Genomic DNA, 106353 nt, shown 5'->3' with positions numbered 1-106353 from the left:
GAGGAAGGGCAGTGTGGTTATACGCAAACGCCTTTCTCGGGAGTACCCATCCTGCGGCCGCTGTTATTCCTCTCTGCTGGGCTATTTGACACTCTGGCCTCCCCTCCTATCAGCCTCTCCTGATGTCCCCACTCCAGTCTGACTCAAGGCGCTGTATTTCCCCTGAGGTGCCCTGGGGAGCTCATGGAAACCCTAAGAGAGCACTCAGTGGTCTAGTCACTTGGTATTTAAAATTAGACTCTCTGGGGATGGAGAGATGGCTCAGTGGCTAAGAGCATTGGCTGCTCCTACAAGGGACCTGGGTTTGATTCCCAGCACTCACATGAGGGCCTGTAACTCCAGTCCCAGGGGATCTAGCAACATCCTCTTCTGCCTTCTGTAGGCACCAGGTATGCATGTGGTACACAGACATACATGCAGACAAAACACCAACACATATACACATACATGTACATATATGTAAATCAAGTCCCCTCCTCCATCCATGTGATGGGCAACAAGCAAGACTGTTTTCCTTATCGGTTATTCTTACAGAGGGCATCAGAACCATTCTGCCTTGATTAAAATCCTGTGTCCCCTTCTGTGAATGGTTGTGGGCTACCCAGACAGCAACAGTCACAGTGAAGCTCTGGCTTCCTGCCTCTGAGTCAGAGGTTGTCAGCTCCTGGAGCTCCTTGCCTATCCAGTCACCTGGGCTCTGTCTGAAATCACCTACTAGAGTCAAGGCAATTCTGAGTCCTGGTCTTATGCAGGAGCAGGAAATCCATGCCTAAAACTGGGCTGTGGCTTTTCCATGTCACTTAGCAATTCAGGGTCAGCAGGGGCTGGGACCCAGGCTGTTCTGGCCTTGGTCTAGGGTGTCCTCTGTATGCACATATCCCCAAGGTCTCTTAAACTCTTCCGGGTATTTTTGGGGGGCGAGGGAAGGGTATTTCAAAACAGGGTTTCTCACTGTAGCTCTGTCTGTCCTGGAACTCACTCTATAGACCAGACTGGCCTCAAACTCAGAGATCTCTGCCTGTCTCTGCCTCCTGAGTGTTGGGACTAAAGGTGAGGGCCACCACCAGCTCTCTTCTTCCCTCCTCCACAGTCTCTGTCTATACCTCTGTCTGCCTTCCTGGTTTTAATTCAGCCAACGAGCCAGACCTTTACATGCAGGGCTGCCCTTTTAGCCTTTGCAGGATCAAAGCGTAACCACCGTAGAAAACTGCGGTGTGAGCTCTGGCCATAAGCAGCTAAGTGCGCCTCCAGATCTCTTAGCAACCTTCAGGCACTGCTATTAGCCCATTTCACAGACAAGCACATTAAGACCCAGAAAAACAGATCCGGCTTTCAAAACAGCAGCCTCAGTCTCTCCCCACATCAGACTCTGCTGTCCAGAGCAATCAGTCCATTGCAATGGTCAATGCTCCAGCAGACTCAAGCTTAGAGCCATTACATTCCTGTGGACCAGGAGAGCCAGGCCTCTTGGAGTGGCCTCCAGGGGAGACAAGTCCAGGCACAAAAGCTAGGGAGGCCAAAGCAAAACTAGTTAGTTAGATGTCAGAAAGGGTGGCTGGGACCAGGCCAGCTGAGGCGTGGCTGGGTCAAGGAGGGGTCACCAAGGAAGCTAAGCTTGGAGAACAAGCCCCTTCCTCAGCAACACAGCCTGCGAGCGCCACTAGGGGCCTCAATGACAGAGCACCCCCCACACACACACCAGGGCCATCTAATCTCACCCCAAACTCCAGGCCTCCTCATTGAGAGAGATCACCCCCCTCCATCCCATTCTCTCACAGATCACAGTTAATTTGGCCCTTTACTGCTCCCAGATGTAGGAAACAGGAGAAAGGGCCTCAGAATGTCCACAAGGACTTCTGGGCTGTTCATTCACCAAGAAGGGAAACTGAGGCAGAAAAGCAGTTTACCCAAGTCTAGCCAGCTAGTACAGTGGTAGATGTAGAAACTGGACTCCAATCTGCCTGGCTCTGGAATCCAGCTCCGCATGGCCTTCCAGGCCTTCCAGAGAAGCGGGGAGGGGTCGAGGAGAGGGCAGAGGAGGCAATAAGTCTCAAGAGGGGATGTTCGGGGACATCCTGTCAGATAGTTCCATGACACCAGGAGCCACACGTCATTAGGTAATGAGAGGGTTGGCCCTGGGAACTTCGGGGTTGAAATCATTTTGCTGGAAAAGTGAGAAGAAGAAATAAGGAAGTGAAAATGTAAAAAGCCAGACAGATTCACAGTGGACAGTGGGCCTCCTCACCCACCAATGCTGAGCCCACAGGCTTGGATGGAAAAGCAGGATGTGGCTGGGCGTTGGCGTCATTCCTCCACTCAGAGGCTTTCCTTAGTCCTGAGCCACAATGCACTGTATTCACAGCCTGAGGCTCGGCCACTGGATCAGCAGGATCTGGTTGAACAGGAGACAGTCCCAGGGTTCCAGATAGGCATATCAAGAGGCTGAGGATACACCTAATGATTAGGGGACTTGCCTAGCATGCCAACAGCCTGGAAGTGACCTCAGGCACTTGGAGTTGAGGCTGTTTCCTGAACATGCACAAGGGACCAGGAGGTATGCTCAGAGAGTCCTTCCAGACAGCACAGGGGTCCTCTGCACCAGCTGGGCAGGTAAACAGGTTTGGCAGGTGCCAAGGCATGAATAAGCAGAGAATGGCTTCCTTAGGGCACTAAAGGTGGCTTGGCATCCAGAGGGAGGCCTGGGGCCTCTGGCCACGAGATGCTGGGCAGTGGCCTGAGGACACTTGGCAGAGGAGGAAGATGAAGGCCAAGAAGTGTCCATGGTACTTCCTGGGCCAGACACCTGACACCTGACATATCCACAGCAGCTTTCGTGGAGTGTTACACAGGAGTGTCTCAGGACGCCTCAGTGTGGAGGATCTCTAGAGTCGGAATATGATGATGACAGTGGTGAGACAGTGCGCCTACAGTGGACCTAGCAGAACCAAATACCGTTAATTCTTCTCATGCCCTATGCAGTGCCCAGGGAGGACGAGCAGCCATTTGGTTCCTGGACAGTCTTTGTGGTCACCTCACTGTTTGACAAATGCTTATTTTCCCCCTCCCCCATTCTTAGTACGCACATGCGCCCTGGGCTTGGGCACAGGACAGTGAACAGCACAGCTAGGCAGCGCATCACAGAAAGACGTCAGAGGGTCACTGAGAAAATGTGGCCGGTGAAGGGGGCAGAGCATGCTTTCCTGAGAACAGAGGATACTGGCCCAAGTGATTCCCAGAGGGTGACCTCCAGTCTGAGAGCTGCAGGAACAAAGGTTACATGTAGGCAGAGAGTTAGCACCCTGCACTTCCTCTGGCCGCTCAGCCCCGGTGCCTCCAGCTCCTGAGACTGGGTCAAGTCTCACTTCACCGAGCCTCGGTTTGCTGCGCGCACAGCGGCGCAGAGGGACCGTGGACCTTAAGGCTTACCTCAACGCACCTGGCCACTGAGCCACCAGAGCGGCCCTCTTCCCAGCTTTCCGTTTTCAGAATCTGCTGACCTCAAAGCCTTTCTCTTCGTGGCATCTGTGGTCGCCTCTCAACCTCCCACTAATCTTTTCCCAGTGTCCCGCTTATCTGTCTTGGTTGCAAAACAACTGCCCAGTTCCTGAAATGCCACCAGCTCGCTCTGGCTCCCTTGAGGCCAATGGCCATCCCCTCTGCTCGGGAAATGTCAGCCGTGGGACACCCTGACCTGGGGTCAAAGCCTTCAGAAAGAGTTCCATTTCCACAGAAAGGCTTGGCTTGAGTCACCTCCAGACCGGGCAGCTGTAGTTGTCACTGCACTGTCATGTCTTAATCTTATCAGGCTTGTAAGTGTTCCTTTATCTGACAAAGTCTTCGGAGCACACGCCGCAACCCCGGAGAGACAGCCTGATCGAAGGCCAGGCAGAAAGCTGACACCCACAGGGGTGCCCCACCCCCACCCCGTGCTTATCTTCTGCTGCAACAAGCAACGTGGGTAAATGAACAAGCAGGTGCTATCACACCGACTAGTCATCAGTAAGCTGCAGGGGGGCTGAACACAGATGTTAGATGAGGGCTGAAGAGATGGCCCAGCCAGCAAAGTGCTTGCTGGGTAAGTAGGAGGGCCCGGGTTCAGATCCCCAGCACTCCCGTGGATGCTGAGGATGGCAGTGTCTGACTGTGATCTCAGCTGAGAAGGTAGAAACACGTGGATGCCTGGAGTTCACTGGCCTAGCTGGCTCTGATACAGGAATGATGCAGTGTTTTTGAGAATGACGGGACCTTTCTCAGGAGCAAGGGTCTCAGAAACTCTAAAGCTGCCAAAGTTGACTTGAGCTTTGGGGTACTTACCTCAGTATTAAAAAAAAAAAAAAAAGAATTTTGTGGTCCATAGAGGAGGGATTTTAGAGAGAAGCTTATCATAGATTCATACATGGGAGAGTAAGAGCGAGGGAATGGAGCTCCTGGATGGCTGGAGGGAGTCTTAGGAAATAGGGAACCATCGTGTTTCTAGTCTGGGGGCCTTTTTAAAGGATTACATCAGAAGCTGGGGTTAGCTAGGAGAGGGGGATGAGCTGTCAGTCCAGCTGGTCCAGCAGGCATCCATTGCCTGTTGTGTTTCAGTCACATTGTGAAGTCACTTTTCAACCTCACACAGAACCATTCACCAAGAGCTGACTCAAGAACAGGAACCAGAATCCTTCTGGCATTCTTGCTTTCAGCAAGGATGTTCTGGCGATGGCTGCCTCAGAGTCCACGCCCTGCCTGACTGTTCTCTATCACCTCTTCATCAATCCCGTGAGCTCCAGGTTCAGTAAGAGACCCTGTTTCAAAAGTGAGGCTGGCGATGTCCACCTCTGCCCTCCCCATTTGTACTCTTATTTAGCCCTGCCCCCAACACACGGGTGCTAAACGTGAAAGTCTCAGACGGCCTTCCTCAAGATGCGATGTCAGGGCTGGAGAGATGGCTCAGCGGGTAACTGCAGCAGAGGATACAGGCTCACTCTCCAGCACCCACACAGTAGCACACATCTGTAAGTCCAGTTCTAGGTGATCCCATGACCCCTTCTGGCCTCCAGGGACATCAGGCACCCGTGAGGGGCACACGTGCACTTGTATGGCCAAACACTTAGACACATGAGATATATAAATCTTAAAAATGTGTGTGTGTGTATCTGTCTGTCTGTCTTGAGTTAGACATCCTCAGGGTTGCATACCACACACAGTTCATTCTTTGAGGCAAAGGCTTCCAGTGTAGCCCAGGCTAGCCTAGCCTCACAGTTGTGTTCCTTCTATCTCAGTCCTCAGTCTCTTAAAGTCCTGGGATTAAAGGCATGTGCCATTATGACCAAGGACATTTTTGCCATGCATTCTATACACGTGTGTATAGAGCCTGTGTGTGTGTGTGTGTGTGTGTGTGTGTGTGTGTGTGTAAGTGATAGCAACTCAGAGACTCTAGCCCCTTTGCCTCCCTCACCCTCCCCTTCCCTTCCTGGCACCATCAAGATAAAGAGACGGAAAATCGCAGATGATTAGGTGATTCTAATGTGCAAGTAAAATAACGCCTCAGTGAGTGCATTATGCAAATCTCTTCAATTAACATCACAAATGAGGTGAAGCCTAGGGCCAAGCGACTACCTTCTCAGGGGGCCTCAGCTCCACTCTTCTGGTGCCAGACAGTGCTCTGGGTGGAAGGGACAGAGTGGACAGGGCTGGGTGTGCCTCATAGCTGTACATTGTATTCTATGGGGAAGGCTTGGGCATTGCTGCATTTTCTGGGCAAGGGTGGAAGGGGTCAGAGTGCCTGGCCACTTTGTGCACAGCTCCGGGTGGGACTCCCTCCCATCAAACAGCTGCCTTTGTTACCTACTCATGAGCTATATAAAAGAGGTACGTGGTCAGTTCTAAAGTCAGGTGACTGACCTTAAGGACTCTGTGGGTCCTACCTCTGCTCCACGTGCTTATCCTGTGAAAGGCGGTTGTCATCACCTGTCTTTCACTTGTCCTGTCTCCCTGCTGTCACCTGGGGCCACTTGAAGGGTGACTGGGTCATTGCAGGCAGGGGCCTCATCTCTCTGGAGCCAGGCAATGGATGCTGGCTGCCAGCTGGGAGCTTGGCACTGGACCACAGGCCAACACTTCCCTGTGGTCAAGCTTCCTTACAGCTTGTTGGCCAGGCTCCAAGACAGCCAAACAAAAATGCATTTTCATGGCCCAGCTTTGAAGCCACACAGCGTCAAATGGCTGCCGCACTATTCTCAAAGCAGTCACAAAGGTAAGGGGACACAGCAGAGCCAGGGAGCCAAGGTCAATCTGGACGAAGGCTGCGTGGAATGAGAGATGCCATTTTTGTGGGCGGCTTCGGACAGTGTCACCCACAGTACCTAGAGCCTGAGGACCCTGAAGTGGGGTCTGGGTTACAGTCTTGCTTCTGAGACTCCAGCTCAGTCCAGCACAATCCTGGACTCTCTTGCACTGAGAACGCAGAGCTGTTCCGAAAGCAGCCTGGCCTTGGCCACTGGCCTCGCGTAATCTTTCCTTACAAACAGGAAGGTAAAAGCTCCCACCTACACATCTCCTCGTGTCCCAGCAGTGGGCGCAGCGTCGGTCAAGGAGGTGCGGAAACGGTGAGACGGACAGCTGAGAAAAGCCCGCCAGGCCAGAGGGTGTGACTGTGATGAGGGCTACAGGGTGGGGCAGGGACCCTTGGAGTCCAACTAGTGGAAACAAGGCTTCTGGGAGATGTTGGGGGCACACCGGGTCATTGCTGAATCCTGAGATCTCAGCTTTGAACCTCCAGGAAGGTGGGAACCTTTGCTTAGGCCTGTGGAGGTTCCTGGATGGAGCTCAAGGCAGAGCTCTGGCTGGAGTAGGTGTGGCTTGTTGTCCTGGGGGGCGGGGTTTTCCTCGGTTCTCACAGAGAGCAATTGGCTGAGCAGGACGTGGATGGGGGCACTAGTTCAGCAGAGGACTCTTAGCGTTCCAGATCCTTTGAAGTGGCTCTGTTGCGCTAAAAGCCTCTCCCGGCATCCTCCATGTTGCCTCATCCAAGCCCAAGGCCACGATTTACAGTCCCTGTTTTCAGAGGAAGTGTGACTTGCAAAGAGCACCAAGAGTTGAGCCAGACCGGAAGCCCAAAGTTTGTCTGTCAGACTCAGGAGCGTGTTTATGAGAGGTCTTCCCGCAGGATACTGGAATGCTGGGATGTTCCCAACCTTTGGAACACACTCATACTGGAGTTTCCAGGCCATTGAAAACTAGTGCTCCCAAGAGACCATCCGGAAGTGGTTCCAGAATCCTCCACAGGGTATTCTGGGACATTTGAACCCTCTGCAGGGGTTCTAGGACATTCGAATCAAAGGGTTGTGCCGGCATCCCACCCCAAGAAAAGACCCCTTTAACAGATGGGTAAACCAAGGCTGACAGGAAAGGAGTTCCCCCGTAGGGGTTGGGGAGAGCCGCAGCTAGGACGGGCTCACAGCTTCTCCTCCATTAGTGGCTGGGTGTGTGGGAACCACAGAAAGCAGGACAGCCTGCAGCTGCTCCCAGCAGCTTCAGCCTGTCAGAAGGCCCCGTGACTCATTTCACATCCAGCTGCCCTCGCCTCAGTTCCCTACCCAGCCTTGATCCTCAGGAACGAGAATGGTACCAGGCCTGTCCCCCTACTTCTCCCAAGAACCCAGGAAGATACTGTTCTCAGTATACACACCAGTCAGGATGGGCATCCATGCAATTTACTGGCCAAATTGGAGCACTTTAGGGAGTCACTGATAATTACACAGGGATTGGTGCTTGGCAAATAGTGGTGTCTGCCGTCCTGCCAGAGAGTCACAGCTTAACTCACGCATCTCGGGCCTCGGCCACAGAACAGAGCCAAAGAGCACAGGGGTGGACGTGGGCTCAAGAGCTGCACGCTGAGGCGAACCTGAGTGTGTAAGAAGAGACTGTGGAGGACTGTTGGACGAGCCTGCCTGGGTTCACATCCTGCTTGTACCACTCGTGGGCTGTGTGAGCTCAAGCATGTCACTTAACCCCTCTGACCCTCAGTTTTCCCATTCACAGAAATACCACAGGGCAGTGGGAACAGCTACAAGACGGGGTAATACAAATAGATTGACCACAGCAGCACGTACTTAGTAAGTAAGAGGCCGTTGCTATTGTGTGGGTTTAAGAGTATTTTTTTGGGGCTGGAGAGATGGCTCAGAGGCTAAGAGCACTGGTTGTTCTTCCAAATGGTCCTGAGTTCAATTCCCAGCAACCATATGGTGGCTCACAATCATCTATAATGAGACCTGGTGCTCTCTTCTGTTGTGCAGGTGTACATGCTGGCAGAATAATGTATACATAATAAATAAATCTTTTTTTTTTTAAAGAGTATTTTTTGTTTTGTTGTTTTTCAGTGTCCTTCCGCTCATGTTTCACCTGCATATTGTTTAGTCCATGTGAGTGAGGATGGAAGAAGAAGAGGGTGTTCAGAGCAGGGTGGGGGATGGTGGAGCCTGGCCTAGGGAGGGAGGGGCTGGCCTGCTTTCTCCATGCTTCTCAAATCTACCTCTGAGCCTGTTGGCTTTTTCCCCTCCTCAGTGAGGCCTGTTCTTCTGGTTTCCACGGCCCTCTGACCATACGCTTGATTCAGAAATCGCCTAGTCATTCTGGCTGCTCAAGCCATCTCTCTCTCTTTCTCTCTCAAGCACCAGTCTATGGTAAAGAAGTAGAGGCATGGTTTAAAGAAAGTACTGACTATGACTAGAGTTCAGTGAGAAAGTTCTGTGATGAATTAATGATGTCTGCCACAGGTCCTGGCTGGGTCTAGGCAACACGTGTGTTTCAAAGTTGAGAACACAGAACTAGATTAGGGCCAGGCCTCAGGGTCCCCTGCCACAGGCATGCTGAATGCCACCAAATGTGCCCGGCGGTAGATACCAAATGTGCCAGGAGAGAAAAGAGGCTTCTGGAGGCCACAGTCTGGGCAGAGGCCTTGATGTGGGAACACTGCCTCAGTGTGCAGAATGCTGGGTAGCTAAGCTGGTAGCAACCGTTTGGTGGCCACTTAAAGGGCAGCTCCCTTGGCCACATTCACAGCCCTGGGGTGAGGGGATGGGCAAGGGAGGCACAGGTGAGTCTGCAGTTGAGCCCAAGCTCACACCTTTTTCCTTTTTGCCAGCCGAGCCTCTGTATTGTGGCAGAGGAGGGAGTAGGGGCAGGGGAGCAGAAGAATGAAATCAAGAAATAACAGGCTTCACGGGAGCAGTAATGACATTTTAACTTGAAAATTGCAAGAAGACAGGGCTTCGGAGGCATATGCAAATTCCACATAAACGAGATGCAAATGAACCTGCCTCTGCCTGCCTCTTGCACCTGGATGTGGCTCAATGACAAATCCTAACGGGCACAGCGTAGCTGTGTGATTGATTATCAAGGCCAGCTGGGATGACAACTGTGCTCTTTTTCTGGGAGCCGGGGGAAAGATGTGACTGTTCTTAAGTGGCCCTGAGTTCTCTCTGGCAGGGGATCCTAAGGCCTGACCTTATCAAGCTCAAGGTTAGTGAATTTAGGGCACATCTACTGCCTATATTCCTGCCAGCACCCATGGCAGACATCATTAATCAATCATAGAGTTCTTAATGAGCTCTGGGCAGTCCTTATTAATAGAAAAGGGACGCTGTTCATTCATTTATTCATTCCTGCACCCAACCGCCATGAGTTCCAAAGGACACGGAATGGGCAGGCTCAGTTCTTGTTCTCACACAACAGTTTAAGACAGGAAGTGAGCATTAACGAAGTGTTGCAAGATGGCAATTTGGTTACACGATATTGGGGAAAAGTGTAGGTTTATGTCAGGTGTGTGTTGTATTAGGGATCAAATCCAGGCTCTCCCGCTACACCTCCGGTCCCTAAAAGGTGGCCAGGAAAGGCCGACCCTGTCAATCAGAAGGCTAAGGAACTCTTAATAGCTAAAAGGAGGCCAGAAGAATTCTCTAAGTCCTGGAAAAATAAAGAGCCTTCATACTTATCTAGATTCCCATGATCACTTTCTCTTTTTTCTGTGCTTCCCCTTTTCTTTGACTTCTGTCTGTCTGTGTATTTTGTATGTGTGTTTTAAATAGCTTTATAGAGATAAAGCTCTTGGACCACAAAGTCCACCCAGTTAAAGCATAAAACAAAGCCGTTTTTAATATTTTCACAGGCATATGCTGCCATCACCACAGTTGATTTAAGAACACTCTCAGCTCAAGAAGAAGAAGGGGAGGAGGAGGAGGAGGAGGAGGAGGAGGAGGAGGAGGAGGAGGAGGAAGGAAGGAATCTGGGGCTCACGCTGCAGTTAGGAGCACTTGCTCTGGCAGAGGACCCAGGTTTGATTTCCAGCACCTATGTGGTGATTCACCAACTACAGATCCAGGGGATCTGACGCCCCTTTCTGATCTCCACAGGTATCAAGCACACAAGCGGTACACATACACACATGCAGGCAAAATAGTCACCCACAAAACAAAATGAATAAACACGACAAAAGATCTACTTGGGGAAAAAAAGGAAAAAGCAAACGCCGTGCTCTGTTAGCCTCATGGCTGGACCTGATGCTTCCTCCCGAGGTCTCAGGCACCGGCACCCCTCCTTTGTGCTCTGTGGAAATGCAGTCCCCGTCACCTCAGCCTCCCATGGCTAGTTTCTTTCATGTAGCATGAAGACTGTAAGGTCATCTGTGTTGCCACACGAGTCACTATTTCTCTCCAGGGATTTTTACTGTGTGTGTGGAGGGGGTGAACTATGCACAGCCTTATGTGCTCATTTTAACTTCTTCCAGGTGCAGAGTTCCCTGGTGGTCATCTCCGAAATGTGTGGGCGCCGGCACTAGCTATTTCCAAACATTTTTCATATGTCCAAACAAAAACTCCCCACCCACTAACAATTCCCATCCCCTCCCTCCACCTCCCAGTCCCACCTGACTCTTCACCCTCTTAACATCTCTGTGGGCATCTGGCCACTTCACGTAATGGAACCACAAACAGCGCCCCGTCTGTGTCTGGCTCATTTCACTTAGCATAAGGTTTGCCCCGAGTTGCAGCATGCCTCAGAACTTTGCAAAGTCATCCTTGGCTACGTAGTAAGTTCAGAGCTAGCCTGGGATACTTGAGATCCAGTCCCAAATGAACAAGGACAGCACTCCTTTATATATGGATGTTAAATGTGTGTGTGTGGATGTGTGTGTGATGTATCCACTCATATTTTCTGTTTATGTTATCTATTCATATTTTCTGGACACTTGTGTTGTTTCTGCCTTTAGCTAGTGTCAACGGTGCTGCAGAGTTTTCGTACAGTATCTTTTTTGTTTCTGTTTGTTTTCAGTTCCTGGCTGTGTATCTAGAAGTGGGATTGCTGGTTTATCTCAGCCGCAGCGGCTGCACCGCTATGGCTCTAAGGGTTCTGCCTCATTGCCTCCCACACGTGGTGTCTTCTGCATTTGCTATTGCAGTCGTCACTGTAAGAGGTGAGAGGCAGCTGGTGCTGGTTTTCATCTGGATTACCTCATGGCAGAGGATGTGCCTTCCCGTGTGTCCTCTCTCCCCATGTCCATTCCCATTCTTTACCAACGGGCAAAATGGATTGTTTGTCTTCTGTTGAGCTGTACCAGCTGTTCATGTATCCTGGCTAAAGAAGTCTTCAAAGACTTTGGCGTGCATGAGTGCGTGTGTGTAAGATGTGTGTCATGCCTTGTGTGAGTAGAAGTCGGATTGAACTTAAGCTGCCAGGCTTGTGTGGTAGGTGCGCTGCTCTTTGAGCGGGCCCTAGACAAATGACTCATCATTTTAATGTATAGGAGTGTTTTGTCTGCATGTACATGTGTGTGTGTCTGCTGCCTGTGGAGGTCAGAGGAGGGGGTCATTAACTGGAGTCACTGACAGTAGTGAATCGTGTGTGGGTGCTGGAAAGTGAACCTGCGTCCTCAGGGGTGCTCTTAACCTCCCAGCTGCCTCACCACCCCCTCTTTTCACTTTCTTGTCAGGGTCCTTGGATGCACAAAAGTGTTAAATTGGGCAGAGAGTGTCTCATTTCCCACCCTAGGGTGACCTTGAATGCCCTGTCCTCCTGCCTTCACTTTCTGAATGCTGGGATTAGCCACACCAGCCTTCCAGTTTTCAATTTTAGTGAAGTCTAATTTATACATTTTTTTTTTTTTGGAGCCATGTCTGAGAGTCTACTGTCAAATTCAAGCTCATACTTTTTACTAAGGCTTCCTTCCTTCCTTCCTTCTTGGTCTGTGATCCACACACTTCCATATATGGAGTGAAATAGGGGTCCGACTTCATTCTTTAACATATAGTGGAAACCAATAGTCTCAAAGCTATTTGCTGAAGAGACAATTCTATTTTAAAAGTCTCACTCATTAGTGCTGTGTGTATATGAAGTGTGTGTTTGGGTGCACGCATGCCACAACGAGCGTGTGGAGGTCAGAGGACAACCTTACAGAATCAGTTATCGCCTGGGATTGAACCTAGGTCTCCAGGCTTGCGCAGCAAGCGCCTTTACCCACTGAGCCATGTGGATGGCCCATGAGGAGACGACTCTCTCTTCACTGGTAGACTTGGCATCTTGGTCAAATCAACTGGTCACAGACACATGATTTCCTTTCCGCCTTTCCTTTTCGCCTCTGTCCCGCTTATCCACATGTTTATATCCTTCTGGCAATGCGGCACTGTTTTGATCAGTGCAGATTTATAGTAAGCCTTTAAACTGGAAGGCCTATCTTTTTGGCTGTCTGGGCCTTTTTGAAGTTTGATGTAAATTTGAAGATTCGCTTTATTATTTGTGCAGTAGAGCCTGTGGGAATTGTGTAAGGCTCGCCCTGAATCTGCAGGTTGCTTCTGCAAGGCCTGTGCTCTTAGCAGTGTAGTGTGTTCCTGATTCCCGAGATTTCAGGCTCAGATTTGGGCCCTGGCAGCTCTTCCAAGCCAGACTCAGCCACCCATCCTTAAGTGGCCAATTGAAGAGACAAGAAACGGTGAAAAGCTGAAATGGGAGATTTATTCAATGTGGCCCCACTGAGAAGAACAAATGGGTCAGTTCTACCCAAATCCGTGACATGAGGTTTAGGTTTAAGCGGAGGGCAAAAGGTAGCCCTGGTCCAGTGGTGTGGCCCTTTCGGGGTCCATCATTGTCTCTTCTCCTGTCTGCCCTACAAGATGGCATGGAGGAGTTAGCTGAAGTGTGTGAAAGCTCAGGCTCCTTGTCTCTGCCTGTGCCAGGCTTCAGCCGTCCCCTCTCCGCAGCAGCCGGCCGGGGAGACTTTAATTCTTTGAGGCCCATAACTTCAGTATCTGACACTTGTGCAAGTGCCCTCTTTAGGATACCAACTCTCCTGCGAGGAGCAACATGACAGCCTTCTCTTTGTTTTTAGATTTCAGTCTTGAGGGACTCGAGTGATACCTGGAGTTGACGTGAACAATCTCTGAAATGCACCTGTGTCTGGAACAAACATCATAAACAGAATGACTAGCAACCAAGGCTAGAAGACATTCAGTTAGTGTCAGGCCACCACGGGGGGAAAAAAACCCTTCTTTTTTCTTAGCTCTAAGGACTAGGAAGGGCAGGCACAAGCAGTCTCTTTCTGCTGTTGATTTGAGACAGGGTCTTCTTATGTAGCTCAGACGGGCCTCCGGCTCACGATCCTCCTGCTGCCATGTTTCGGGGGGAGGGGCAGTGGTAAATGTCAAATGTCTAGGGGTTGGTGCAAATAGGGGTTGTGACAAGTTTTAAGCAACCAAGGGATGCAGAAGGAATGACTCTTGGATCAAGCCTAGCTGGAATCCATTCTTGAAGTTTTTTATTTTAATTTTTTGATACCTTCATGCATGCATACACTGTACTTACACACTTTTTATCTTTTCATCTTTTCACACCAACTCCACCCGTGTCCCTCCCTCCATCCCCTTCTCCCCCATCCATGTTGTCATGTCAACCGCTGTGGCCTTCTGCAGGCGGCCATGGTGTTCAGAGTCTATAAGTGCGGCCTCCCTGTCATACCCACAGACTTTTGCAGTGATCATCTCCACCCTCTGGCTCTAACATTTCTGCCTTCACTTTGGCAGTTCTCTGAGCCTTAGGTATACAGATGTTCCATTTGAGGATGGACACAGTTATTTGTTCTGTGCATTTGTGACCACTTGTGGATGTCTGCAATAGCTTCCATCTGTTGCAGAAAGCTGCATTTATCTATGGGCACAGAGATAAGTATTTAGAAGTATTTAGGGAACTATATGCATTTAGCAAGAAATGGTAGTTGTAGATTGCAGGGTCTAAGACCTCTTCAGCCACAGGTCCTTGGCTTGGTTTATAGTATCAGGCATGAGTTCCTTCCTATTGAGCAAGCCTTTAAGTCCAATCAGACAGCTGTTGGTTGCCCCAAAAATATATGTGCCACTAGTGCGCCATTGAGACTATCTTGGTGAGCCATTGTTGTGGTCCACAAGCTCTACAGCTAGATAGAACTGTTGATAAATGTCTTCTCTTGCACTTTGCAGAACTTCTTTTGTCGTTATGAGAGATAGCCCTGAGGGATGAGGCTTCCGGGTCAGTACCATCTTGATTTTTGCAAGTCCTGTGACCAAAATGCAATGTCTTCAGCAACAGAGTCTTCTGTTGAGTTCTGGTAGCCAACCAAGAGAATTGATTTAGCCTGTTCTGTGGGTGATGTCTTAGCATCAAAAACAACCCCTCCAAAAAAAACCCCAAACAACAATACCCCCCCGCTTTTGTAGTAAAAACTGCAGCTGAAATTCTACAGACTGTTACCAGACAACAGTTATACAGTTTTAGAACAACACAACCAAAGGGAGCAAATATTTAAGGAAAACCAGCCTGCAGATAACTGCTTGTTTACAGATGTATTCCCTAGGTGACCGGTGTCTAATACCGCTTAATTATCAGGAAACACTGCTTGGAGCACACAGAGCCAGGGCGTGTCTAATTATCTTTGCTTCAAGAGAACAGCCGTGATACAATTATGAGCACATGAGGAAAGGCCTGGAGAATACCAGCTTGGTGGAGGGTTCTCTCATGCTGTGGAAGGCTGTGGAAGGCTGACACGGCAAAAGAGAATCTTATGTACACTGAACAGGTAGATGAGCCAATCACAGTTATTGTCAGTGCACAGACAAACATCCGAACATTAGACCTCTCATAAATGCAAGGTGCAGCGCTAGTGATGACAAAGGGACCTATTCTCTGACGTACAAATATACCCCAGAGACACAGTAGCAGAAGGTCTTCAGTCAAGGCAAATAGATGTAGATCAGAGTTTAAATAGCAGGCTGCTCAAGTGGTGAGCTTGCAATCTGAGCAGCACTGATTTAACAATGGCAGAAACACCAGGAGCATTTCCTTGGTCACTTTATGTGTTAAAAATCCAGATATAAACCAGGCGTGGCAGCATATGCCTCTAATCCCAGCATTTGGGAGGCAGAGGCAGGCGGATCTCTGTGAGTTCGAGGCTAGCCTGGTCTGCAAAACAAGTCCAGAAAAGGCAGGGCTACACACAGTCCTGTCTCAAAAAAAAAAAAAAAAAAAAAATCCAGCTATAAAACATAGCATAATAAAAGAGAGCATTTCCTGGTTTTGCGCACATCAAATTTACCTGCTTTTAGGTCCATAAGCTTTTGTATACTATATACGTAAAGGGTTGCCATTGTGGCTCAGAAAACAAAGGTAATTGCCACCAAGCCTGATGACCTGGGTTTGATGCCTGGAACCCATGTGGTGAAAGCAATGCACTGACTCCCATAGTCATCCTCTGGCTATCGTACACGGGCTATGGCCCGCTCACACATACAAGATCACACATGTGCACAAACACACATCATAAATATGTGCAGTAAAGTTCAAACACACCACTCCATGGGCCCCTAACCACAGAGACACAGGATTAAATGCACCAAAATTACTTTAAAATAGTTGTGTAGAGAGCAGTTATTTAAGACTTTAACACAAACACTTAAATGAACCTTGATTTTATTGAAACTCAGTTTCCCAAGAAGTAAAAAGCCTGACAAAATCAACCAAAAACATAAGCAACCATAATAAAACATAAAAGCTTGCTGATTTTACAATGTATATACACACCAAGCTAAAATATCCAGTTTCATAACACCGTTTATAACAAAATATATCATCTATTCGCAACCAGCTAATGCTGAACAGCGACTTTATTATTCCAACTGCAAAATCAACCCACTAATTAGCCCATTCAACACTGACAAAAATATATATTCATTCCATATGGTACAAAATCCAGAAACCTTGTAAAAAATACCTCTAAATATAGGTCAATATAAAAATTCATCTTTTAAATTTACATTTTTAGCTTTGCCTGACAAAATCAGCTTAGGAAACTCTGAGCGCTTAGCAGAGGCATACATTAACACTCTAATCACCCTTAAATGCCAGGGTTTAGCTCTCTCTTTTTGATGGACTTAATAAGTCCCTTTCCTATTACATTCAGGGTAAGCTTACCGAGTCTTGAAAGCTGCTCTTTGTAGGGACTGAATTCTCCTGGAGATTCCATTATGAGACGGGCATTTAACATAAAGATACACATCTATATTTCCGTATATGTAATAACCTTAATAAAAACTTACACTGGACCTCTAGAGAACTTACGTCCATCAATTGCATATTAAGAACATCTGGCCGGCAAGATGGCTCTGGGAGTGAGGGCCCTTGCTTCAACAAGCCTGACAGCCTGAGTCCAATCCCAGGAACCCTCAATGGAAGGAGACATCCAAGTTCCAAAGGTTGTCCTCCGATCTCCACCTGGGCACATGGGCACTCCTGCAACACACATAATATACACACATACACAATAATAACAATTAAGTTAGTGCTACCCAAAGAATATTCCCGAATACTCATACAATAATCTAGAAAAGGAAGGGGCTCTTTCCAGCTTCCTTTCAATGAGTTAATTCAGAATGAATCTTTGAAAGTTATGGACACTAACCATCCCACAAGTTAGCAGCCTGGGGCAGTGGTTCTCAACCTTCCCAATGCTACAGCCCTTTAATAGCCTCCCTCCTGCTGTGGTGACCCCCCCACCATAAAATTATTTCATTGTTACTTCATAACTGTACCTTTGCCACTGTTGTGAATCATAACTTAAGTATCTGACATGCAGGAGATCTGATATGTGATCCCCGTGAAAGGGCCGTTCAACCCCCAAAGGAGTTGCAACCCACAGGTTGAGAATCGCTGCCTTAAGCTATCAGACACATCCTGTTTCACAAGTAAACTCCAAATTAACCTCACATTTAAGGAACATTTGCGTAGGCTTGAGATCAAGCCTTTGTAGGAGCAGATTTCCTTCACTCGAAAACTAGCCAGTGGACTGGGAAATCCATGTGTTTCGGCTGTTTTGGGAGACGTGTGTTTGGACGTATGTTTCAGAGAAGCCAACTTTGTGTGACTTATTACAAAGCTTCGGAGAAGCTTCTGATGGGGTCAAGCACAGGTTCAGGGCCTGTGACTGGCAGAAGACGGAGAAGAGGCTGTGTCCGGAGCACAGTGACCATCAGGCATAGGGCTGGTAACTTCCTGTAGCAGCAGGTGATGGTCAGTTTTAACTGAGTCCCGAGAAGAGCCTCTCAGTGAGGGCGTTCGGTTGGCTGGAGGGCAGCTCTATCGGAGGGACTATCTTGATTGGATTCATTGAGGTGGAAGACTCACCATGAGACGGAGGAAGGTACAACTTCCCTGGCTGGGTCCTAGGCTGGGTCTTGGACTGAGTAAAGAGAGGGAGGGAGGGGGCTCGGCACCGATAAACTTCAGTGTACTCATTTTCTTTCTGCTCTAGACTGGATGTGACTGGCCGCCTTGACTCCCATTGTTGTCAGTGGGCTGCCCCCTAAAGTCATGAGCTAAAATAAGCCCTACTCCCCGCCTCCAAGTTGCTTCCCCAGTCATTAGCAACAATGTTAGAATACCGTTGATGCTGAAATGGCCCCAGTTGGCTAGAAGTTTGATGGCTGCTTCCCCTGCTGACGGTGCTGTTTTAGAAGGTTCTGGAAAATTTGGAAGTAGGCCTAGCCGAAGGAGTGAGATGCTGGGGTTGCGTGTTTGGGGTTTAACGTCCCCAGCCCCTTCCACTCCCGTGCTTCTGCATTTCCTGGTTCCTGTGATGGCACCTGAGTCTCTGGGCATGGTGCGATGACCTGTTCCTGTGGCCTGCAGAAGCAGCCAGAGCCACTCGGCAGCAGCTGGGCTTAAGTCCTGCTCCTGGACAGGCCGGTGCCATTTTTTTTAAAAAAAAGGCTCTTTTGATGTTGTTTCCATGTATGTTTTCCTCTTGTTTTTACAGCGTGCTTAGTGTTCTGAAGAGGTTCAAGGGCATGTTGTTCCTCTCTGTGGTGCCACGACGGGCTGTTAGTATGTGGGGAGGGAGACAGGATGGGCCGGGTAGATGGGAGCTTTAGATGGATGACAATGCCCTCCTGCCATCCTGCCTCTGCGCCCTCAGAAGATCAGTTCGTCACATCACTGCAGGCCAGTGATGAAAGCTAAAGCTATGGGGGTTCTCCCACAAACAGCCAGTTCTCTGATGGACTCAGGTCAGGGTGGCCCTGCCCCATGGGGGTCAGAGTTGGATGGCACAGACCACACTGGTTTGGGCCCACGGGACTGTTCCCACTCTGAAAGCCTGTCACAAGCCTTGAGCTGTCATCTGTGTTTCTGAACAAACAGCTCTAAGCTGGGGCCCCAGGCCCCTCCCTGGGCTCCATCTCTTTGCTGAGACACAGAACTTGGGACACACTTGCACAGATAGGCCGGCTACAAAGGTAAAGAGGAACAGCCTGACGGGAGCTGTGGAAAGAGCAAAGCAAGTGAAGTGGCAAAAAGCCTTGTGCCTTGGCTGAGCGCTCCACCCGCCTCTATTCCCCAGTGTCCGGCCTGTGGCAGCTCCCCTCACCCAGGCCTTGGACTTCTTATAAAGAGCTTATAAGGCAGTCCTCACTGGCGAGTCATAGGCTGTGCCAAGCCAGTGTGACTTTCAGCCCCTCAGTTCTCTTTGTGTCCACAGATGGGATTTTGAAGGTTGGTAATTCCTATCCCTCATTCACACTCAGAGACCCTCTAAACGCTCTGGAGACTCCATGGGGTACAGGAGCTGTGGGCCAGGGGCCAGGTGTGGAGACCAACTGGATACTTCCCAGTCCATCGTAGCACCACGCTCCCATTTTGTGGATGGGGACGGTGAGGCCTGAGGAGGTCAAAGGTCACCCTCCGAAGCCACCCACAGCTCAGGGGTGCTGCTGTCCTCAGGGTTCCTCCACAGGGTCCTGTTGGCTCACATGTATTGCGCTATTTTTCAGCTGGGTGAGGGTGGGGTTCCAGGCTGGACAGTTTGTCCTGGGCAGGGAGCCAGCTGAAAGCCCCTGGGGAACAGCACAGCCCTGTTTCTTGAGGGCAGACTGTGCCTTGACCCTGGCCAGCTGTCCTGTCTCCCTCCATCTGGAGTGAGTAGCTAGTGGGCACAGAGTGTGTGTTGCCTGCCTTAGAGAGCCCTCTGTTAGAGGCTCTGTGCTGTCCCAGATGGGACAGGGCTGGGCCCCTCATCTCCATTCCTTTCCCAGCTGTTTGGCCTTGGACAGTCCCCTTAGCCAGACATCCATCCACTTGTCTGGGAAATGGGAGTCTCCCAGAGGATGGCTGAGGTGAACAGGGAGGAGGAAATGGCTAGGTGGAAAGCACCCTGTTAGGGCCTCAGCTTCCCTTTGGGCTGTCCTGCCTCTGGCCCCGCCTCTGCCAAGCTCACCCTTAAAGCTTTGCCCCTTCACAAGACCGATGCCTGCAGAAAGGAAAGGCTCAGGGCTGAGCTCAGGGATCCCAACACCAATTTCCTGACCCAGCAGGCTTGTCAACCCTTTTGATAGTTGGGGAAACTGAGGGTAGCCCTGTGCTTGGAGCATCAGGCAAGTAAGCCTGGGTTCAAAACCAAGGCTTTGTGCTTCCCAAGGTGGAAAGGGTTTCCATCCATCCAGAGTGCCCACCTGATAAATGAGAGAGTCTGGGCATCAGAGCATCTCCCTGGGGCCACCCCAACATCTCAGGCCATGTTCCTTCAACTGTCCCCAGCCTCCCTTTTGCTCGGGTTGCAAGGTCCTGAGTATTGGGATAACTGGTCACATCACTCCTACTTGGGGTTTTCTGTGAGCTTTTCTTCTCCCACAGCCGGTTACAAACCTTTGCCCAAAGTCCCATGGAGGGACTCCACAGGCCCCACGTTTCAGAGCAGCCTCTGGGGGCAAGGCTTTGCTATTTGAAGCTACAATGACGGGGCAATTTCCCACGCATGGGAACTCCTTGCCACATTCCCACCTTGCCAATAAATTAAGTCCCTGTGGCCTTTAAGAGACAACTGGGGATTCAGAAAACACAGAAAGCCATGTGCTTTAGAGTGACAGAGTTTGGGAGTCAGTAGGAGACTTTGCTGAGGCTCTGGAGAGATATCTACCAGTAACAAAAGCAGGGGCTGGCAGGCCTGGGACCAAAGACTGAGTCTGGGTCCCATTTAGTGAGCCGTCACTATGTTCCAGCGCCTATCTTAGGAATTCCCACGGGCCAACTTAAATCATGCTAACCAACAAGCTTTCTGAGGCCTTGTGGTTCTCATTCTACAAGTAAGGAAGCCAAGAGACAGAGAGATACTTCATTTGGCTAAGGACTCACAGCTTGTGACCAATGCGGCCTGGGCAGTCAACTCCACCTACTCGTCATCAACCGTTCTCCAGCCCTGCTCACATTCTACCAAGGTCCTGGTGTGAGTGCTAAGCAGACTGCCATGGCCCCAACACATGCCAATGGCCAGGGACAGTAGAAGTGCAAAGGAGGCAAATCCACAGTCACTGACGCCCAGCCATCAGCTCCATCTTACCTGCAGCGGCCAAGGCATCGGTGTCACACACAAGGTCCATCTCAGTGACTTGCTGTCACACTGGACAAGACATCCTCAAGTGTTGGCTGCCTCCTCTGGAAAGTGATGGGACATAAATACCAATTCCGTGGGGCTGTCGGGGGTGCGGCCAACTGAGCCTTGCAGAGTGTGCAAGGATCTCAGCACAAAGCTGGATGCAACCAAAGCACCTGCTGGTTCCTGATTCTCTATTTTTAAATTCTTGTGTGTTCGTGTATGTGCTTAAGTTAGGAGCTGTCGCCTGTACACGTGGAGGCCAGACATGGATGACTGTGTTCTTTCTCCCCACCTTGCTTTTAACACAGAATCTCTCACTCCATGTGGTGCTCACTGATCCAGCAGTGAGCTCATGGATCTGCCTGTCTCAGTCTCTCTGCTCTGGGGTCATGGTCATGTACTGGCACATCACACTTTTTACATGGATTTGAGCTCAGGTCCCCATGCTTGCATGGTAGGCACTCCACAAGTGCTTCACCCACTGAACCACCTACTGGTCTTTGAATGCTGCCATTCACCCATAGTCCATGGCTGCACCCCTTCTTCCTAGGAGCTGCCGTGGGCAGGTCCATAGTTGAGGAATGACTCTTCTTGGAAACAGGAGGATGTGCAAGACCTTGGGGTCCCCTCCTACCCAAAGATCCTTGGCTCACTCATCCCTTCTCGCCTTCCCCTCTCCCCTCATCTCCATAGGCAGTTGTGGATCTCGCTAAAGTCAGCTTTCATTCTTACTCCCCAGGCTTCCTGCTCCTTGCCTGTGGTCTCTACTTACTGGATGCTGTTGCTATGGTAACAACAGCTTAAGAGCCCTAGGCCCCCCTCTGAGGTGACAGGCTTGGATGGAGATGACTTATAAAATTCCTAGAGTATTGTCAGCCTTCAGGAAGCAAGGCCTGGGAGAAGAATGCAAAGTCTGAGCTGCCTGAGGCTTGAGCCTCAAGGTTCTCTAGGGAACCAGCCTGCGTTTCAAGTGTCCCCTGAAATTCAAGTGTTAGAAACTTGAGAGATGGAAGTTGCAAGGTCATAAGGGTGCTTGATGTCCTTCTACTAGTTTGATGTGGCTGTGTTTGGTCCTTCCCCCTCTTCTACACAGACTCCACCCACAGGTAATGCTGGCTCAGAAGGTCCTCACCAGAAGCAGTCTCTTGACCTTGGTTTCCCCAGACTCTAGAACCAGGAGTCCAATAAACTTCCACTGTTTGTAAGTCACATAGCCTGTGGCAATCTGTGATGGAAGCAGAATGGACTACAATGGCAGGTGGCCCCCGTGAAGCCTCCAGCCTTCCCCAGGCCCAGCGCTGGTTTTAGTGTGTGCTGTGAGGGGCTGCCTCTCCCTGGGCAGGCTTCCTTACAGTCCACCTTTGCTGGTGGCTGTGAAGCAGGCAGCCCTCACATCTCCTGAGACATGTCATCCTCTCAAGCCTGATTCAGGCTTTCTGTTCCCCCCCACCCCCGCCTCAGCCCCACTAGTGGGAGGATAGGTGTCCTGCCCTCCTCCCAGGGCCTGGAAAAAGCTGTTAAGAGGCCAGCTCAGTAGTGAAGACTGATTCAGAGAGCCCTGTGAGTGCATCCAACATGTCCATGCTCAGAGGTGACACAGAGAGACTAAAGAATTAAATATTAGATTTTTTGGGAGGATATTTGTTTAAAGTTTAAAGCACAAGCCTGAACAAAGGCCAGCCAATTGGAGACTGTCACCTCAGAGGGGGGCCTAGGGCTCTTAAGCTGTTGTTACCATAGCATGTCCAGCCACCTGGGGAGAGGAACTAGCTTTACTGCATTCTTTTCCTGCCCACTAGAGATACAATTGCTAGGAAACTGACCCAGATGGCCAGACCAGAACCATTTATGGTCTTGGCACCTAAAGTAAACCAATCATTTCAAAAGTCAATTTCCCTTACCCAATCATATAACACCAAGGCATGTAATCTGCTGCTGTGGTTTTTCCCTTTAAAAACCTTGTTCTCCTATAAAGCACTGCCGCACTCCTCCCCTTCACTAAGGAGGTTGCTGTGACCTGGGCTTGAGCTTGTATTAAATAAACCTTCATGTATATGCAGAGGAGTCAATTCCTGGTGGTCTTTGGGGGTCTCATGAACTGGGCATAACAACACTAGGGGGTACTATGCTAACTCTGTAAAAAGCTGGGTGCTGTGGGTCTCCTCCATTGCACCCATCCTCACCTGCTTTCAAAGACTGTGCTACCCACCTCCACTGCTGCCCTGATGATTCTCAGCACAGTTGACATTGAACATGGGACAAGGTGATGAGGTAACACTCTATGGGAACTGGGTGTGTGTGAAATGCAAGAACAAGATTCCATGTGGTTTCTTGAGTGTGCGTGGAGTGGGTAGGAGGGCGGTCCCCAGGGAGACCTCTGCACCAAACATTCTCTTCCTGTCTCATGTTGCTGCCCTCGCCCACCAGAGCCAGCTCCTTGGGAGTAGGAGTACTGGGCTGTCTCCACCCTCAGATGGGCACCTGGGAGACCTGCTGCTGTCCCTGCTGATCTCCTGGCACACCTCAGCAAGATGGAGCTTGCTTGGCAAATGCCCTTTATCTCCCCCCAACCCCTGGCTTAGCCTCTTCCCAGTGGCTTCTAGGGTCACTGTCAAATGCGAAGTCTCAGGGTCTGTTACTGTGAGGCTTCAGACGAGGCCCCTCCCACTACTTTGTTAGCTGACAGCCTTGCCATGTGAGACTCTGCCATCCCAGCCCTCAATAAAAATGTGCTTTTATTGAGTCTGGATTCTAACTCCTACATGCGCTCTTCCATGCGGGTAACAGTCTATCCCCTCGGAGTTTGATGGAGCCAGAAGAAGGTCCTCCTCACATGGCTTCATGGCCATGTGTGACAGCATGGCATGGGCTCTACAGAACCCCTGTCGGTCCTCTCACGGCCCCTGGAGCTGGTGTGATGGTTCAGATCCAGTTAGAGGGATGCAGGAGGGCTTGTGTGGGGCGAGTCCTCCAAGGATGTCTGTGAGCCTGTCCCTTCAGAGGAAAAGCTGCCCCCAGTCGGGTGCAAGGCCTTGCTCTGTCTGGGCAGGTGGTGCCAGGAAAAGAGGGAAGCAAGGAGACGCTCTAGGGTGGGCTCAGGGAGCTTGGGAGTACCCCTGCCCTCCTCGCTGTTCATAGACTGTCCAGCTTCCTGGGGTGTCAGGCCTGCCCACATGTCTCTGCTCTGTTCCCCTTGAGGGCACTGGGGAGGACAGTGGGACTTTGACACATGGTCCACAGCCAGAGAGTCCTGTAGAGCCCTGTCCCATTTGGAAACCACTTCTGTAGGCAGACCCTGGCCCTTAACCCCCGGCCTGCTCCAATCTGTGTGTGCCGAATGGGCAGCAGGAACCTCTGGGCATGGGCAGTAGGCTAGAGCCTTCCTCAGCAAGCTTTGGATCTCCTGGTGTCTCTCCTGCGCCTCTTCCCATAACTCCTGGCCCAGGCTGGCCCGGCTCAGGGAGGCCACCTGGAGCTTCATGGCCAGGAGCTTCTCCGGTTGGAACTCAGACACCAGGAGCTTCAGGTAGCGGTGCAGGCGGAGGTGGAGCTGGTCTCCAGGGCTGGCCCTTGAGGCCTTGCCCTGTCTGAGCTGGGTCATCAGGTCCTGACAGTCCATGTGGAACCGGGACATCTAAGGGCAGGAGGAGAAAGGGAGACAGGGGGTCCATGAAGGCATGATGAGTCTCTGAGCGGGGGCTTTTGAGTCAGTGTGACTGAGTGAACCCATAGGTGCACAGCCTGGTAACAACACTCTCTGCTGACTGTGATGACATTATCCCCCTTTTGGGGGGACTTCATATGGGTACCCCCTGCAAATAGCCTCTAGCAGCACCCTTAGGCTTTTCAGGCATCTCCTGACAGGCCCATGGACCAGCAGAGCATACCGTAAAACAACAGCTGCAGAACTGAGAGCGGGGTTGGGGAGGAAGGGCTCAGCGGGCAAAGGAAGCAGGTCAGTGCAACATGAGCCTGAGGACTTGAGTTCAAATCCCCAGAAAACATGCAAAGTTGCTTAGGGGAGCTTGCAACTGTAATCCCAGTGCCTCTGATGTGGGACAGGAGGCTGAGACAGGGCAATCCCAGCAAGCTCTAGGGCCAGGTAGCCTGGCATTTATCCTCTGACCTCCACAGGCACATGTGTAGCACACACACACACACACACACACACACACACACACACACACACCAGTGTAGTCAGGCCTGGGGGTATAAGTCTGTCATTCTGGGCACTCAGGACGTCAAGATTGGAGGATGATACATCCAAGGCCTTCCTGGGCTACAGAGTGAGTTCAAGTCTAGCCTGGGCAACTTAAGGAGACCCTGCCTCAAAATAAAAAGTAAAAAGACTAGGGATCCAGGGGTGGGGAGCTGAGACACAGGTGAAGGAGCACTCTAGTACGTTCTGAGTGCCATCTGTTCACCTGGTTCTGCCTCACTACTCTGAGCTGGATCAGCAGCTCATCCTACAAAGAGGAAAACAGGCTCCAAGCAGTGAAGTCACCTGTCCCAAGTCGCACACTGAGGCGAGGCAGAGCTGGACTCACATCCTGGATCTGGCCTGCCTCCTACAGTTCTGTTTCATGCACCCAAAGAAAAGGTGGCTCTGGCAGGGGTGGGTGGGTCTCAGCAAGGCTCCGCAGCCCATACACCAGCCGGGCCTCTGCCCAGCATGTGATTCTCCCCTCCCCTCCCTCGAACCTCGTCACTCCCCACCCCCGGCATGCTACAGCCGCTCATGCAAAGGATCATCTCTCTCTCTCCATTAATTTAGGGCCGACAGAAAGCCACTAGCCAGAGGACAGCAGAGCCATTTGCTGCTCGGAGGCGTCTCTCTGCGGATTAAGGGAGCTTGTCTTTAGATAAATGGCTTCATATTCGCTGTAGCACTCAGAACTCATGGCACCATAAATCTCCGTTAGCCGACAATCGAGTTAGGATTATTTAGGGCAGAAGGTACCCAGCCTGGGCAGGGTCCTGCATGGCTGCACCTTCCCAGCCAAGCCTGACAGTCATGGCCAGTGACTCAGCTGTCAGGGCGGCAGTGTGCAGCCCTGATCAAACCACCAGAGGCAGACAGGGAGACAGCCAGGCATGCCCTCTCCCATGGTGCTCTTCCTGCCCTGGCCGAATGCTACCTTCTTCTCACAGACTCAGCCTGCCCTCTTCTCTCCCCCTCCCCTTCTTTTTACCCATCCCAGGCTAGCCCTCTCTGAACACCGAGTGTGCTCTGTAGCCTCAGGGAGCTCACAATCCAGAGGGCACAAGGGAGCGGTCAGCAGCAGGGTCATTTCAGATCCTGGAGAGCATGGTGACGCTGCAGTATGGGAGGTGCTGGGAATCAAACCTGCGTCTCCTGGAGAGCAGCTACTGAGCCATCTCTCCAGCCCAAATTTGCTTCTCCTACCACCTGGCTGGGAGTACAGTCAAGCCCGATGTCTAGGTTTTGAACTGCAGCCCTGCCAGCTGCCAGTGAGCTGATCAACCTCTCTGTTTTCAGTAGAGGGTTGGCGTGACAGTGAAGTGATTGGAACAGAGCCTGGCACTCGAGACCCCGTTTTTATTATCAGCAGCACTAGCCATATTTGTTATCAGCAGAAGCGGAGGCTCGGAGCAGTGGGGACGGCCGTGGAGGTCTCACAGCCCACGTGGGCACACATGGCCCATGTCTTTGTGTCCCTTCCCTGCCAACAGCTGACATCTGCCCGCCTTGTCCCTGACCGGAGGAAACAGAGAAGCCCTGTCCTCCGGGTCCCCGGGCATGCGTGAGTTGTCTGGGTCCCTCCTACTGTCCTCTGAAGCATCCTGTGTTTCCGTCGGCCCCTTCATGCTAGGACAGCCAACAGCTGGGGGGTGGGGTCAAGCTCCTCCCACGCTCTGTCCCTCCTGGCAAGTTCAAGGGGCAGCTGAGGGCACAGGACAGCCCTGTGGCTTCCTGTCCACTCAGCCTCAGCTATCCCAGACCGCTTTCTTGTTCAAAGGCCTCAGTTTCTCCGTTAGAAAAATGGGGGGGAGGGTTGGTTATGTGGATTTAGGGGGTGAAACTTTGAAGTCAAATCCTACTCAAGGACTGCTTGACCCTACCCACTTTCCTCCCCTGTAAAATGAGAGCAATGAAGGTGGCCGTGACACACCCAGAGGCAGGCAAGTGCCGGCTCGCAGAGTCTGCACTCTGGCGGATTTCCCGTCTAACGTAATGTCTTGTCTTCGCCCTGCCTGCTTGAGTAAGGGGGCCCCAAGCCTGTGCCACCCCAGCGGGAAGATGTGGGTGGGTGCCAACAGGTCGTGGGGCCCGCTCACCTTCCTTCTGAAGCGGTGGAGGTGAAGCAGCGTCTCCAGGTCAGTGCGCTGCCTCTCTGCGGCCATGTAGAAGTGTGTCAGCCTGGCTTGGAAGGCCTGCTGGGTGGAGGCGAAGGCCTGCAGGTCCGGGAGCCCCGGCTCACCTGCCCATTCCTCCGCAGCTCCCAGCTGGGCTGCCTGCTTGCACAGTTCCAGGCCCTGGCGGTACTGGGCCTGAGAGAGAAGAAAGGCTGTTTACTCAACTCCTGCCCGAGGACCCACGCAGTGGTCAGGAGCCTCCCTGGCTTCCTGAGCCTCAGTTTCCCTATCTACAAGGCTCAGCCCGTGGTCAAAGGTTAACACATGGGCGTTGTCACGCATCCAAGAGTCTGGGACTTTGCCATGAAAGTTTGGAATCGTCTGGAAGGTTCTCTAGGTCAGAGGCTTTGATCCCCCGCAGTCTTCTCTGCTGTCTCCAGGCCGCTCCCATCTTCTCTGCCTGTAGTTCTCTGTGTGCTGTGACAAGCCAAGGCCTCCTCTGTCTATCACAAATATGACTGTTTCTCTACACTGACCCAGCAGGCCTAGGTCTGTGCCCTGGAACCTACATTTTTAAGAAACCATCAGGGATTCTGACTTGTTGGTACTTGAGCTTGGAGGACTTCCTGGAGGAGGCAGAACCTAAAGGGATGCTTCTGTGGTCCAGACTGTCCCCTTGATGCCCCTGGAATTTCCCTTGCACTTTCCTGCCCCTGCATCTGGGACGTGGCAGGCTCTGTTCCAACACCCTCTTGGCCGTTGAGGTCCTGGAACCTACCGCAACCTGCAGGAAGAAATCCTCAAACTCTGCGTGGACTTTCTCGACTGTCTCCGTGCATATGTCCACGGGGGAGAGTGCCTGCAGACACTGGCTTCCTTCCCGCTCCATCCAGTCATTGACCTGGGCAGAGGACAGTGATGGAGGTTGTGATGGGCAGCTAAGGGGCCACCCTAGGCCAACTGCCTACTTCCGTGTGTGTATAAATGCATGTGTGGTGTGTGTGTGTGTGTGTGTATGCGTGTGCAGGTGGGTGTATGTAAGTGCACTTGTATGTGGAGGTGAGAGGTCAACCTGGGTGTTGCTCCCTAGGCGCTTCCCACCTATTTATTTATTTATTTGTTTGCTTGTTTATTTGTTTGTTTGTTTATTTTAGACACGCTGAGCTCCGGGGCTCACCAATGAGGCGAGGCCTGGCTGGCTAGAGGGCTCCAGGGGTCTTCCGGTCTCGGCCTCCTCCATGCTGAGATGACAAGTGGTGTCAAACTATACCCAGCGCTTTAGGTAGGTTTTTCGGATCAGACTCCATGTATTTGTATGATAGAAACACTCCCCTGTCTGAGCTAGCGAACTCTGATCTCTCGACTTCTTGGGTGGGGGGTGGGGGGGCAAAATCTTTCTGTCCTCAGTCAGTCATGGGCCTGGACAGCAAAATCGGGGAGGGAAGGAAGCGTGTGGCTGCATTCTGCCAATGCCAGAGGGCAATGACCTCCTTCGGCTCATTCCAGAGGGGATGCGGTACTGTGAGTATCCTGTCCTGCACACAGCAGACCCTCTGTGTGTGTGAAACCAAGGTGGCTCGGGGTCACAGGAAGGCAAGACTTAGGTCAGCCTGGCCACTCCCTGCCTCCTGGTCCTAAAAATGTTCATCTCTGGGGGATGAGCTCCCTGTCTTAGGGGTATGTAACTGGGTCTGGGGAAACACCTGCCAGTGGTAAGAGGGGCCTCTGGTCCTGTGACGGTCAGGCCTGAGTCTGAACGTGACAGAATGTAGGATCCCCCAGCCTGGGGAGGGGGCTGTTCTCGATTTTGCTGATTGCGGTGGGACCTGCCCACTGCAGGTGGCGCCATTCCCTAGCTGGGATCCGGGACTATCTATTCCCAACCTGGATGTGATGCGGCCAGCTGCTGCAAGATCCTCCCGCCTTGACTCTCTCCCTGGTGTACCCCTGAACTGTGAGCCAGAATAAGCGTCCTCGGGTTGCTTTTGTCAAAATGCAGTCTCTCTGGGGACACCAGCAAGCCACCACGAACTTACTTTGCCTTCGCAAAACTGAAGGGTGGAAAGGAGGGAGCGGAGGCTTGAGAAGTGGGGTGACCTGGGGCCGCCAGAGTCAAGAGGGAAGCGCCCAGCAGGGATGACCCAGCCCAAGGCAGAAAGGGCTGTGTGGGCTGTAGGTACCGAAGCCAGGCGAAGCAGTACCAGCAGCTCCCGGTTCACACTCCAGATGTGCAACCACAGTGGGTGACATCTGCCAGGCCTCAGTTTCTCCACGTGTTGTGGGGAATCCCCAAAGCTCTTTTGTCACTGGTAAGACAAGGGTATTCACCAATTCTCTCTTCTAGGGCAGGCGCTCAGTGAATACAGCCCTGGTGATCATATCTGTATCTTAATCACTGACTGAATGAGTTTTTCTGCCTTGCGCAGAATGCCAAGGGCTGCCAGCCTGGTGTTTAAACTTCAGAACAAAGGGACCCCTGTAAAGCGCCATGTCCCCCAGTAGGTGTCCCCTTCACCTGGCGAATGGCAGCTTCCAGGTGGCCCAGGCGGACCCGGAGCTCCAGCCTTCGGAGGAGGTGATTGGACGCCATGACCAGGACGTGAAGCTGATCGTCCACGAGGTTGTAGAGGGTGACGGCCTCCATCAGACAACTCCTGGGATGGGAACAGAGGATGAGAAGATGCCCCTCCCTGTGATCTCATCAGCCTCGAGCCCCCCTCCCTAATCTGTGGCCCCAGCTGGGGTGCGGTATGGCCTAGAGCAGGTTCCTAGCCTTCTCTGGGCCTCAGCTGCAAACCTGAGGATGCCGCAGGAACCAAAATAATCCTCCTCTTCCTTGGCAAAGTATTAAGCCAGCTGGGTAGGTCTGAGTATGAATCCCAGCTGGCTTACGTACTGGTGTGGGTCCTTGTGTAACACCACCACTTTGGGGGTAGGTCTTTGGCTCCCCATCTGTAAAGTGGGGATAGTAACAGGACCCACTTCCCAGAGCGGCTGTGAGCAGTCAGTGACCCGAGCGAGGGCTTCTGGAAGGCCAGCACCCACTTTCCATCCCAGGCCTCTGCGTGAGGCCCCGACCGTGGAACTTTCTAGTGCTGCTTAGGGGGCTCTGGGCAGCCAGGGACCTTCCTTCCTTCAGGAGAAACACTCTGGAGTGCTGGGCACTGGAGGCTAGCTGCTGCTCACACCTTTGCAACACCCATGGGTGTATCGAGGGTGGCGACCGTAACCTGTGACTCTGATAATCTCTCAGGGTCCCTGGTTGTCTCCAAACTGTGTGGCCAAGGATGGCCTTGAACCTGGGACCCACCCTCTCTACAAGGCATTTTTAAAGTGGCCAAAGCCAGAGGACCTGAAACAGGCTAGTCATGGGGCTTCTCCCATGGTGATGCTCAGTGAAGGGAGAAACCTGGAGTCCCCAACTCCTGCCCTGGGGAGCCGGTTTTCAGACAAAGAAGATGGAAGGAAATACTGGCTTTTTAAGGGACGGGGGTCCTACATCAGAAGAAATCCCCCCAAAAAACGCCCCGAAGGAGAGGCTAGCCAAGAGAGCTGCAGGAACCTGCACAGACCAGGGAAGAAGCTGGGTGAGCGTGGGCCCACAGCGCCCCCTGGTGGAGTTCCAGGTCAGCGGTTTGGAGGACCTCGGATAGACAGGAGGGGCGGACAGAGAAGCAGGTGAGGCAGAAGCATGGTGGGTAACAACAGCCCGACATTGTGGGGGGCCGGAGGTGGCTCACACTTGGCACAGGACCCACTCTTGTTCCCGCTCCACCTGCATGAACCTGCCTCTGGTCTAGGGGTGCAGCTCAGGGGTGATGTGTTTGGCCCTAGGATACTCAGTCAGGCCTCTTCGAGTCTCAGGTACCTCAAAAAATAGCAAACAAGTTAATATTTATAATTTTTTTAGAGCAGTGTGCGCACACATCAAGTGTTGGCTTGGTGCACAAGTTGTTCTGAAGCGTGCGCACACACTTTGACCTTGACGCCTGACTACACGCACCTACGCTTTCCGAGAGCAAATATTTCTAATCACTGGCCACTTCAATCACACGCTCACTCTTCCTTCTTTCCGGCCCAGAAGCATATCAGATTTTGGAATCCTTTCCGATTTCAGGGTACTTGAATATACATAAGGAGGCATGTGGGCACCTGAACTTCAGCCCAAACAAGAAGTCTAATTCCATTTCAGACACACCTTTACACACCGTCCGAAAGCAATTTTACATAGTCATTTCAGTTACTTTTGTGACAAAGTCAGGTTTCTCTGGGTGTAACTTTCCCCTTGTGCCCAGACTGTCTGAGAGTTTAGAAGAGTCGGGACATCTAATTTTCAGATTAAGGAGGCTCCGCTTTGCAGACGTCAGACGTCAAGGAGGCCAGTGTCACCCTCTCTGTGGCTCCGGAGGTCATTCCTCCAGGCTGAGCACGGGCCCCAGCCTGGGTTCCTATGGGCCCTCCTTGGTCTCAGTTTCTTCTTGCCAAATAAGGGTGGCGTGGGCAGTGCCAGGTTCTTGCCAGGAGCAAATGAGGCAGATCTTGAAGGGCTTGGACCAGAGTCTGGGTTGGAAAAGGGTGTGGTCCATGTAGGGAGGGAGGAGGAGGCAAGAGGGAAAGTCCTACAATGCCTGTTCCTGGCTTAATATGGCCAGAGATGAAGGAGGGGCTCCGGGGTTATTCCCAAGGCTCAGAGAGTGAGGAGGCGGCTTCTTTAGACCCACCCTAAGCATTCCCTTCGATGGGTCCTCCTTCCCAGCTCTGATGGGGAGTGAAGGATGGGTGTTTATACCTGATATCAGGGTTGGCATTTAGCCTGCTGGCCTCCTGCTGCAACTTGGCCAGCGTAGCTCCACCTTCCCGCTGGAGAGCCAGCAGCCCCGGGTCCCTCAGCACAGCCTCCATCAGCTCCTTGGACTTGCTCAGGCACCTGGTGGCCTCCTGCCAACAGGAGGTGGGGTGTCCTGAGGCCCAACGTCCACTCTCCCCCTGTAATCTTCTAGGACTTCCCACACAGAAGGAGCCTGACTTTCCCAGCTGGCTGACTTTCCAGATGCTTGGAGCCAGCTGGGAAGTCTGTCCTTTGATTTCTAGCGCATCTCCTGATGCTATGACCCTCTCATCACCATGGTAACCTCACTGGTCCTGGCTCCATCCTCTCTCTGGAGCACCCATCCCAGACTCTTGGTTGAGATCTCTGATGCCCTCTGGCTTCCCCTGCAGCGACAAAGGACATCAAAGGGCACACCTCATGATCCTCTGCCTCTAACCCCCAGGGCTTCAGTGCCCAGCTCCTGGGCCCATCTTTCAGAGATAGAGAGTCCTTAACCTTCCCCCCTTACTCTGCTCCACAGACATCCAACTACACTCTGCCTCAGGGCCTTTGCGCATGCTTCCCTCTGCCCGGAGTTCATTCCCCCTCAAAGACATTCTCTTTCAGGCCTCAACTGACACCATCGCCTTCAAAAAAAAAACCACCCCCCTTCCTTACTTCTTGCTCAATCTTTTATGGCCTTTGGCACAGTTTGTAACTACCTTCCTTTTTCAGCGTAGGGTCTCTTGCATGCTGGCCAATTGCTCTGCCATTGATCTACATCCCCAGGCCCTCATAACCACCTTTTAAATGGCCACTCTGTCTCTGTACCCTGACCCTCGCCAGACCAGAGGCAAGCGGCTCCTCAGACTGGGTCCCCAGTGCAGGGCACATGGTGGATGTTCAAGTGACAGAGTGAAAACCGAGTGGCCACCCTGAGGGGCTCCTCCCCAGTGCTCTTGGTACTTAAAGCCCGAGGTGTGCATTCCCCACCCCCTGCTCCAGGTTTACCTGCACCCCCCCAGGGGGGTCGCCCTTCTCAAACTCTTGGATGGAAGCCTGCAGCAGGGAAGAGGCCTGGCGAAGGTCGGCCAGGAACGGTTCCAGCTTCTGCAAGGACAGGAGCCAGAGCAGGGCTCAGCCTAGGTGACCAAGAGGAGACAGGCCTTTCCTGAGGCAGGGGTGGGAGGGTAGTGGGATGGGGAGGAGGGAAGGGGAGTCACTTGGGAAGGCACCAGTCAGGCCTTCTTGTACCTACGCTCCCTCCCTCCGTCCTAAGCTACATCAGAACCATGAGGAGGGCTGGTGAAAGTGCAGCTCTGAGCCGCCCACCTCCCCCCTTTCCCTTCCCCTCCCCCCATGCCTCAATCTTCCTCCCATCCCTCCCCCACCTGGTCCCACAGCTGAGCTGGGGCAGTCTGAGAACATCTACTAGGTCTCCAGGCCACCATGCTGCTGCTTCAAGTCAGCCAGGCCTCTAGTGTGGGGACAAGAGCCAGAAGAGGGAGAAAACAGACCTGAGCTGTTTGCAGACCTGGGCGGGGGGGGGGGGGGTCCTTATAGAAGGGGCAGAATGGGAGTGAGAGCGTGGGCTGGGGAAGACCCTGGGCCCAGCTCAGCCATCAGCTAGCTGTGAGACCACAGGCAAGTTACTTAACCTCTCTGGGCTTCCCTGTACTTCTGAGGGGTGAAAACAGCAGTGTGTTTTACAGCAGGGTAAGGGGTAATGCGTGTACAGGATTTAGAGCAGAGCCCAGAACACGCAGCTATCACGGTCACCTACGTTTTCACGCCTGGAATCACCCAATAAGATTTCACTTAAAGAGACAGCCTGAGCGTTCAAAGGTCACGGGTTAAAGGGTGGCCTCTGGAGAGGGAACCAGGAGGCTGGGTGCAGGGCATGCCACTGAAGTGTGAGTACACGCTGTCTCTCCACGTCTGCACGTGAGTGGTTCCAGGATAAGACACCAAGACCAAGATGGCCAAGACCCTTATGCTAAGTGCCCTGTAGAGCCATTCGAACTTCCTCAGCCCCGGGATGCCAGGTCAAGACGATGCCTTGAAATCTGTACTTGTTTGTTCCCGGACTGATGACATGCAAACGTCTCTGGGTGGTCCCGTGGCATGCGATGCTTCCCTCCATCTTCCTCTGTTTGTTTTCACTTTTCTTTTTTATTGTGAGAGAGGTGTGCACACCATGGTGTGTGTGTGTGTGTGTGTGTGAAGTTAGCCCTCGCAGGGCTGTGAGAGAGTGAGAGAAGGGGGAAGAAGAAGCCAGGGGCAGTTTCCTTCCCTGCCCTATGGGAGGCGCTGCACACTCACCCACCATGTGAGACACGCCTATGGCTCCACGGAGCAGATGCCAGTCACTCTGTTTTCAGTAGATAACAGCCAAAGCCCTCTCAGGGTGACTGAATCCCTTCCAAGCCCTTTACTCACATTAAATCAATGCTCACGAGGATCCCACAAAGAGCAGATTTCATTACCTCCCCATCCCCTGCTTTCCTGATGAGGAAAGCAAAGCTCCAAGAAGGTGGGTAACTCACCCAAGGTCACAGAGCAGAGCTGGACAGGAACCCAGAAAGCCAGCCCCAGGGCCCCAGGCCTTACTGGGGCTACTCTGTCCCTTCGCTGTGAATGTTTGTTGAATGACTGTCTGCTCTTGAACCCTGCTTTTGGCAGGGTTGAGAGACCCATGGGGCAGGGCAGTGAGAGGGAGAGGAGAGGTAAGGGTTGGAGAGCGGAGGCTGTGAGGGTAGACACCTGGAGGAACCGCACCCACTCGCCATGGTGGTAGGGGAAGGGGCCCTGCAGAGCCTCAGGCAGCTGGCTAGGGTCCACGTGGTTTCTGAGGGCCTTCAGCGAGGTCAGCACCTCCACCTGCAGATAACAAAGAGGGTTAGAAGGAGCAGAGGCCTCTCCCCAGAGTTGCTGTAGAAGATCCTGTTTAGGTCTCTGCCCAGCCACCATGTCGTCACCCACTGAGAAGGTCCAGAGTGGTGATCTGAGCAGTTGAGTTGGTTCCGGAAGCTTTGACAAATCGCTTGAACCAGACCCTGATTGTGGAATGGCACATACAAGTCACACAAACTGCTCCTCCCAAGTCTGTGCTCAGGGCAGACATCATCGATCAAAGGCAGCACTCATCCTTCCGGAATTTGGCCCTTTCTCAACACCGCTCTGCCTGGGGTGAAATGTATGTGGCCCTTACACTGCTCTCCAGTGACCCACACAGTGCTGTCCCCTCCTAGGGATGGATGGGTACCACATCATAACAACATCCTTTCACTGGGAACTTCTGTCAGGCAGCGAGGTTTCAGATTCCAGCTCCCAGTCCCTAGGCTTGGGGTGGGGCAGATGGCCGCTCATCTGCTATCCTGGAGGCTCTGGGGGCAGTTTACTGGCAGGATGGCCGTCATCCCCTCTGAGCATAGACTCCCAGGATCCCAGCAACCCCCCTCCCCAGGAACTCTCGCATCAGAGCCTACACCTGGATGAGCTCCCCGGAAGATACACTCAGGTCCTGCCCCAGTACCCATCCGCTAGCCCAGGGCAGGCTGGCCCTTGGATTTAAGAGTTATCTTCAGGGCAACCAATCTGGATGCTGGCGGCCAGTTCAAGTTTGAGAGGCAATGTCCAACTTTCCCCATGTCCTCTGTTTCAATCAATTTTCTTTTACTGTGTATGAGCACAGTTGTACAGAGGACATGTGGAGGTCAGAGGACAACTTTTGGGAGTTGGTTTCCTTCTTCCATCTTAAGTCCCAGGCATTGAACCCAGGAGGTCAGGCTTGGTGGCGAGTGCCTTTACCCCTTAAGCCATCTCTCTGGCCCCCATGCCTGTTTTCTAACTTGGAGGAAGAGGACCTCCAGGATCACTTCTTGCAGCAGGCAGAGTCGGGGTGCCCTTGTAGGACAGGGCTCTTTCTCACAGTCCTAAGATCTGCCATGTCTGAGAAATGCAGGCAGAGGAGACTCCAGTTCTGGGTCTGGCTGTTGGGTGGTCTTATGCCTAGCCTATCTGTAAAGAAAAGGGCTTGCCTAGATGGAGTCTTCCAAATTGATCTTTCCGAGTGCTCATGTCAGCCCCATGGCGGTGTCGGAGGGATGGCAACCTGGAGCTGGCGATTTGTAGGCCAGGCTAGATTCTCTCAAGGTGGGGATCAGTGGAGCAGCTCTTCATCCCTTTGCCCAGCCCCTGCCCAGGCCTCTGCTCACCTGGACAGGTAGCGCAGGTAGCTGGAGAACCGACGCCTTCTCCCCCAGGAGAAGCACTTTGCTGATGGAGGCTGCAGCCAGAGCCTGTGAGGAGAGAGCCTCTTCAGGACCGCTCTGTTCCCCTCTCCCCTGTCGCCTCCTGCTTCCCCAGGGACACGCAGAGGCACGGTGTGATCCCCAGGCAGGGGCTTTGCGTGGCACGTGTAGAGTGAACCACTCGCATGGAGAGAGGGAAACCCCAGCTGTGCTTCCTGCCGTTCTTGAGGCCTCAACTTCCCCATCCATAAGGCAAGAGGTCAGATGGCCAGGTACGTCACACCTTCATCTGTCTGGCTACACATTGGCTAGTCAAGATTCTTCTCTGTCAGGGTGTTTAGGTGGCCCAAGGCTAAGCCAGTCAGAGCCCAGTATCCCCCACTGGGACCCCTCTGACTGGGAATCAAGTGACTGTGTGACTTTCAAGCTGCCGGGAGCCATACTGCCACCACGTGGAAGTGGGGCCACAGGAGAATGCCACCCTTCTAGGAGCACCTGGACAGAAAGAGTTGGTGGCGCCCTCTGAGCTCAGCTCTTGGATGGAGCCCTACCCAGAACTAGATTCAACCCCTGGCTGTTAGAATGTGGCCCTGGCTCTTTAAGACAGTGGACACTCCTGAAAGTCAGACTCCACCCTGGGAAGGGACCAGGTCACACCTTCCTGCAGCTTTCTCTGGGACAGAGAGTTAAGAAGCAGTCTGTGATTTGACTTGACTTTCCTCTGTGGTGCCTGGCTCTCTGTCCCCACTCTGTCACACACTGCATACTGAGCTAGGTCGCATGATGTAAAACATGCCTCAGCTATCACAAACTTATAAAGGTCTGATGTTTCTCTTGTTTCTGGATTGTTAGAGGGATTTGCTCTCTGGACTTCTCTGAAGAGACTCCTCTGCCCACCCTATCCCTCCAATGGTGGGTCTCTCTCTCCCCACCTTGCTCTCTTCCTCACTCTTTTGTTGTTTTTATTTGTTTGTTTGTTTGTTTGTTTTGAGATAGGGTTTATCTATATAGCCTTGGCTGTCCTGGAACTCACTCTGTAGACTAGGCTGTCCTCGAACTCACAGAGATCTGCCTGCCTCTGCCTCCGAGTGCTGGGATTGAAGGTGTGCACCACCCTGCCTTCTCATCCTCACTCTTAATGAAGCTCCTTTCTGGGTTTAAGGGAAGCCCCTCCCCCCCCCAAGGTCTCATCGAATCTGTCTCTCCCATCTTACATCATTTCTCTCTAAAGTTCTACCTCTCATGTCAAGGCCCCATCCTACCCTGAGTCCCTCCAGCCTAATACCATGATTTTCTGTAGGAGTCATTTCCTTTGTCGAGAAGCCTGGTTGCAATGTTTTCTTAGTTGCTCCTAGGAGTCTCTGCTTGGGCTTTGTGATGTCAACCTTAAGCCCACCAGGATCTGGGCATGCCACAGTCCCTGGGGACTCCCAAGACCAGCTAAACGTGGGCTCCCTTCATGACACTCACCTGTGTGCTCTGCAGGGCACTGAGCAGACCAGGCCTCAGGGGCTCTTTCCTGGCATCAATCACCACCAGTAGCCCCTTGGCTTTATCTTCCAGCCTGTGGATAGAAAACAGAAATGAGAGGGCTGGAGAGATGGCTTGGCAGTTAAGAGCACTGTCTGTTCTTCCATAGGTCCTGAGTTCAATTCCCAGCAAATACATAGTGGCTTATAACCATCTATACTGGTGCCCCTTTCTGGCATGCAGGTGTACATTCAGGCAGAACATTGTATATATAATAAATAAATCTAAAAAAGAAAGAGAGAGATGTAGAGAAAGAAAGGAAGAAAGGAAGAAAGAAAACAGAAATGCAGTCCTGCAGGGAAGCCTGGGGCTCAGGAGACCTGGTGGAAAGGCGAGAGAAACAGGTTGGCTGGGGTCTGCAAGACCAATGCCTTCTCCAGGAAGCACCCATGGTTCCTCCTGAAGAATCCACAGCTTCTTCTTCACCTCACAGGCCCCAGGCGGTTCATTACCAACCACCCTTTGGTTGTCAAGGGCATGGCTGTGAGGTTGTGTTAAGCCTCGATGGGTTCCGTTAACAGAATTCCAAGCAAAAATAAATAAATAAAACTAAACAACCCCTACCTGTTTCTTTGTGTAGGCAGGGCCCCAGTTCGTTCAGAATTTACCAGCTCCCTCACCTGGTTTCTCATCTAAAGAGGCCACACTAGTAAACCCACATCCCTGGCCAATGCCTGGGCTAGGTGGGGTCACGTGACCTATTCTTTCCCAGTGAGAGGAGACAAGTTAACCAAATGGTGTCAGACAAGTCTATTTTGTCCTTAAAGAGTTCTTTGGAGGTGGGATGGAGGTGTGGGAAGTGAGTGACAAGCAGGTGGGAAGAGAACAAGATGGGTAACCAACCACATGACACAAAGCCATGAAGAAACCTGTGCGTTGCATAATTACTATAACTCGGAAAACTTTTTTCAGGGAAACGAAGAATTCTAACGGTCTAACGGCCTCACGGCAGACAACTCAAGGCTGCTCTGAACTCAGACTTAGCTCCTTGCACCTGACACCCCTTACTGTTGTCACCAGAGTGGACAGGGTGGCTGCTTCCCAGGTCCCAGTCTGGCCTAATTACAGACCTGGGCCAAACAGGAGTCTTCCTCAGAACGCTGGGCCCTCAGACTTTGAGCAGCAGTGGGGGAGGGGCAGGAGGTTTGGTGGGCTGTAAGTGCCCTCAGCCAGCCTGCTGATCAAGACACCCCCAGCTGCCTTCAAACCTTATACTACCAGGGCACAGGCACAGCCCCCTCTCCCCCACATGGGTGCCTGGCCACCTTGGCACATTGTTTTATATCACCATGGCCAACGAGGCTGTGTGAGGATTGACAGGTTCATTAGTGTAACCTATCCAGTTCCTGTCCAGTGCAAGAAAGGGCACAAATGCTTGCTATGACCACCCTCAGGTGAGGAAACAGACACAGAGCGGCCAAGCAGTAGACGGCCAGAGGAGTTGGCACCGCAGTTCCCCTCATCCCAGTTGCTGTGCCCCTACCGGGCCTCCCTGGTCATTTGGAGGGCAGGGTGAGCCACAGACACAAGGTCACAGAGCAAGGTGCGTGGGGAGATGGTCCAGGGTTCTGCCGACCACAGGGCCATTTCTCTACACAGAGATGGTGGTCACTTTCCACCTGCAGAATATCTGGTATCTGGTGGCCTGCAGGGGGCAGGGGGCTTTGGGGGCATGACAAAGGAGGCTCCAAGGAGCTTCACAGCTCCCTAAACCCTGCCTCCACAGATGCTGAGCTTCCAGTTGGCTGGGGTTCTACCACTTCAGGGTTGGGAACCGGAACCGCCACCTCTGCAAGTCCCGGTGGGAGCCTGAGTCTCAGAGCAAGATGCATTTCTCCCCATGAAGTCTGAACCACCGCGGGCTGAGGGACTCGGAGAATGCCTGTGCCTTCATCACTCATGCTTATTCTGGTGTGTCTGTGTGCCACTGATGCCTGTGGGGGTGCCGAGGCCAGAGGACGACCTCGGCTCTCATCCTCAGGGACGCTCTACCTTTTTCTGTTGAAGCTGGGTCTCTCGTTGGCCTAGAACACACCTGTTAGGCTACGCTGACTGGTCTGTCTCGGCACCCCCAGAACAGGGACTAAGATGCACACCACTGTGCTTGGTCTTTGGTACACGGGTTCTGGAGTTAGAGCTCAGGTACTCCCCTTGCAAAGCAAGCACTTTACTGAAAGAGCAAACCCTGGCTCTTTGATTCATTCATCCACTCACTCATCTATCGCTCTTTCTTTTATTTAGTCAACAATGTTTATATCTATGATGCTGCCTCCCCCAGAGAAGCCTTTCCTGTCTCACACCAGCCTGGGGAAGGCCCTGGCTGCAGGGACAGAACCCATCTGCCGCCACCTTCCCTTCCACACACACCACCCCACATCTCTGACACCTAGCCTGTGGCTGGCTCTTTGAACACATGGTACGTGAAAGCACCCGGGGTCTCTCTACTACACGCTTGGCTGAGGGGTGAAGGGGTCAAAGTGTGAGAGTGTGCCCTTACCTGGGAACACTGCACAAGTAGGACAGTAACTCCATGACCTCCAAGGCCGTGCACCACGGCGCCTCCCAGGCCTCCTCCTTGGTTGACACCAGAAGCAGAGGCCGCCCCACCCGGTCCCTACCACCTGGAGAGAGAAGACACATGAGCAGTGACAATTCCGGGGAAGCCTTCATGGGAGCCTCCTCTATGACACCCCAGGCCTTTGCCCACACTGTTCTTTCTGCCTGGAATGTCCTCCATTCTCTTCCCTCTGTGACCCTCAAACTCCTCCTGTTCATCCTTTCAGAGCCACTTCCTGAGAACAGTTCTCCTTCAGCAGAGGGTAGCTCTCTGACTATCCACGGTGCCGTCTCTGTATAGGGCATGAACCCCAGGAAGCAGAGCTGGTGCAATGAATTCCAGGCCACACAGACTAGTTGACATCCTGACTTGCTGTGCGTCCCCAGGTAGGTCTGTGCATCCCCGAGGTCTAGTTTCATTTATCTGATGAAACAAATTCAGTTCGGGGCAGAGGAGGTTTCTTTGGGAATTAAGTGAGCCAGTTCCTGAGAGTGGTCCTCACTCAGCCAGGACCAGCAGATGCAGCTGTGGTGGCTGGGCACCATCTCTGTCTCCATCTCACACAGCCCACAGTCTCCCCAAGACTCAGCATGGATGGCAGGATCTTCCTTCATCCTGTTTGCCTAGGGCGCCCCACTATCTCCAGCTAGTGGGATCCTCTCTGTCCTCTGGTGCAACCAAGGCATCACTTCCGTATTCCCAGCCTTCTAGAAACTCTGGCCCCAGCCTGGGATCCTGCAGTAATCTTCCTCAACAACCCAGAGCTCAAGGCATCATGAGAGCCTCCGTGCTTGAGGAGCTGGGCAGCACGTGGAGGTTGGAGCAACACAGCTCTAGCTTGCAGAGTGCGGCTGGATCCAGAAGTCCCGCCTGCCTCTTCCCCTGGCTCCAGGTGGAATCAGCCCTGCCCAAGTCCAGGTAGCAAAGGGTCAGATGCTAGATGCCCTGGGACACAACATCACGTGACCATGCCTGCCCACCAAATGCTGCCTGGACAGGAGTAGGGCAACAGGCAACACCCCACCCGAGAGGAGATGCAGTCCTCCTCACTTGCTTTTCATTGGACCGAGGAGATCCCTGTGCCCTAAACACTGCCCCTTGCCTGGTGGCTGGTACCAGAATCACCATCTCTAGCCCCAGAAAACCTTTCTGCTATGGCCATGCTGGGCGATCAATGTCACACAGCAGTAGGAACAAACAGCAGGTGGGGCGTGCAGGAGGCTCCTATAGCCACTGAAAAACTTCAGCAAATGATGGGGACACCAGCAGATGACTCCTCCAGGACCTTTGGGAAGATGAGACCTTGGAGATGTGCAAGTCCCAGAGTAGCAAGGTGGCAGGACAGGTAGTCCCCAAAGGCACAGTGGTCCTCCCTGCTCCTGACTCTCTGTGCACCGTTCCCTGTCTCAGAAACACTGTTCCCAAGCTTTATACGGCTAACTCCCATCACTACTAAATGACTGCACCTTTCATTTCTTCTTCCAGGATCTCAGAGGGAAGAGAATGGAGGACATTCCAGTGGTTCTGCCACTAGATGCCTGGGCCAGGAGCACTGTCTGCCTTTTCCCAGTCCCTGGAAATTTCCTTTATGTTGGATTGCAATGACCTGTTGAATTTTTTTCCCTCACACTAAAGGTTTTGGGGGTGCAGGGATCACATCCAACCTGTTTCCTAACAGGGATGAGTCTAGAGTTCAGAAACCAGTGATTGGAATAACTACGAATCTGGAATACAAGACCTGCAGCAAGGAAGCTGTCAGCAGCGGCTCCAAAACCCTCGGTGGGCTTGTTCCACAGAGGGACTATTAACAGGCTCCTAGAGGCCCTTTTCCTGAAGGCCTGCCCTTTGCTGAACTAGCTGATTGGCCCAGCCTGCATCCCATTCCAGGGTCAGCCTGTAGTTAATGACTGACAGACTCAGGATCAGCCTGCAGTTAATGATTGACACACCCAAGATCAGCCTGCCCTTAATGTCTAACAGAGCCAGACATTAAATACTGACCCCGGGACTTTGCTGGCTAGGTGGTAAAATCCATACACCAGGGTCTGGCTATAGCCTTGCTCATCCCTTTCTCTGCCTGCCTTGCTGTTCTCTGTCCCTTTCTTGCTGGGAGCCTTTCCAAAATTCTTTGTCTCGGGGTCGACTTCTAGAGAGTGTGGCACATGCCTTGGCTGCCTCACTGAAGTCTAGATGGATAGATGGTGGATGGACAAGTGAACAGACAGGCGAATGGATGCCTAGAAACTGCTTTCCTCTAACCCGAGCCTCTGGTTGGGAACTTTGCAGCCTCTGGGGCCCTCCCCCTCTTCACCCACCAGCCTCTGAGAATGGTCTACCCCCTCCACTCCCCTCTGAACCCCGGCACCTGGCAGGCAGGCTATCCCGGAGTGGAGAAGCTTGACTCCCAGACTCCCAATCCTGGGTTCTGGCCTGGAACACTTCTCCAAGCTAAGTTCTCCTCCTGGGAGACCTGCAGAATCTTCCTGGGAGCCAGGCGGCTCCCCAGACAGTGGGCCTGAGCCAGATGTTCTGGAGAGAGTTGATCCCGCTGGGGAAGAAGAACAAAGCAGCGATGTTATACAGGAGACAGACTTTCTGAAGGGCAAGGTTTTGGGGTCTTCCACCCAAATGACAGTTCAGCTTATAATCGGATCTGCTCTCTCCCAGGGATGCTAAGTACCCTCGTGCCAGAGTCCTGTCCCCATCCCCCAAGTCCAGTCTATCCCTCCCCTCCCCCACAACTCCTGCATGCCCAAACTCAGAGAGGTTAAGTGTCTGGCTAAGGTCACACAGCATGAGGCAAAAGTGGAATGTGAACCCAAGCAGTCCTAACCAAAAGTCTTGCTCAGTTCTACACTAGTAAGATGTCTTTAGCCCCCTGGGACTGAGTCAGGCTGTGGCTCCTGCCTCTCAGCCAGAGCCTCCTGCACCAGGATAAGCTTGGTTCTTGCCCTGCTTAGTGTAGGCTCTTACCTTTCCCTGGAACCTTGGCTCTGCCAGGCTGCAGAGAGCTGACGGGGCACAGGGCTTCCCAAGGCCTGGCATGCTGGAGTAGGTCCTTCTCAGGGGATGCCAATGGTGCTCTCTGCTCTTTCAAGAAGGAAAGCTGGAGCCCAGGAGCTAGGGACCCATGGAAGGAGATACTCTTACTGAGGCAGGCCTCAGGCTTGGAAGCTCTGTCATGTCCTGGTGTGGTCTCCTCTGTCTTTGTCTCAGACGTTAGGGCTACAGGGCCAGCTGAGGACAGGAGGGGAGAGAGTGCTTGTCTTGGCCCAGGCCTGAGCTGGACCATGGCTGCCGGCATTCCCAACGGCCTTTGTATCTTGGAGGCTGCTGGCTCTTCTTCAGTGTCTTCCACCAGGCCAGAGGTGTAGTCCTGTGGCTTCTCCAGGACACCAGCGTGGGGCTGCTGAGGCTGTTGTACTGCACTGTTGTCAGAGGCTTTATGCCTGGCCTTTTTCCTTGAGCCCCCACTACAGGGCTTTTCTCCCGAGCCTGCTGGCTTTGCACATGTCCGTCTTCCCAAGGGAGGTGCCCCAGCAGGCCCTGGCAGAGGTAGGACTCTTCCAAGCAGAGGTGCCCCCTTCCTCCTGGATCTCTCCTCCTGTGATCCTTGAGAATCACTGAGTGGCATTACCTCCCTGTCTGGAGATCCCCTCCTACACTCTTGGGGAAAGCCCAGGAGAGCCACATAGTCCCCTTCCAGACCCTGGTCGGCCTCACTGTCCATCCTGAAGGCCATTTGCCCTGGCCTTGTTGGCTCCACCTTGATGAGCCCTGGATACTTGTCCCCAGACAACTTCCCTTTATCCTTAGCCCAACTCTGGGAGCTGGCCTGGCATGGCTCCTGGGGGCTGCTGAGATGGAGTTCCCCTAGCTGACGGGAGTCCCCATCTGAGGAAGGGATGGTCACTACTGAGGGTCTGTCATCTACAAACTCTGGGCTGGTAATCCTGGTCCAAGGTACAGACGTGATCCCATTTTCAGAAGCCACGAGACAGTTGTGTAAGGGACGGCCCTCAAAGTCACTGTTGATGGCTTCTAACCATTCTGGCGTGAAAATCAGAGGATAGGAGGACTCAGGAATGGTCTTCTTGTCCACCCTGCGGAGGTCTGAGGAGAGGCACTTGAGTGTCATGTGGACGGACTGCTCCTCCCAGGACTCCACTTGAAGGTAGAAATCGCCCTGCCGCAGCAGGAGCGGGTTGAGTGGTGCCAGGTGGACCACGACCTCATCCCGAAGACACAGTGGCCAGCCCTCGTGCAGGAAGAGGCAGTGGGTATAGAGGGCCTGCGGAGAGAGAGGAGGGCATCACAGAAACAGACCCCAGGTCAGTTCCCTTTCCTCTCCCAAACAGCCAGGGATGAGGCAAAGGCAAGAGAGACGCCTAGAACCAGGCACCAAAGAGACCTTCGCTCTCAGTGTGCATGGGGTCACTCAGTCCTATCCTTGGCGTTGGCCTTGAAGATGCTTGCTGAAGCATCTTCCCGGCCTGAAGAGAAGGCTGGAGCTCCAGGTTCTAATCAGTGCCTTCCATGGCGACCCTTCTTGGCTTATGACCCTTCCCTCCCCATTTACCCGAAACTTCTCCCAACCCAGCTGGAGCCTTAGCCCTCCCAACCCCCTCCTCTTAAATCCAGGAAAGCATGGATTGGAGGTCCAGATGGGCTTTTGTATGTGTTACTGAGCTGCTCTGAGATTTGATTTCTCTATCTGACAATTGGAGTGAAATAAAACACACCAGTACTCCTGTGTTGGGGTTGGTTTGGTGCTCTGTGTAATTCAGATGCTGAATTCTGGGCTCCGAAATCAGTCTGGAGGAGGGCATTGTCAGACGCTTTGATTAATGTTTTGTAAAATTTGTTCCCCAATTATCTCTGATTAGTTGTTAATAATAATAACAATAATAATAATAATAAAGCTGGACAGCCTATAGCTGGGCAGAAGAGAGATAGGTGGAACTTCCATTCCCTGTCTTGGGGCCTCAGGTAGGGACCACAAAGAAAGAAGAAGGAAAAAGAGGTGGAGAAAGGATGTGGCAATTAAGAACTAACCTGATGGAGCAGAAATAGCTCAGACAGGAGGACCAATACGGCAAGTGATTTGGGGCACATGGCTGGAACATGGCAAGACCAGCATTGAGAATTAGTATAAATGCTTATCTGCCCAGATATGGTCCTTAAAACTTATTAATAAATCTTATGTCTCTGTCTCATTTATTTGGGAGCTAGAGCAGGTGATTAAAAAGGCCTCCCAAAATATAACTTACTGTTACACTCCTGGGCTGGCGTGAGATAGATTGAATACGGATGCAGAAAAGCCAACACGACGGTTGGGGAGGTTCAGAGCACATGAATTCACTCCTTTCTGAAAATACCTGCTTGTGTGGATGTGTGTGGACAACCGGGGCGGCACTCATGTGGAGGCCACAGAATAAGTTTGAGGCCTGGGTTCTCTTCTTTCATCTATATATGGGTTCCAGGAATCAAATTCCAGTCATTAGGCTTGTGCAGCAAGAGCCTTTGACTGCTGAGCCATCTCCCCATCTGAGCAGTTCAAATGACACAGAAACAGTATGGAATGAGAAGTCGGGAAACTTGACCCTATCACTGCCTCACCAGACCACCTCGAAAAGGCCATTGCCACTGTGGCATCATGCCATTGCAGTCTCTTTCTCTCTCACCCACAGGAGTCAGGGTGGGGGTGAGGATCTCTCACATTCTCAGTGATTGCGTCTTGGTTTGAAGCAGAGAACCTGACCTCAAAGGACCTACTGTGAGTCCCTCTTCATTCCTGTCTATTCTGAGGTGACATGAACTTGTCCACGACAGCCACATCAAAGGTGTCTATAATCAAGAACAAAGACACAGAAAGGCTGTGCTTAGATCTCACACTGCAGCTGAAGTGGACCTTGAACTTCTGATCCTCCTGCTGAGTACTGGCATCACAGGCAGGCAGTACTATGCCATTTCATATGGAAGAATTCAAGCCCAGGGCTTTGTGCACTTTAGGCCAGCACTCTACTGCCTAGGGTCACATGCCCAGCCCTGCACATGTGAATTGAACAACCACACACAGTGACACTTGCGTGGCTTATGAGGGGAAGATCTTTTTGTATCAAAGTCAGGAGGTCATGAGAGGCCAGGGGCAAAGGCTTCTGGGAGGCACTACATTCTACTATTCTCACTCAGATGCAGTTACCATGGGGGTTTTCTCAGCAGGTGCTGTGGGTCCTAAGATTGGCTATGTGGCTCTTGATGGAGGGTGGCAGAGGGCTCAGGGTCACTAACAGTAGCTCAAGAGGCACTGGCAAACGTCTGAGGGAGGAGGGCAGAGGCAATCAGAACTTTGATTCCTTGGTGGTCTCCCCACTGTTTTCCTAAAACAGTCGAGGGAGAGAGAGAGAAAGAGAGAGAGAAGGACAGAGGGAGGAAAGGAGGGAGGAGGAAGAAGTCTGGGCAATCTTACTATCCAATTCCTCTGGTCAAGAGTGATTGGCCCAGCCATGGACACATGACCACATCCTGGCCAATCCAGATCCTTCCTGGGACGCTTCTCTTCACAGCTGCTGTAGTGGCTGGCCACCAGAGAAGCAGAGGCGGGAAGCAGAAATGTGTCTTCAAGTGGGTTGATTGGGACAAATTCACGGCCTGAGTGGGGACTGAGCTGTTTTCTCCTCCTGCTTAAAACATTTGTCGCCACTTTGCTCCAAGAGTCACCACCTTGAAATCTCAAGGTTTTCAGGGGTAAAAGTGTCTTTAGGAATGCTCTGGAACAGTCTCTGTTGCCTCTGTGGAAGGGGCCTCACCAGGGACAGGGCCAGCTGCTACCATTCATGGTACCAGCACCCAGGCAGGTCCCTCAAGCCCAGGCAAGGTCCTTGGACACTTGGATTTCCTCCCTGTTGATGAATGCTAGATGTCACTGGCCCCTAGTTCTCAAAAGGCCACAAACCAAACAACCTTCTTTTTCTACTGGCAGGTGGCCTTTCCCTGTGGATAAGCAGTGGTTCTTGGGAACCCTCCCCACAGCCACCATATTTCTTGTTGGGAAGACACACCCTAACCATCTCCCTCTTCCCTCGCTTCCAGCGCTCTGACCTTCTAAGAGAGCCTTGTTATCACAGCCTCCCTACTTACGCAGGCTGCTTCCCGCACTTGCTCGCACAGGCGCTTGGCAGGGATGAGGAAATCCAGGAGGAAGCTCAGCCCATCTCCCCGGAAGTCAGAGTCCAGGAGCCGGAACACTTGACCCAGGACGGTAGGGGCAGTGGCTTCAAAAGGCGGGTAGAGCCCTGCCAGGGCATGCTGGATGGCCATGTCAAGGGCTGAAGGGTCCTGCTGGGGACAGCAGGGAGGAAGAGCAGTTACAGTAGCCATGAGGACAGGGGAAGCGACCACTCATGCAATGTTCAGTACTCCTGTGAGTGAGACCTTGTTCATTCCCATGGCCAGGGCTCCTCCCTTACTTCACTCCAGCCTGACTGGGGAACTTTCCAAGCCTGTACTTCCTGCGTCTGCCTAGTGATGGCCCCACAGCTCAGCCAGCAGACCCCTCAGCAGCCACCCCAACAGCCCTCAGCCATGTTACATTCAATCCCCCCCTACACACACACCTAGGACTCCTCCCCTGCCAGGTTCTATCACCAATTTCATGCGACTGCCTTCTCTGCCTCACCGGCGTTTTAGTCTCCTGCACTCCAGCCATCTTCCACCAGGACCCCAGAGCAAACTTACCCCACCATGCCAGGCATCTAGCAACTTAGGTCTAACTGCTGTGCACGATGCCAGCCTCCCGCAGCCCTGCCGCCTCTGTCTGTACCGTGACCAGAGGAGTCTCTCGCTCGCCTGAGGCTTTTGCCGGTGCTGTCCCTCCTTCCCAAACACCTGCCTGCCTGTTCCTCACCTCACCTGGCAACGTGCTCTTTAACCTCAAGCATCGGGCCAGCCCTTGCCTGCTCGGGAAGGTGCTTCGACTTCACACCCGCCTCTACCCCGTGTGGTCAGATGTCCCCCCTCCGCTGGCACCTTATCGGAAAAGTTCCGACACTGACTTCTGGTCCCCAAAGAACAAATGGATCAGGAAGGGTAGCATCTAAAGTTGCCGCATCCACGTCTCCACAGCCTGTGAATACAGGCAAAGAGGAACTGAAGGCGGCAAAGCAGGGACCCTGAGGCAGGTGAGAAGGCACGGCTCAGGGGTGTGAGACAGAGGCCACGGCCCTTCCCATCTGTAGTCCATCCAGAGCAGGCCACCCTTTCCCTCCCCCCCTTTAGTCAGAATAAGTGAATGAGTGAAAAAAAAATGAATGCCTACAGTTGCAGTCTGGAGGAGAGTGGGTCATGATGTTGGGGTGATGCTAAGTTGGGGGGTGGGATCCTTGGTGTGGTAGAACAGGGAGGGGTTTTGTAGACCTGTTGGGCTCACCAGTGCCCCTAGCCTCACCACTAGTCAACTCCTGTTTCCCATTGCCATAGTCGGAATGAGAATGGTCCCACAAGCTCATATGTTTGAATACTTGGTCAGCAGCTGGAACTGTTTGGGAAGGACTAAAGGGTGTGGCCTTGTTGGAGGAGGTGTGTCAGTGGGGGGTGGGATTTGAGGTTTCGGCAGCTCAAGCCATTCCTAGTTAGCACTCTCTGTCTTGTGCTTGTAGATAAGACTGAGTTCTCTCATGGCTACTGCCCCAGCCATGCCTGCCTGATGCCTTGCTCCCTGCCAGGATGGTCCCAGACTCCACTCGGCTGGAACTGCAAGTCTCAAATAAACTCTTTCTTCTATAAGTCACCTTCTTCATGGTGTCTTTACAGCAATAGAAAGTGGCCAAGGCACCCATTAACCTGGGACAGTGAGAGAAAGAGATCACAAATGGCACCCGAGGACACAAACACAGTTGAGTCACTGGGCCAGCATTACTTCATGCCATGTGCCCACTCGCCACCCTGTCTACACTGGGAGGCTGCCACACCTGGCTTTTTTCTCCTCTTGTGGCCTTGACTAGGGACCTCTCTAGACCTCATCTCCAGCCAGCCGGGATGTCTGCTTCAGTCTTGAAAATGTAATTATTTACGACCTTCAGCGTTTGCACTATTAAAACTGTTGTTTTTGTTTTGTTTTGTTTTCACATCTACCCACTCTGCAGAAAGGTACATAACTGTGTTCCTACCTCAAAAGGAAAGAGAAAGGAAGGGAAGAAAGGATGGAGAGAAAGAGGGAAAGAGATCAGTCTCCAGGCACCTGCTGTGTAGTAGCCTTACATTCCCAGTCTCTTGCCTGGTATCACAGACAATGATGCCATTACTAACCTAGGGAACCCCATTTTTCTGGTTATTGGTCAGAGCCAATTTTGCCAGGGTCTTAGAATGAAATAGACAGTAACAATGCAACCCAGACGCATGGCAGTGAAGACAGCTGGCTTCCCCTGCCTCTGGCTGCCTGCTCCGTCTGAGATCCACTCCTTTCAGGGTGGTCTGTCCAGGATTCTAGTGGCCTAAAGAAACCACAAGAGGAAAAGCAAGGTTTGCCCACTGAGCCAATCTTGGCTTGCACAGGCTGCCTGCACTTGCCACACACTTTAGCCACCTTCAAAAGTGACTGGACAGCGAGAAATTGTGACGAGGCTACCCTCCCGTCGGCACACTACCTACCAGAGGCTTGACTCCAGGGTCTCAGAACTGTCCGAGAACTCAGGAAGAGCATGGTGAAAGGGCCCCGGAGGGTGCAGGGAGGAATGCTGGCCCCTTGCCATCACAAATGAACTGAGCAGCCCAGCCCAGGACCACAGGAGTCCAAACGCTGCTGCCAGACTCTAAATGATGTCTGTGAAACTTGATAGGCACGTTTCCATTCCTTCCCAGTGAGGGCGGCCCCGGCAGCAGTCAGCTGCTCCTCGTAGGGGCCAGGCCTGGGATGGATGATGAAAAAGATGGAGCCAGGACCCGCTTTGCAACTGGGACCAGAGAAAGAGTCCAGCACACTGGCCAAGGATGGACATATGAAATGGAGCTGTAGTTTCTTTTTAAAGGGCTGAGCTGGAACCCAGGGTCTGTGCACGAGAAGCAAGAATAAGCTACAACTGCAGCCCCATTTCCACGCCATCTTCACACTGCCAGCCTTTGGCCTATTGAGATAGATTCTCACCAGAAGCTCAGGCTAACCTTGAACTCATTATGTAGCCCAGGCTGACCTCCAATCCTTACCTCTGCTTCCCCAGTGTTGGGAGTAGAGGACTGTATCACTGCTCTGGGCTGTATACATCTATTTTAGCAGCTTTGCAACGGGCCTGCTCTATGGTCATCCTAAACATCAATTTCTATCAGGCAAATGCAAAGAATGCAGGCAGACATACTTTTATCCATGTACCGGTCTTGCGACCATTACCCAGCTCAATATACAAGGGTTCTGTGACCCCCCACAAAGAGGCTCACTCCTAGCCAGCTGCTCCCTCTCCAAAACTAAGCTTCTATTATAATGTTTTTAAAGAAAATTTTCCATACAGTACGATCTACAGAATGTGAGTAGATCCAGACAAAGCCCAAGTGGGCATTAAGCAAAGTTATCCCGAGGGCAGTGAGGGGCAGGGCCTCCGGAGACAGCCTTTTAATTTTCTTCCAAGCTTGCTATATTTTCCAAACATTCTGGAACCAGTCAGTGTGGCTTTTATAACCAGGGGTGGGGAAACATAAAAGTGTGATCGTGTGCTTTCAAGGCTGGCTCCTTTTTTTTCTAAATGGTCTCGCCAGATGTTGTTAGCCGGGCCTTCCGAGATGTGGGCTGGACTGCCTTAAAGGTCCAGATCTTTCCACTTTCTCCACAGAGCCAAGATTCTAGTCTCATTTGGCTTCTTCCTCCTCCTCCTCCTCGTGGGAAGCAAGAGGAGTGGGAAGGGCTGGTGTGGGCTGGGTCCTAGAGCATTCCCTCTGCTCTGTGGAAAGGCTGAGATTCAGCTTGGGGGGTGGGGAGCGCTTGCCTCCTCTGCACAGACCTGGGTTCCATCCCCTACCCCAAAACGAAGAAGAAAGCAAAAAGCTAGAAAAGGTGAGACACTGACTATGCCATGCCGGGTGACTTCACCCCTTATAAATGGTGCTCGGACCTCATCAGAGAATTTTCTTTGTGCAGTTGGCTATGGTTAAGGCAGGAAATCATAACTGGTCCAAGGGCCTGATGTGTCATACCCATGGCTCGGACCATCGTGAAAGACGAGGCAGAAAGATTTTAAGAGCCAGAGGTCAGAGGTGACCAGCTTGCTTTTAGAGTCTCAGCCCAGACAAGTTCCGGAGGAGAGTTCCCAGACAGCTGGGGAGGACAGTGTCTCCTGGACACGACAGGACCTTGGCACTCACAAGTTCACAGCAGCTGTGGTTGCCCACACAAGAGCTGCTCAAGATGAAGCCAGTCAGCATTCCAGCGCAAGAGCTGGGAGAGGCCGGCGGCCTTCCTTCTGCCTGTTGAGGAGGAGCTACTGAGGGCTGATGGCTTCTGGAGGAGGTAGAATGAGTATATGAGCAGCACAAATTGGACTCTACAGTTCATAAAAAAACAAAACAAAAACATAGGACACAGGGTTGGGAGGGAGAGGGGAGTGGAGGGTGGGTCTCAGAAGAGTTGGGGAAGAGGTGAAAGTAAACATTGTATACTTGCCTGAAATTCCCAAAGAATTAACACAAGCATTGCATTTGTTCTTTTTTAAAGCACTGGGCATATCTGTTCTAGAATTCTCCGTATGATTTAGTTCCGGAAGATGTGGGGTAAGGATGTGGTCTCTAAATGGACCGATCTTCAGCTGCTGAGGAAGTTTCACAGGTCCAGCCTCATCCCCTGTCCCTGCTCCTGCCTGGGAACTGTCTAATGAGTGGGTTTGCCTGTGATACGAGAGACAGGAGCAGATGAATGTGAGAAAGCGCAGCCACAGACCCTCACTAAGGACCCCAACCACCCACCTCAGAGGAGCAATGGGGGCAACGGGCCTGGGATATGGAGGTCACTGAGGTCCTGCCTTGCCTGGCCTCCTGGGTATTCAGTAAACCTCCAAGTGCTTTCAAGATCAGCCAAAGCAAGCACATCTGTGAGCCAGCCACTGCCCAGCAGGTGTCAGACTGCAATCTCCAGTTCCTGGGACTCTCCTCTTGAACTTGTCTGGGCTGAGGCTCCCGAAGTTAGCTTTCCGATGGTCGGAAAGCTCCCGCTCACATCCAACTCAAATTGTTTGCGCTTTTTGTCTATGTGTGGGCGATGGATGTTGGAGTGAGAATCTGGCTCTTTGCAAACCAGCTTTCAAATCAGCTCTTTATAAACAAACTTTCAAAACTGGAAGGATGGCCAAGATGCAGTGAACCAGGACAGGAGTGGGTGTCTAAAGAGCTGCGTTCAAGTCCAGCTCAGTCATGCGGCATCCAGTAAGTTCTTTCTGCTTCTCTGAGCCCTCCCTAGTCTTACGTTTGTCCTTGTCTTTCCTCTCCCATGCCTCTGTCCTGGGGCACAACTTCTTACTCAAGCCGTAAGATGACAAAGTTGACCCCTCGGGCTGCCTCTGTGCTCCCCTGAGCAAGCCTTCAGGATGAGGCCAGCACTAAGTCCACTCCACGGATGGTTTTATGGGATTGTCCTGATGATTCTGTGGGCAGGGTATCTTATCCCCATTTTACAGGTTAATAAACAGAGGCTCACACTGCCAGTGGACAGGAACATCACCCGAGGCTCCCTGTAGACTCATGCACAGAGATCCAATCGTGGTCCTCAGTAACATCAGGTGGGTCCTATTGCTTCCACAGCTTGCATACCCGCTGCTTCGGACCCCCATCCTTCCTTACCTGCTTCTTAAATAGACCCTGCTCTGGCCAGGACTTCCCCTCCTCCACCTCCCCCATGGGCAAGGTTTTCTCGCCATGATCACATACCTGGATTTGTTATTTGCTTAGTATTTATTCTTGATTATTCAGTGTTTGACTTTTCTTCCTATTTCATTTTCAATGTAAATTTGCTTTATTTACTGTCATGTGTTTGTGCCATTTCCATCATTTCCATAAAAATTTCCTCTAAGTGCCACCTCATTTAGCCTGCGGCCTCCCCTTCTGGGCACCTGCTGTCTCCGCTCACACGGTACCTCTCTCTGCACAGGCTCCTACCCACCCTTCCGAGTCCTGCCAACGGGGCATCTCTTCTCAGGTTTCCATGGCACCTGTGCTTACGAGCAAGGAATGCAGGCTTCTTTTGTACTTGCCCACTTACTCTCTAGGTGTGAGAATGAGTTGCGGGTTGAAGGCCAGCCCAGGCAGTGTAGCGAGATCCTATCTTGAAATAAAGTAAGTAAAGAGAGAGCAGGGGCTATGGCTCAGTGACAGTACAGTTCTTAACATGCACAAAGCCCGGGTTCAATCACTTTCAAAAATCACAGTGCTAAATCTCCAGGAGCCAGAAGGATGGCCCAGCAAGCTGAAGCTCTTGCCACCAAGCCTGATGCACCACACGGCAGAAGAGAACCCACTCCCCACAAGTTGCCCTCTGACCGCCACACGCCTGCCGAAAGGCGTGCTACAGTGAGCTTGAGCAGGTCACAAGAGGATAAACCGTGGCAGTTTTGTTTGGGTGGAGATCTACAGGACAAAAAGGAATTTGTCAGCAGAGACAGCACGTGTAAAGGTCCCGGGGCAGGAAGGACCGTGAACCCTAAGGGATTCTGAAACCAGGTCAGAGTACTCAGGGCACAAAGTTGAGATCAGAGAAGAGGCTGGGTGATGGCATTTGCCATTTAAAGAGTGAAGAGAGTAGCGGAGGACCTTATGCCCACACAACAACCCGGGTGTGGCCTCATGCATGCCTCTAACCCAGCACTGAGCGGGACAGACACAGGAGGATCCCTGGGGCTTTTCCAAGCCCAGCCAATAAAAGGTAAGGTCCGGGTTCAGGGAGAGCCCCTGGCTCTAAGGGGTGGGTGGAAGTGATAAAGGCCCTCTTTCAGTTTCTGTGTGTGATACAGGCACCCGTACACACCTCACACGTATACACATACGTACACATACATTCCCTCACACAACATAACAAGATGCACAAACAAACACACGCCCGCTCACCCACCACACATGCACACACACAAACAGAGGAAAACGTGCCCTTCCTACCGCTCAGGAATACTTTCTCAGAGGTTCTCGAGGAGCGGCCCAGGAACCCCGGCCCTGAGAGTCTGGGATTCATTGAAGGGGTTTATAAACTACACGTGAACAACTGGTTCCATCAAAACCAGACCTTTGATAAACAGATGAGCTGGCACTGAGGTGGGCTGGGCAGGGTGAGAATTCTGGCTGTTGTACTTTGCGCTTCCTGGAAGGGTGACTTTCCTGCCACCTAGGCTCCTGGGGCTTCAGGGTCTCGGTCTGTGCGATGCAGGGCGGAAAGTCTCCAGTTAGAGCTGGCAGGAGTGGTATGTCCACCATTCGTACAGTGCCAGCACGGAGGCAGACAACCAGTGCCTTAGGCCATGCCACTCAGGAAACACTTTGATCTGCTCCGAGAACAGTGTGTCCCATGCTTCTGGTGTCTGCATTTGGAGCCTGGGTTTGTACTGTCTGCGTGCACAGGTGTTTGTCCATATGTCAGCACGAGCAAGCAGGTACATGATGCCTGTGTGCTGGTCCTCGGTGTGGGAAAAGGGATTTGCCTGCCCATATCTGCGTGTGAATGCACCCTTCTGTAGAGCTGGGTGTGGACCTGCCTGGGAAGGGAAGCCCACCCAAGCCAGCACAGCCAATCAGAGTCAAGGGGTGAACGCCCTGGCCTGTCTCCCAGCTCTGTCCAAATCCCCTGAGATTTGCAAAATTGCTCCTGTGACTCCTGCCCAATCCTGTCTGTCTGGGGCTGAGCTAAGACTCTCTCGGCAACAGACTTCATTTTGATACCTTCGTCCCAGACACTGGCTCAAAGGCACACACAACCCTCCCTGAGGTCCCCTTCCCAGGATGCAGGTCCAGGAAACCCAGGCACAGAGGCACTGCACTCACTCAGTCTTCTCCCCAGCTGCCTTTACACCTCATGCCCACGGGAGGACCCCATGGTCCAAAGCGTGCACGTTTCCCTTGCCAACCCCCCCCCCCCCCCGTGTCTCAAACAGCGAACGCACCCAAGATTTGGTGAGCAATTTCCTCTTAGCCACCCTACTGCCCTCAGACTCTGCCCTTTCCCAGCGCTATTGCTGAGAGGAGACTTTGATTGCTGTCCCGGTTCAGACCCCCTACAGAACACAGAACTGTCAGTAAGTATAGAGTTTAAAGTGCTAAAAACACCCCAAGTTTTCTGCATGGCGCAAGGTCCAGGATTCCAGCTCAGATTTGCGTTCTGGTTTGGAGCGAGATGAAAGCGTGCATCTCTGCAGAGAGGCCCAGCCAGGACTCTCGGCCCAGGAGGGGCTCTGAGCCCCACTCTTGCCCTAATCTTGCTGGGGCTGCGCAGTTAAGCACCGACCCAGGCCAGGAAAGGAGGGTCGCTGGGTGCACCTCCCCCCGGGGGGGGGTCTGTGCCGGGAGAAAACCCAGCAGAGTGAGGTGGTCCAGGCCCGGGAAGGCGTTACCATGGTGATGCCTCTCTGGTCCCCACGGCGGCCGTCTCTGTCCCGCGTAGCTCCGGCTTCCTACCTCTGGGCAGAGTGAGGAGGCAGGGCGGGGAAATGCCAGCCCGGCCTCATCCCGAGGGGCAGCCAGCCCGGCACAGGGAAGAGTGAGAGGGGACCCAGACTGAGGAGGCGAAAGAGGGAGTGGGGGGAGAGGCGGGCCACCCGCGGGGGGCGGGGCGGCGGCGGGACAGCGGCTCTTTGTACGACGCCTCGGCCTGCGCCCGCCCCGCCGCTGCCGCCGCTGCCGCCGCCGCGGGTGATGGGAGCCAGGCGGTCAGCGCACCCCGCACCCCCTGCCGAGGCCACCAGAACTCCAGTCTGGGGGGTGCCTGGCGCTACCCAGAGCTTCCTCTAGAGTCCTCGCGCAGGACTGCGGAGTCAGAGCTGGCTCCTTGTCTGTATCTACAAGTCACTTTGTCGCCTAAGCCTCAGTTTCCTCACCTGTAAAATGGGGAGGGGATGGGGGCGACTCTCCTGGAATTGGGGAGTAGGGATCAGCATCGGTCCTGACGGCCCAGTCTCAGGCTTGGGATGGTGGCTAACACACAGAGCCTTCAGGAACATGAAGCCCCCTTGACAGAGAACTGGATTGCTGTGAGGCAGCGCCCAGGGCGCCCCAGACACGCACCGTGTCGGTGCCTTGACCTAGGACTCCCTGGCTCTGGAACCAACCATGTGCTGTTTGGAAGCCCCACCCGAGGTGCCCTGGGATGGGGCACTAGGCTTCCCTGGGGCGACTGTGGAGTTGATCCGTTTATCATCAAACACTGAAGGGACTGCTGAGCCAGAACAACACAGAGACCCTGTCCTGAGGGCGGGGGTGTCATCTACCGGGAACTGGGACGAGAAAGAGAGGAACAGAGAAACAACGGAGCATTAACTGCTGAGAAGGAATGCAGCTCACCAGGAACTCCAGCCAAGGGGCTGGAGAGATTCGGCTGCTCTTCTAGAGGACCGAGGTTCGATTCCCAGCCCCCATATGGAGGTTCACAGCCATCTGTGACTACTAGTCCTAGGGTATCCAGCGCCCTTTTTTGGCCTCTGAGGGCACCAGGAACACACATGGGACACGGATACACACCCAGGGAAAACACCCACACAGGTTTGTTTTTTTTTTTTTTAAGTGGCCAGATATGAGTGAACGGAGCAGGGGCAGCTGTAAGACAGAGCTCTAGGCAAGGAGAACCACACATGGAAATCCTCCAGGGTGGGTGCTGAGCCTAAGCCAGTGAGGACAAGTGAGTGGAGAATAGGAAGGACAGGACCCACAGCCATGTCCCTCCTTACACTGGTTATCCAGTCTCACTGCAAGAACCTGAGTTAGGAGCCATTCCAAATCCTTTCCTGCCCTTGGGCCCCTGTTTATTGCTGTTGGACTAGCAACGCCCCAGTAGTTTCAGGATGTGGTGGATACCCTTGGGGATGTCACTTAAACATCAGATAACCCCTCCCTAAAAGACAAGAGGCAGACAGGGCTGGGGTGGTTTTTGTTTTGTTTTGTTTTTTTGAGACAGGGGTCTGTGTCTAGCTGCCTGGTCTAGAATTCCATGCATAGCTGAGGATGACCTTGAACTTCTGATCCTTCTGCCTCCACCTCCGAAGTGCTGGGATCCCTGGCATGCACCACCGCATTGTGTTTTATGTGGTTCTGGGCCTTTAGACATGCCAGGCAAGCACTCTAGGAATGCAGTTGTTTAGGAGAAAACAGCTTTTGGCTTACAGGCAGATTTCAGCTGGGAGGTGGAGTTGTGGGTTCTTGACAGAAGGAGCACCATGGTCAGTTTTCTGAGATCACAGGAGACGGAAAGGATTCTGAATTAGGTAAGCAGAGGAAAACGGATTGGAAAGGTCTCAGGTGTCACTCACAAGAGTCTGTGGTGAAGAAGCTGGGAATCTCACTGTCGTGAGGACAGGACTTCTGCTGTCCTGCTCCAGGAGTCTCATTGTCAGGAATAACCTGGGAGCCCCTGAAAGCCAGTGGGATTACTTCAAGCCTTGAGCCGTGACCACACTAAAATGGAACTTTCTGTACATCAGACACTTTTGAAAGTAAACTCAGGGTGGGTCCAAGCCACTGGCATCACTTTACAGATGAAAAGCCCGAGGCAGAATCAGGCGGGGTAGAAAGCTTCATTCCCGGACTGAACAAGGCCGTTCATTCTAGAAACCACTCCGTTAACTACCTTGGTGTGCTGCCTGGATGAATCCCAGACATTCCTCTTGCCTGGGTCACTGTTCCAAAGCCTTACAAGGACAAGCCAATCAGATCATGCCTACGTGTGCCCAGGAATCCAGTAGGACTGACTACCCATATGAGGAAGAGCTGGCTGTCCAAGAGATTACAGCACCTAGGAAGGAGGGGGAGTGGACATGAAGTGGACTGTAAATGGCACAAACCACTGCAGTCCACTGTTGGGCCTCTCGGCATCCTTCATACCTGTGCCCGTGTGTGTTCTCCCCCAAAATGTGCTGGACCGATATGGCTTAAGAATTTCACAGTCACCCAAGAGTGTGTCTGCTCATGTGTGCACTTCTATATATGCACATAACCCCCCCCACACACACACACCTATGTGCTCTGAGCCCATAGAACACCCTTCGGAGCCTCAGATTTCCCTTTTGGATTTAGACTATCCCTTCTCACAGGACTGCCATGGGGCCTCATCCAGCAGCCGAATGTTTAGAGCTGTGTTCAGTGCTAGAGACATGGAAGAATTCACTTAGAAAACTTTAGCTCCGGGGCTGGACGTGATCCCTCTGGACTTTCCAGGGGATTCCCAAGGGTTGGTTAAGTATTCACATCCTCTCCCTTCAGCGAGTAACTGAACTGTGTCCAATTGCTGGGCTGCATTTGCAGAAATCAAAGCCACCCCCACCCCCGTCTCACATCTGTTGGAGGGAGGGTGGGAGATGACATGGGTAGTGTTTCTGCTGGTGATTTCTTGGGTGGTCCTGAGGAGACTGCATCCCTCCCGGAGCTAGAGTTTCCTCAGTGGGCAATGGAGGTTCCAGATGCTCCCGGTGGAGGACCGTGGGAATCCCGAGATAATTCCCTGGAAGGGTGAAAACTAAGCCTGGGTTATGACAAGCCTCAAGCAACTGATAGCTCTGCCTGTGACCTTGAGACTTTTGGGGCCAGGTGCTAGGACACCTCACCAAGGGGGACAGGCTCATTGGAGGAAAAAGGGAGTTGCCAAACTTAAGAAGAATGTCATGGGATTCAGAGTTCATTAACTCCTTTGCCAAATATTTGTTCCTGTTGTAAGGGACGCCAGACACTTGGCACTCATGTATCCATCCACTTACTATTCCCTGTCCATGACCGACACTAAAAATCAATTGCAGAACTTCTAGAAGAGCCTACAGGCAGCCACAGAATCCTCCTCAATGTACAGTACAGGCAGCTGCCACCGATCGGCACAAGTGATCATGGATCTGACATTCATTTGTCATCTATGGCCCAAACGTTAGCATGGGCTGGCCTGGAGGAAGACATAGGTTCCCAAGGCTGAAGATTTGGCTCTGAGTCTTGCCTTAAAACCCCTGATGAGGTGAGAGTGTGGCTCAGGGGTAGAGCACTTGCTTGGCACATGTGAGGAAGCCCTGTGTTCCACCCCAACATGGCAAAAGCAGACAAATGTCATACCCCGAAGGCCCTTGTGAGGATGAGTAGATACTGAATGGGTGGCAAATGTAATCTACGGAGACCTCAAGGAAAAAGCCAGAGTCATGGGAACCTTCAAGATCAGCTTCATGGAGGCCCACTGTGAACAGGTGCTCTGCTACCTTTTCTGTGGCTGTAACACAGCACCCAGAGGCAGAACAATTTATGAAAAAAAGAGGTTTATTCGGCCCCACAAGGGCTGGAGTTGAGATTTCAAGATAATGGAAGTATTGATGAGTAAGAGACCCCAGAGAAAAATAGAACAGGCAGGTGTTATATTTTTGTCCTGAGAGACAGGAAATGTGAGTTTTCTCCTGAGAAGCACGAAGAGTCAGGTGGGAACTAAAGGGGGGCTTCCCTGAGGTCCCTCTGACTGTTGGGTAGATGTAGTAGTGGGACCATCAACCCGGGATGGTGGATCCCGAAGACTCCAGGGGTTGCTAGCTAGTCCCAGCACCTCCTCAGGCTCTGGACTTTGGGTTCTATCCCCTGGAAGTTCTCTTTCCCTTCCAGCCCAGCCCTGTCCTGATACTGCTCCATGGCTGATTCGCACGATGGCCACAGACTCCTAGGGCCTGTGGGCTGTGCCCCTCTTCACCTGGGAGACAGCTAAGAGCTGCCAGCTGAGGGAGAAAGGACTGCAGCCCTGCCAGCCCCGGGAGCTAAGGGGAAGCCTGGTGGCCAAAGGGAGGAGCATGAAGCCGATGCTTCTCACCTGGTGCCAAGCAGAGAGAGTTGTGCGTCAGGACACCATGTCCAGGGGAACCCCCTAAGCTAATCCTTCCCAAAATCCCCTCAAAGACACACCCAGAGGTATGCTTCAGGCCCTTAAGTGACCTCATGCCAGTCAAGTTGACAAGGAAGATTAATCATGACACCACAGACAGGTACCACACGGGAGATCTTGTGTAGCTAGAGAAGCCAAAGGATCTCTATACACTACACTGAGTGATTTCTAGTGGTTGGTGTTAAACAAAAAGTAAAATATAAATGTATGGCACCTTTCATTGAAGAAAGCAGAAGAGGGTTTCTTCCTCTGCGCTAGCTGCGAAGACGCTGCCATCTCTTTTGTGGCATCGTAGCTGCCCTCCGGCCTCTGGTAAAATCCACGATAGTTAAAAAGAGCATAAAGAAGCTCTTCAGGCATCAGACTGATATGTCAAAATTAAGCAAACCTGGTGGAAGCCCAGAGGTTTCGACAAGAGGGTTTGGAGAAGATTCAAGGGTCAGATCCTGATGCTTACCATTGGCTACAGGAGCAACAAGAAAACTAAACACATGTGGCCTAGTGGCTTCCGGAAGTTTCTGGCCCACAGTCTCAGGGAGCCAGAAGTGCTGCTAATACCCAACAAATCTTACTGTGCTGAGGTTGCCCACAATGCTTCCTCCAAGAACCAAAAAGCCATCAGAGAAAGAGCAGCGCAGCTGGCCATCAGAGTCACCAATCCCAACGCCACGCTATGCAGTAAAGAAAATGAGTAGATGGCTTGTGTACATGTTTTATTTGTGTTTAAGATAAAACGACAAAAAATGGAAAAAAATTGAAAAAGCAGAAAAGGGGTCTAAACTGGTAGGTGGCTCAGCAGTTAAGAGCACTTGCTGCCCTCCCAGAGGGTCCCGGCTCATTCTCTGCACCTACATTAGGCAATCATAACATCTGTCACTCCAGCTCCAGGGAATCTGACACCCTCTTCTGGCCTCCACCAGCAGGCACTGCACTCATATGACACACACACACACACACACACACACACACACTAATAAAAATAAATCTTTAAAGAAAGAACATTTTAAAAAGAAAACACACATATTAAGTTAATTATACAAAAGAAAGGAAGGATAAAACAGAAACTCATTAAGAAGGGCTATAGAGTCGGAGGAAATGCACTGGGGAAGAGCTAGGAACGAGTCTTCTCTGGGAAAATGTTTATGTGGCCTTGAGTTTTAACCATGTGAGCATTTTACATGGTCCAGAAAACTAGATGAAGAGACAAAAGCATAAACCTTGAACTTGTAAACAAAGAGACAGAGATAAAGCTCATCTGCATATAAAATTGACAATATCAATGGGCTAGGCATGAAGCAGATGCACCTGAAATACTAGGATCCAGGAGGTGGAGGCAGTTAGGATTGAGAGTTCTGAGTCAGCCCAAGCTATGTGGCAAGATTCTGTCTTCAAAAGCAGATCAATAACAACAAATCAGTATTAATTACCTTTGCCTTTCTATGAACCAGCATTTGACAGAATCAGCTTAGGAAGGATTTATTTGGGCTCACAGTTTCATGGGATTGCAGGACATTATGGTGGGGATGGGGTATGGCTTTAGAACCACCCCAGATGCTCCAGTCTCTTCCCTACAGCTCTGAGAATTGGACTGATGCTGTTCTTGCTGTGGCTTTCAGGATGGAAACAGGGTGTGGCCAGCACACTCCGGGACTCAGTCTCCCACACTGAGAGCTCAGCTTCAGGTGGAGGGCCAATCTGCGGAGGGCCACAGCCCTCATTGCTCTCCTTCCCTTCATCTTCAGCTGAGGCAGGAAAGGCAGTCACCCTGTCCTGTCTATGTCTCCTCCTACGATCCTCCAGAGCCCTGGGTTCTGCTTCTACCCTTGGGTCCTGATAAAGCAACATCTCAGGACTCCAGTTTAGGAAGGGACCTGAGAAGCCACCTACTCCTCACACAGGGACTGCTGCTGGTGCCCTCCATGCATGAACTGTCCCCCAACAGGACTGGACCACAAGGCCTAGGACTGGAAACCATGGAGGCTGTTCTGTTGTTGGAGACAGGGACTCACTGTGTGCTCTGAGCTGGCCTCAGACTCACCATATACTCAGGCTGGTCTCTTTGTGATTTCCCCGCCTTAACTCTTCCAGTGCTGGTGTTTTAGATGCACACAGACAACCTCACTGGGCACTGCATTTGTAATAAACACAGATGGGCAGTTGGGCCACTGGTTACACACTCTGAGAATCACTGGGGCCCGGAGAGGGACAGAGACCTGCTCAGAGCCATGGGCCAAAGAGCTATAGGTGGGCTCAGGTTAGTTTACTCATTGATTGATTGACAGATTCATTCAATTCAGTTTCATTCATTCATTCATTAGTGAAACCTTTCCAATGTCTTGACTCCATCAGGCACTAGGTCAAGGGGTAGGAGATGGAGCTCACTACTGGGGGACATATCCCCAGGGCCACGTTCCCTGCCCCTGAGCAGAAGGCAGACCCTACTGGTGGAGACAGGTCTACTGATATGAAGAGGGCTGAAGATGGGGACATGGCAAAGCTTCTGCGGGATGTCTCTGTCACGGGTGTGATGGTTCAGAATGCTGGAGAGATCTGAGCTTCAATAGAGAGGTGCCGCCATGCTGGGTCTGGGAAGAGGCCCTAGCTCCCTGTAGTCTAGATAGCTCTGGCTGTTGAAAGGGAAGAGAGGGAGCCCCAGACTGCAGGAAGCCATGGGGTTTAAACAGTGGAACAGAAGCCCACAGGAAAACCGAGAGGTCAAAGGGGGCTTTGGTGGGAGTTAGTGAATCAGAGGCTGGGATGTAAAGTACTTTGTTGGCAGTGAGCGGACTTGGGTGGGGCCAATCTCCAGGCGGCGTGAGGTGGGGATGCTGGGTGCCCAGCCCTCTCCAGCTCAGCTGCCTCCCGCAGCAGGGAACTCAGCTTCCCATGGTTTCTAAGGATGGGCACTTGGAAAGAGCGTGGCTGGGTGCTTCTGGCCAAGAGCCCCTCATGAGGTTGCAGTTAAAATGTTGGCGGGCTGCATTGCCTGCAGGGCTGACAGCTGACAGATCCATTGCCAGCATGGCTTCCTTCCACGGCTGAGCAGGGCCGGAGGCCTCCGTTTCTCCACGTAGACCTGGCACTGCTTTGCAGTGTGACACTGGCCTCCCACCCCAAGAGAAGGTAGCCGGAAGCTCCAAGGGCAAAGGACCCTGGCCTCTGAAGTCACAGAATGCCCGAGACACTCTGACCGGCTGGCTTTCACCAGGGTGAGAGGAGGCTGCCAGGCCCTTTTCCTAGACCAAGCATCCCAACACCCCTTTGTATCTCGTCACAGCCACTGATTGTCACCCTGTGAGGACAGGGAAGACAGGAGGCCATCTTGTGCACTGGCTTCCACAGAGAAAATAGAAATTATGCCAGGCGCAGAACAGTCCCTGGCAGAACAACAAGGCCACCCAGCTCCTCTGCATCTGACGACTGTGGGTTGATGCTTTCCTGAAGCAGATCTGGGAGGCCTGGCTGCTGCAGTTTCCTTCTCTGTCTACAACATCCACCCCTACTATACACATACTCTCTCTCTCACGCTTTTTTAAGTGTCAAATGACCCAAAGCAGTAGCCACTGAGTTTGGAAAAATGTCCTCTCGTGTACTCGGACTACCACTGTTTACTGACTTCTGTCTGTAGGGCAGGCAGGCTTTCTGGCACAGAAAATGAAGAGATGAAGAGAGCAACACTTGGCCACCCTTGTGTGCAGGGTCAGTTTTCCAGGGCTGCCAAACAAAACATCATGGAGCGATAGTTCTTCCACTCTGTCTGCACTCTGTGGAATTGAGGGTTAAGGCTTCAGCTCATGTATGAATTGGGACAACAGCACAGTTCTACCCCTAGGACTGGCCTCCTGGAAGCTGGGGCCGAGCAAAGCAGGTCCCCAGGGTGAGGAGGCTGTTCCAGGGGTACTCACAGTGATGAGCAGCCCTGTGGCCCGGAAGTGGGCTCTTGGGGGTGGAGGTCAGGGAGGAGACTTGGGGAAGGGTTGGCTGATGTATGTATGTCAGCGGACGGCGATGTAGCACGTAGTGGAGGTCTCCCCTGACTGTGAGACAGAGAATCCTGTAAGTTGAGAAGACGAAGATGCCAAACAAGAATTGCCAAGCAGGAAGGGGCAGCCCCAGCCAGAAGCCAAGTCTCCCAGCCTTGAGGGACAGGAGGCCGAGGGGACAGGCAGGTGTGTCCTCCTGGTGGGATGAGGAACTGGCTTACAGCTGGGGTACGAAGGTTGACTTGAGGGACAGGGAAACTTGAAGATAGAAGTCACAGCCCATTCTCAGCTCTTGGGCCTCCAAGAGGCGTCTGGCTTTCTTTTTCTTTCTTTCTCTCTCCGCACTTCCTCAGAGCCCCTCCCACAAGTGTGGAGGACTCTCCCCAAGCCAGCTGCCCAGCTGGTCAATGGGTGCTGTGTTCTCCCTAGCCCCCCCTCCTCGCCCTCACTGCCTCATGTCAGGGTCAAGGCCTTCTCCATTGGGCCTCAGGAAAGTTCTTCCCCCACCTCTGCCCTATCTAGGACAATCCTTAAGATTCTTGAAACAACACCTCACACTTTATCATGTCCTTGGGCCCTGCCCCACCCTGCCCATTGAAAACCCTTCGGGGTTGCCCAAGGCTCAGGGAAAGGGGTCCAAACACCCCAGATTGGCCCCCAGGACCCTGTGAATCCAGCTCCCTAAGAACTTACTACTAACATTTTACTAATGTAGATTAGCTGAACCAACCACTGTGTTTCTTGGTGACGTTTGCCTAAGGCGTACCATGTACTCTACCCAAATGGCCCTGTGGTATCAACTACTCAGAGGGATGAGAGGGTCAAGCCTAGCCCTTGGGCAACCTGTAAAACACTGTCTTAAAATTAAAAATAAAAAAGGTAGAAACAAGACTGGGGCTGTATTTTATTGACATGGCTTGCCTCCTATGCCCAAGGTCCTGGGTTCAACACCGGGAACCACATAGTATATATTTTACAGTAAATAAAAATAATTATTGTGGGGGGGAAGCCTGGTATGATATTGCAAGCCTTTAATCCCAGCACTTGGGGAGGCAGAAGCAGGCAGATCTCCGTGTGTTCGAGGCCACCTTGGTCTACAAAGAGAGTGAGTACAGGACAGCCACAGCAACAGAGAGAAACACTGTCTCAGAAAAAAAATTATGGGCACTGGGGTACATCTGGTAGAGTGCTTGCTTAGCATGCACAAAGCCATGGGTTCAATCCCCAGCACTGCATGAACCACACCTGTAATCCCATCACTCAGGAGGAACGGGCAGTTCAAGGTCATTCCAGGCTACACAGCAAATCTGAGGCCAACCTGGTCTACGTGAGACCCTATTAAAAATGATTCTGGGTGTTTCCCACTTTTTGCTGTGGGACATGCCGGGGCCACAAGGACAGGACGCATGGGTTTCCCCAGTGCATGAATACAATAGGACATTATGTCACCCAAACCTTGCAGTGTAGGCTTCCCCTGCCTGCTGAGTGACTGTCCCCAAGATGTTCACTTGTTGGGGTGACCGAATGACAACCTGGAGATACTAAGGCCATGGAAGAGCCCACAGTGGGCGGGTATGCCATGCCACTCATGGCTGCCTGAGAGGGGGGCATTCGGTTGATGAAGGAAAGACCTGTCATTAGGTTCCACAGGGCAGATTAAGTGGGGCATAGGAGTGAGTGAGCCCCTGACAGTGGCTAGAAGAAAGAAGCTGCAGGCTCCGGGCTCTGAGCCAGCCTCTGGTTTTCTACCACCAGCCCTGGTGTGGTGTCAGGCAGGGAGATTCCGTGTGGTGTGTGAGTGGAGTGAGAGCAGGGGGCATAGGCATGGGGCTGCTTCTCTTGCGCTTCTCTTGAGAGGCTGACTCCAGCCAGGCTCCTTGTTAGTCCAGCCCAGGAGCAGTGACCCCTGCCCAGCCAGCAAAGAAAGAAAGAAAACGAACAAATAAAAATCACGAGCCACACAGCCCCTCTCTCCAGGCTCCTGTGCCCAACTGTCTAATCCTCTTTTCTCTGTAGTAAAACTACATATAGATATAAACACCCAACCAGAAGGAATATTCTATTGGACTGTCTGTTCTCGGGGTCTCTGTACAGGGAATCTGCCGAGGACACCCCTCTGTGATTAGCCTTCTGCTCATTACTCTGCTGCTGAGAGTCACCCACGTGGACCCAGATGTTCCCAGATGTTCGCTGGCTACTGTGCTTCTCTGTCTGCAAGCTACAGTGTATCTGCTTGCTGTTGTCTATAGGTTTTGGGATTCTGTCAGGTGAGCGAGCTTTCATGGGTATTTCCACATGGGCTGCTAACACACAGCTGTAAGAGCTTCCTTTGGGAAGTGGTGGTGCCTTTGTGAAGATGGTCAGATCCCAGAACAAAACTTACAGCTCTACTGATGGGTTGGAAGCTGTTTCCAGCTTCTTCCAGACCCCTGTCATGGCACGGTGGTATCTGACTTGACTTCTGGTGGGTCTATGATGGTCTCTCTTTGGTCTCCATCTGCACTCACTGATGGGTAGTGAAGACGGGGAGCATTGTTCCTAGGGCTCCTGGATCTTCTCTGCTCTCAGTGTAGATACCACCCCTGGGTTAGTTACGTGGGCTGTGAACATCTCTGTGTGCGTCACGGCATCTTCTCCGGATCCTCATGGAGTCTTTTGATGTTTCACCATGTGAGTCCAAGGGATCAGACTCAGACTGTCAGATTTGGCAGCAAGTGCCTTTACCTGCTGAGCCCTATAGCCAGCTCCTTTCCTTACATTTAAATCCATAATCCATACAGAATGGGTTTTATTCTCAGGACCTCTCCCTGTCTGTCTGCTCCAAATGGCCACACCATCCATCTCTCTTGTCTCTCTAAATTGCTACATGACACACCAACACTGAATGCCACAATACCTCTTCTCTTTCTGGGCTCTCCATTTCTATCCTGAGAGCCCTAGGCCACGCCCCTCTCCATGGGCAAAAGCCACGCCCTGCACGAGACAATTAACAGTTGTGGACAAACTATGGCCCAACCAAAATCCCACACTTGGGATTAAACCAAAAACACATTTGCATATCAGATATGCTCTAGTGTATGATATTAAATGGTAGAAGCCAGACCCAAAAGGGCACAGGCTCCACAGTATGCTTATATGACATTCTGAAAAGCACAGACATGTAGGATATCAAAACGTGGACAGGGTCTGAGGTGGAGGAAGTGGTGAACTCTAAAGAGGCACAAAGGGACATGCTTAGGGTGAAGGTCCTACTCTGTGTCTGACTGTAAGTTTGGCAAGAGGCAGATAGAGAATACACTGTGCTGTATGCTGTGCTGTAAATTGTAAGGAGCCAGTGATGTGTGGCTGAGCCTAGAGGAGAAGCATAACAGTGAGCCTTTACAGAGCCTGAGGCAGGATGGCAAGCTCAAGGTCAGCCTGGGAAACTCTGTGAGATGAGGCGAGGACTCAAAATTTTCTATATGTGTTATATGTATATATACATACATATTCGTGTGTGTGTGTTTGTGTGTGTGCGTATGTGTGCAGGGAGAAATGGGGGAGGGATGTAGCTCAGGGGTAGAATGTATGGCTAGAATGTGCAAGGGCCTGGATTTAATCCCCAGCATGGAAAAATAACAACAAAAACAAACCTCCAAGAGATGTGGGCACTCAAGAAAAATGTGCCATGAAAAAGACTTCTTACCATGGAGTATTTTCAGGGAGTATCTGTGGCACACCCACGCAGGAGGCATACGTGTGAACACAAAGGCGCGCACACAGAGGCAGACCTGTAGGACACACACTGAGACGGTGTCCAGCCGTCTGTGGGACTGACAGGCCGCTGGTCTTCGCTTCCTTTGTGCTCTGTGTTTTCTCACAATGGCCACACTTGGCCCTGGTTCTCAGGACCCACTAGAGTCCGGGACTGAGTCAGGGAGGATGGCGGAGGCTGCTGCTCCACAGCTGGGAAAACAGCAGATGCAGACGAACTCTGGGTCCCACCCTGTCAATATTTTGTTTCCTCCCTGGGCAGATAAGGCCGAAGACTGAAAGCATGGGCTTGAATCCAGGCTCAGAAGGCCCCTCAGATGTTCCCAGACTCACAGTTCCGGGTCAGTGGCTCATTCCTGTGAATGAGCAGAAGGTCAAGAGTGCACTCTCTGGTCTCTACCAGGTCAGCTCCCTGGTAGCTTAGCTGTGAGGCCCTGTGCCTTGTCTCCACCTATAACACTGAGACAGATACTGTGTCTGCCTCTTTGGGGTGTCTTGTATACAGTTTGCACATATGCACATAGAACCGTGCCTGGCCTCACTGACATGCTCATTAATGATTCCAAGTTAGCGTCCATCATTCAAAATGTCAGGAAGGTGAGGCGGCTAGTCATAGCTGCAGTCAAGAGCAGAGAGAATGAGAGTGTGCAGGCTAGTATTCAGCTCACTTTCTGCTTTGTATGCAGCTAAGGACCCAAGCCTAGGGAATGGCACCGCCCACTTTCAGGCTGGGTCTTCCCACATCTACTGATGCAGTCAAGACGACCAAAAGCTCCCCAAGCCAACCTGATCTAGACAACCCCCTCACTGAGACCCACTTTCCAGGTAATCCTACACTGGGCCAGGCTGGTAATTAAAACTTACCATCACACTCAGTGTCTTTGTCTATGAAGGCAAGCCTCCCTCTCCTTTCAGACGCAGGACATGAAAACATTTTGTAAGCGTTCACCTCCCTTTTCTCTCAGGAAGTGGGCTGGCTAGTTTTGTGTCAACTCGACACAGGCTAGAGTCATTTGAGAGATGCGCACTGGGAAAATGCCTCCATAAGACAGCTATAGAGAAGACCGTGGGGCGTTTTCCTGATTAGTGACTGATGTGGGAGGGCCCAGCCCATTGTGGGCAGGGCCACCCCTGGGTTGGTGGTCCTGGATTCTATAAGAAAGCAGGCTGAGCAAGGCACAGGGAGCAGGCCAGGAAGCAGCCCCAGCCTCATGGCCTCTGCATCAGCCACCGACCCCAGGTTCCTTCCTCTTAGCAGTCTCACAGGGCAACTCCTAAGGACTACATGGGGGCCTTTGTCTAAGGGTCCCTCCTGTTCTCCCCCCAGGGCTGCCTTCATACTGCAGGTGTCCAGTGACAGGAGCTGTGGGCTGGAGGCAGAGGTCCCGCCTAGGCTATGGCAGGCCATTCTTGTAGTCCCTGGTCCTTGCTGTTCCCTTCCTCACCCCACACAACCCTCCTGCGTGCAGCCATCGGGACTGTTCTACAAAGGCATGTCTGGCGGCACTCTTGTCTCTCCCCTGGCCGTCAGATGGTGCCAGATCTTCTAGGCACAGGTTTCTGGGAACCGGGAGAGTTGAGGCAGTGACTTCCTGGGCCCAGGAATGTCACCAAACCTGCTTCCTTCCTCAGAAGCAGGAGGGGCTGCTGGCTGAATGCAGAAGGCCTGAGGTGGCTCCTGTCTTTCCCAGAGCTCATTCATGGACAGACCGGGAGATGGGAAAGGAAGGAAAAAGCAAGCCGCACTCCCATGGGTCCCCCCAGGCCCCCGGCCAGTTACCATGCACTGTGCACTGCCATCACATTGCCCCCTGAGGCCCCGTGAGGCCACCGTCACTGCCCCACCGAGCACTAGCAGGTAAGGAGACCCAGGCTGGGTCATGTGCTGGCCCTTCCTAAAACCCATGAGTGGGCAGACCTGGCCTGCAGCTAACCGGATGGAACAGTCAGTGACCGCCTTGTGACCCACGCCTCATGCCTCAGGGGCGTTTGGATAAACACACGATGTCAAGAAAGGGTGGTCAGGTAGAGGAGGTCAGGTAGAAGTATAGGGACAGGGACTGTGCTCACAGGCGTGAAATGTGGTGCCGGCTCCCAGGCTCGGCCTCCACTTATCCCCTCATGTAGGTGCACTTTTTAAAAACACTTTTATTTACAGTTCTTATATCTTTTTCTCCCAACTCCACTCCAATCCCTTCCAACACCCCAACACCAGGTAGGAGAGAGAAAGGTTTAGTGGGAGAAGGTGTGTAGTTCTTAGTTGCTTCCTGTTGGTTAAGGTCATTGGGTTTCTTGGAGCCAGTCCAATCCTTGTTTCAGGAGATCTTCAACTTCTTGCAGCTGGCAAAGAGCTCCTCTCAGAGCCCGCACGAGACAAATAGTCTGACCCTGTAGACCATCTGAATCAGTCCCGCATCACACACCTGGAACCAAAACAAAAACATGTTTATGTCCACAACACCCTCAGGTCTTTCTTACTCCTTCCCTCCGTGTCCCAAGACAGGTGTTCTGGGTACCTTGAGACTTGTCCTAGGAGGTCACTCTGAGGGCCAGGACCTGGTTCCAGGAGGGTGTCAGGATGACAGCGTACCTACCAGCCAGATCAGGGTCAATGTTGAAGTATCATGTGACCTTGGAGTGCCAGGATGGCTCTCTGGTGACTCCAGAATATGTGCCTGGGCTCTGCCCTGAGTCACAGCCCTGAGTGTGACTGCAGTAGCTGCCACTTCCTGGAGCCCCCACCCTGCCTTCCTGAGACCGTAAACCCATTGAGCTCCACAAGAAGGGCATGCCGCCACCTGTGGGCTGGTACCCCACCTTTCAGCACTCCTCATGCCTTATCAACCCACCTGAACCACAGCCTACAGTGACATCCCCGGCAAGGGATGAATTAATGCCACAAACCCCTGCAGGAACATGTGACCTAACTCCAACCCCCAGAAAACTTCAGACCCTCCCAAACTGGCATTCTTCAGATAGTAGCTGGCTTGTTCTTCGGAAATCTCAAAGTCATGAAACACAAGGGAACACAGAGGAACTGTTTCAGCCCACAGGAAGCTTGAGGGACACAAGTGACGTCAGTGGCAGATCCTGCCTGGATCCTGGGTCCTGGCAGGGCCCTACGGATACAGCACATGAGAGCTGAAAGGGGTCTGTAAGCTGGCTGCTGGTTCTGAGCTGATGTTTGTGCTGTGATCATGTGGAACAATGCTCTTGTTCCTAGGAAATACATGCTGCATTTACGCCCCAATAATTTTGAGAAAATATTTAATATATACATCTGTACACATAGATTTATGGGCGCATCAGACAAATGTCCTGAAATGTTAATAACTCTGTCTGCCCGAAATGTTTGTGCGCAGGTGTGTGCATGTGGAGATCATCAAGTGTCTTGCTCAATCTCTCTCTGCATTTTAAGAAACATTTTAAAATTTTATGTACATGAGTGTTTGTGTGTGTGTATGTTCACCACATTCTGGCCAGAAAAGGGCGTCAGATGCCCTGGAACTGTAATTGCACAGACTTGAATGACCTTGTGGGTGTTAGCAACTGAACCCAAGTCCTCCTCAAGAGCAGTAAGTGATCTTAACTGCTAAGCCTTTTTTTGAAACAGGGTTTCTCACTGAATGCAGAGGTCACTAATTCAGCTGGACTAGGTGGCTAGCAAGCCACAGGAATTTTCCTCCCTCCTCTCCCCTGTCACTGGGGCCCCATGCATATTTTTCCCTGTGTGGCTTTGTTGTGGTTGTTGTTTTTGTTGTTCTTATTCTTCTTCTTTCTTCCTTTTTTTCTTCCTCTTCCTCCTCCTCCTTCTCCTCTTACTCCTTCTGTTTTTTTCTTTTCTATAATATATGTTATTTTTTTCTTTTTAAATATAATTTTTATTTATTACAGTTTATTCACCTTGTATTCCATCTGTAGCCCCACCCTTATCCCCTCCCAATTCTGCCCTCCCTCCCTCATCTCCTCCCATGCCCCTTCCCTAGTCCACTGAGAGTGGAGGTCCTCCTCCCCTTCCATCTGACCCTAGCCTATCAGGTCTTATCAGGACTGTCTTTTACAGCCCTCCTCTGTGGCCTGGTCAGGCTGCACCCCCTCAGGGGGTTGATCAAAGAGCCAGCCATTGAGTTCATGTAAGAGACAGCCCCTGTTCCTCTTACTAGCTCTTTTGGAGAATGAGCTGCCACCGGCTACATCTGTGCAGGGGTTCTAGGTTATCTCCATGCATACTCACTGGTTGGAGTATTCGTCTCAGAAAAGACCCCTAGGTCCAGATTTTTTGGTTCTGTTTTTCTCCTGCTAGATCTCCAGACCCTTCCAGGTCTTTCCATCTCCTCCTTCTTCCATAAGATACCCTGCACTCTGCCCAAAGTTTGGCTATGAGTTTCAGAATCTGCTTTAATACCCTGCTGGGTATAGTGGTATAGATCCAGCTATACCACTCCTAGGCATATATCCAAAAGATGCTCAAGTATACAACAAAGACATTTACTCAACCATGTTCATAGCAGCTCTATTCGTAATAGCCAGAACCTGGAAACAACTGAGATGTCCCGCAATGGAGGAATGGATACAGAAATTGTGATACACTTACACAACGGAATACTACTCAGCAATTAAAAACAAGGAAATCATGAAATTTACAGACAAATGGTGGGAACTAGAAAAGATCATCCGGAGTGAGGTATCGCAGAAGCAGAAAGACACACATGGTATATACTCACTTATAAGTGGATATTAGACATATAATATAGGATAAACATACTAAAATCTGTACACCTAATGAAGCTAAGCAAGAAGGAGGACCCTGGGTAAGATGATCAATCTTCATCCAGAAAGGCAAATGGGATAGACATCGGAAGAGGGAGAAAACAAGGAACAGGACAGTAGCCTACCACAGAGGGCCTCTTCTGGTTTTTTGAGACAGGATTTCACTGTATAGTCCTGGCCATTTTGGAACTCACTCTCTAGACCAGGCTGCCCTCAAACTCAAAAATCTACCTATCTCAGCTTCCTGAGTACTGGGATTAAAGGCATGTGCTACCACCATCTGCTCTATTTTTTTTTCTTTTCTTTTCTTTTTCCTATGTGGCTTTAAAAAAAAAAGCTTCTTTATTGATTCTTTGTGAATTTCACATCATGCACCCCAGTACCTGTCATCTCCCTGTTCCCTCATATCTGCTCTCTGCCCTTACAACCTCCCCCACAAAGTAAAACACACAAATAAACAGGCAAAAATAAACAAAACAAATCATAGAAGACATTGGTAGTGGAAGCTGTAGTGTGTTCCAGTATGTCCCACAGTATAACCCTCTGTCCTCACATCTTCACTTGCAAATGTTCGTTGTAATGAGTCATTGGTCTTTTGTGACACCATCAATATTGGATCCTTCCCCAGGACCCCTCCCGGTTCTCCTGCTGTTGGTTTGTGTCATGGAGTTCCTGCAGCTTTGGATCAATAGGACCAGCCCTTTCACGTGCCCCAACAGTTTACAGATAATGTAGATTTGGGGGTGAGTGAACTTGAAGCCCTGGACCTGAGCCTGAGTGGTAGCTGAGCTGGTCAGACCATCGGCTCTTCTTTATCCAGGGTGAGTTCTCTAGCACTGCTCTGGCTAGAGCACCCAATTCCCTCATGTCCTCAGGACAGGCTCACTGGCACCCATGCCTTGAGTGTGAGCTCCACTGTGTTGCCCAGTTGAGGTGCAGAGCCCATTCTCCTGAGTGCTGGGCCGGCTCTCCCACTCTCACATCCTCTGGGCTGGATCACCCTTGTCTTTGCCAACGGGAGCTGCTCTCCTGCCAGTGAGGGGCAGGGACAGCTCTCCTGCTCAACTATCCAGGTGGTGAGGGGCAAGGGGTCGGGGGAGAGGAGAGCATCATTCCCTCGCCCAGTCCAACTCACAGCAGACAAGTGGTAGACATTTCTCCTCCCAGGAATTGGTCTGAGACTCCCCAGAGAGACTGTTCACTCTTCCCCCATTTTCACTTGTCACCCTGGCTAGTCTGGAACTCCCTACATAGACCAGGCTGGTCCGGAACTCACGGAGATCCTCCTGCCTCTGCCTCTGCCTCTGCCTCCTGCATTGGCTCTCTTTCACACTTGCTCTTACTGAAGCTCTTTTCCAGGCTTTAAAGCAGTGGTTCTCAACTGGTGGGCCACGACTTCTTTGGGGGGTCAAAGCCCCTTTCACAGGGGCTGCCTATCTGATAGTCACATTACGATTCATAACAGTGGAAAATTTACAGTTATGAAGTAGCAATGAAATAATTTTATAGTCACCACAACATGAGGAACTGTATTAAAGGGTCACAGTGTTAGGAAGGGTGAGAACCGCTGGGTTAGACATACACACCTCCTTCCCTGTAAGTCTCCAGTATGGTGCACTGCTTCTGTCTAATTAAATGTCTAATTCTTCCTCCCTCCTTGAGGCCCCTTTGCAGCCCTGGCCCTCTCATTGTAACAACCCTCATTGCAGGGAAGTGTATCAGCTTCCTTTGCGGACCCTGCAACTCTCTCACTCCTTCCTTCCTTCCTTCCTTCCTTCCTTCCTTCCTTCCTTCCTTTCCTTCTTTTTTTAAACAACTTCCTAGTTCTAAATTCAGGGCATTAACAACCAAAACCTACAATAAAATGGCTGTCACAATTATTTTTTGCTTGTTTTGTTTTTGTTTTTGTTTTTTGAGACAGGGTTTCACTGTTTAGTTCTTCTGGCTGTCCTGGGACTTGCTTTGTAGACCAGGCTGGCCTAGGAACTCACAGAGATCTGCCTGCCTCTGCCTCCTGAATGCTGGAATTACAGGCATGCGTCATCACCACCTAGCCAAGCATCTATTTTGTATTATAATATACTCGCTCATTTAATCTAACCTTGGCCACACAAGGTCAATTCTATTCTTCCGACATCACATGTCATGTAAACAGCACAGGTGGCCATGGTAGCTGGTAAAACTCTGCTCTGAGCCCTTTGAGTCCAGGAAACAGATATAGGGCAACAGCAACGAAAACACAGTCAGAAAGGAGCCTGGTGTACCTGGAAGGCTTCACACAGGAGGTGCTGCTGGGCCTTGAAGCAGGTGTAGGAGGTCTGCAAAGAAGCTCTCTGGGTAGAAAAAAAAAATGGGGGGGGGGGGAGGGACAAGGCTAAAGTCTTAGGAATTTAAAAGGACAGGTCACTGGGGAGTTTCTGGGCCGCACCAACTTGGAGATGGAAACACTGGCTTTTTGTTACTGCCTGCAAATGTCTTTCATGTGACCCCGGGAGTCCTGGCATCCCATAGTCACTCTTGAATTTCCCAGTGTGACTTTGGACAGTGTAAGTATGAGAGGCTCTCAAATATTTGGCAACTAACTGCCTTCCACTCTCTTCCTGTGTTCCTTCTGGGCCGCCTTGTGCCGCTAAGGGCAGCGGGAAGCCCAGAGCTGAGCCCCCCAGGAAGCTGGCTGCAGGACAGCCGTTCACTTGCTCAGCTGAGCTCATGCACATTTCCAGACAGGCTGTGTGACAGTGCCCTGTCAAGTGTGGGGACCCTTGCACCTCTGCCAACTAACTGCGGGCTAGCCTCTTCCTGGTGTTGCTCCCTAGCTGGGTTCAAGCAAGGCCTGCCAGGAGAGGCAGAATTCCAGCATGGAACAGCCAGGCCTTCAGTTTCCAGAGAACAGCAAGAGGGAGACTCACTGTCCCAGTTCTCACAGGAGCTGCTTGGCTCCCTTTCATTCTCATCACCTATGGCTCTTCAGGGGACTTCGTGTGCCTCAGATGCCACCTCCTTTCCCAGGCCCTAGGTACCTAAGACCTGCTCCCCTCACTTCCTAGAAGCTTTGAAGCCAGGGGGAGACAGCTGTCTCCAAACATTCATGGGTTACAATTCCTGCCTGGGTTCCTACTCTGCTTCTCCTCTAAGCACTATGAATTAGATCTAAGCTGAGCCAGCACTGTAATAGCGATGACGATGATGATGATAATGATGATGATGATGATGACGATGATGGTGATGATGGTAATGATGACGATAGCGGTAATGGTGATGATGGTGATCATGGTGGTAGTGATGATGGGTATCTGTCCTGGTTAGTTTTATTTATTTGTTTGTTTGTTTAATCAACCAGATACTAGAGTTATCTGGGAAGAGGAACTTCAGGTGAGAAAATGCTTCCATCAGATTGCCCATAGGCAAGTTCATACAGAATTTTCTGGATTAGTGATTGACGTGAGAGAACTCAGCCCACTGGGTGGAGTTTTAGTGGTCCTGGGTGGTATAAGAAATCCATGGAGAACAAGCTGAAAGCAGCACTCCTCCATGGCCTCTGCTTCAGTTCCCGCCTTGAGTTCCTGCTCATCACTTAAGCCACGTGCAGTCAGGAGAGCAGACTAGAGCATGAGGTGGTGATGAAGCAAGTGTGTACATTCTGAGCAGAATGAAAGTCTGGGCTAGGGAGCGCCCTGTGGTTAAGAGTGTATTAGAGCTCAGGCAGAGAACCTGATTCAGTTCCCAGCACCCACCTCAAGCATCTTACAACTGTCTGGGATTCCAACACAGGGGATCTGATGTCCTCTTCTGGCCTCTGAAATGACTTGCACTCATGTGCAAGTCACACATGAGTGCATACACACACACACACACACACACACACACACACACATGCACACATGCACAGATACACATGAATATACATAAAAAAATTCTTAGAAGACACAGACCAGAAATCTGTGGGAATAAAATAACCAGGGCATATGATAAATGTCAAGATTTCATAAACCTGGGATATCTGTCCTGTGTGTGTCTCTGTGTCTTTCTACATTTTATTTTCTTTTTAAATATTTGTTTGTTTGTTTATGTGCATGGGTGTTCTGCCCGAGTGTGTGTCTGAATGTGAAAGTGCCCAATATTGTTTTCTGAAAATGGATTTTGTGACAGGTCATGGATCCCGGATGCCTGCGGGTGCAGAAGAAAGGTTCTGCGTGAGACGCAAAGGGCGAAAGCCCAGGGACAGGTCTTCCTGGCAGCTCTCCCTCACCTCCTCCTCCTGAGAGGCAGTGGTCAGCCCTCCCCAGCCTCGGCAGGGATCCCTGAGAAACATCCGTCAGGTCCTGTATGCAAAGCTCTGTGTACCTTCCAGTGCAGGCAGGGAGACTCCAGCTGGGGCAGACAGCGGGAAGACAGGCTTAGAAACAGGTGATGGGGGGAGGGACCCGGGCTTTGTTAGACTTCCACAAAATCGGGTGGGGGGGGTGAGACAAACCTTGAGCTTCCAAAGCCCAACCCTCTCTGGTCCCCATGGAGATTAGGGCAGCCTGACAGGGTCACGCCCACCCGGGCCAGAGGCGGCTGCAGCCCCAGGGCTCGGATGGCAGAACTACTCTGTCCTGCTGGCCGCTCCAGTCAGGCGCCACTGGCTTCTCGCTGGTGTCAGAAGCATCTTGGCTCTGAGAGTAGCCTGCTGTCCCCACGGAAGCCTCAAGTCCTCAGCCGTCAGAGGGAGGGGTGAAACGTGTGAAAACAGATACCTGGTGAAGAAAACTGTGGGCCGAGGAAACGATGGAATATTGAATGCTGGGCGAGAACGTTCGCTGCTCATTATTCAGAAAAAGGGAAATTTACAGGGCTAGCCAGTGTGATCCCATTTCTGACAGGAAAACAAACAGGCGGGACCAACTATGTGTGCTTGCCAGGAAAAAGAAAAAAAAAAAAAAAAAAAAAAAAAAAAAAAAAAAAAACCAGGACAGGAGAAAATTAAAATATGCTTGGTCTTGTTTCTTGGAGAAGAGTCCATGTAACTTATTCCCGTGTTTATTTCTGAAGTTCTGGTTAATGCTGCCATCTGGATTCTCTTTCCAGCAAGGCACACTATGTCCTGCTTTCCTTGCTGTAAGGCCATTCCGAGCCCACGTTAAGCTAGGGGCAAAGGTGATTGTCTCTATAGATTCAGAAACCAAGGCTCAGAGAAGTTCAGAGAGGCTGAGACCAGCCTTAGAGAGCAGCCAGCAGAGACACCAACGACGAGACTACGAAATTAGAGCATTAAAAAAATCCCCCAGGGGCCTCCCGGGGGCGGAGGGACACCTCCGAAGCTCCTGTTTTCCTAAACGTCTTAAGTAAAACACCAAGGGAAGAGAGAATAGAAGCAGCGAGTCTGGATGTGGTCATCACCCAGCTTCGAAGAAAGCCTTAAATGAGGTGGGGAGGACGACTCAGGAAAAGGATGGAATGCTGAGGAGCCACAGGTCTCAACAGGCTCGCGCGTGCATGCATGCGTGTGCGTGTGCGCGCGCGCACATGCATGGCACATGCGCACATGCCCATGTTCCCACAGACCTCTAGGCTCCACTGGGGCAGCCCCTGGACTGGTCCCCAACGTTGATGGGGAACCGCAGCTGCCCTCCCCCTCCCACCCCCACAGGTGCCTTCCTCCTTCCTCTTTCTAATACTGCCCTTCCCTTCCCCAGACAGCTTCTTTTGAGGTCTCAGGTTCCCCTCCGAGGCCTCGAGGTTTGGGCTGCCCCGGAGGACATGGCCTGGGGCCCTGACAACGTGCGGAAATGGTCAACCCCGGCGCTGCTGGCCATCATGGGCACAGTCCTGACTGCGGCCACCAGCCCTGGCTTCGTGGCCATGATCACCCAGAAGGGCCTGGACTTCGGTAATTGGATGCCTTTCTCCCCTTTCCCCCTTTCCCCGAGGGACACTCAGGATGCACAGCCCTTTAAATCGGGTGCCTGGTAAGCTCATAGCTCTGCTAGGAGACTTCCTTCCTACCGTTTTTTATATAGAAGGAAACTATGGCACAATCTCATAGGGCTGGGGAGTGTCAGAGCTGGGACTAGAGCACTGGTCTAGAAGATTTCAAGGAACCCCGGACCATCAGGGTCCTCATGGTCCCCCCTCTACACCTTCCGCATTACAAATTTCTAGGCCTGCTTTGCTGCCTGCTGGCAGGCTCGGGGGAAAGCTACCCCACATTACTCCCCATGCCGGGGGAGTGGGAGGGGAGAGTGGGGGGGGAGGGCGGTAACAACTTTGCTCACCTGCTTCGCTGCCAGGTGCCTCCCAGACCCTGCGGGTCCCGATTCTTCCACGGCAGGGCTGGGTGAGACACACCAGTTCACTCGCTCGGGCAAGTGAGCAAAGGCTCTCAAAGGCTTTGGGAAGTGCGCGCCTCCGTTTGAGCTCAAGTACTCGCTGAGGCCCTCCTCGGGGCCCCGCTTAGTGCTGCCTCCTGGTGGCAGAGGGAGGAACTGCAAAACTCAAGGTGATCTAGGCTCAAACCAGACCAGGGGGAGGCAGGTCCTCAAAACCAGTATGCACAGACCCCAGGGGGCCTGTTTTTCCATCCTTGGGACTCACGTTCCCGGCCTGGGGCTTGAGCGTGGGGAATAAGAGACCTATATCCCCATCTTGCCTCCACCACGTGTCAGCTGTGACCTCTCGTCCATTCCCCTGAGATGGAAGAGAGAGGAAAGACCCCCTCTCTAGGATTGCTCAGCTTTGCAGTGAGCAACGCCAGGTGGGCAGGGAGACCCCGTGCATTTTGGTTGTTACTCTTGCTGGTTATGACTACCTTTGGGCTGGTTCCTGAGAAACTGGAAGCCTGCTCTGCTCACCTCTCTGCCTGCCTCGTCATCCCCCCTCAGGCGACTTGTTTGCCTGTTTAATTGCATCCTTGGTGCTGTTAGCCACATAATCACTGGTGGCAGAATTTCTGCCTCTGGGGCATTCATTTATTTACCTAACAAATAGGAAGTGTCAGGCACCGTGGTAAATACCGGAGACACGTTAATACATAAAGCTGACGTTGCAGCGGACCCTGGGGACTTCCGTCTAGCATCAATCAGCGTTGTGTGAATAGATGTCTAATTACAAAGAGAAATGGGTGCTCCAGATGAGCCGTTCAGGACTGTGGAGACGGTTCCAGCTGTGTCAGGGAAGCTTCCTGAAGGAAGGGGCGATGGGGAACAGTAGACGTTTGAACAGGTGACCACGGATGAATAGCAGGAGTCGAGTGTGCAAAGGTTCTGAAGAGAGAGTCTGGAAGGTGTCAGCGGGAGTACAGCCCAGAGAGAGAGACGCTTGACCAGCTGTGTGGGGGTGGTATTTCTGAACACCGTTCACAACCTGCAGCCCACAGGCTCAGGGTGGTTTGCCGTATATTGCTGAATGACCTATGAGCTAGGAAGCTTTTTGTTTGGGGGGGGGTGCGTGTGTACATGGACATGATGGTGAACACGTGTGTAGTACCTCTGAGAGGCAGGGGAAACCTCAGGGGTTGCCCCTCAGGCACCATGCATTGTGTCTGTATGTGTGTGTACCCACACGCATACGTGGACATGGTTGCGTGTGGGTGAGACTGCTCGCATGTCATGAGGAGGCCAGAAGTTGACATTGGGTGTCTTCCTGGATCACCCCATCTTACATTTTGAGGCAGATCTTTAATCCAGAGCTCACCGATACAGCTGCTCTAGCCAGCCAGCTTGCTCTGGGACCCCTGTTCCACCTCCTGAGCACTGGGATTACAGACAAGGCATCCCCCCATTCAGCCCTTATGTGGGTCCTGGGGATCTGAGCTCTGGTTCTTATCTGTTTTGTTTTGTTTTGGTTTGGTTTTTTGTTTTGTTTTGCTTTGTTTTTTGAGACAGCTGTAGACCAGGCTGGCCTCAAACTCACAGATGGGCCTTATCTTCTTGTCACTTTACCTCCTGAACCATCTTCCTCAGGCAATTGCTTTGTGTTTTTTAGAGACAGAATCTTGCTGTGTAGCCTTGAACTCAAGCTCTCCTACCTCAGGGTTTCCAGTGCTGGGATTACAGGCATACACACGCACAGCCCTTAAGGATGGGCTTAGTGATTCAAATGGTTGAAGAATAAAAAGAATGGCCGACTGCACGTGAATGACCCCTCCAATGTCTGCAGAGTGGTGCTGGGACATGGCCCTCTTTCTGTCTTTGCTTTAGAGTGGTACCCAGTATGGAAGGAGCGAGGTTCCGGGCCATCTGAGGACAGGCCCCCCGCAGTCCTGCCTGTCCCACTGTAATCGGGCCCAAGGCTCTGGAGCTTCCAGGGGCCTCCATCGCTGCTGGTGAGTGGACTGATGTCTGAGCTTGTCACTCTCTGCTCTGTCCTACAGCGTGCCAGCAGGGTGTGGTCGTGTTGCAGAAGGAGCTACAAGGCATCAGTATTCCCGAATTCTCTGGAGAAGCCTTTAAGTTGAAGCACCTGAGGAAAGGCTATTACTACTTCTACAGGTGAGGCCTGCCGAGGCTTAGTCCTCCAGACGTGGCTTACTGCGACCCAGGGCCCCTAGCCATCCAAGTTCTCAGCTCACGGAGTTTAAGACTGCAAACCCAGCAGCCCAAGGAGTTAGCGTGCCTCAGGATGAGCCCAGAGGAAGCCACCCAAGTTTGTCTTTCTAGCACCTTCCACCACTCCCACAGGAGGCATCATGAAACCCAAACCCCTGGGCCACACACGTGTATTTCAGATGCAGAAGAACGGCCTGTGCCCCAACTTATCGCTCACAGGCTTCAGGGCCTGTCTGAGCCTGGTTCACGTGTCCATGGACACGTCTCTCTCTGCACCTCCCAGCGTCAGGTCCTCTCAATCCTCCAGAGACAGAAGAGCCACCCAGTAACCCCAACAGCACACTCCCCTCAGCTCTCAGTGGAGAGAGAAGCTTGTAACACAAGCCCAAAGCTTCCCTCTGACCCGGGTTAAACAGTGCACATGCCTTGAACCAGTCACTGGGCATGGGGGACCAGAAAAACTAATTGGCTGAGGCCCCGCCTCCAGCTCCCCCCACAGACACAGGTGAGTTCACCTTTCCTAGCATGGCATGGGTGAGAGGAGCTCCCCAAAGCACGCTGACATATCCGCTGTCCCAAGAAATGGGGTGAGGCCGCTGGAAAGAAAACCCCCAGGAGTTTCCTACGGAATTGCATGCCTGTTCCGTTCAGCAGACTTCCGAAGCACCTAATCAGCAGCAGATTGCACACTCCAACAGAGGGAACACTTTCCACCCTACACAGGGCCCACAGTCAAGGCTAGCGTCTGCCATCTTTGCTGATAGTCACCCACCCTACAAGACGGAAACTGTCTGCCATTGTAAACCCAGGGAGCCTGAGGCATCAAGTGATCGAGTGATCTGTCCAGGGCAGGCACGTGGGTAAAGGGCTGCAAGGAGCTCTCTTGGAACTCAGGGTACTGACTGGGGCTTTTTTCTCTGCAGCATGGTCGTGGATGTATTTCAAATCCCTGATCCCAAGATCAAGCTCTCGCCCAATGATGGCCTCCAGCTGTCCATTAAAAATGCCAGCGTCAAGATCAATGGAAGATGGAAATCAAAGAAGAATTTCCTGTGAGTCTCATGCACAAGGGTTGCTGGATGGACTGGTGGCCCTTGGAGGCATCAGAGCGAGGGTGTTGGGAATGTCCACTTCTGCCTTATCTGTAGACAGGTGTTGCACAAAGTTTCTGGGCTGGGGGAGGGGGCTCTTAAAAGTACTCCACAAACCCCTGGATGAATAGCTGAGTTCATTTATACCCAAGTGCAGGACGTGGCAAGGCTGAGTTTTTATGTGTGGCTCAGAAGGGAGACCTAAGCAGGGCTTCCAGTTTCTTTCCTGTATTAGTCAGCTACTGCTGCTGTGTAAAAACATCACAGTGGCTTGAGACAGTAACCGTGATGCATTGTGTGTACCTGTGTACCAGCTAAGCCCAGCTGAGAGGTGTAGCCCCTTCCCTGGGGTCCTGTGTGCCACCCAGAGCACAGTGATAGGAAAGGTGCAAAGGGCAGCCCTGATGGTGCACGCTCCTGTCCCCTGTCTTAATATGAATTCGTTTCGTTCTTCTTACAGGGGCGGTGATTAAGTTCACTAATCAATTACTGGGTCAGAAATTGCTTAAAGTCACAACACCGAACACTGAATCTTAGTGACAAAACTGAGATGTTCACCTCTGTGTTCATCTGCTAGGACAAGGTCTGGGTGAAAAATAATAATAATAACAGAAGCCCAGAGAGGTTAGCAAACATGCACAAAGCCACATAGTGAGGGCTCTGGGGGAGGCAGATTAACCAACCACCAGGTGGAAACAGGCTGGCCTGTCAGGTTAGAACCCTGGCATCCGGTGTCGTGAGGTTCATGTGCAGCCTCTGCTCTCTGAAGCTCCTGGCCCTGGAATGGGACCTGTGGTCCCCCGCTGATGGGGAAGCATGAGGAGGAAAGGGTTCACTCCAGGTCTCTTCTCTCTATCTCCCACTCAGCAAAGCCAATGGCAAGTTTAGCTTGAACGTCAAAGGTATCTCCATCTCCGCCGACCTGAAGCTGGACACTGACTCCTCAGGCCACATCACCGTCAACTCTTCCTCCTGCTATGGTCACATCGACAAAGTCCGTATCCGAGTCTCAGGCGGCATGGTGGGGTAGGTCTCCTGGAGCTGCAATCCCAAGAGGAGACTGTCCCTCTAAGTCCCCTTCTGCAGAAGGTAGAGCTGTAGACTCGCCTTCACACACAGGCATTTTCCAGAGCCTTGGGTGTGAGAGGGGCAGGGCCTCAGGTGGAGCAGATGCTGTCCCAAGGCCCAGCTCAGTACTGCCAGGCATCCAGAATCTTACCCCACAGTCACCTGTGGGACTGGCTCCACACCAGGCCTGGAAAGCCTGCACAGAGCATGGCCAGCCCTGATGACATCTCACATGTACCTTCATCAACCAGACCCTTGCTGTGCAGCCAACATGGCTCAGACTATTCGTGCTCTCACGCCACCTGCCCAAGAACACAGGAAGCGGTTTCGTGACCAGCCATTGAGCAGTCACAGGCTCTCAGGCAGTCTGACCCCGTTTTCCTAAGGCCCCTGTCCCAGTGGGGGAGAGAGATGTTAGTGAGGTCATTATGCCGGTGAAGGGCTCACTGAGGACCATAAGAACTTAGAGCAGGTACAGAGTGCCCCGGACTTGTAGAACTGGAGGACCTGGCCCAGTCTGGGGGCAGGAGGAAATGACATTTGAAATGAGATGAAAAGAGTGAGTAGGCGGAAGTTGGCGATTGGGATGTTTTGGACAAGGCTGGGGGACCACATGTGCAAACTGTGGTGAGAGGAAGCAGAGGTACCAGGGAACAAGGCAGGCCAATGTGCCTGGTTTAGGAAGAGGGAGGGCGGTGGGGGATGGGGCAGGTGTTGCCATTAAGAAAATAGTCCCGTAAGCAGGTTGCTGCAAATGGGGAGAAGTGTCTGATGAAGGCTGCAGGGCCAAGGGCTAGTTGCCAGGATTCCCAGGCACACCTGAAAGTCCCTTCTATGCCCCCACATGTCAACCTCCAGGTGGCTGATCCAACTGTTCCACAGGAGAATCGAGAATTCCCTGAGAAACATCATTTACACAAAGGTAGGAGGGCTGGGCATCGGCGGAGGCAGGACGGTGGCCTCGGAGCTACACCTTGGCCTTGGCGGGCGCCTTGGCCTTCACCCCAACTCTCTCAGCATCCACAGGGCATTCAGAATCCAGAATTTCATCCCCAGAGCCCAGCTGTGTGCTCTACAGAGAGGCTCCACAGACCAGTCAGGGGAGGCGGCCTCCCACCCAGCAGGCCTTCCTGTAACTGTGTGCCAAGCAGCCTGTGTGCACCTGCCCCCGACAACCTCTCCACAGACGAACAGCCGGCCCCCATCCCTCCCCTCCTTCCCTTGCCCTGCCTGGTGCTGCCCTAGAGCACAAACCACCAGGAAGAGGCTGCATCAAGGAGGGACCCCTGTGGCGTGTGGAGCACGGTGGGTGCTGCTGAGGGTGCGGATGGCAGGGCGCCCCCCCCCACGCTGAGGGCAGACATAGCTTAACACAATCCTGAGAACCCTCTGTGTGTCCTCTGCCCTGGGTCTCCGGCGTGGCAGCAGCCCCTGGCTTAAGGAAGTGGGGCATCAGGTGCCACGAGGCTGCAAGTGAGCCTGAGCAGCTGGGGAGTTGAGGCCCTGGGAGGCTGCTGATTTGAAGCACCCCCACCCCACTGGCCTGGGGAACACACAGTCCTGAGAAGCAGCTGGGTGCTCAGCCATCCCTTCTACCCATTTCATCCTGGGTGACCGAGAGAAGTGACACAGGGGCCTCAGAGAAGAATGGCCCAGCTCCTCTTGGGACTTCAGGGCCTCCCCTGACAGAAGCACATGGCAGGGGAAAAGTCTCCACCCGTCCCTCTTCCCTTCTTCCTTTCCAATCCCTCCATCTCTCCCTTCCTTCTTTCCTTTCTCCCTCTTTCACTCAGCCTTAGTCTAGCAAGTAAGTGGACTTTATTCCTTAGTCCATTCAGACACACACACACACTGCATCTTTTTAAAAAAGATTGATTTATTCATTATTTATACAGCATTTGGCCTGCATGTGTGCCTGCACACCAGAAGAGGGCATCAGATCTCATTCTAGATGATTAGGAGCCACCATGTGGTTGCTGGGAATGGAACTCAGGACCTTTGGAAGAACAGCCAGTGCTCTTAACCTCTGAGCCATTTCTTCAGCCCCCACACTGCATCTTTTAATTAGAGGGCTAAGACCATTTACATTTATGGTCACTGTGTGTGTGAGTAAGCACACTGGGTATGCGTGTACTCGTGTATAAATGCAGACACACTTGTGCCCACTCTGCCACGGTCCAAGGATGACTCAGGTTATCTGTCCTCACTTTCCACCCTGTTTGCAAGTCTCTTCATCACTTTTCTGCTGCATACACCAAGCAAGGTGGCCCTCGTGCTTCTGGACATTTTTCTGTTCCCACCTTCCACCTCTCCGTGGGAATCACTAGTGTTCTGTTGCTCGCGCTACCTGCCCAGTGTCTACATAGGTCCTGGGGATTCAAACTCAGGCCCCCACTCTTGCAGGGCAAACGTTTTTACCACTGAACCCCACCTTCAGGGTTGTCACTGAGAGGTGCGCACTAACTGCTTTCTCTTAAAGGTTTCTTAAAAGTTTACTGAGATACAGGGTGAGTCCTTCCTCCCCCTCACTGGTTATTCTCCTAATGAGGTGCGTTCTTGCTCAAGATCTCAAGCTGGTGTGGGTCTCCACGTGTGTGTGTGTTGTCTTCCCACCCCCTCCACTGCGGTTTAGTCCCAGTTCTTGACTTCCCTTTTGGCGCCCCAGGACAGCTTTGCTGGGTAGAGCTCTTGGCTGACAGCTCCTTGTTTGGGGACTGCATTCCACACACACGTCCTTGTGCTTGGGGCTTCTCCGTCAGCTGTGCCTTGTTCTGGGAACTCCGCTGCTCTAAGCGGCTTTCCTCCTGCAGCCTCCAGGCCTTTTTCTTTGTTCTGGTTTCTTGGCTTTAGCTACACTATGACTATGATGGGAGACGTTCTCTTCCTGTAGTGTCTATGTGGGGTTCCAGAATACCTACTGTACTTAAATGTCCCTTCTTTTCCCAGACTTGGGGAATTTGCTGATATATATACATGTATACACACATAGATATACATATATATGTATACATATATATGTATATATACATATATGTGTGTATATACATACATACATATATATGTGTGTGTAAATATGTATATATATTTTGAGACAGGGTTGTAGCCTTAGCTGTCCTGGACTAGCTTTGCAGACTAGGCTAGCCTTGAACTCACAGAGATCTGCCTGCCTCTACCTCCCGGAGTGCTAGGACTACAGGCCTGCACCACGGTGCTCAGCCTGTTGTAACTTTTTTCAGTTGAGCAGGATTCCCACCCTTGCTCTGTCTCAGTTTCCTCTTCACCCACTTGTCTCGCTGTCATGACCCAGAGCTCTTGGGTACTGTGGCTGTACTTCCTTCTCCCCGGCTACCGTCTGTGTGTAGTAACCCCTCAACCTTGTCTTCTCTCCTTCCTTTTTCTTCTCGGTCTGGTCTCTCAGTGATTGCACTGAGTACTTTGCTCATTGCTGGTTCAAAACTGGACAAGGTAGCAAGGGTTAATTTGACGTGGTTCATCATGGAAGGGCAGTCAGGACTGTAGAAGAATGAATGGGGTGTCTGGTCCCACTGCACCCGGTCAGGGAGCAGAGATGTAATGCCTGGCTATTACGTGCATTTTTTTTTCTTTTATCCAGTTAGGGAGCCAGCCCATGGCACAGTATTACTCCATTACAGCCTCTTCCTGCCTTTAAGGCCAAATCTTGAGCCCTGTACCTGCCTAGAGAATGAAACACATCTTAAATGCACATACGCTGCAGCAGTCATGAGAAGCTATTGTTTTAGGAGTTCCAGCAGCAGCAGGCCTGACCTTAGGGATCAAGTCAAGTCTGGTTACATGACCACAAACACTGAGATCAGTCTGGTGACCTGGACAGCTACTAAGTAGCTGATGGGCAGGTGGTGTATACAGCTTGGATACGAAGGCAAACAATCATTCATGCCTTAGGTAGGGTGGGATGAGATTCCATCATCTCTTCAAAATAACACACAATTTAAAACTTGAAATTTTCCTATTCCTAGAATTTTCCATTTAATTTTTTTTTGGATCATGCCATTGTAGGTAACCAAAGTTTTGCCAAAGGCAGAGGTTTGGTTATTCAGGATACTGCAATGGACCTGCCCTGTGTCTCAGGTGAGGAAATACGGTTCTAGATAAATGGAGAAACAGCCTCAGCACCAAAGTCAGGGAGTTCTTGGGCTAGGGTGTCTCCCCTGTGAGCTGTAGCAAGGAAAACTGCCAGAACCAGCTTCTCCAGCCACTGGCCAAGGTAAGGGTGCTTACCCAAACCTGAGCCGAGGGGTTGCCCCACTCAAAAGCGCAGAGAAGGGAAGGCTGGCCACCATGCCTATGATCGCTATTTTCTTCCTTGAAGGATCTGAGATTTAGACAGACAGATAGATAGATAGATAGATAGATAGATAGATAGATAGATAGATAGATAGATAGACGAGAGAGAAATAAAAGCCAAACAACTAACAAACAGTGAGCACCACACTATAGCACATGCAGGAAAGACACAGAATGCATGTGTGCAGGCACTATGGTCTTGTACAGTTACTGTTTCTCAGCTTCCTGGTGGCCAAAGGGAAACAGGGAGCTTGGTGGGCTGCATGGTTTTTAAGAAGGCGCTGAAGGAAGGGAAAGTCTGCATTGTGGTTTTGACTTGTAGCCACAGAGTTCATGTGCCGGACACTTAATCCTCAATTGATCTGTTAGTGGTGTTTAGAGGTAGGAAGTAATAAGGGTTGAATGAACCCCCCACAGTGGTCTTGGTGGCTTTATAGGAAGAGATAGAGGGATCCAAGCGACCACATGCCTCTCTGTCTTGCCATGCTTCTCTCTCTCTCTCCCATGCTATAGTGCAGCAAGAAGACTCTCCCCTGACACCAAGCATATCTAGCCCCCTTGTCCTTGGACTTAAAAAAAAAAAAAAGCCACGTGCTAAATAAAGCCTGTGTTCTCTGTAAATTACTTGGTCTCTGGTATTTTGCTATAGCCGCAGAGAAAATATCAAGGCAGCCCGTCTGGACTCTCACCCGTGGAGGACACTTGGCGCTTCCGAAGCTCACTGACATTTCTCTGGTTGCCCCTAGATCTGCAAGATCGTGAGCAACTCTGTGTACTCCAAACTGCAGCCCTATGTGCGCACTTTCCCAGGTGAGGGCTGGCAGCGGGCCGAGGGGATGAAGGGGGAGGCCTGGAGTGGAAGAGAAGCAGAGCGGATGTAGCAGGTCCGAGCCTGCTGGGGAAGACCAGGGCAGGATGCGTTCTACCTGCGGGCGTCGGACCAGTTCCCTGTGCGTCCAGAAGTGAGATGGAAGGTAGCTCCTTCCCCCAGTCAGGCAGAAGGCAAACACCGGGCACCCCACACCCCAGTAGCCCCTCACCCTCGCAGTCTGGCACCCTGGCTCTCTGAGGCCAGTGACACGCACAGCCTGAGACGCGAGGCTGCTCACTTCTGTCTATACCTCAGTTTCCATACCCTGAAAAGGGGTAATATCTCTACACACAGTAAATGGCAAAGAGCAGTAGCTGCTGCTGGCGGACATCCTCCTGTTCCGGGAACTCAGGATGCCCCAACCTCCTCACTTCACTCCTGGAGAAACTAAGGCTCAGACAGGGACAGAACCTTCCAGAAGAATTCAGATCCCAGAGTGGCGTTAAAGTTTTATTCTTTGGCAACTTGACTCACGTGTATGATGTGTCTTAATCGTGTCCACCTGCAGTTGGGGTTTCATAAACCACATACGACTGTCCCCTTGTAGACCGATGCCCAGCTGGTCCATACTGCATGCTCTGATGCCGGACCAAAGAACAGCCTCTCCCCACCCCTCCAGGATCTCACTCTGCAGTCCAGGCTAGCCTCAAACCCTCAGCAGTCTGGCTGTCTTCAGACTCGAGGCAATCCTCCTGCCTCTGCCTTCCATATGATGGGATGATAAACATGTTGCCCCCTAGATGAGCCATTGCTATCTGTGTGAAGGTGCATGCATGGGTGCATTTGTTCATGTGTGCACGTGTTTGTGGCTGGGGACTAAGCCTGGCATTGGCTCCCTGGGTTTGCCAACTCAATCTCCATCACCACACCTCACATCTTTTAAGGGAATCCCTGGAGGGGTCATGGAGAGAGACCTCAGTTCTCCTTGAAGCCATGCGGGCTACTGCCCCTGGAACCAGCTCACGGCCCATCTTCTCTGTGTCTAGTGATATCTAGAGTGGATGATGTAACCAAGATTGACTACAGTCTGGTGGCACCTCTGACAATCGAGTCAGAGTTCCTGGAGGGGCAGCTGAAGGTGAGGCTTCCATGGAGACCTGCTTCTGTGTGCATCCCGGAGCCCTGGAAACCGACCTCTTCCTGCTTGTGTTGCCCTGCTCCCCACTCTCTGCATCTCCTGCTCTAGCCATGCTGCACCCCCCTCCCAAGATTCCAGAAACTCACTGTGCCTGCCTCTCCCAGGGCCTTTGTGCTCACTCTCCCTCTGCCCACTTAGGTGCATGGCTCTCCCTGCTTCCTTCCAGTTCTTGCTCAAATAGGCCTTTCCAGGGATGCTACCCCCAGCCACTCTTGGGGATACAGCCCCCCACTGTGCACCCAACTCCGCTTTTATCTCAGCAGAACTGATTCTCTTGCACGCACTGTGGGGAGAGGGGGCGGGGACTGCTTTGTTCATGACCGTATGCATAGTCATGCATAGAAATATGTTAGGTAGGTGCTCGGGAAATTTGGGTGGGAGGAAGGAAGGGAGGGAGGGAAGCAGGAAGGGAGGAAGGAAGGAAAGAAGGAGGAACAGAGGGAGGAAGGAAGGAATGAAGGAAAGGTTGGCAAGGCAATAGAGGGAAAAAGAGAAGTGACATTTCCTAAATCAATGGTTCTCTAGTCTCTCGTGTTGTGGTAACCATAAAATGATTTTGTAGCTACTTCATAATTGCAATTTTGCTATGGTTATTAATTGTAATGTAAGTATCTGATAGTCAGGATATCCGATATGGGACCCCTGTTGTCTCAACCCTCATGCTGGGAACCACTGGCCTAGATCCTACCACCCAGAAACAAGTACTATCAAGACGGATGCAGGCCCTCCAATCCTTGTCTACAACACACAGAGAGAGCACGAGAAGGGGAGATAGGCACAAAGAGAGACCGAGGCGGCAAGAGCACACGCTGAGGCGTAGAAGCCCACACAGCACAGAAGCAAACGCACACACTGCACACACCTGCTTCGTGGCCTGTTGTGAACACGGCCGTCCATCACTGAGCCAGGGGAGCACAATGTGATCAACCCCCAGGCCGCCCATGAAGTGTCTCCCACAGCCTGCCACTGGTGGCTCTGTCCCCCAGTTTACAACCAGGGTAAGGCCCCTGCGGTGCCCCCCCCCCCCCGGGACAGCTGGACTCTTTCTGGATGCCCCATGCTGCAGTTGGTACTGAACCAGGCCCATTTACTCTAACTGTGTGGCACACCAGTGACTAAAAATGACAAGGGTTAGTCACAGGATGGGTAAGTGTGAGCAGGCAGACCAGGTCGCTAGTCCTCCCTAGAGGAGAAGCTTGGGGACATTTTTTGGGCCGGGGACCTGGAGAGAGGGGATACCAGGGGCAGGTGGGGGATGGAAGAACAATGAACTCTGTGCAGACAAAGCCTCGAAGCGATCCCGGAAGGAAGAGCAGGCAGCTGCATCCCGACAGCTCTTTGTCCACCATGACTACTCTCTAGAGGTGCTGGACAAGGCTGAACGCCCCCTCACTCACATACACAGAAGCAGTGCACACACCTACCCATACACATGGGCACACAGGCATGTACAAACACTCTACACACATATGCAAACACCTGAATACATGTGTATGTACCCATGCACACACACAAATACATAGTGCACACACATAGGGCACACATAAATGCACACAAACATACACATGCACACACACACACACACTTCCCCATTCGCCTGTTCCTATAGAGAAACATATGCTCATCACATAAGAAGCAGGTCGGGTCTTGGCCGATGACCTGCTTCACATCGTGGGTTGGTTCTGCCCTGCTTGCGTTTCTCTCCCAAGGATGTGTATTTCTACCATCTTTAGAAACTGCTCGGTCATCGGAGTGTGGAGGTGCACGCCTTTAATCCCAACGCCCATGTGGCAGAGGCAGGGGGATATCTGTGAGTTCAGCCTGGCCTACATAGCAAGTTTCAGGCCAGCCAGGGCTACATAGAGACCCTGGCTGAAGAAGGGGGAGGGGATGAAGTGGGGAAACAGTAAGAAAGAAGGAAGAAAAGAAGGAAAAGGAAAGGAAAGAAACTGTGGGCAACAGGGACGTTAACTTTAAAGGACAGAATGATTCAGAATGCTTGTGGCTGGGCAGTAATGGCACAGGGCCTGTCTGCACGCATGACACCAAAGGTTCATGTTCCTCACTGGCCTCCTGCCCACGCCAGGCACTGCACTGACTATGATGGTTTTATTGTGTGTGTGTGTGTGTGTGTGTGTGTGCATGCACATTTTAGATTTTCTATGCTCTTTAAAATTTACATAAGTGGTATTCTACCATATGCGTCTACAGTTTGCTCTTCTGAGCTCGCCATTATGTTTCTTCCTAAACAAACAGTCTGCTTTCTCTGCACGTTGTCAGATGGCTTCTTAGAGACATAAGGAGCGTGTGTCCTCCCAGTAGCATGTAGCGATTACCAAAACGCACCCAATTCAGCTTGCCGGATTCTGCTAATGGGACAAAGGAGGCAACTGTTCTTTGATGGCTGCTGAGCTGACTGGCAAGAGGGGCGCAGAGAGGTGCAGTGGGGAGGAGGCGCCAGCATGACGGCTCCGCCACCGCCTGGACGTGTGGCCTCCTTGTGCCAGGAGGCTGGAAAGCAGCCCCGGGTGCCCCACACTGGCAGTTCCTGCTCATGTCCAGCTGGTTCTTTGCCATCTTTTAGTGGACTCGCATGCAATCCTAGGAGGACATGCAGCCTTTCGCTGTCCTTTCCATCCAGGGGGAGTTTTTCTGGCGGGAACACCGCAGCAGCTTCCCCATCGCCCCACCATTAATGGCCTTCAACCCCAGCAATGACTACATGGTGTTCCTGGGCATCTCCGACTACTTCTTCAACACTGCAGGATTCGCATACCACGAGTCCGGAACCTTGAAAATAACCCTGATGAACCAAATGGTGAGTGTGGCTGTCTGTGAGCACAGTCAAGCAACGGCTCCGAGTCTGGCAAACCTAGGCGGGAGGTTTTGTTCACAGGGGTGGAGGTCGAGGTGCTCTGAGGTCAGGAGTCAGGGAGCCCCGAGTTCAAGTGCTGGCCCCACACGTTTCCAACTGAGGGACCCTAGGTCACTTACGTATCCGTGTGCCTCAGGCTCCTCCATAAGCCACCAACACCAGTGCCCTCTTCAGAGACCATCATGAATACTAGCTGAGCTAACGGCATGAGAGGCTCGGAGCCCAGGACTCAGGGCATAGCAGCCACACCCCACCATATGTCCCTCCCCTCCTACCCCTGACTCAGCATCACCTCCCGATCTCATTGCCTCTTACCACACATGCATTCCTGGACTCACTCTGGACCTCAGTTTCCCCGTCTGTACACGGTGAAGTACCTCCTTCTCTACAGCCTAGGAGGTGCAGCCCTCCCAACCTGGCCCCCTACATCCTGGCTTTCTTGTAGGGCACACCTCAAAAACATAAGGTTCTCATCTCTGGATGGGAAGGCATGCAGCATGCCCACTACCCGCTGTGGAAGCAAACAGATCACCCAGCGGGGCTCAGGCTTCCTAATCAGAACGAGATGGGAGCTGGTGTTCCTCAGGAGTCAAAGGCAGCAGGAATGGGGCATCACGGGACGGGGAGGAGTGGGGTTTCAGGCTGCTGTAAATGGACGGGAAGCATGGAGTCAGGCTGACTAAAGCAGGCTGTTGTCCTGTGATTGCTTTGGCAGCAGGTGGCAGTCACGGGCCATCCTACCTTCCCTGACCTATTGCTACTCAAGTTGTAGTTCCCAGGGGCATTGCTGAGGTGATGCCAGGGGGCACTGATGTTCCGTGTCTCGCCCCTGGCCTGGCATGTGCTCTTCTTCTCAACCTGTAACAATCTCCCAATGTCCTTTTCTCCCCTCACTGCAGTTGCCAAAGGATACCAAATTCCAACTGAACACTGAGTTCCTTGGGACCTTCCTGCCCGAGGTAGGAAAGACTTGTCACCTTCCTCAGCTCACTAGAGTGCTGGGGATGACTGGACCATTTTGACAGGATGGGACCCTCTTCAGCTCTATGGGCAGCAGAAGGGGAGATTAGCATACCCAGCCCAGGCATAGTCCAGGTGCTCCATCCATGCCCTGAGGGTGAGGCCGGGTGCCCAGATCACCCAGCTATCCAGTCTCTGCTGAACCTGGGACCAGCAGAACAGTCTACCTACCTGCCATTTCCCCCACCTCTGTCTCCATCTCGTCTGCCCCACCCCCATATATACAACCCTCCCCCCCCTGCTGCCCTCCTCTCCTCTCTACTTCTCCCCTCTCTGCTTCCTCACACTGCTCTGCTACCTGCCTTTCTCATGGAGACAGAAAATTTCCATCCAGATGCACATGCCTACACCAGTGGGTAGACAAGATGGAGAGTTTGGTTCCTTCAGCAGGTTGAATGGCTTAAGCCGAAAATTTATTTCTCAGAGTCCTGTAATCAGAAAGAGCAAGACTGGGGTTCTGAGAAGACAGTGTGCCAGCCACTAGCACAAGGGGAGGGAGAGGGAAGCCCTGGCATGTCTTTCTCAGAGCCCTGCACTCGTGACCTCATTCAACCTGGCTCCTTAGAGGCCCACCTCTAAGCAAAGCCACACGCTGCTCTCACAGGAATTACAGAAAAGGAGCACAAGCATTCCGTCTACCATAGTGTCTAGAAATTTCTATGTGGTCATTGTTCTCGCCTCCACTGGGATTGCAGGGGTGGGAGTGGGGGTGGGGGAGGAGCAAGGCTTTCAGAGAGAAGGGAGGATCAAGACTCTCCTAAATACTTCTTGTCCAGGTGACAGCTGAGCTAAGCTGTGAAGGAAGGCGATGAGTTCGCCCAGGCCCAGGGAACAATGGTGGATGAGCATTCAAGGAAGGGAAACAGACGGTGGGAAGTGTTTTCCATGGCAAGGAGTGCTTGCACGGGGAGAGTGGAAGGAACGCTGTATGGGGGGAGGGAGAACAGGGGTCAGTGGAGGCGTGTTGCCAGACTGGCAGGACCAGACTGACAATCACCAAAAACAGCGGCAAGACATCAGAGGGGGTCTATGTGCCGATGGGTCAGGACGGGTCTCAGAAACCTTGGAGTAAGAAGGACCTCCTCTGTCACTTGTCCCCACTTGGAACCACAGGTGACAGAGAAATTCCCCAGCATGGAGGTGCAGCTGCTGATCTCGGCCGCCTCGCCTCCGCACCTGAGCATACAGTCCTCCGGCCTCTTGTTCTACCCCGCCATGGAGACCCAGGCCTTCGTGGTTCTCCCCAACTCCTCCCTGGTCCCTCTCTTCCTGGTTGGCATGGTAAGCTGGGTGGGGGCCCAGATTCAAGCCCAGATACTGTGACTCCACAGCTTGAGCCCCGAGACGCCCACTCACCTGCTCACACTCCCACAGGCACGCCTTTGTCACCAGCCAGCCCTCGTGCGCTCACCTATTTAAGTGTGGAGAAGTCACTCCCTCATCCTTTCATCCATTCAGTAATCCATTCCCTCCCAGCTGCCTGTCTTTGGTGATTCAGATATGTGCCTGTGTGATTTTTTTCATCCATCCATTCACCTCTTTGGCCAATTGTTAATTAAATCAATTACTCATTCTCACGTGAAATATGCTGTACCTTTTCTGGCCCCTGCACCGATCACTTATTCAATTATTCATGGATTCATTTGCCTAAACCTTTGTTCAGTTGGGCCTTCATTCATCACTCATTCGCCCATGCATGTCTTGGAGTATTACTTCATTTGTGAATTTGCTTAACCCTTAATGTAGTCAAAATTTCATCCCACTGTTGATTTGTATTCGTTGGTTGGGTCACCCTGTTGCTACATAATAGTTGGTGGCCTCTGTGTGTGTCCAGAATCTCCGCTGCCAGGGGACACCAGAGGCTTGTGAAGCGCCTACGGCGGTCTGCACCCTCCCAGCAGGGGGCGCTAGAGACCTGTGGCCAGTCTGCCCACTTTCAAGCAGAAGCCCGCTTTGCTGGTGAAATGGCTTCTAATTTGGTTACCTAAGACCATAGGTAAGCCATGAAGCCGAGGTGGTGCTTCTCCTCCTTAGAAAGTTTTGAATGAAGCAGTGGGTGCTATTGTGAGGAAAGGCCAGCCTCGACCTTAGCTAGCTTGGGCCTCCTCCCCACCCTGGGCTGACAGGCCAGGACTCTTAGGACCACAAGGCCAGTCTCCCTGCTTCCTGGGCAATGTGGGTGTGACTCAGAGGTATGGCCATTCTGCTGGGCCTCTGAGAAGCTGACCTCTGACCCTCCCCTGCCTGGAGGTCAGGCCACTTACCTGGATCACTTGCTTTGCAGAACACAAGTGCCTCTTTGGAAGTGGACGCTGACGAGAACAGGCTTATCGGAGAACTTAAGCTAGACAAGTAAGTAGGCCTATGGGGAGGGGGAGGTGGGCGTGCAATGTTCCTGAGTCCTCAGAAGAGTGGTGGCCTCCCCCCCCATACTCAGCACCGGATCTTGACCTTAGTCTACATGACCATGCCTCAGGTGGCATACAGCAGGCACGCCCTGCCCATTTGCTGAAAGCCAGGGGTGGTGGTGACCCAGGAGACTTGAGGCCCCCCCTTCGAGACTTGGCGAGACCCTGTCTCAAAGCAAAGCTTTTGCAAAGTACTGAAGATGTGATGGGGTAGCAGACGCACCCGCCTGCCACATGTGGGGCCCTGGGTTTTCTCCCCAGCACCGCCGAGCAAAACAAAGCGAGAAACCAAACTCATGCTCAGAGACAAGTGGCTCACCCAGAGTCGTACATAAGTGACCAAACGTCCCGGTTTCCCCTAAGTGGCCTTGGCTTTAGTGAAGACATGCATCCGGGGCCAACTGCGGCTCCCAGGCCAACTCAGACAGAAATGCCCGCTGAGGGTCCAGTTCCACAGAATCAGTCCTGCACCCGGTGTCCCTTGTCCCTGGCCGTTGGCCCTTGGGGAGTCTGCTTTGATCTCTCTGTCAACCCCTAGGACTCCGTCAGCCAGCATGACTAGGAGATTCTGGGGGTGTAACAGGCAATGGCCACCCTCTCTGAACCCCACTTTCCCCCAGCTGTAGAGTGAGCTTGGAGGCCTTCCCTGCCAAGAGGAAGAAGGTGGAGGGGGAAACGGAATGTTAAAGTGTACGGGAAGGTTTGCAACATCCCGGGAGGGAGCGGATAAGAGCTGAGAGAGGCAAAGCGGCAGAGAGGGCGGGGCAGGAGAGGGGAGCGCAGAGACAGTGAGAAGCACTGATAAAAGCGGGATGGTAGAGGACGCAGCCTCTGGTGTGGTCAGAGACGGGGTGAGGGATGGTACCCCACAGAGCAGGGACTGGGGCCTACTGACGTGATGGATGATGGGACAGGAACAACTCTTTACAGGCTGAAGAGTATTAGAGACCCGTCCAGAGTCCTGCTCTGCTGACTATAAACGGGGTGGTACTGGGTAGATGGTCTGACCTCTGTGGGGTCCTCTCACTGTTAGATGGGAGCCTCCTGGAGCCTGACAGGAGTAAAGCACCCACTCCAGTAGACCTGTGTTTACCTCTTGCTCTCAGATCACTGTTAAATGACATGTAGGCCACCAAGGAGTGGACTGTAGGCTCAGGTAACTGGCAAGCCTGAGACCTCCAGGCCCAAGTGCTCCAGTGGTGTCCTTGGGAGCCCAAGTCACTCTGCCTCTTGGCTTTGCTGTCCCCTGGGCTGTCTTCATTCCCTGCAGGCATGTGCAGCTTCCCATGCGTTTCTAGAAGCCGGGGACTAGCTCCCACTGGGCAGCACTTTTTTTTTCTTCAGCACTGAGCAAGAAGGCAGACTGCGCTTGGAGCTTAGGGTATGGTCGGCTCCCCAAGGGAGAGCCACAGTCCTGCTGAGAAAGCACTCTGGGTCAGAAGCCTGGGTAGTGTCCGTGGGTGGGTTCTTGGCCACGGAGGCCATTGGATGACCTCATCTCCCCTCCTCCACAGGATGCTGCTGCAACTGAAGAACTCCAACTTTGGCTCCTTTGAGGTGAGTCTGAGCGCTGCTGAGGAAGCTCTTGGCTCAGCTGCTCTTAGCTCGCCCTTCGCCCTTCGGGCAGGCAACCTGAGCTGGAGTCCTTGCCTTAGCAACTGTGCAGCCTCAGGCCAGTCACTCGCCCTGGCAGCCCAGCCTTCCCTCCCCTGAGCTTGGGCACTGGGCACTGGGACAGAACACACACAAAAGAACCTCTCAGTGTGTTTGTGGGGTAGACAGATTAATTACGTTACTGAGCACCCGTTCCTCCATATTAGAAGACATGATCAAGCTGAGTGCTAATACCAGCCCTTGAGAAGCAGAGGCAGGCAGATTTCTGTGAGTTCCAGACCAGCCTGGTCTACACAGTGAGTTCTAGGTCAGCCCGGTTTACATCGCGAGACCAGGTCTCAAAGAAATGGGCAGAGGGAGCAATATCAGGGAAGGCCACTCTGAGGAGGTGACATTTTGCCTGTCACCAGTGGGAGCCAGCAGCAGTGGGAACTGCAGGGGCATGAGGCCCTGTGACAGAGCATCATGGCGTGTGTAGAGAATATGAGAAAGAAGGGTGGCTGGTGTATAATGAGCAGAGGACATTGGAGATTTAACTGGAAAACTGGCCAGGCCGGATCACCCGGAGCCAGCTAGTAGATTGGAGGAGGGAAGATGGAGTTCAGGAGCAGTGAACAGCCTCAGCGGGGAACGAGGCGCTGTGGTTTATGCCACTCTAAAGGCCCTGTGGTTGGAGTAGAGAAACAGTCATACATCTCAAGAGTATGGCCTCCGGGGTTTGAGGAGGCCAGGAAGCAGAGGAGGGAGGGTGGGCTTGAGGAAGGGTTTGGAGGGGGCTCAGGTGGAATTGATTTGAGATTTTGGGGGAGGATGGGATCGTGGGGGCATTTGGGTCGTAGCTGAGTGACTTGAATGACCCAGAAGAGGTCCAGCCATTTGGCTGCTCTAGTGTTCCCCCTCCTCCCCCAGCTCTGCCCACGGCCACGTGCACAGGCGGCACCTCCACACAGGGCACATGTGGCCACTGAGGCTGGGGCTTAGAGCATCGGCAGAACCCCAAGCGCGTGCCTTTACCCGTAGACTCCCTTCAAGCTCCCCACGGAGGGGCTTGGAGCCCCCAGGTCTAACATCACATGGTGCCGGCATGCCATCTAATCTGCTGAGAATCCATCCCCCGCCCAGGCTGCCTCAGGCTGGTAAACACTAACTTTTGCTCCTGAAACAAAGATTAAAAAAAGAAAGAAAAGAAAAGAAAATGGGTTTTTCCAGATGTAGAGCCAGGAGGGCACCAGACTGAGGCGCCCAGGGGAGCGCAGCCTTGGAAAGCAAGCGTGATTACTCCAGGAACAAAACATGCACGTTCCCAAGCCTGAAGTGCCACTGCTCAGGACAGGCATCCTGCAAATGGGTTGCAGGATATATATATCTCCTGTTGTTTGTTTTTTCAAAACAACACGTACGCAGCACTGAGAACCTGGAATCTGCAGTTTTGCAAACACAAGGAGTGAGGCTTATTTGCATTCCCACCGTGCAGTTCATGATTTAGCATATACGCTCCCCGTGTTTCTCGCTGTGCCTCTTTCCTTAGAATTCAGAATTCCCTGGTTCCTGGAGCCTCCTTTTCCTCCCTCACACCCTGGCCCATCCCTGTGCCGATGGTTCCATTTCTACAGCAGCGTGTTTGACGTGTTTGGCGGCTGCCCACTACTGCTTGGTATCAAAGGAGTGCCACGTCCCCCAAGCGAGTCCTCTGCTGTCGGACTCAGTAGTTCCGTTAGTTTATTGTGTGTGTTGAGTGTGTCTGTGGAACACTCTTGCTCCTCAGGCTTTGCTTTTGCCTCATGTTTCTCACCCCCCCCCCCTCAACACGATGAATACGTGAGGCTGGTCACTGCCCCCAAAAACACACATTTGAAAGAAAGGCTTGCTGGCCTTCCTTCCTCCCTCTCTCCCTCTCTTCCTTCTTCCTCCTTTTTCTTTGCATTTTGTTTTTTGAGGCAGGGTCCTATTATTGTAACCCAGCCGAGAACCCACTATGTAAGCCAGGCTGTCAGACTCCCAGAGAACCACCTTCCACCTGCATGCGGGGTTAAAGGGGTGTGCCACCACAGACGGCTTTTTTTTTTTTTAGCCAGGGCTCATGGTCTCAGTAGCCTTTGTTGACCTCACACTCATGATCTTCCTGCCTCAGCCCCTCAACCACAAGCATGTACCGTTCCTGTTCATTTGCAAGGCTGTTGTTGACTACTATGAAGGAGCCCTGAAAATCCCCCCTCCCCATTTCATCCTCTCCTGACCCTCCTCGATGATCTGTGTTCCTGTGACCCTACTGGCCACCCTCTTTCCAGTTCCCACACATCTTACGTATCTTGTGCCCACGCCAGGCGCTTCTCCAGGCTGGGAGGCCGTGGCGGGCCGTGCGACAAGGACAGGAGGTGTGACAGGCGACCACACTGCTAACACAGCCCCACCCTTCCCATCTGCAGGTGGAGTTAATGGAAACTGCCATCAACTACCTTATGCACTCAGTGGTGCTGCCCAAGATCAATGGTAAGGAGCTTTGGAGAAACCAATGGTTTTCAATGCTGGGTCAGAAAGGTGGGGGTCGCCTGCCCACAAGTCCCCGTTTCTGGCCAGGGTTGTGAGGGCAGAGGAGGGGCCCTCAAATGACCTCAAGTGACATCTGACCCAAAAGTTCAGAGGACAAAGGGAGCTCACACATCTGGGCTCCTACTCTGCTGGCATCTTTTACGTCCGTCTTACTGCAGTCTGTGAGGCGGGGGGCATCTGAGTGACATTTTCAGGGTGGTATAAAACTAACATCTGTCCCCAACTGGGGTTCATGCCAGAAGCCCAGACACTGACCTACCCAAGTTCATCTTCATGGGACAGATGTGTCTGAGGAGGACCGCAGCCACCCCAGGTTGCTAAACTATCCTCTGTGCTTGACTGCCTCAGTTCCACCTGAGTTGATGGGGCACGAGAGTCGCTCGCCCCACGTACTGCCCATTCCCAGCTTCATCTGCAACAAGAGGGACTCCATGTACAGATACCCCCAACGGCAGGGGGTACCTGTACCTCCATCTGCCTAGGCCCTGGTTCCTCCCAGGTGTGGTTCAGACCAGTGGTGTGTGCCTTCAGAAAGGCCCACATTTGTATTTGGGCTTGGGGGCTGGTGGAGGACAAAGAGGCAGAGGGCACAGACACCGGGGCAGCCTTCCTTCCTGGCATGCGAACCTGCACCGGCCGCTGCTTCACTTCCCCACTCTCTTGTCTCACACCTCAGAGTGGCTGCATGCAGGCTTCCCTCTCCCTTTGCCCGATGGGGTCAACCTCAAGAACTTCCTCTTTCAGTCCTACCAGGTAAGCTCCCAAAGTCTCCGGTCACCAAGGGTCCCATAAGAATAGCAACCCACCTTCACTGAGCTTCCTCTGAGCCATGCCCTGCACACACACACCCCCTCACCACACACACACAGACACACACTCATAAAACATCCCTAGGAGCCTGGGAGCTGGGACTTAGAAAACCTGCATGCCATTAAATGAAGTCCACAGTCTAAGCAGGCTCCTCACTTTTTACACCATCGTTGCTTGTTCCCGTAACCATGGACTCGCCAAGTGGACACACTGTTCTTTTAGGCTGGCATGTAAGTGCCTAATGTGAGGTTATTTTAGGAATCAGCTGTAGAGAGGGAGAGAAGGCAGAAGGAGAGGCTTGATCTGATCTGAGGTGAGGCCATGTCCACTCACAGCTAAGGGGCATCTTCGTCAGGCACTTGTTAGGACCAAAAGGCCTACAGGAGAAGACAGGATGCAGCCTCCTATAGGGTTGGAAATGACATCCACGGTCTGCAAGGGAAGCTGGGAAGTGTAGTCTTTCAGCGGGAAAAACGATCACCTAAGCATGGTGTATGTCACGGGATGCATCAAGCATCAGCCTCTGTGCATTTTGATAGAGTTCTCTCCAAGACTGTCCTGCCAGGCGAGCGACACCCTGTGGTTTTCATACCTTCCTCTGAGTTTCCAGGCCTCTGGGGCTCCTGAGGCCTTTTCCTCCACTGTTTCATTGGCCCTTTCTTGTTCTGTCTCCTCCCTGCTCTAGCAAGTCCGGCCTTCCTCCCCAGCCACCTTCTCCCCATATTACTGTCATTCTCGGTCACTCTCAGCAACTCCTCAAGCTCAGCTGCCCCCTCTGTACCACCCAGCTTCACAGCCGTGGGACCAGCCTTCCTCTGTGCTGTACACGACGACCGCCCCCTTCCTCAGTGTCTGTACCCCAAATCCCTTCATCCCTACAAACCCCCAACAAACCCAAAACTCCACAGAGAAGCCCTCCGTTGGCACGGAGTTCCCACTTCTGTTGACAGCTTGCCTCTCCGACATATGTCACCAAGTTCCTCGCTCTGACTCGGTGATGCTCTACCTGTGGGCCGTAACCCCTTTGAGGGTCAAACGACCCTTTCACAGCTGACACATATCAGATACCTGAGTGTCAGACATTTACATTAAGGTTTAGGAAAGTAGCAAAATTACAGTTATGAAGTAACAACGAAACAATTTTTGTTGTTGTTGGTTTGTTTTTTTTGAGACAGGGTTTCTCTGTGTAGCCCCGGCTGTCTTAACTCTCTGTGTGTCAACCAGGCAGACCTCGAACTCAGAAATCTGCCTGCCTCTGCCTCTCAAGTCCTAGGGTTAAAGGAGTGGACCACCATGAAACAGCTTTATGGTTGGGAGGGGGTCACCAAAACATGAGGAACTGTATTAAGGGGTCAAAACTCCTTAATAAGGCTGAGAACCACTGCTCTAATGCCTGCTGTCAGCCAACCCCAGTTCTTTAGTCTGGGAGATTAGAGAAATCTGTTCACAGTCTCCCAGCATCTTTGTACCTGAATTCCATCAAGGTCGTCCCTAAAAATAAATAAATACCCCCTTGGCAGAATTTAATTTCTTCACTAAGAAACACCGTGAAGGCCATTCTGGGCAGGGAGTAATTTCTCAACCTTGGTCGGAACCAGGTCTTCTGAGTGCTGCAAGGCAGGGTGACACGCAGAGGCCCCCAAGGCCGCCGAGAGAACACCTCCCAGGGAAGCTGCAGGCAGGTTCTCCAGCTGTCACTGCAGCCACACAGACCCTCGCTGCCGGCACCCCAGGGTCCCACTGCCTCCCCCATCTTAGCCAGGCCCCCCACGTTTTCTTCTTTTTAATATGTGTATGTGCGTAGGGCCTGCATGCCCGCCTGTCTGTATGTCTGAATGTATGCAGAGGCAGTTGTGTGAACGCGCGCATGCGCACAGGACTGGGGAAGCCAGAGGTGACACAGTGTCCTCATCCATCATTCTCCTTACGCATTGAGACGAGAGTATCCCAGACAGGTTCCCGTCTTAAAACCTCAACCCAGGAGCAAGGGTGCACTCCAGCTAACGGTGTCCGTTTCTCCCCAGAATTTCCTGGTCCTTGAAGCGGATATCTACTTGACCTGAGATCACCGTGGGCCCAGGGCCAGGGAGTTCTGCAGCTGCTCCCGAGGGGCCACTGCACTCAGGTTCTTTAGTCTTTGGCCTTGATCCCCCAGCTCCCTGCTCGATTCCCGGAGCCCGGCTCTAGAAATAACCCAAGCCAGTGGAAACTGAACACTGGAAAGGCAGGAGGTCCGTGTGCCAGCGCTCCATGCCTCTTCCCGCCCAGCCCTTCGAGCCATTGGCATTTCCGCTGGAACTGTGGCACCACTTTGGGCTGGACAGAAACACCCGTTCCCCCTCCCGCCCCCCGTGGATTCTGTGTGCTGGTGTGGCTTTTTGTCCATTCCCTAATGCACTCACTGGCTGTAACCATCATGGCCTGAAGCGCGTGTACTCTTGAGTCCTCGTACACCGACATGAGCACAAAGTTCCACTATTCCAAGTGTCCTTGGGGTTTTCTTAATTGGCAGGGCTGGGCCAGGCTGTTGTTCCTGACATTACCACATAGTGTCGCTATTGTATGACACTCCTGTGCAGCCTATTGGCCAATGCTGAGACTGTTGTTCCTCACTACCAAGTGGTGGCGCTGTTGAACACCCGGTCCAAAAAGCTGTTTGTCCGTGCCCCTGTGCCTCATACAGGGTATGCAGCTCTTAGGGTACCTCACGACCTTCAGGCCCTGGTGTGGAAACCATAAATCCCAGCCTCTCCAGGTGGGGTGTTAGATCCCGTTGGGAGCTTTGGACCATTTCCTTCCTCAAGACACCTGGTGGGAGTGCCCACGCCTGTTAGATGCCTCTTGCAGAGATCAAGTGGACCTGAGGCCTCTCTGAACTGGGGACCTATGGTCTGAGGCCAGGATGATGAACAAAAACACATGTGAAGATGTTTACAATGGTATTTGGGTGACATCTGAAAGCTTTGCAAAGACAAGAGGGGACTAGAGTGATCTGAAGGAGGGGTCTGGAATCCAGACTTCAGCCAGGCTGGCGATGGCAAAGACGGGATGGAAGTGCTTCCTAAAGAAGCACGCACACACCTGCTGACGTGCACACACCTGCTGACGTCGTGACTGTTGCATGGAGGCTGAGGTTCTAGGACCACTGAGCCAAACCCCTGGGGGCCAGCCCAGGCCAGGAGGATCTCATTCAGTTTTCAGCATGCTCCGCTTCCCTCATCCTTTGGCTCACTGGGGTCTTTCAGATTGGGTCACGGCCAGGCACAAGCCCAGCTTGTAGCAGAGTTGGGGTGCCTACCCTTCTGCCCTGAGCCAATGAGCACTGAGCTTCTTCCAGATGTCAAAGCTGCCTAGGTGTTGCGGGGGTTGAGGGATGAGCGTTTGGCGTGTATAAGGTAGGGTTTGTGCCTTCGGTTGCCTAGGTCACTCACTATAAAAAGGCACCAAGGCTCAGGAAACAAAATCCTTTCTCTAATCTGTCCACCAGGAGGGTGCATCTGCTTCTACTTGTCGATGGCTAGTGAAGGACCCGGCTTAGGACCAGAGGGCAGCTTCGGGGGCTAGAAGGAAGAATGAGGGAGGCATATTATGGGATGAGACTGGTCTGGTTCTGAATCTAAGGGAAGCCCTTGGGGGGTCTGGAGCAGAAGAATGATGCAATCCTCGGCTGCCCGGATGAGACGGCTCAGCCACTGAGAACGCCCACTGCTCTTACAGAGGACCAGATTTCGCCTCCCAACAGTCACTGTAGCCGCAGCTGACCCGAAGCCCTCTTCTGAGCTCTGTGGGCATCTGCCCTCACATGCGCATGCCCACATACAGACATGCACATAAATGAGAGAAATCCTTTTTTTTTTTTTTTTTTTTTTTTTAATTCAAGGCACAATCCAACTCTTGTTTTTTGTTTTGTTTTTTTAAAAGTCTCTCCCTGAGCAGCTGTGGGAACATCTGCTGCCCACAGAGACACCCTCTACCCCCTTACCCGATCTCCCATCATTCTTGTGATTAGCTAAGGTTCTCCTGAACTCCCTGGCCACTTCGCAACACATAGGACAACCCCCCTGCTCTTACCAACCTAATTAGATTCATAAACACTTAGGAGGCGGTAAAGGGCATCTTGGGATGGGAGCTCTGACCTAGTGATGAACGAGTCTCCTAATGGAGTCGGTCTGATGGTGTGGGGACATGGTGAAGGTGAGAGATGAAGCCTGCTTGGAGGCAGGTCACTGGAAACTTGTCTTTGGGGCTGTCCCTCTGGCCCTTCCTACAACCATCTTTCTCGGCTTCCTGCCTATGATGTCAGCTGCCACTACAGAGTAACACCTCTGAAACCGTGAGCCAAATTCACCCATCCCTCCCTTCAGCTGTCTATATCAGGTAGCTTGTCTCCATGCTGCCAAACGAATACAGTAAAATATAATGTTAAACGTTATTTTTTTTTTTAATTAAAACGCAAAAGAGATTGTCCACTCAGGGATGACTGAATGCTCCCCTCAGCAGCAGCTTGCCTGTGGGTCAAGCACAGCCTGATCATTTAGGACAGGCGGGGAGAGGCGCCCTGAGGGGAGAGACGTGGTCCCACAGAAGACTAGCCCCTGGCTCGCCATTTTGCCACATCTCGTTGGTGGCATGAGCGGGACAGCCCTGACTTTTCATCCCATCTGTTCCCCTCAACAATGTCCAAGGTAGAAAGGGCACCTCGTGTTCTACAAGAGTCTCCAGAGAAGTCGTGAGGCCTGGCCTCAGCTTGATGTTAGAACCCTGGCCGAAGAATTCCTGGGCCTGATTTCAAATGCCAACCCGAGGTTCCTCCCCCACTCCACTCCCCAGCCTGTGTGACTTCACAACTGTCCCTTAGCTCTTGAGGCTCCTCTGTCTTTGAAAACGGGAAGTAGAATCCTGACCTCTGCCTCAGCTGCGGTTGCTGAAAGGAACTTGTGGTGCCACTGATACGCTCAGTGGACGGAATTATGAGCATGAGCTGTGGTCGCAGGCTCCTTGGGTTCAAATCCCAGCTCAGATCCCACTTGCCAGCCTGCTACCTCAGGCAGTTCATTTGATTCTCTGGTCTCGAGTTCTCTCAGCTACAACTCCAGATCATCTC

General features: G+C 52.2%; 2 protein-coding genes and 1 pseudogene across 5 annotated transcripts; 2 read left to right on the top strand and 1 right to left on the bottom strand.

Moving 5' to 3' along the window:
- Positions 1–23634: 23634 nt before the first annotated feature.
- Positions 23635–56156, bottom strand: Kiaa1755 (KIAA1755 ortholog). 3 transcript variants are annotated; one of them, XM_060382916.1, is made up of 14 exons: positions 55952–56156; positions 47529–47729; positions 43362–44679; positions 42754–42936; positions 40329–40452; positions 37772–37865; positions 36266–36349; positions 34827–34928; positions 33060–33158; positions 32028–32176; positions 29754–29892; positions 28017–28139; positions 27221–27433; positions 23635–24554 (listed from the first exon to the last, which is right to left on the bottom strand). In XM_060382916.1, exons 1-14 carry the CDS (start codon positions 55952–55954, stop codon positions 23853–23855), a joined length of 3534 nt encoding a protein of 1177 aa, XP_060238899.1. In that variant the 5' UTR covers positions 55955–56156; the 3' UTR covers positions 23635–23852. The 3 variants fall into 3 exon arrangements, with proteins under 3 accessions (XP_060238899.1, XP_060238898.1, XP_021519544.1); XM_060382915.1 differs by having other exon boundaries at positions 34812–34928; positions 55952–56155; XM_021663869.2 differs by having other exon boundaries at positions 34812–34928; positions 47529–47726; positions 55952–56154.
- On the top strand, positions 54166–105681 carry Bpi (bactericidal permeability increasing protein). Of its 2 annotated transcripts, XM_021663887.2 has the most exons (17): positions 54166–54279; positions 77100–77357; positions 78629–78822; positions 81304–81421; positions 82402–82530; positions 83437–83595; positions 84496–84559; positions 88710–88773; positions 89821–89912; positions 92614–92790; positions 93747–93806; positions 94981–95148; positions 96152–96219; positions 97790–97832; positions 100316–100379; positions 101116–101192; positions 103274–105681. In XM_021663887.2, the coding sequence occupies exons 3-17, from the start codon at positions 78693–78695 to the stop codon at positions 103310–103312; spliced, it is 1452 nt and encodes a 483-aa protein (XP_021519562.1). In that variant the 5' UTR covers positions 54166–54279; positions 77100–77357; positions 78629–78692; the 3' UTR covers positions 103313–105681. The 2 variants fall into 2 exon arrangements, with proteins under 2 accessions (XP_021519562.1, XP_060238900.1); XM_060382917.1 differs by having other exon boundaries at positions 77100–78822.
- LOC110565938 (large ribosomal subunit protein eL32-like) lies at positions 59723–61139 on the top strand (annotated as a pseudogene).
- Positions 105682–106353: the final 672 nt, after the last annotated feature.

This window comes from Meriones unguiculatus, chromosome 4, assembly GCF_030254825.1.
Source record: "Meriones unguiculatus strain TT.TT164.6M chromosome 4, Bangor_MerUng_6.1, whole genome shotgun sequence".
Taxonomy (NCBI): domain Eukaryota; kingdom Metazoa; phylum Chordata; class Mammalia; order Rodentia; family Muridae; genus Meriones; species Meriones unguiculatus.
Note: the sequence above shows the minus strand (reverse complement) of the source record. Positions and strands in the feature narration are given on the sequence as shown.

Bases quoted from the DNA above. Each gene is read 5' to 3' on its own strand.
- Kiaa1755 (XM_060382915.1), bottom strand. The intron at 40,453-42,753 runs GTGCCGGGGTTC...TTCTCTCTCCAG, and splicing joins CGGGATAGCCTGCCTGCCAG to GTGGTAGGGACCGGGTGGGG. The intron at 29,893-32,027 runs GTATAAACACCC...TTCCCATCCCAG, and splicing joins AATGCCAACCCTGATATCAG to GAGTTGTCTGATGGAGGCCG.
- Bpi (XM_060382917.1), top strand. From the start codon at position 78,543: ATGGGGAACCGCAGCTGCCCTCCCCCTCCCACCCCCACAGGTGCCTTC. The intron at 82,531-83,436 runs GTGAGTCTCATG...TCTCCCACTCAG, and splicing joins AAATCAAAGAAGAATTTCCT to CAAAGCCAATGGCAAGTTTA. The intron at 93,807-94,980 runs GTAGGAAAGACT...TTGGAACCACAG, and splicing joins TTGGGACCTTCCTGCCCGAG to GTGACAGAGAAATTCCCCAG.